Genomic DNA, 140,328 nt, shown 5'->3' with positions numbered 1-140,328 from the left:
CAGGCTGTGTTCTACCTCTAAACCATCTTGGCATGTAATTGGGCTGCCCACTGGGATGGAGAGAATTAGTGGGAAAGATGGAGACAGCTGGCAGTGCTGGGGATGAACATGACCCAAAGCAATGCATCTTCACTTTGCATGAGGGCTCTTCAGTATGGACCCCATGGGAAGGCCTCTTAATGCCTTCCCCAGCCTGCTGGGCCATCTCTGCTTTTAAAACTCCATTTCAGGAGCCCTCAGGTGTGGCAGGACTCTGCCATGTTGTTGGTGGTGTATGAAACAGCTGACAGGATGTGCTGGTACGTGGTGGTGTGGCATGACCCTTGCCTGGTGACAAAGGTGGTCTCTGTGTGGAGCCCAAGCTGCTGAAAGCCCTCAGGCATCTTCTGCTCCCCTTGGCAGGTCTCAGGAAGGTTTATTTTGTCACTGCCAGTTGGCTGAGCAAATTCCAAGGGCTCCTGTCAAGGAGAAGGTGGTGGCATGGGCAGAGTTGGAATCACAGCAGAGCTGGTTTGGTTGGAGGAGACTTTTAAGCTCATCAAGTCCTGCCATGAACCCAGCACTGCCAGGTCCCCACTAAGCCATAGCCCTCAGCACCACAGCTTCGAAACCTCTCCAGAGATGGGGACTGCACCACTGCCCTGGGCAGCCTGGGCTAGGCCTTGGCAATCCTTTGGGGGAAGAAACTGTTCCTCATGTCAGACCTAAACCTCCCCTGGGGCAACTTGAAGCTGTTTCCTTTTGTCCTAAGACTTGCTCTCTGGGAGCAGTTGTCCCTATCTATTGCTATGGCTGGGCCCTTGTCCATGTCCATCTATACCTATTCCAGGGATTTTTGTTCCTCCCTGTGTCCATGCCCCTGTCCCCATGCCCGTCCCCATGACAGTGTCCCTCTGTCTCTGTGCCCATGTCTGTGTCCCTGCCCATGACAGTGCCCTCATGCTGCTGTCCTCTGCCCATGTCCCTGCCCACGACTGTGTCCCCATGTCACTGACCCTGTGCCCATGTCCCTGATCCTCCCCATGACAGTGCCCTCATGCTGCTGTCCTCTGCCCATGTCCCTGCCCATGACTGTGTCCCCATGTCCCTGATCCTCCCCATGACAGTGCCCTCACCCTGGTGTCCTGTGCCCATATCCCTGCCCACGACTGTGTCCCCATGTCCCTGTGTCCATGTCCCTGATCCTCCCCATGACAGTGCCCTCACCCCGGTGTCCTGTGCCCATGTCCCTGCCCACGACTGTGTCCCCATGTCCATGTCCCTGATCCTCCCCATGACAGTGCCCTCACCCCGGTGTCCTGTGCCCATGTCCCTGCCCACGACTGTGTCCCCATGTCCCTGTCCCTGTGTCCATGTCCCTGATCCTCCCCATGACAGTGCCCTCACCCTGGTGTCCTGTGCCCATGTCCCTGCCCATGACTGTGTCCCCATGTCCCTGTCCCTGTGTCCATGTCCCTGATCCTCCCCATGACAGTGCCCTCACCCTGGTGTCCTGTGCCCATGTCCCTGCCCACGACTGTGTCCCCATGTCCCCATGTCCATGTCTCTGATCCTCCCCATGACAGTGCCCTCACCCCGGTGTCCTGTGCCCATGTCTCTGCCCAAATCAGTGTCTCCATGTCACTGATCCTCCCCATGGCAGTGCCCTCACGCTGGTGTCCCTATGCCTGTGTTGCTGCCCATGACAGTGTCCCCGTGTCACTTTCCCTACACCCATGTCCATGTCTCTGGCCATGCCCATGACAATGTCCCTGTGTTACTGTCCTTGGCCACTCTCCACTCAAGGGGAGGGGGCCAGGCTCTTTTGGGTGGTTCACAGTGATCAGACAAGGACCAATGGGGTCCAACTTGAGCAGAGAAGATTTCAGCTCAACAGGAGGAGAAACTTCTTTAGAGTGAGGGTGACAGAGCCCTGGAGCAGGCTGCCCAGGGGGGTTATGGAGTCTCCTTCTCTGGAGCCTTTCCAACCCCACCTGGATGCATTCCTGTGCAGACTCCCCTAAGTGCTGCTGCTCTGGCAGGGGGGTTGGAGCTGATGATCTCTGGAGGTCCCTTCCAACCTCTCATATACTGTGATACTATGAACCAACCAACCTGTGCTGAGCATTTCTGCATCTGAATGCAACCTCCTGCTGCTTGACTGTGTGCACGCTGGAACCAGCACCCAAATCTATGCTCAGTATTACTTAGGGAGGTTAAAAATATCACTCCAGAGATGGTTTGGGTTTGTTTTTTTTTTTTTTTTGGTTGGGTTTTTTTTTCAGTTTGAGGTTGATCAAAAGGATCAGTTTGTGATGTGAGAAAATACTATACTCAAGGAAATCCCATTTTTGCTCCAAATTCAAGCCACTCTTACCCAGATGCCTCTCTGTTGGCCATTACCAGGGAATTAATTTTGTCATCAGCACATTTCTTCATGTTTGATAAAATTTTATTTCAGAAGGAGAGGATTTATGGCTTCCTTTCCCTCAGTGCACATTATCATTTATATCACTGACAGCTCCACTTGTTAAAAGCAGCTCAGGAAGAGGCTTTTTTTTTTTCTTCTCCCACTAAAGGGCTTGCATCTTCCTGACATTTATTATGAGTTTATTACTTCTATCTCCTCCTCAGTGAAGCTATTTGCTTCCTGGGGGGGAGTGTCTGAAGCCCAGATTTACCATTACCTGTGACTTAGCATCAATTTCAGGCCAAAAGTGGGTTCATTTGGACTTGTGGTTAAAAACCAGGGAGGGCAGAAAAACACATGAAGGCAATTAAGCTAAAAACCTTCATCTGTGGTGGAAGGGAAAAGTTATGTTGAGATTTTTTTTTTTTATCCCCAGGTGATATTTCTGCCTTCATGGTGGTAGACAGAAAGTGGGTTAGTTGCTCTTTTGATTTAGTTTAGAATAAACCCCACTCTTTTGATTTAGTTCAGAATAAACCCCACTCTTTTCATTTACTTTGGAATAAAACCCACAGCCCAGAAGATTGAGGAGACTGCTCCTGTGATACAGAACCTTTTAACTCCTGTATCACCACAGTGGTGGTTAAGAAAGCCCTTATCTCAAGTGCTTAATCGAGAAGCAGCCTTTGTCCCAGTAAATTGAATTCTAAAGGGATATTTCTGCACATAAATTGCAAGATCATATGGAATATTCAGTGTGGAGAGGGAGTTGTCAGGGGGTAGGCCAGGGATGGCCACCAGAGGAGTGCCAGAGGCTCTCCATGAAGCCCTCTGCCTACCCAAAGGGAAGAAGGGAGAGAGGCTGATGGGCTGGGAAAGAAACTCAACCAGCTGGGATGGAAAGAAGAACAATGCCATGGAAGAGAGACAAAGAGACACAAACCAACATGGAACCCAACCCCTGAGGGCAATGCTGGCACCATTGGCACCACTGATGCTGGGGACAGGCACTGGGCAAGTCTCAGACTGGACTCAGCAGCAGATGGGGAATGGATTCAGAAATGCAGGGATGGGGATGGAAGGCAAAAGGGACAGAGTTCTGCTGGGACACCAGCCAGGCAAGAAGAGGCTTGGCAGCTTGCTGCTGAAGATGCCATCCATGGGCTGCAATCCCCTGTTGGGCACTTGAGGGTCCCCTGTCCTGGCTGCTCCTCCCCACAGCTGCCACCTCTGCCTTGCTGCCTCCCAAGGTGTGGCACAAGCTGTGGCAGTGCCCTTGGTGTGCAGAGGAGCAAGGCTCAGGCAGAGCCTTTCTGCAGCCAGCCCTTGGCAGGACCTCTCCCCATCAGCTTCTCCCTGCTAGAAGCAGCCCCTGGCTGTGCCAAGCTGCCCTGAACTTCATCAAGTGCCTCACTGAGCAGAGTCTGAGCTGGGAAGTCACAGCCCTGACTAGAATTGGTTCTGCTCTGGCTTACACCAGGACAATTCTGTTCTTAAATTTTAGAAAAGAGAAGCTGAGTTAATTGGTGCTAGCAAGGCAGGACTGGTAAGAAGCAGCTCGAGGTTCACCCTCCACAAATAGGGAAGGCAAGACACAAGGAGTGCCTAGGATGTGTATAAGAAAGGGAAATTAAATCAGAAAGCCCAGATGACATTTGTCCAAGAGTCCTGAAAGAACTCTGAGTCTGAAGTAACTGAACGCCTGCCAAATGTCCCCAATTCATCACTCCTCACACCTCCTCTATCAGCTGAGCGGCTCCAGTGTCAGAGCTGGCTTTAAAAACAGCTCCAAGATTTGTCTGCGAGACATAAAGGGAGTAGAGGGCATAAAGTATTTAAATGCAAGGATATTTCAACCTCCTCTCCACAGGGCAGGGGAAATTTATCTCCAAGGTTATCCAATTTCTCTTCAAATGGTGAAACCAGGGCGGGTGTAGCCGTGTGGGAGCCTCCACAGAGGGGGTCTGGGATTAACTGGTGCATTAGCTGAGATTGCTTTAATGTTACAAATGACACTTCATGGGCTGATGAATAGTTACATCTGGTTTACCTGTGGCTCTGCATTTGAAGAGGCAATACAGCAGCAGCAATAAAATTGAGCGAGGAGAGTGGCACGGGGCTGCTGTTAGCTGAAAAGGGAAAAAAAATAGGAAATGAAGGAAGCTGGCAGGCAAGAGCTGTCAGTCTCTTATCTATCAGCCCCTTTCTGGGAGCTGGTGGGAAGGAGCTCGACGTTTTGGGTAATTATTGACGTGAAAAGCCAGATGAAAATGAATTGGCTGCTGCTTCCTTCAGCTTTGCTTGCCTTCCTCATACACGAGTCAAAGGAGCTCTGCAGGGAGATGAAGAGGCATCTGTTTTTTCCACCAGAATAAGAAAGGGTTAACCTCTGGCATGGCAGGTCATGGTGGGGGCTGGAGATCATCTAGACTTTGTACCTCAAAAGAGAGGTTTAAAATACTCTGAGCAAATTTTCAGGACATTTTGAGAAGAGAAATAGAAATCATCAAATCGTTGCTTTAATCCCTGAATCCCAGCTTGGGGGAAGGGAGCTCTGGAGATCATGGAATGGTTGAAGTTTGAGGAGGGTATATTCAGACTGGAGATTAAGAAGAAATTCTTTCCAGTGAGGGTGGTGAGACACTGGAACAGGCTGCCCAGGCAGGTTGTGGATGCCCTCTCCCTGGAGGTGTTCAAGGCCAGGTTGGATGAGGCCTTGAGCAACCTGGGCTGGTGGGAGGTGTCCCTGCTCATGGCAGGAGGGTTGGAACTAGATGGTCTTTAAGGTCCTTTAAGGAAGTATCCAACCCAATCATTCTATGGATCTATGAGTCCAGTCCAGCCCCAACTGCTTTTAGGGGCACACACAGCAGCTTGCCTAGGGTCACAATGACCAGGTGGCTTTGGAAGCTCTCCAGAAAAGGAGACTCCACAACCTCTCTGGGCAGCCTGCTCCAGGCCTCCAGCACCCTCACACCTTCTGTTTCTCCTTCTGTTCAGGTGGAACCTCCTGGCTTCCAGTTTGTGCCCGTTGCTCCTTGTCCTGTCACTGGGCACCACTGAGAAGAATCTGGCCCTGTTCTCTTGCCCCCCACCCTTCAGATGTTGACAAGTCTCTCTGCCTTAAGAACTAAAAGGAAAACTCTCCTGAGAAGTGAACATTTCTGCTGTAGGACAATGTGAGGTTACTGGTCAGTGGCAAAGAAAGGTCTTTCCATGAGATGAAACCAGCTCTGAAATATTTTGAAACTGCTCTTTCAAACAGGTGGCATCACCCTCAACCTTGACACAGCAATAGGACTGAATGAGTAAAGCACCCACTGAATTTTGCTGTTTCTTTTGCATTTATTACTTTTGAAGGGTTTTTAAGGGTGCCTGACTCTTGTGGATTCCTCTTTTCTTCTCCCATGCTAGCTCACATCTTCCTCCTTGGAACAAGTAGATTCCCCTTAGTGTTCAGAATGAAAAGAGAAAGACTACTTGGCACTTCTACAGGCAACATCCATCCCTGCATCCTAACATACTTTACAGGAAGCAATTAATGCTCACAACACCCGGGTGGGGTTAGAGATAAGAAAACTGCAATGCAGAGAAATTGACTCGCTCATCCTCACAGAAGCAGAGAGCTAGGGCTTCCCAGTCCTGCACTCCAGCACCAGACCAACTTCTCTGCTTAGATGGAGCCCACCTTAGCAATCCCTGAGTGCTTTACAGGCTGTAGATGATGCCCACCCCCAAAGAGAGGTGAAAACATTCTGAGGGATCATTCAGGGTGTTTTGAGAAGACAAACAATAAACTTCAAATCGTTTACTAAACCCCAGAATCCCAGCATGGTGAGGGTTGGAAGGGACCTCTGGAGATCATCCACTCCAACATCGCTGCCAGATAAAGCAGGGCACCCACAGCAGCTTGCCCAGGATCACAACGGCCACCTGGGTTTGGAAATTCTCCAGAGAAGGAGACTCCACAGCCTCTCTGGACAGCCTGCTCCAGGCCTCCAATACCCTCACACCAAACAGCTTTCTTCTCACCTTCAGATGGAACTTCTTGGGTTCCAGTTTGTGCCCAGTGCCCCTTGTCCTGTCCCTGGGCACCACTGAGCAGAGTCTGGCCCCAGCCTCCTGCCCCCCACAGCTCCTTTAGCTCTTGTGAGCATTGCTCAGCTCCCCTCTGGGGCTGCTCTTCTGCAGGCTCCACAGCCCCAGGGCTCTCAGCCTCTCCTCCTCACAGAGATGCTCCAGGCCCCTCAGCATCTTTGAGCCTCCACTGGACTCTCTTCAGTAGTTCCCCGACTTTCTTGAACTGAAAAGTCCAGAACTGGGCCCAATACTTCAGTACTGCATCCTCAGTAGGGCAGAGTAGAGGTGGAAAAGAACTTTCCTTGACCTGCTGGCCACACTCACCTAAAATACTATTTTAGGACAGACTGTGAAATATTTTTATTAACTATTTTCTAAGGGTAACAAGAAACATAAAGTGCCAAGAGGTTTCTCGTCCTTGTTTCAAGGCAGCCTGGTTATTCAGCCAGTTTTCAGTGTCAAAAGAGATATTACTCATCTGACAATGAAAGGTTATAAATCAAGGTTTTTTCACTTTGCTTCAGTGCTGTCAACTCTGCTCACAAAACAACAGGAGAAAGGGAAAGGAGGGAGCTGACATCAACCCATCGTCTCAAAACACAAACCACCTTGGAGCTTTTATCCACTGTCCGCTTTAAAACAAAACCAAACCACCCAACCAAAAAACCCAACAAAACCAAAACCAAAAAGTATCTGTGGAATCTTTACGCAGCTACACATGTACACAGGATAGATAAATTCTTGTCTTTTGCCTTCCTTTTCTGAGTGTGACTTTGTTCAGCAAATAGCAGTTGAGGAAATGCTGAAAGCGTGCTGGCACTCTTCATACCAGAGGGAAGACCTCTGAAAGAACATCCTAATGGTGCATGGAGCCAGCACTCCTCTGCCTGGATGCGAAGCCTCCTTGGGAGAGGTGGCAGCAGCTTCCTCTGGGTTTTACCTGCAGAATGGCAACATAGATTTCCTGCAGGGCACATGTTCTAACAAGGCTTCAGTGAGTTATTGATTTTTAAATGGAGAAACACAACATTTTGACATGGAGCTGTAACTTATGACAGGTTCTCCTGCAGGATCTGGTAACCAGGGCTGGGATCAGAGGGTAAGAGTGGTTTGGAGTAACTGGAGTATGTGTTTCCCCCTGGAAGCACAAACAGGAGTCAATTCCAATAGAATTATAGCGTGGTTTGGGTTAGAAAGGACCTTAAAGCCCATCTAGACAAATAACCTGATTCCCCTTAAGGCTTTGGTTGGCAGTAAGGAGCAGGCAGCCATCCCTTGGGGCTGTGGAACCAACCAAAAGCTCAGCATCTTGGTGAAGGATCCACCTGGCTTCATCTCCTGACCCAGCAACTGACATGGACTGCAAGCACTTTTCATGTGCCTCTTATCGGGGTTTTTCCTCCCCTTTCCTCCACGCTTCCTTCCACCCATCCGTGACTAACAGGTTACCAAGCTCAAGGGTAAAGCTCCGGCCACGGGAAGTTTCCACGGGATCCCGGGGATGGGCCAGGCACGGCAGTAGGGATCTCAGGGCCCCTTCCCCTGCCCGTTCCCCTCAGCGCCCCTTCCCTTGCCCGCTCCCTCTTCTTCTCCCCCTGCCCGCTTCCTTCCACCCATCCGTGACTAGCAGGTTACCAAGCTCAAGGGGAAAGCTCCGGCAGTAGGGATCTCAGGTCCCCTTCCCCTGCCCGTTCCCCTCAGCGCCCCTTCCCTTGCCCGCTCCCTCTCCCCCTGCCCGCTCCCCTCAGCGCCCCTTCCCTTGCCCGCTCCCTCTTCTTCTCCCCCTGCCCGCTCCCCTCAGCACCCTTTCCCGCTCGCTTCTCCCTCTCCCCCTTCCGCGCTGCCCACTCCCCTCAGCTCTCCTTCCCTTTCCCCCCTTCCCCGCAGCGCCGCCTCCCTGCCCGCTCCCGGCAGCCGCCCCGAGGAGGAGCCTCCTCCCCGCACCTGCCCGCCCCCTCCTTCCCTCCCTTGCCGTGGAAGTGGGCTCGGTGCCCGCCGCAGGGACACCCCGCCCGCCCATCTCCGCTCACCCCCGCTCCGCCGGGGCCTCCCCGCAAGTATCGCGGGAGCCGGGCGCTGCCCGCGTCGCCGCAGCCATTGGGCGGTGCAGCGGCGGCGGCGAGGCGGCGGCGGGGGAGCGCCTGGCCATCGACCCCGGCGGGGAGAGAGGCAGGAAAGCAGAGCCGAGCCCAGGAGAGGGGCCGCTGTCCCGTCGTGCCCCGGCGGCCATGAGGAGGAGGAGAACGGCGGCACCGCGCTCTGCCCCGGGCGGGCGGCGGCGGCGGTCCTGAACGGTGGGGTCGGCGCTCGCTGCGGGGCTCGGCGTCCAGCCGCGGGTAAGCAGCCGGAGGAGTGCCCGGGTAGAGTGGGACGGGGGCTGCCAGGAGACCGGGGAGGGGGTCGTCCCCTTCGTCTCAGCTTCTGCTCCTTTGGCAACTTTCGGTGCCTTGGCGGTGGGGCTGCTGTGGCCGGGGGGAAGCTGCCGTGGCCGCGGGGGGAAGCTGCCTTAGCCCGCGGGGGAGCTATCGGGGCCGGTGCGGGGCTGCGTGGAGTCGGCGAGGAGCTGCCGGCGGCCGGTGAGAAGCTGTCGTGGCCGGGAGGGAGCTGTCGTGGCCCGGGGGAAGCAGCCGGGGGCCGGCGAGGGGCTGCCGGGGGCTGCTGCGGGGCTGCGTGGTGCTGGCGAGGAACTGCGTGGGGTAGCCGGGGGCCGATAGCTGGGTAGAGGTGCGCTGGCTGCGTGGATCAAGCTGTCCTTATCCCATTCCCGTTGCCTTTCCTGCTGATTCCTGGCAGGATTTGCCGTGAGAGGCTTTTTTAAGCAGGGATAAGCCTGACCTGAAGCACCATCTCTAGGCAGCGGTGTGTGACAAAGTGGGATTCGTTCCACCCCAGTTCTATAGCAGGCAGGTTTGTCCCTCCTGAACCCATGTCTTTGCTTTCTGAGCTGATGAGAAGAAGCCTAAATGTCGTTGGAAAACCAGAGATTTGAGTCTGTTTCTGGCAGAGATGGAATAAGGTTTTGGGCTGTAGTTTCAAGCTCCCTGATCCTGTTTCCTTCCCATTTTTTCCCCTCTGCTGTCTCCATTGCACAGCTCGGGGCTCACTGTGAAGCGCTGCTGGGTTTTTGCCAGCTGCTTATGTTCATTTATTATTTTTTTTTTGAGTATAAACAGTCAAAACCCAGCCTAAATGAGGTCTGGCACTGCTAAGGTTTTTCTTCAGAGCATTATAAAGTTGGGATGCCAGCTGTTTTGCCAGGCATTGGGTAAAAAAACTTCTTCAGACCTAAGAGAAAATCAAGTTTATTTTATAGTTTTGATAAGGAATTATCAATAGGAAAGACCAAAAAAAAAAAAAAAAAAGAAAACCAACAAGGTAGCTGCTAGAGCTGCTGATATTTCCTTTTTTTTTTTGTTGTTGCTAGATGAGAATATTTGGGTGCTCCTGGGTGGCTGGAAATAGTAAGAGAAAAGATTAATGAGAGATTAAGACATGCTCAGAATTATGCCAAGGAAATCAAGAGGCAGAGATTATTTTAACTGCTTGGTGGCTGCTGGGCTTGGAGGAGGAGGAGGAGGAGGAAAAACGAAGCCTGAAAGCTGGTATTGTTTTCTAGTTAGTCTTTTAATTTTCCCTTCTTGTGCCCTTGGCTGACAGCAGATCTTGTTACCACTGATCTGGATGCTCTGTTTTTATTCAGTGAAACCAAGCAGAGGTGCTCAGGCTCATGAGGTGGCATGAAAATATTGCTCTGGCTTGAAAAGAATGGATCATTATCTTCTGAGGAATTTTAGCTAGGCTTGTTAATTAAGGATTTTTGTTGCTGGTGTTGATAAAAAGTGGGGTTTGGTGGCATTAAAGTGAGATGGTGCAACACAGCATAGGTTTGGGTTTTCCTGGGGTTAGGTTTTTGAGGCTTGGAAGTGATTGTTTTGTAGAAGGCTGCTTCAGGGAAGCAAAGCATGTGCTGTGTCTTCCTCACTCTGTGTTCCTACCACTAATGATGAAGAGTTTGCAAGTTGCTGAGGATGTGTGCACGATGGAAGATGGTGATGGTGGTGGAACGGGGTGGGAAAGCAGACTGGCAGGCTCCTTGGTGACTGCTGCTGAGCTTGAAGAAAATTGTGAGTGTAAACAGCCCTGCCTTTCAGGCAGGAATGGAGGCTGGAGGGGAGGATGGAAGCCTACATGGCTCTGGGATTTATGGCTCTGAACACCTGCCTCCCGCCCACCCTGGGAGAAGAAGTGATTCTTCCTGCATGTTCATGAGGAACAGGGGTGACAAATCTGTTCCCACCATCCATGCCACCAAGAACCTATTCCTGGAGTCCTGGCATGGTGGGGGTTGGAAGGGACCTCTGCAGATCATCCAGTCCAACCCCCTGCTACATCACAGGCACCCAGAGCAGCTTGCCCAGCAGCACAACGTCAGGTGACTTTGAAATCTCTCCAGCCCAGGAGACTCCACAACCTCTCTGGGCAGCCTGCTCCAGGCCTCCAGCACCCTCACACCAAACAACTTTCTCCTCATCTTCAGATGGAACCTCCTGGCTTCCAGTTTGTGCCCAGTATCCCTTGTGCTGTCCCTGGGCACCACTGAGCAGAGTCTGGCCCCAGCCTCTTGCCCCCCACAGCTCCTTTAGCTCTTGCTGAGCATTGCTCAGCTCCCCTCTGGGGCTGCTCTTCTGCAGACTCCACAGCCCCAGGGCTCTCAGCCTTTCCTCCTCATAGAGATACTCCATGCCCCTCAGCATCTATGGAGCCTCCTCTGGACTCCAGCAGTTTCCTGTTTCTCTTGAACTGGGGAGTCCAGACCAGGACCCAGGACTCCAGGTGTAGCCTGACTAATGCAGAGTAGACAAGGAGGAGGACCTCCTGTAACTGGTTGATCACACTCTTCTTCCTGCACCCCAGGAGACCACTGGTCTTGTTGGGAGTTAGTTCTTGTATGAACATCATGTATCAGCCAGAGGAAAAGCTCATGACCAGTTTGTATTGGGAATCTGCAGAATCAGGTTGAGTTACTTCCCTCCTGATGTTCAGTGCAGTTGTTTTGGGTTGAGGCAAAATGCAGTCGAGAGCTACCTAAGCCCACTGTCAGCTGACAGAAAAATGAAGGTGGAAGAAGAAAAGCAGAATTGCTTGGAAAGAAGAAACTAGGAAACCCTAAAATATCTTTTTTCCTCTGGAAAACACAATTCTAGTGGGTTTTGCATGTCACTAGGTGAACTCCAGAGAGTGGAGCTCCATTTGGCTTTTTCTCAGTGTAGGAAAACACAGTTGGGAGCTTTTAATCCAATAAATGGAGAGCTGAGCACTTGCTACAAACCTGCTTTCTTCAGAGACTTTGAGATGAGTGGAGAGAGTCCAGTGGGGGCTCCAAAGATGCTGAGTTTGCACATTGCCAAGTAGAAACTGGTTGTGAGATTTTCCTGTGCCTGATACAGAATGTTTGCACATGAACTTCTCTCTGAGAAGGCCAATGGTCTCCTGGGGTGCAGGAAGGAAAGTGCTGTCAGCAAGTTGAGGGAGGTTCTCCTCCCCCTCTACTCTGAACTGCTGAGGCCATCTCTGGAGCATGGTGGTTACTTCTGGGTTCCCCGTTCAAAAGAGACAGGGAACTACTGGAGAGAGTCCAGAGGAGGCTCCAAAGATGCTGAGGGTCCTGGAGCATCTCTGTGAGGAGGAAAGGCTGAGAGCCCTGGGGCTGTGGAGCTTGCAGAAGAGCAGCCCCAGAGGGGAGCTGAGCAATGCTCAGCAAGAGCTAAAGGAGCTGTGGGGGACAAGAGGCTGGGGCCAGACTCTGCTCAGTGGTGCCCAGGGACAGCACAAGGAGCAATGGGCACAAACTGGAAGCCAGAAGGTTCCATCTGAAGATGAGGAGAAAGTTGTTTGGTGCGAGGGTGCTGGAGGCCTGGAGCAGGCTGCCCAGAGAGGTTGTGGAGTCTCCTTCTCTGGAGAGCTTCCAACCCCACCTGGCCATGGTGATGTTGGGCAAGCTGCTGTGGGTGCCCCTGGTGTATCAGGGGGTTTGGACTGGATGATCTCCAGAGGTCCCTTCCAACCCCCACCATGCTGGGATTTAGGGATTTCTTTGGTGATGTTCTGGTTCCAGTTGTTTGAAGTTTTGGCTCTGTGATCTTCATGCACAAATACCTTTCCATCAGTCCCACTGATCATGGCACTTCGGGCCATGGTTTGATGGCCATGGTGGAGTTAGGCTCCTGGTTGGACTTGATTATCTTGGAGGTCTTTGCCAACCAAAACAATTCTCTAATTCCATAATGAAGTGGCCAGTGTTGTTTAGTTATTGGTTGGTGTGAGTGTGGTGTTGATCATGAGTGTGCCAGCATAGCCAGGCAGCAGGTCTCCTACATCTCCTTGGGATGTGTGGTTCAGTACTGGGAAGCCACACATTTGTCAAAGGTTCATGGGGAAGCCCTCTGGGATATGGCTACAGCTTTGTGGGCTCAGTTCATTTTTGGGTACTTGTCTTGTAGGTCTTCTCTAGGTGGTTGTGTTTCTGCCTGGTTGCTCCAGCATTTTGCATGTTGTTTTGCAGAGCTAAAAGCACTGGTCCCCGGGGTGGTTCTCTGTCAAGTTGTCAATACCACTGGAGTACTTGTTACTTTTTAATTGCAAGTGGTGTGTGGGAGAGCACCCACCATCTGAAAACAGAACAAATATAGGCAGGTTCATCTGCTAATTAGCTGTGATGAGGTGCTGCAGCAGCTTGCAAGGAGATACCTGCTTATCATAGGATTGTTAGGGTGGGAAGGGACCTCAGAGATCATCCAGTTCCAACCCCCCTGCCATGAGCAGGGACACCTCACACTACAGCAGGTTGCCCAGAGCCACATCCAGACTGGCTTTAAAAACTTCCAGGGATGAGGCTTCCACCAGCAACATGGGCAACCTGTGCCAGTGTCTCACCACCCTCATGGGGAAGAATTTCTTCCTAACACCCAATCTGAATCTCCCCATTTCTAGTTTTGCTCCATTCCCCCCAGTCCTATCACCACCTGACACCCTCAAAAAGTCCCTCTCCAGCTTTCTTGTAGCCCCCTTCAGATCCTGGAAGGCCACAAGAAGGTCTCCTGGGATCCTTCTCTTCTCCGGACTGAACAGCCCCAACTCTCTTAGTCTGTCCTCATAGCAGAGCAGCTCCAGCCCTCTGCTCATCCTCATGACCCTTCTCTGGACACCTTCCAGCACCTCCAGATCCCTCTTGTAATAGGGGCTCTAGAACTGGACACACTACTCCAGGTGTGGTCTCACCACAGTGGAGCAGAGGGGGAGAATCACCTCCCTTGCCCTGCTGGCCACACTTCTCCTGCTGCAGCCCAGGCTCTGGTTGGCTCTCTGGGCTGCAAGTGCTCACTGCTGGCTCATGTTGAGCTTCTCATCCACCAGCACCCCCAAGGCCTTTTCTTCAGGGCTGCTCTCAAGACAGTCACGGCCCAGCTTGTATCGGTGCTTGGGATTGCCCTGACCCAGATGGGGACCTTGCAGGACCCAGTGGGTGTGGAGGTTAGAGAGAGAGAGAGGGGGAGATCACAGTATCAGAGTATATCAGAGGTTGGAAGGGACCTCAAGAGATCATCAGGTCCAACCCCCCTGCCAAAGCAGCATCACCTAGGATAGTCCTCACAGGACTCTTGCTAGCTCTTAATTGTCAGTTTGAGGAGGAACCTGTGAGGTGGTGACCAAAGTCCTTTGATCTCTCTTTGGTCAGGCATTGGAACTGACTGCCCAGGGAGGTGGTGGAATCACCATCCTTGGAGAGGTTCAAGAAACCTGTGGACGTGGCACTTGGGGACATGGTTTGGTGGCCATGGCAGTGTGGGGGTCAATGGTTGGACTCAGTGATCTTAGAGGTCTTTTCCAGCCCAAACAATTCTATGCTTCTTTATTATGGGGTATGTTTGGGAGGAGAAAATGGGGGAAAAGGGCTAAGAGGAGGACCTTGCATTTCTTTCATGGACTTCCAACATTTTGTAGCATCTGGGATTGTCTTCTGATGATTGGTTGTTGAGTTTGTGCCCATAGTCGTTAAGGATCTTTTTTTTTTTTCTTTAGTTGGTTTTAGACTTTGTGGGTGCTTCGTGCCAAGAAGGTGATAGAAACATCCTGGTTTAGTATAAGGTTAGTATCTGAACAATTTCAGATTGTCCATATCTGGATGTCGTCCAAAATCTGGACAATTTAATTCCCTTTCCTCCTGCATCAGGTGATAGAATGAGAGGAAATGGCCTGAAATTGTGCCAGGGGAGGTTTAGGTTGGAGATGAGGAACAATTTCTTTGCTGCAAGAGTGGTCAGGCACTGGAACAGGCTGCCCAGGGAGGTGGTGGAGTCACCATCCCTGGAGGTGTTCAAGAAACCTGTGGCCATGGCACTTTGGGACAGGGTTTAATGGTCATGGTGGCGTTGGGTTGATGCTTGGAGTAGATGATCTAAGAGGTCTTTTCCAACCCAAACAGTTCTATGATTCTATGAAGGCAAGGACCTCAAAGGAGGGAGTAAACTCAATTAAATTCCTCCCAGATTTGACATCATTTGCAAGCTTAAGAGGCTTAGAGTGAGGTGGCTGCAACCACAAAAAGCTTTTCTCGGCTGGGTGTTGGGGATGTGGTGCTTGGAGGTATCGATTCTGGGAGAAGGTGGTGCTAGTGATTGGCTGGAGGAGGCAAGGCAGAATGCAGGGTAGGGCTGCTGTTACAAAGAGCTTTGGTTAGATGAATTAATAAGCCTTTCCCACTTTAATTTCTGAGTCAGGGAAATGCGTTTTCAGATGAAGAACTGGGCTATTATTAAATGTCAAGCAGCCTATTTCTGGAAAGGAGGGAGGGGGAGAAACTCATTCTTGAAACACAAAACATTGGAGAACTCCAACTCCAACTGATTACTTCTGTCCACATTCTCTCTTCCCCTACCCCCCCCTTAATTTTTTTTTTTCTTCTTACTAAATGTGAAAGAGCTTCCTGTATTGATCTTGGAGATGGACAGTTAGAGAAGCAGAGTCATTTAGGCTGAAAAAGACCTTTGAGCTTGTCAAGTCCAACCATTAACCCAGCACTGCAAGGTCACCACTAAACCATGGCCCTCAGCACCACATCTACTCAGCTTTGAAACCTCTCAAGGGATGGGGAGTCCACCATGGCCCTGAGCAGCCTGGGGCAGCCCTTGACAAGCCTTTTGGGAAGATATTGTTCCTTATGTCCAATTTAAACCTCCCATGGTGCAACTTGAGGTCATTTCCTCTTGTCCTATTTCTTGTTCCTTGGGAGAAGAGACTTGAGCCCACCTGGCTCTGATCTCCTTTCAGGGAGCTGTAGAGAGCAGTGAAGTCTGCCCTCAGCCTCCTCTTCTCCAGGCTGAGCAACCCCAGTTCCCTCAGCTGCTCCTCACCAGCCCTGTTCTCCTGACCTTTCATCAGCTTCCATGCCCTTCTCTAGACCTGCTCCAGCCCCTCAATGTCCTTCTTGAAGTAAATGCTTCAAAACTGAACTCAGGATTCAAGGTGAGGTCTTGCTGGTGCACGGTACAGGGGCACAATCACTTCCCTACTCCTGCTGGCCACACTATCCAAACCAGGGTGCTGGTGGCCTTTTTGGCCACCTGAGCAATGCTGGCTTGTGTTCAGACATCTGTGAAGCAGCAATGAGGGGACTGGAGCATCTCTTCCAGGTGGAAAGGCTGAGAGACCTGGGACTGTGTTCCTATGTGACCTTTAGGTGAACCTGCCTTGGCAGAGGGATTTGGACTTGACCTCCAGAGGTCCTTTCAACCCCTACCATTCTGTGATTCTGTGATCAAGAGCTAAAGGGTGGGGAGAAAGAGGATGGGGCTATACTCATGTCAGTGGTGCCAAGTGACATGGACAAGGGGCACAAACTGGAAGCCAGGAGGTTCCATCTGAAGATGAGGAGAAAGTTGTTTGGTGTGAGGGTTCTGGAGGCCTGGAGCAGGCTGCCCAGAGAGGTTGTGGAGTCTCCTGGTCTTGAGAGCTTCCAAACCCAGCTGGCCATTGTGATGTTGGGCAAGCTGCTGTGGGTGCCCCTGGTGTATCAGGGGGTTTGGACTGGATGATCTCCAGAGGTCCCTTCTAACCCCCACCACACTGGCATTCTACACTCTGTAGAAGAGTCACTTAATTCAGACATTAAATTACTGCCCTTGGCAAATCCTTGCTATGATGCCACGACTGCCACTCAAGTGATGTCCACAGTAATGAACACTGAGCTCAGGAGAGCAGCAGAGTGTTTGATTTTAAAGAAAATGAAGGCAACTGAGCAATAAAAGCAGCCCTAAAGCCCTCTAGTTGTGTTTCAGCCTTTCAGATCTGATCTCTGGTTGGACTTGATGATCTTAAAGCCTTTTCCAACTGCAGCAATGCTGTGATTCTCTGGGTCTACAGCACATCTGCCCTGGCAGAGCCTCTGCAAAAGACAGGCAGGTCAGCTGAAGAGTCAGCAGAAGTTTGCTGGGAGAAAATCCCCAGCAGAAATCAAATCCATCAGGAAGGTCTTTTTGACACCTAAGGAGTGCAGAGCAAGAGTTCAGCTCAACCTCCCCTTTCCAGCCTTCACCTCTGATCAGTCAAGGGATGGATGTGTCCCTTTTGGGTGGTTCTCCTGGGATCCACTGCAGCTCTTGGAGTGAAAACCAGGCAACAACAAGATTTAAGCTCTGGTCCCAGGAGGATTTGGTGGTGCTATTTCTGCTGCAGAATCAGGGTTGGGGCAGAGAGTGCTGCACCACAGGGTGATTAGCCAGCAGGAACTAGGACAGCTCCATGCACAGAGCACTGTGGCTATTATCACAGAATCACAGAAACATACAGGTTGGAAAAGACCTACAGGATCACCAAGTCCAACCCAGAACCCTACTCTACAAGGCTCACCCCTAAACCATATCCCCAAGCACCACATCCAAACCACATTCATACACATCCAGGGTTGGTGACCCAACCACCTCCCTGGGCAGCACATTCCAGTCCCTGACTGAAAAAATGTTTCCTAATGTGCAGTCTAAATCTACCCAGCTGCAGCATGAGGCTATTCCCTCTTGTTCTGTCATTAATTGCCTGTAAGAAGAGACCAGCAGCAGCCTCTCTACAGTGTCCTTTCAGGTAGAGAGCAATGAGGTCTCCCCTCAGCCTCCTCTTTTTCAAACTAAACAGCTCCTTCAGTCACTCTTCGTAAGTTTTATTCTCCAGGCCCTTCACTTGTGGAACAGGATCTCATGGAACCATAGAATTGTTTAGGTTGGAAAAGACCTCTCAGATCATGGAGTCCAACCATCAACCCAACACCACTATGGCCATCAAACCCTGTCCCAAAGTGCCCTGCTTACAGGCTTCTTGAACACCTCCAGGGTTGGTGACTCCACCACCTTCCTGGGCAGCCTGTTCCAATGCCTGATCACTCCTGCAGAAAAGAAATTGTTCCAAATTTCCAACCAAAGCCTCCCCTGGTGCCACTTGGATGCCACTGGGAAGCTGGGAAGCCAACTCCTGCCATTGTATCCACCACGAATTGCTCTGAGTTGCAACATCCTAGGGACAAACTCTTAGGTAATGCAAGTTGGGATGGAGTTGTACAATTAAGTGGGCAGCTGCTCTCCAGGGTTTTTTTTTCTTTACTATAAATCAAAGCCTTTCCCTGGTGCAACCTGAGGCCATCCCCTCAGCTTGCTTGCTTCAAATACTCTTCACACAATCACATACTCATCTGCTTGGAAAAGACCTTAAGATCTTTGAGTCCAGCCATAACCTAACATCTCCCTCTACACAACTGTTAGACCATGTCCCTCAGCTCCTCATCCCAATGGCTTTTAAACACTTCCAGGGATGGTGACTCCACCACCACCCTGGGCAGCCTGTTCCAATGACCCCTTTGGTGAAGAAATGTTTCCTGATACTCAACCTAAGCCTCCCCTGGTGCAACTTGAGGCTGTTTGGACTCAATGATCTTAGAAATCTTTTCCAATCCAGACAGTTTTAGGATTCTGTGTATCTTTGCAGCTTCTGCTGGTCAGCTCCCCTGCCAACACCTGCAATCCTCTGAAGGTTTCCTTGAAGTTGTTTGCCTGTAGCCTAAATTGTTCCCAGGCTGTGTGAGAGGAAGACTTGAAAGGCTGTGAATTGAGATGCTTGCTAACAGAGCCAGATGTCAGCCAGGATGAATTTCAGCACCGCCTGAGCTGCTAAGTTGCATATGTTAAAGAATGGTCCCCATGACAAATCACAGCCAGGAAATGCAGCCTGGGCTCAGTTAAACCATGCAAAGGCAGGAGATTACCACTGAAGTCACACCAGTCCTGCAACTTCAGCCGCTTCATCATCTTCCTAAGGGGCCTGCTGGCTGAGGGTTGTGTACAGTTATGGATGTGGACCCCAAAAGGTCAGCCAAGGCAGTTTTCTGCTCCCCTTCAGCATCATTTTTTCTCCCCTCGTTACTGGTAGTGTAGAGGTGTGAAAGAGGAGAGAATCACAGAATTGCTTTGGTTGTGAGAGACCTTGAAGGTCATTGAGTACAGCTGTTAATGCAGCACTGCCAAGTCACCACTAAACCATGGCTCTCAGCACCACAATTCCATGGCTTTGAAATGCCTCCAGGGATGGGGACTCCATCTCTAGGCAGCCTGGGTCAGGGCTGGACAACCCTCAAGGGGAAGAAATTGTTCCTCATGTCCAACCTAAACCTCCCCTGGTGCAACTTGAGGCTGTTTCCCCTTATCCCCTTGTTCCTTGGGAGAAGAGATCAACCCCTACCTGGCTCCAACCTCCTTTCAGGGAGCTGTAGAGAGCAGTGAGGTCTCCCCTCAGCCTCCATTTCTCCAGACTAAACACCCCCAGTTCCCTCAGCTGCTCCTCACCAGCCCTGTTCTCCAGACCCTTCCCCAGCATTGTTGCCCTTCTCTAGACTTGCTCCAGCCCCTCAATGTGTTTCTTGGAGTGATGGCCCCAAAACTGAAATGAGAATTCAAGGAGTTGTGTTTGGAGGTTGGTTCTGTGCAGATGCTGGAGAAGTCATCTCTTCTCAGGAGGTCTGTAGATGTATATTTAATATTGAACCAATCCTGGGCTATCAAACCCCAGGAGAAACCACAGATTATCAGGAACAGGCATTTTGGATTCTGCTTTTGATCTGTGAGGCATCACACACATCATCCTCACACTGATGTGTGTGCTGCTGAGCTGCAGTAAGAACCATGATGTGGTTTGGAAGCACAGCTCCGTTCCCTGCCCTGGGAGGCAGCCAACACTGTGGTGTCCATGCAGGTATCTCCATGTCTTCTGGTATTCCATTATAGAATCATAGAATCACAGAATTGTTAGGGTGGGAAGGGACCTCAAGGGTCACCCAGTTCCAACCCCCCTGCCATGGGCAGGGACACCTCACACTACAGCAGGTTGCTCACAGCCACATCCAGCCTGGCTGCAAAAACCTCCAGGGATGAGGCTTCCACCACCTCCCTGGGCAACCTGTGCCAGTGTCTCACCACCCTCATGGGGAAGAATTTCTTCTTAACACCCAATCTGAATCTCCCCATTTCTAGTTTTATTCCATTCCCCCCAGTCCTATCCCTACCTGACACCCTCAAAAGTCCCTCCCCAGCTTTCTTGGAGCCCCCTTCAGATACTGGAAGGCCACACTAAGGTCACCTTGGAGCCTTCTCTTCTCCAGACTGAACAACCCCAACTCTCTCAGTCTGTCCTGATAGCAGAGCAGCTCCAGCCCTCTGCTCATCCTGGTGGCCCTTCTCTGGACACATTCCAGCACCTCCAAATCCTTCTTGTAATAGGGTCTCCAGAACTGGATGTGCAGACCCCACAGAACAGGTGGGGTCTCACCAGAGTTGAGCAGAGGGGGAGAATCACCTCCCTGGCCCTGCTGGCCACACTTCTCTTGCTGCAGCCCAGGCTCTGGTTGGCTTTCTGGGCTGCAAGTGCTCACTGCTGGCTCCTGCTGAGCTTCTCATCCACCCCAAGTCCTTTTCTTCAGTTACTGACCACTGCATCCCCTTCACTGCCAGCCGGTCTGTTGGAGCTGGAGCTGGTTCCTCATAGCTGTCTCCAGCTACCGGAGAGCCTGAAGAAGCTGGAAATAAAAAAAAAAAAAAAAATGGACCTAAGCAAGCTCCAAAGCTCCCTGTGTTCTGGAAAGCCATGCTGGTTTCATGAGGAAAATGTTGGGAATCCAGGGAGTGATTGGGCACCTTGCAGGGCTTTCAGCAGAGCCTGGTACCCAGAGGAGCAGCCCCCACAGTTGCTAGGCAACCACTGGCTGATGCTGTGATGCAGCTTGCTGTGTGCATGCAGATGTGGCTACAGCTGGCAAAGGAAGGAGCTGAGATGGTCCTCCTTGCCTTCTGGGCCAGTTCCTGTCATACTGGGCAGATAAAGCTGTGCTTTATCAGGCCCCAGCTCCTGTGGGCACATCCTTGAGCTTCTCCAGCCAACGCCAAGGTCAGTGTTGACCTGAGAACTGCCATTCAGCTCTCCAGGGGCTTTCATTCCGGAAGAGACTGATTTTGGTGGAAGCAGCTTGCCAAGCAATAAGGATTTGCCACTTTGGGTCCCTTCTAACCCAAACATCCCAAGATCCTCCCTGAGTTTCCAAGTTCTTGGGAGAGAAGATGGCAAACACAAGCTGCTGCGCACAGATGGAGGTCAGAGTAGGTTTGATGTTAACTTGGAAGATGTAATCCCAGTTCTAGGATGTAGAGGGATTCACAGAGTTGTTTTGGTTGGAAGAGACCTTCAAGATCATGGAGTCCAACTGTTAACCCAGCACTGTCAGGCCACTACTAAACCATGTCCCTCAGCACCACATCTCCATGGCTTTTCAGTCCCTCCAGGGATGAGGACTGCACCACTACCTTGGGCAGCCTGGGCCAGGTCTCAACAACCCTTCTGGAGAAGAAATTGTTCCTCATGCCCAACCTAAACCTTTCCTGGGGCAACTTGAGGCCATTTCCTCTTGTCCTGTCAGCTTGTTCCATGGGAAAGGAGACCAACACCCACCTGACTCCAACCCAGTGACAGGACAAGGGGTAACAGGCACAAACTGGAAGCCAGGAGGTTCCCCCTGAAGACAAGGAGAAATTAGTTTGGTGTGAGGGTGCTGGAGCCATGGAGCAGGCTGCACAGACAGGTTGTAGAGACTTCTCATCTGGAGAGCTTCCAAAACCATCTGGCCATTTTGATCCTGGGCAAGCTGCTGTGGGTGCCCCTGCTGTAGCTCGGGGTTGGTCTGGATGATCTCCAGAGGTTCCTTCCAACCCCACCATGCTGGGGTTCTCTGAATTAGACAGGCTAAAATATTAAAGTCAGTTTTAATTTTTTTTTTTTTTCTGATAGAGGAGAAATATTTGCCCTGTTTTCAAGGTGTCCCTGCCCATGACATGGGGGTTGGAACTAAATGATCTTTAAGGTCCCTTCCAACCCGAACCATTCCATGATTATTGTACAAAAGAGGGTTGCCATCACTGCTGCTCAGTTCACACGAGCCTGTTGTACCTCATCTGTTGAAGCTCCCAGACCTTCAGGGCTTGCAGCACACTGCAGTGCTTTCTGCACTGACCTTTTATAGAATCCTAGAATCAGTCAGGGTTGGAAGGGACCACAAGGATCATCCAGTTCCAACCCCCCTGCCATGGGCAGGGACACCTCACACTACATCAGGCTGGCCAGAGCCTCATCCAGCCTGGCCTTAAACACCTCCAGGGATGGGGCCTCAACCACCTCCCTGCACAACCCATTCCAGGCTCTCATCACTCTCATGGGGAACAACTTCTTCCTCACTTCCAGTCTGAATCTCCCCACTTCCAGCTTTATTCCATTCCCCCCAGTCCTGTCACTCCCTGACACCCTCAAAAGTCCCTCCCCAGCTTTCTTGTAGCCCACTTCAGATCCTGGAAGGCCACAAGAAGGTCTCCTGGGAGCCTTCTCTTCTCCAGACTGAACATCCCCAACTCTCTCAGTCTGTCCTCATAGCAGAGGTGCTCCAGCCCTCTGCTCATAGAATCATGAAGGTTGGAAATGCCTTCTAAGGTCATCAATTCAACCCAACACCACCATGGCCACTAAACCCTGTCCCCAGGTGCCATGCCCACACATGTCTTCAACCCCACCAGGGATGGGGACTCCACCACCTCCCTGGGCAGCCTGTTCCAATGATTGACCACTCTGGCAGGAGAGAAATTCTTCCTAATATCCAACCTCAATTTCAGGTAGTGCAGCTTCAGGCCATTTCTTCTTCTTCTGTTGTTAGTTACTTGGGAGAAGAGGCCAACACCAGCCTCACTCCAGCCTTCTTTCAGGGAGTTGTTGAGAAGGTCTCCTCTTTCAGAGAGTTGTGCAGAAGGTCTCCTGTCAGCCTGCTCTTCTCTGAACTAAGCAAATCCGGTTCAGAAGCTGCACAGCACTGGCATCAGAAGAGGTTTCCAGTTGCCCATGGATGATTTCTGCTCTTCTGAAGTTCACTCCCTTATATTAAAACAAGAGCTGATGGTGGAAAAAAAAAAAAATCCTCTGTGTTCTGCAGAGCTCAGGGAAGAAGAACCTTTGCATCTCAGCTGGTGCTGAACAAATAACTCTTCTGCTCAGCACTACAGAAGCCAATTAGAGCCACCATGGAGACAGAGCCTGTGTGGGGAGGGTTAACACTTCAGCTCTCCTCTAATAAAGATCTCTCCTCATTTGTTTTTTTTTTTTTTCCTCCCTCTTTGTAATTTTCATCTGATAATTAAACTGTTCCTGGTGACTAGCATGGAAATGAATCATGAGAACCAAGAATCTGTCTGCTGGAGCCCTTGGAATTTGCAATCAATTGGTTGTGAATCACTTCAGCAAGAGAAAGAAAGAAAAAGAAAGAGAGGGAAGAAGAGCTGTTGGGTGTGATTCTCTCTGAAGACAGATGGAAAACTTTATTAATGATCCCATTGTAAAGCAGTGCTTCAAGGATTGCTGGGAAAGGCTCTGATGATGGCACAGGATGGTTCCATCTCTGCCATCTCATTGCTTCAGGGGAACTGTAATTCAAATGGAATGGGAACCTCTGCTCTTTGGGAGCTCCTTGCAGTCCCTTCCAAAGGGTCATTTTCACAGAATCACCCAGGCTGGAAAAGACCTCAGAGATCATCAAGTCCAAGCTATTACCTAATACCTGACACCTCCTGACAACTCAACCATGGCTCCAAGAACCACATCCAATCTGTTTTTGAACACCTCCAGGGATGGTGACTCCACCACCTCCCTGGGCAGCACATTCCAAGGGTCAATTACTCTTTCTGTGAAGAACTTTCTCCTTACCTCCAGCCTAAACTTCCCCCTGCACAGCTTGAGACTGTGTCCTCTTGTTCTGCTGCTGGTTGCCTGGGAGAAGAGCCCAACCCCCACCTGGCTACAACCTCCCTTCAGGTAGTTGTAGACAGCAATGAGGTCTCCCCTGAGCCTCCTCTTCTCCAGGCTAAACACCCCCAGCTCCCTCAGCCTCTCCTGATAGAGCTTGTGCTCCAGACCTCTCTTTCACCTGAAAGCAGCTCCACAGAGAAGGATGTGGAAGTGCTGGGGGACAACAAGTTGCCCATGAGCCAGCAATGTGCCCTTGTGGCCAAGGAGGCCAATGGTGTCCTGGGGTGCATTAAACAAAGTGTGCCCAGCAGGTCAAAGGAGCTTCTCATCTCCCTCTACTCTGACCTAGTGAGGACACATCTTGAGTACTGGGTCCAGTTCTGGGCTCCTCAGTTCAAGAGGGACAGGGAACTGCTGGAGAGAGTCCAGAGGAGGCTGCAAAGGTGCTGAGGGGCCTGAAGCATCTCTGTGAGGGGGAAAGGCTGAGAGCCCTGGGGCTGTGGAGCCTGCAGAAGAGCAGCCCCAGAGGGGAGCTGAGCAATGCTCAGCAAGAGCTAAAGGAGCTGTGGGGGGCAAGAGGCTGGGGCCAGACTCTGCTCAGTGGTGCCCAGGGACAGGACAAGGAGCAATGGGCACAAACTGGAAGCCAGGAGTTTCCATGTGAAGATGAGAAGAAAGTTGTTTGGTGTGAGGGTGCTGGAGGCCTGGAGCTACCCAGAGAGGTTATGGAGGCTTCTTGTCCCGAGAGCTTCCAACCCCACCTGGCCATGGTGATGCTGGGCAAGCTGCTGTGGGTGCCCCTGGTGTAGCAGGGGGGGTTGGAGTGGATGATCTCCAGAGGTCCCTTCCAGCCCCACCATGCTGGGATTTTGGGGCTCTAGGGAAGATCACTCAACACTGCTTTTCATCTGTTGTTTAAAGACAACAAGATAGCCTGGAGTAGCTCCCTGATTATGGTCTTGGTGTGTGTTGCAGGAGTTGCTGTGATGGGGCTCTCCCTTGGGGACATCCATTTGTGGGGGGACAGAAATCCATTTTGTTACCAAGTAACATGTCAGGATGAAGCTGTGTGACAGAAGTGTGGCAATGAGTACAGCCAGCCAGGCTGTGGGGGAGTAAAACCTAGTATTAATTGATAGAACAAGAGGAAATGGCCTCAAGTTGACCCAGGGGAGGTTTAGGTTGAACATGAGGAACAGTTTCTTTGCTGCAAGAGTGGTCAGGCTTTGGGACAGGCTGCCCAGGGAGGTGGTGGAGTCACCATTCCTGGAGGTGCTCAAGAAATGTGTGGCCATGGCACTTGGGGCCGTGGTTTAATGGCCATGGTGGTGTTAGGTCAATGGTTGGACTGCATGATCTTAGAGATCTTTTCCAGCCCAAACAATTCTGTGAGTCTTGAAGTTGCCAGTTGGGATACTGCTGGGTTGGAAAGTTGAAGGGTTTTCAGTGCTAAGATAAAAAAGTTTTATGGAAAAAAATTGCAATTAATTAAGATAGGGAGGCTAAGACATGAAGAAAATTTATGAGGGCTTTTTAAGGTCAAAAAACTCTGGGTTGTAGAAAGGCAAGTCAAGTGCTTAAGGAGTTTCTTCTGTTTTCTTTTATAGGTTCTTGGAAAGTTCTGCAGTGGTTCAGTTCCTGGAGGGTGGCTGGAGCAGAACTCCTGATCTTGATGTGGAATGCAGCTTTCCATGGTAAGTGTAGGGCTTTAAACACACTGAACTGACCTACAGATCTGCATGGGGAGTAGATCAGAGAATCAGAGAATCATTAAGGTTGGAAAAGCCCTCTGAGGTCATCAACTCCAACCATCAACCCAACACCACCATGGCCGTTGAACCATGTCCCAAAGTGCCATGGCCACAGGTTTCTTGAACACCTCCAGGGATGGGGACTCCACCACCTCCCTGGGCAGCCTGTTCCAGTGCCTGACCACTCTTGCAGCAAAGAAATTGTTCCTCATCTCCAACCTTAGCTGCACCTGGTGCAACTTGAGGACATTTCCTCTTGTCCTGTCATTAGCTGTTTGGGAGAAGAGACCAACACCAGCCTCACTCCAGCTTCCTTTCAGATAGCTGTAGAGATGTGGAGGCCCTCACACTTAGCTTCTGTTGACACAACTTAACTGCTCCAGACAGGAGGGTGAATGTAGGGTAGTGACTGCAGTCTTCTACTGGAAGATAAATTTGGAGGTTGTAGAATCCCAGATTGGTTTTAGTGGGAAGGGACCTTTAAGTCTCATGTGGTCCAACCCCCCTGCACTCAGCAGGGACATCTGCAGCTAGAGCAGGTTCTCAGAGCTCCAGTAACCTGACCTGGGATGGTTCCAGGGATGGGGCATCTACCATCTCTCTGGGTAACCTGTTCCAGGGTCTCACCACCTTCAGTGTCAAACATTTCTTCCTTCTCTGCAGTCTCAATCTCCCTCTTTTAGTTCAAACTGTCACCCCTTGTCCTGCCACAACAGGCCCTGCTGAACAATCTGTTCCCAGCTTTCTGCTTGGCCCCTTGAAGCACTGAAAGGCTACCAGAAGGTCTTTCTGCAGCCTTCAAATCACTCAGTTAGTTGTGGTCTGGCTCAGATTAGGACAACCTCCATATATCATTGAATCATTGAATGGTTTGGGTTGGAAGGGACCTTAAAGATTACCATCCCTAAGCAGGGACACCTCCCACTAGACCAGGTTGCTCAAGGCTCCATCCAACCTGGCCCTGAACACTTCCAGGAGCCTCCACAGCTTCTCTGGCTGACACTTTAAACATCTCCCCCTGGTATTTGCTGCCCATTTTCCAGCTGAAACCCTGTATGCCATTGACTAATGGGGATCTTTGTTCTGTGTTTGCAGGGGGATGCTTATCTTTGCTTCCATGTTGGAGCTGAGCTGGGGGAGTTTGATAGCCCTCAGGACCTGCTGCTTTTCCTCAGAGCTTGAGCTAGACCCCAAGCAAAGCAATGAGGAGATTTGTCTACTGCAAGGTGGTTCTGGCCACTTCGCTCATGTGGGTGCTGGTGGATGTCTTTTTGCTTCTCTACTTCAGTGAATGTAATAAATGTGATGACAAGAAGGAGAGGTCTCTGCTGCCTGCTCTGAGGGGTAAGTCCCACATCTAAGCTGTCTTTGAAGGTCATAGATTTGTTGTTTTTTTTTTTTTTTTTTTTAAGTAATTTGCCTCATAGATGTTTCTCTGTGCTTCCTAAACTATGTTTCCAATTTCAACAGGCAAGCTAGCAGGATCTGAAGGACTTTGGTTTCTGTAGTGCTTTAGTGGTTTCTGAATTGATGTCACTTAACTTCATGTTTAACCTTTGCCACAACCAAGCTTGAGTCTTCTCTGTTTGTCTTCAGCCATGCTATTATTAAATGGCTCTGATGTATGGAAAAGAAAACCAAAGTAAACATACTAAGGACATCACTTGACCTGCAAGAGAATTGGTGTTCTATGATTCTTGCTTCTTCTCTGGAATATCCTTACTCTGTCAGCTTGCTTTTAAACCCTTAACTCTGCTGGAGCAATGCTTTTAAGAGATACTTGATTCCTCCCACCAGATGAGAATGTCAGGACCCCACCTGGAGTACTGAGTCCAGTTCTGGAGCCCCAGTTACAAGGATGTGGACATGCTGGAAGGTGTCCAGAGAAGGGCCATGAGGATCAGAGGGCTGGAGCATCTCTGCTACGAGGACAGACTCAGGGAGTTGGGGTTGTTCAGTCTGGGGAAGAGAAGGCTCTGAGGTGACCTTCTTGTGGCCTTCCAGTATCTGAAGGGGGAAAACTGGGGAGGGACTTTTTAGGGTGTCAGGTAGGGATAGGACTGAGGGAAATGGAACAAAACTAGAAATGGGGAGATTCAGTCTGGACATGAGGAAGAAGTTCTTCCCCATGAGAGTGGTGAGAGTCTGGAATGGGTTGTGCAGGGAGGTGGTTGAGGCCCCATCCCTGGAGGTGTTTAAGGCCAGGCTGGATGAGGCTCTGGCCAGCCTGATCCAGTGTGAGGTGTCCCTGCCCATGGCAGGGGGGTTGGAACTGGATGATCCTTGTGGTTCCTTCCAACCCTGACTGATTCTAGGATTCTATGATCGAGTCTCAAATGCAGGTGGAACAGAGATTCCCTTCTCATAGATTCATAGAATGGTTTGGGTTGGAAGAGACCTTAAAGATCATCTAGTTCCATCCCTCTGCCATGGGCAAGGACACCTTCCACTAGACCAGGTTGCTCAAGTTTCCATACAACCTGGCTTTGAACACTTCTAGGGCTGGGGCATCCACAACCTCCCTTGGCAACTTGTTCCAGTTAATTTCTCTGATTTCTGGGTTTTCAGCATGCTAAATATTTCCTCTTATTGTAGACCATAGAATTGTTTAGGTTGGAAAAGACCTCTAAGATCAATTCCATCAACCCAACACCACCATGGCCATCAAGCCATGTCCCAAAGTCCCATGGCTACAGGTTTCTTGAACACCTCCAGGGATGGTGACTCCACCACCTCCCTGGGCAGCCTGTTCCAATGCCTGACCACTCTTGCAGCAAAGAAATTGTTCCTCATGTCCAACCTCAACCTCCCCTGACACAATTTCAGGCCATTTCCTCTCCTTCTATCACCGGATACTAGGAAGACAAGACCAACCTCCTCCAACCTGGCCCCATCCTCCTTCCAGGGAGTTGCAGAGGACAATGAGGTCTCCCCTCAGCCTCCTGTTCTCCAGACTAAACAATCTTAGTCAGTTATGTCTGTTGCAATATCAGATGCCTATTTGGAAATAGGAAGAATCTGGAGTGCATTTTGACTTTGTTATGGAGTTCTGAAGACTCTGGGGAGACCTTCTGGTGGCCTTGCAGTGCTTAAAGTAGCTGGGGACAGGCTTTTGAGCAGGGCCTTTGTGACAGGCCAAGGGGTGATGGTTAGAGCTAGAAGAGGCAGATTCAGACTGGAGAGAAGGGAGAAATGTTTGACACTGGGGGTGGGAGGACCCTGTCCCAGGTCGTCCAGAGAAGTGGTAGATACCCCATGCCTGGAACCACTACAGGTCATGTGGGGCTTTCAGCAACCTTCTCTAGTTGCAGATGTCCCTGCTGGCTGCAGCAGTGTTGGACTGGATGAGTCTTAGAGGTCCCTTTCCAACCAAACCAGCCTGGGACTCTATGACTTTATGATTTAGCAAAATATCTTCATTTATTTCTGCAGAAACTCCCTTGTCACCTGTTGAAGTAATTAACTTCTGGACCTTGCAGTCCAGCAGCCTCCTAAAACCTCTTTACATTTAGTGCCCTGAGCTGTCAGGATGAAAATGAATTGTAGCAGTGCTTTTATGCTCTAAAAAGCCTGCAATGGGAGCCATCACCTTTGTCTTCTTAATATGTTGTTTGTCAGTCCCTGAATGCCTCTAATTGAGACTGCAGATTATCTGTAAACATAAAAAGCCTCATAATTAACAGGAATTCCAGCAGGAGATTTGAAAAAAAAGAAAAAAGACAAGACAAGACACCACACAAATCAATATGCTGACAGAAATTGAAACTGGAGGTGGTAATCCACTATTGGAAGCCACTTAATCCATCACCATCCTAGAATCAGTCAGGGTTGGAAGGGACCACAAGGATCATCCAGTTCCAACCCCCCTGCCATGGCCAGGGACACCTCACACTACATCAGGCTGCCCAGAGCCTCATCCAGCCTGGCCTTAAACACCTCCAGGGATGGGGCCTCAACCACCTCCCTGGACAACCCATTCCAGGCTCTCACCACTCTCATGGGGAAGAACTTCTTCCTCACATCCAGTCTGAATCTCCCCACTTCCAGCTTTATTCCATTCCCCCCAGTCCTATCACTACCTGAGAGCCTAAAAAGTCCCTCCCCAGCTTTCTTGTAGTCCCCTTCAGATACTGGAAGGGCACAAGAAGGTCACCTCAGAGCCTTCTCTTCTGCAGACTGAACAGCCCCAACTCTCTCAGTCTCTCCTCACAGCAGAGGTGCTCCAGCCCTCTGCTCATCCTGGTGGCCCTTCTCTGGACACCTTCCAACACCTCCAGATCCCTCTTGTAATAGAGGCTCCAGAACTGGACACAGTACTCCAGGTGGGGTCTCAGCAGAGCTGAGCAGAGGGGGAGAATCACCTCCCTGGCCCTGCTGGCCACATTTCTCTTGCTGCAGCCCAGGCTCTGGTTGGCTTTCTGGGCTGCAAGTTCACACTGACAGCTCCTGCTGAGCTTCTCATCACCCAGCACCCCCAAGTCCTTCTCCTCCTGCTCTCCAGCCAGTCCCTGCCCAGCCTGTATTGACTTCATCATTAATTAGAGAGGAAGGATTCTGCTGTTGGAGCCTGGTGTGGAGAGAGGTGAAAGAGGTAAACTTGCCTTGCATTTTTGAGCTGGGATTAGCACATTCTGAGTGCTTGGTAAAGACAGGTTCTTAGAACACTGGAATGCTCTGGGCTGGAAGGGACCTTAAAGATTGTCCAGTTCCAACCCTCCTGCTGTAAGCAGGGACACCTCCCTCTAGACCAGGTTGCTGAAGCCTGTTTTGCTGCTGCCTGCAACCAGCTCCCCTGGGCTGGGGTGTGATCAGCAGCAGCTACCCAACCACCACCAGGCTCCTTTCTTCTCTCTCAGCATGGACATGGAATGTTTTACTTCTCCAGGATAAATGGCAAATACAGAGAGAGAGAGATTGAATGGAGATCTAGGTTGGAAGGTCCTTCCCATCTGCTCTGGCTCTGAGAGGCCATGGTTGGAAGATCCTCCTGCTCTGCTCAGCCCTAGTCAGGCACATCTGGAGTCCTGACTGGACTCCAGATCTCGGCTCCCCAGTTCAAGACAAGCAGGGAACTACTGGAGAGAGTCCAGTGGAGGCTGCAAAGGTGCTGAGGGGCCTGGAACATCTCTGTGAGGAGGAAAGGCTGAGAGCCCTGGGGCTGTGGAGCCTGCAGAAGAGCAGCCCCAGAGGGGAGCTGAGCAATGCTCAGCAAGAGCTAAAGGAGCTGTGGGGGGCAAGAGGCTGGGGCCAGACTCTTTTCATAGAATCACAGAATGATTTGGGTTGGAAGGGACCTGAAAGATCATCTGGTTCTAACCTCCCACTAGAGCAGGTTGCTCAAGGCCCCATTCAACTGAGCCTTGAACACCTCCAGGGAGGGAGCATCCACAACCTGTTCCAGTGTCTCACCACCCTCACTGTCAAGAATTTCTTCCTAATCTCTGGTTTAAATCTATCCCTCTCAAGCTTCAATCCATCCCCTCTCATCCTATCACTACAAGCCTTTGTTAAAATTCAACAGTAGCTGTTGTGCTGTGAGCAGTTGACAGTCCACAGACAGGAGCATGCTGTCAGAAATCCCCTCTGATGTCTCCCTGTCCATCTTTTCAAGTGTCCAAATGACAAGTGTAAAACTGGGTGTGGAAAAAAAAGGAGCTGTCCCTGGCCTGGTTTCATGGCTGTGCTTCAAACTTGTGTTCTTCTCAGCAACCCCGAGCTGGCATTCACTCAAATCCTCTCTTTGCATCTATTTTTCTGTCACTGTTGATAGAAACAACATTGATTTCTTAGATTTGCATCCTAAAATGAATATTGGGCAGCTCTTCAGCTGTCTCTGTGAACTCTGAGCCACTTGATTTGATCTGAGGAAGACATTTTTTTACACTCATGGTGGTAAGACCCTGGCCCAGGTTGCCCAGAGAGGTGGGAGCTGTCCCATGCCTGGAACCATTCCAGGTCAGGTTGTTTGGGGCTCTGAGCAACCTGCTCTAGTTGCAGATGTCCCTGCTGCCTGCAGGGATTTGGAGAAGGTGACATTGAGAGGTCCCTTTCCAATCAAGAACACAGAAGCAAGGTTGTGTTCCCATTCCCATATCTTGTCATAGAATCCCAGACTGGTTTGGGTTGGAAGGGACCTTTAAAGATCATCTACTCCAGCCCCACTGCACTCAGCAGGGACATCTGCAACTGGATCAGGTTGCTCAGAGCCCCAAACAACCTGAGCTGGGGTGGTTCCAGGCACAGGACATCTCCCACCTCTCTGGGCAACCTGTTCCAGGGTCTCCCCACCCTCAGTGTCAAACATTTCTCCCTTCTCTCCAGTCTGAATCTCCCTCTTTTAAACTAAAAGTCTGGGAAATGGAAAGATGTCCTCTCTTTTGATCTTCAGGGTCATACATATGGCCTTCCATCTATTACTCTCAAAGACTTCTCATAGATTCATGGAATGGTTTGGGTTGGAAGGGGCCTTAAAGGTCATCTAGTTCCAACCCCTCTGCCATGGGCGTCTGCCCATGGCAGAGGGGTTGGAACTAGATGACCTTTAAGGCCCCTTCCAGCTAGACCAAGTTGCTCAAGGTCCTGTCCAACCTGGCCTTGAACACCTCCAGGGAGAATTCTAGAGAATCCTCTTGTCCTTCAAATTTTTCTACTGCTAGGAGTGGTTTGGGTCAGTGTCCCTGGGGCAGCATTTGGGTGTTGAAGGATCTTCCCTGCGCCATAGAACATCTTGTTAGGAAGAAGATGTCCTGAAGTCAAAGAGGTTTGGTTTTTTGGTTTTTTGTTTGTTTTTTTTTTTTGGTGTATTTCACAGTGTATCAGAGGTTGGAAGGGACCTCCAGAGATCATCAGCTCCAACCCCCCTGCCAGAGCAGGATCACTTAGGGGAGTCTGCACAGGAATGCATCCAGGTGGGGTTGGAAAGGCTCCAGAGAAGGAGACTCCACAACCCCCCTGGGCAGCCTGTTCCAGGGCTCTGTCACCCTCACTGCAAAGAAGTTTCTCCTCATGCTGAGCTGAAATCTTCTCTGTTCAAGTTTGACCCCATTGGTCCTTGTCTGATCACTGTGCACCACCCAAAAGAGCCTGGCCCCCTCCCCTTGACACCCACCCCTCAGCTATTGATAGACATTGATCAGATCCCCTCTCAGGCTTCTCTTCTCCAGACTAAACAGCCCCAGGGCTCTCAGGCTCTCTTCCCAGGGGAGATGCTCAAGTCCCCTAAGCATCCTCAGGGCTCTCTGTTGGATTCTCTCCAGCAGGTCTCTGTCTCTCTTGACCTGGGGAGCCCCAAACTGGACACAGGATTGCAGCTGTGGTCTCAGCAGGGCAGAGTAGAGAGGTAGAAGAACTTCCCCAGCCCTGCTGGACACCTTTCTTGCTGCACCCCAGGATCCCATTGGCTCTCTTGGCCACCAGAGCACATTGTTGTTCCATGCAGAACTTGCTGCCCACCAGCACTCCAAGGTCTTGCTCTGTGGAGCTGCTTTCCAGCAGGGCAGCCTCTAACCTGTCCTGGTGCTGTTGTTATTTCTCCCCAGATGCAGGACCCTGCACTTGTCCTTATTAAACTTGATGAGGTTTGCCTGCAGCCAGCTCTCAGCCTGTCCAGGTCACATTGGATGGCAGCACAGCCTGAGGGGTGTCAGCCAACCCCCCAGTGCTGCATCATCAGGAACTTGCTGATGCCCTCATCAATCCCCTCAGCCAGGTGGATGATAAAGATGTTGAACAAAACTGCATCCATTTTAGGGTTTTTCCCTTTTCGTTCCTGGTGAAGAAATTTAACTAGAAGAGAACTTTATTGGAGGAAACCCCACCCTTGAATTTTCAATTTCTCTATTGAAATATGTGAATTAAAAGTAGTCTTCTTCTCTTTGGAAAGCCTTGAAGACAGTCGTTGGTGGCACTTTTCTCTCCAGATGAGGAATAAAATCTGCAGTGAGCTTGGGGGTGGGAAGGCCAATGCTGCTCTCTGAATAATAAAATGGGGAGCATGTGGCATGCTGGAAGCAGTGATTGTAAAGGCAGTGTGGGTAATTAAATGGAGGGGAGGTGAGTAATGAGCAGAGAGTGTAATTCGCAGCGCTGAGCGATGGGTTAGAGCAGCTTGGCAGAGTCGTGGTGTGCTCTGCAGCTTCCTGAAGTGCTGACCCAGCCCTAGGGTTACTGTGGTGCCTGATGCTTTGATGGAGGTTTTTGTTTTCCTGTTGTTACTGGTAACAAGGATGGTGGAGGTTGGAAGGGGGCTCTGGAGATCATCCAGGCTAACCCCACTGCTAAAGCAGGGCACCCACAGCAGCTTGCCCAGGATCATAATGTCAGGTGGCTTTGGAAGCTCTCCAGGGAAGGAGACTCCACAACCTCTCTGGGCAGCCTGCTCCAGGCCTCCAGCACCCTCATACCAAACAACTTTCTCCTCATCTTCAGGTGGAACCTCCTGGCTTCCAGTTTGTTCCCATTGCCCCTTGTGCTGTCCCTGGGCACCACTGAGCAGAGTCTGGCCCCAGCCTCTTGCCCCCCACAGCTCCTTTAGCTCTTGCTGAGCATTGCTCAGCTCCCCTCTGGGGCTGCTCTTCTGCAGGCTCCACAGCCCCAGGGCTCTCAGCCTTTCCTCCTCCCAGAGATGCTCCAGGCCCCTCAGCAGCTTTGCAGCCTCCTCTGGACTCTCTCCAGTAGTTCCCTGTCTCTCTTGAACTGGGGAGTTCAGAACTGGTCCCAGGACTCCAGCTGTGGCCTCAGTAGGGATGAGTAGAGGGGGAGGAGAATCTCCCTCAACCTGCTGGCCACACGCTTCTGAAGGCACCCCAGATGACCTTTGCCCTTCTTGGCCATGAGGGCACATTGCTGGCTCCTGGGGAACTTGTTAATTACAGCTCCAGTGGTACAACAAGGGTTCCCCGGGAAGTCAGTAGATATTAGTAAAATGTTATTTTGAAGAAGGCTCAGTGTGAGGAGGACTTTGATTTATTCAAATCATTAAATGTACTTCTGGAATTCTATTTATATTCATTGTATATTGATTGTTTTGGTGCTTCCCAGCAACACAGGAACAGGCAGGAAGTCAAAGAGATTCCACCTGAAGATGCGGAGAAAATTGTTTGGTGTGAGGGTGCTGGAGGCCTGGAGCAGGCTGCCCAGAGAGGTTGTGGAGTCTTCTCTGGGGAGATTCCAACCTGGGCCATTGTGATGCTGGGAAGCTGCTGTGGGTGCCCCTGCTCTAGCAGAGGGGTTGGACTGGATGATCTCCAGAGGTTCCTATCCAACCCCCAGCATGCTGGGATTTGGGGATTTTTTTGTTTTTGTTTTTTGAAAGCAAGGACTTCTTTGTTGTGATGATAGAAAGCAAATGAATGAAATATTTGGATGCTGTAAGAAAAGTTGTTTTGGGGGTTGTGGCCAAGTTCAGCAAACACAGCATCATTTGGGTGGTTTCCATGGTGACACGTTTCTCCCTCAGCTTTCCTCCTGAGGCTGTGGAGTTTTCTGGGCTAACAATGGCAGGAAATATTTCCAATAGCAGGCCACAAAGGTGTCATGGGTGGCTGGATGAGTGGTGTACGTGGTGGTGCTGGAATCTGGTCACCAGTTTGTTGTCCAATCAAATGTAAAGTGCTGATTTGGATGTTGTGCCAACGCAGGCGAGTTTATTTATAGAGCTTCAGCACAGAGTGGAAGGGGAAAAAAAAAAGAAAAAAAAGGGTTTCTGGAGCTCAAGGGAGAAGCAGCACAGCACACAGAGCTCTTCTGCTTGCAAAGCTAAAAGAAATCGTCCATGGAGGTTGTCTTACTGGGAGATGTGGTACTTACTGGTTGTACCTCCACGCTGGTGCATGCTGTGGTGTCCCATCCAAGGATGAGTTGATAGATCTTTGCAATTGCAGAGGTTTTGTTCCATAACCTTTATTGTTGGATGTTTTAAATGGTAGAAGTTATCACAGAAACATTTGGGTTGGAAGGGACCAGTTCCAACCCCCCTGCCATGGACAGGGACACCCTCAACTGGACCAGCTTGCTCAAGGGCTCATCCAGCCTGGTCCTGAACACTTCCAGGGAGGGGGCAGTAGGACAGCAGCAGAATAGATGATAGTAAAGAGCAGTCAGGTTTGCCTGGGGTCTTCAACAGATGGCAAAAATCATCAAAATGATGTGAGAAACTACTCATAGAATTGTTTAGATTGGGAAAGTCCTCCAGGATCATTGAATCCAACCATCAACCCAACACCACCATGGCCATTAAACCATGGCCCAAGTTGCAAGCCACCTGCCATGGGCAGGGACACCTCCCACCAGCCCAGACTGCTCAAGCCCTCATCCAGCCTGGCCTTGAACACCTCCAAGGAGGGGACATCCACAGCTTCCCTGGGCAACCTGTTCCAGTGTCTCACTGGAAAGAATATCTTCCTAATCTCCAGTCTAAATCTCCCCTTCTCAAGTTAGAAGAGTGACTGCCAAGATCTTTTGGCAGAATCCACAAGTGACTCCTTGATTCTATGGTTCTATGAATCCAGGAGTCACTTGTGGAATAGATCTCAGTAAGGAATTATCTTTGAAACCATGGTTTGAAAGGAGGATGGAGTCAGGTGGTGCTTGGTCTCTTCTCTGAAGTAACAAGCAATAGGAGAAATGGAAATGACCTGAAGTTGCATCAGGGGTGGTTTAGATTGGACATGAGAATATGTTCCCCTTCTGCTTCTGAGAAATACATGGATTCAGCCTCAGAGGATCCATTTTACAGTGGATTTTGTAGGCCTCTTCTTCCCTGGCCAGTGTCCAAGGAGAACTCTGTACTTTCTGACTTCCATCCTGATCTGTTGCGGACCAAGAGCACTGCCACAGCTTGTGCCACACTTTTGGGGGGTGAGCAAAGCAGAGGTGGCTCCTGGACAGGAGACCCTCAAGTGCCCAACAAGGGATTGCAGCCCATGGAGGGCATCTTCAGGAGCAAGCTGAGGGATGCCCAGGGCCAAGCCTCTTCTTGCCTGGCTGGTGTCCCAGCAGGACTCTGTCCCTTCTACCTTCCATTCCCATCCCTGTCTTCCTGAATGCAGTTCCAAAATTCAGCTCCTGAATCCAGTTCCCATCTGCTGCTGCGTCCAGTCTGGGACTTGCCCAGTGCCTGTCCCCAGCATCAGTGGTGCCAGTGGTGCCATCATTGCCATCAGGGGTGGGTTCCATGTTGGTTTGTGTCTCTTTGTCTCTCTTCCACGGCACTGTTCTTCTTTCCCTCCCAGCTGGTTGAGTTTTTTTCCCAGCCCATCAGCCTCTCTCCCTTCTTCCCTTTCTCTTCCCTGCCCTGCTCTGCCCCTTGCTATCTGATCAGTAGATAAACCTAAAAAAATCAGGGTTTTGGTATTAAAGTATTTTTCATCTCTTTTATGCAGCACACCTTGTCTCTTATCTGTGCCCTGAGCTGTGGTTTGAGTAGCAGCATGGAAAGAGCTGAGGGAATTGAGCAAATTTTGAGAACTGCCCTCACAGCACCTCGGCAGTAAACACAGAGAGATTGGAAAGTGTCAGAAGTACTTTTAGGTCTGTAGCAGCTGACAGAAAAATGACATGGTGGTGACAAAAATGAGATGATGTTTTTCCCTTGCTGCCAGGAGTTGGATGGTTCTGGTGCAGGATGTGGGAGGGCTGCAGTTGAGAGCTGTTGAGTAACCTGCAGGTGTCAGTCCCTGCATTATTTAATACAACCACAGATTGTCTTGGGTTGGAAGGAACCTTCAAGATCATCCAGTTCCAACCCCCCTGCCATGAGCAGGGACACCTTCCCCTAGCCCAGGTTGGTCAAGGCCTCATCCAGGCTGGCCTTGAACACCTCTAGGGAAGGGGCATCCACAGTGTCCCAGGACAACCTGTTCCAATGTCTCACCACCCTCACTGTAATGTGATTGATCTTTTTTTTTTTTTCCCTAATGCATCAAGGGTTTTATATTGATGCCTTTCAGCTTTTTGCTTGCTGTTTCAGAAGTGAATTATTGATGTGGAAGATGTGGAAAGCTTGCTAAGGTTTTCTGTCCTCTATCCTAAATTATTGCCTCTTGTGCTGTTGCACCACTGACAAGAGTCTGGCCCCAGCCTCTTGCCCCCCACAGCTCCTTTAGCTCTTGCTGAGCATTGCTCAGCTCCCCTCTGGGGCTGCTCTTCTGCAGGCTCCACAGCCCCAGGGCTCTCAGCCTTTCCTCCTCACAGAGATGCTCCAGGCCCCTCAGCATCTACAAAAAGGCACCTGGCCAGGCTGGAACAATTGGCAGAGATCAATGGGATGAGAGTTAAAAAAGCCAAGTGCTGGGTGCTATCTTAGGTCACAACATCCCCATGGTTGGGGCAGAGTGGCTGGAAACTGCTTGATGGAAAAGGACCTGGGGGTGCTGGTTGGCAGCAGCTGAAGATGAGCCAGCAGTGTGCCCAGGTGGCCAAGAAGGCCACCAGCAGCCTGGCCTGGATCAGCAATGGTGTGGCCAGCAGGAGTAGGGCAAGGATTGTTCCCCTGTACTGGCCACTGGTGAGGTTGCACATAAAATCCTGGGTTCAGTTTTGGGGCCCTCACTCCAAGAAGGACATTGAGGGGTTGGAGCAGGTCCTGAGAAGGGCAACAAAGCTGGGGAAGGGTCTGGAGAAGAGGTCTGGTGAGGAGCAGCTGAGGGAACTGGGGGTTTTCAGCCTGGAGAAGAGGCTGAGAGGAGACCTCATTGCTCTCTACAACTACCTGAAAGGAGGTTGGAGTGAGGTGGGGATTGGTCTCTTCTCTCAAGTATCAGGTGATAGAATGAGAGGAAATGACCTGAAATTGTGCCAGAGGAGATTGAGGTTGGAGGTTAGGAACAATTTCTTTGCTGCAAGAGTGGTCAGGCATTGGAACAGGCTGCCCAGGGAGGTGGTGGAGTCCCCATCCCTGGAGGTGTTCAAGAAACCTGTGGCCATGGCACTTGGGGACATGGTTTGATGACCATGGTGGTGTTGGGTTGATGGTTGGACTGGATGATCTTGGAGGTCTTTTCCAACCCAAACAGTTCTATGATTGTGTGATTGTGGAATGCTGCAACTCTTCCGTTTTGCAGATAAAGAGAGTTGGGTTTATGCCACCTTTAAGCACCATTTTTCTGCCTGCTTCTCTTTTTTTTTCTTTTTCTTTTTTTCTGAAGCAGGATGCTAGGGCGTTTTGGGGGAAAAACTTCTGCAATGCACAATAATTGATTTTATCAGTCAGAAATCTTTTCAAGTAGTGTTTGTCAGCGTTGGTGCAGCATGGAATTGGAATAATAATCAGCAGCCATCCTATCTATTGTAGAGCCCTGATTGTTTCTGCTTCTGAATGCTGTCCTTGGAGACTTCTTTTAGGAGATGTCATCACACTAGTTGCTGTAATGAAAATTTGCTGCTTACAGACATTCTCCAGGGCCTTGATTGCCAAACCTGACGAGCTGAAGCCAGCAGCCATTTGCATAATAAAGAGGGAAGAACCCGAGTGAAATTCATTCCAATGTCATCCTCCTTGTCCTTGGGATGCTGCTCTGGATTCAAACAAACACAAACCAAAGCAGGTTCTTACCCTTGAGTTGCCACACAGAGAAATCATGGAATGGTTTGGGTTGAGAGGGGCCTTAAAGATCATCCTAGCTCCAGCCCCCCTTCCCCCTAGCTACAACCCCCCTGCCATGGACAGGGACACCCTCAACTGGACCAGCTTGCTCAAGGGCTCATCCAGCCTGGTCCTGAACACCTCCAGGGAGGGGGCAATAGGACAGCAGCAGAATAGGTGATAGTAAAGAGCATTCAGGTTTGCCTGGGGTCTTCAACAGATGGCAAAAATCATCAAAACGATGTGAAAAACTACTCATAGAATTGTTTGGGTTGGGAAAGTCCTCCTGGATCATTGAATCCAACCATCAACCTAACACCATCATGGGCATTTAGCATGGCCCAAGTTGCAAGCCACCTGCCATGGGCAGGGACACCTCCCACCAGCCCAGGTTGCTCAAGGCCTCATCCAGCCTGGCCTTGAACACCTCCAAGGAGGAGGCATCCACAACTTCCCTGGGCAACCTGTTCCTGTGTCTCACCGCCCTCATGGGGAAAAATTTCTGCCTTGTGTCTCATCTCTATCCAGCTCATTCCAGTTTGAAGCCATCAACCCCTTGTCCCTTCAGTCCATGGCTTTGTCAAAAGTCCCTCTGCAGCTCTCCTGTAGCCCCCTTCAAACACTGGAAGGCTGCCCCAAAGTCTCTCTGGAGCCTTCTCTGATTTTACTCCTTTTTTGTGGTATCTGTGGATTTGTTTCCTCTTCTGAAGAGTGTTACTCTACTTTCAGTGTTCTCCTTGAACCATGAATATTCTCCCCTTTTCAACCCTCTCACTTGAGGGGTCAGTGGGGGCAAGCAGAACAAAGAGAGGCATTTTCCCCCTGCTCAGAGGAGCTGCTGTCATTAATTAGCTCTCTCATTTGCTCTCTCTCCTGATTGACTTTCTTGACGTAGCTGCAATGTTTTTCACTCTAAATGTTGGCTGGTTTTGATTGAAGCATGATAGAAGCACAGAGTCTTTGTGGTTGGAAAAGACCTTCAGGATCATTGAGTCCAACCATGCTCTAACTCTCCCAAGGTTGGTGCTAAACCATGGCCCTCAGCTCCACATCTCTGTGGCTTTTAAGCACCTCCAGGGATGGGGATTCAACCACCTCCCTGGGGAGCCTGGTCCAGGTTTTGAGAATCTTTTTTAGTGAAGAAGTTTTTTCTAAAGTCTAACCTCCCCTGGTGCAACTTGAGGCCATTTCCTCTTGTCCTGTTGCTTCTTCCTTGGGAGAAGAGACCAAGCCCCACCTGGCTCCAACCTCCTTTCAGGGCGTTGTGTAGAGCAATGAGGTCTCCTCTCAACCTCCTCTTTTCCAGAGCAAACAACCCCAGTTCTCTCAGCTGCTCTTCACCATCCCTGTTCTCCAGACCCTTCCCCAGTTTCATTGCCCTTCTCAGGACCTGTTCCAGCACCACAATGTCCTTCTTGGAGTGAGAAGTCTTTCCTTCTGAGAGAGATGTCCTAATTCCCTAATCATCTTTGTAGCCCTTTCAGTGTAGTAGATCAGCTTCTGATGCTGACTATTGCAGTTTCACAACTTCTTTTGACAAGCTGCTGCTAAAATTAATATCAGTCAATCTTCTTGAGATTCTCTTATGCCTCATGGTGTTGGAATCCAAGAGCAGAAGGAGGCATTCAGCATATAAAAACATTCTCCAGATGAGTGGAATGAAAATTCTCTAACATTCAACAGCAAGCTGTGTAAAAACACAGGAAAAGGAAATTGCTGAAAGGCAAAGCCAAAATTTTTCCAGGAATAATTCCACCAGTTCCAGCTTTCTACAAATTCCTGCCTCTCGTGGAAGGCTGTAGCAGAATCCCTGTTGGGGAAGGAAACACAGGCCCCACACTCATGCCATCAATATGGAGCTAGTTTAGTTAGGGTAAAAAAAATGTGAAAACACAGAATGCCAGCATGGTGGGGGTTGAAAGGGACCTCTGGAGATCATCCATTCCAACCCCCCTGCTACACCAGGGGCACCCACAGCACCTTAGAATCATAGAATTGGAAGGGTTGGAAGGGACCTCAAGGATCATCTAGTTCCAAACCCCCTGCTACAGCAGGGGCACCCACAGCAGCTTGCCCACCATCACAATGGCCAGGGGGCTTTGGAAGCTCTCCAGAGAAGGAGACTCCACAACCTCTCTGTGCTCCAGGCCTCCAGCACCCTCACACCAAACAACTTTCTCCTCATCTTCAGGTGGAACCTCCTGGCTTCCAATCTGTGCCCATTGCTCCTTGTTACATCCCTGGGCACCACTGAGAAGAGTCTGGCCCCAGCCTCTTGCTCCCCAAAGGGTTCTTTAGCTCTTAGCATTGAGGAAAAAACCCTGGGGCTGCTCTCTGAGAGCCCCAGGGCTCTCAGCCTCAAAGATGTGTCTGGAAGGATGTCTCATCATGTTGCTGCTCTCCATGGCTGCTCCTGTGTCACCTCCTCAAGTCCCCAAGCATTACCTTTCTCCTCTGTGCTCTCCATCACGCTAGGAGCATCTCCACTCCAGGATCTCTAGCACTGTCTCACATCCTCCTCTGAAGGGAAGGGAAGGGAAGAGAGAAATGCTGGGCAGATGCACTCAGCATTGCAGTGGCAGGAAATCACAGGATGGTTTGGGTTAGAAGAGGCCTTTAAATGTCATCTAGTCCAGTTCTTGCAAAAACTGAGCCATTTAGGAGTTAAATACTTCCAGTTTAGTTCCAACAGATCAATAAAGTCATGAGGGAAAAAAAAAAGGTAAATTTCTAAATAAAGAATACTGTAAAAGTGTATTTATCAACAGCAGCTGAAGATGAACCAGCAGTGTGCCCAGGTGGCCAAGCAGGCCACCAGTATCTGTCCTGGCTTAGCAATGGTGTGGCAAACAGGACCAGGGCAGTCTCCCTGTATTGGGCACTGGTGAGTCTGCACCTGAGTTCAGGTGTGGGACCCTCACTCCAAGAAGTACATGCAGGCAAGCCACTTTGGGACATGGTTTAATGGCCATAATGGTGTTGAGTTGAAGGTCAGACTCAATGATCTTAGAGGTCTTTTCCAGCCCAAACAATTCTATGATTCTGCAAGACACAACCCAAACCCCTGCAGACCTCCATAATATGACACCTGCGTAATTACTCTGGTGAATTCTTTCCAGACAGGGTGGTGAGACACTGGAACAGGTTGCCCAGGGAGATTGTGGATGCTCAAAACCAGGTTGGATGAGGCCTTGAGCAACCTGGGACAGTGGAAGGTGTCCCTGCCCATGGCAGGGGGGTTGGAACTGGCTGATCTTTGAGGTCCCTTCCATCCCAAGCCATTGTATGAATTGAGCAGTGGGTGTCATAGAGCTCTTGCACTGAGAGGTTTCTGCTTTCTGGAATGTTCCAACAGGAACATTATTTGTGTGACTCTCAGATCTGAAAACCAAGGAAAATCACAGAATCACCTAGGCTGGAAAGGACCTCAGAGATCATCAAGTCCAAGCTATTACCTAATACCTAACACCTCATGACTACTCAACCATGGCTCCAAGTGCCACATCCAAGCTGGTTTTGAACACCTCCAGGGATGGGGACTCCACCACCTCCCTGGGCAGCACATTCCAAGGGCCAATTACTCTTTCTGTGAAGAACTTTCTCCTCACCTCCAGTCTAAACTTCCCCTGGTGCAGCTTGAGACTGTGTCCTCTTGTTCTGGTGCTGGTTGCCTGGGAGAAGAGACCAACCCCCTCCTGGCTACAACCTCCCTTCAGGTAGTTGTAGACAGCAATGAGGTCTCCCCTGAGCCTCCTCTTCTCCAGGCTGAACACCCCCAACTCCCTCAGCCTCTCCTCACAGGGCTGTGCTCCAGACCTCTCCCCAGGCTCCTTGCCCTTCTCTGGACATGTTCAAGTGTCTCAATGTCCTTCTTGAACTGAGGAGCCCAGAACTGGACACAGCACTCAAGGTGTGGTCTAACCAGAGCTGAGCACAGGGCACAATGAGTTCCCTGCTCCTGCTGGTCACACCATTCCTGATGCAGGCCAGGCTGCCATTGGCCTTCTTGGCCACTTTCATCATAGAAGGTTCTCCCTCCATTCAGTGATCAGAGCCCTTTGTAAGGAAAACTTGTCAGCCTGCCATGCTTTAGGAATAATTGGACCACGTGCAATTCCCTTGGTTTAGACTTTCTCTAGCAGTCCTCTCCTTCATTTGCTACTCCAGTGGAGATCAGAAGCTTGAGTAGGGTGCAGTGGGACTCCAGTGCCAGCAGGTTCAGCAGTTGGTTCCACTTTGGATGGTCCTTAAAATTTAACAGCGTTAAATGATCCCATTTTCAACTTCATAAAATGTCAATTTGCCTATTTTTTGCTGCTCAGTAGAAGTCATCATCACAGTATCACAGTCTCAGAGTATATCAGAGGTTGGAAGGGACCTCCAGAGATCATCAGCTCCAACCCCCCTGCCAGAGCAGCATCACTTAGGGGAGTCTGCACAGGAATGCATCCAGGTGGGGTTGGAAAGGCTCCAAGGAAGGAGACTCCACAACCCCCCTGGGCAGCCTGGTCCAGGGCGCTGTCACCCTCACTGCAAAGAAGTTTCTCCTCATGCTGAGCTGAAATCTTCTCTGTTCAAGTTTGACCCCATTGGTCCTTCTCTGATCACTGGGAACCACCCAAAAGAGCCTGGCCCCCTCCCCTTGACACCCACCCCTCAGCTATTGAGAGCCATTGATCAGATCCCCTCTCAGGCTTCTCTTCTGCAGACTAAACAGCCCCAGGGCTCTCAGGCTCTCTTCCCAGGGGAGATGCTCAAGTCCCCTAAGCATCCTGGTGGCTCTCTGTTGGATTCTCTCCAGCAGGTCTCTGCCTGTCTTGAAGAGAGATGTTGAATGTGCCAGGACTTGGCTTCAGGCAGATCCAGTGCTTGGTAGGAGTGTTCTGGCAGGCTTGGATGGCTTTTTAATTGGAGCAAAGTGTTGATGTAGAGCTTGTGTCTTGTTTAGTTATTGTCAGCATGGTGGAATCATACAAATATAGACTTGTTTGGGTTGGAAGAGGCCTCTGAAATCATTGACTCCAAAATCATTGAGTCCCACCATCAACCCAACACCACCATGGCCTTTAAAGCATGTCCCAGTGCCATGGCCACAGGTTTCTTGAACACCTCCAGGAATGGTGACTCCACCACCTCCCTGAGCAGCCTGTTGCAGTGCCTGACCACTCTTGCAGCATCTCCGACCATCTCCGACCTAAACCTTCCCTGGCACAATTTCAGGCTGTTGCAACCAAGCCAGGACAATCCTCACTATCAATACAGGCTGAGGCATGAGGTGATAGAAAGCAGCCCTGCAGAGAAGGACTTGGGAGTGCTGGTAGATGAGAAACTGGACATGAGCCAGCAGTGGGCACTTGCAGCCCAGAAGGCCAATGGCATCCTGGGCTGTGTCAAAAGCAGTGTGGCCAGCAGATGGAGAGAGAGGATTCTGCAGCTCTGCTCTGCTCTGCTGAGACCTCTCCTGCAGTGCTGTGTCCAGCTCTGGTGCCCTCAACACAGGAAGGACATGGACCTGCTGGAGAGGTCCAGAGGAGGGCCACAAAAATGCTCAGGGCGTTAGAGCACCTCTGGTACAAGGACAGGCTGAGGGAGCTGGGGGTGTTCAGCCCGGAAAAGAGAAGGCTCCAGGGAGACCTAATAGCAGCCTGGCAGTACCTGAAGGGGGCTACAGGAAGACTGCAGGGGGACTGGTTACGAAGACCTGCAGTGATAGGATGAGAGACAATGATTTGAAATTAAAAGAAGAGGAGATTTAGATTGGATGTTAGGAAAGAGTTCTTTACCATCAGGGTGGTGGGACACTGAATAGGTTGCCCAGGGAGGTGGTTGAGGCCCTGACCTTAGAGATACTCAAGGTGAGGCTCTACAATGTTCTGGGCAACCTGATCTAATGGAGGATGTCCTTGCTGACTGCTGGGGTGTTGGACTGGATGACCTTTGGTGGTTTTTTTCAACCCAAACCATTCTATGATTTCCTCTCATTCCATCACCTGATACTAGGGAGAAGAGCCCAACCCCCACCTGGCTCCAACCTCCTTTCAGGGAGCTGTAGAGAACAATGAGGTCTCCCCTCAGCCTCCACAGCTCAGCAGCCGTGACACAGCAACCTAATTATTCACCCTTGCAAGAAACGAGCTGGGAGATTCTGGAGGGCTGGCAATTGCATAAATATAAATGCTTTTTACAGAGCAGATCTTTCACTTTCATGGTCCTGTCATGTCACCTAACAAGGATTAAAGTACCTGACGCTCAGGACTACATGGGTACCTAAATAATAAATGCCATCAGATCCAGCAGCCTTGTGAGGAAATCAGATTAAATGCTTGAATGAAAGGGTGATCAGCCAGACAGATCTTTAACCTTCAAAACACAACTAGACCTTTGTGTAGTCAAAACAAGAACAAGAACAACAAAAAACCCAGCAGGCCTCTTCCTATCCCATTTGTGCTGCTTCAAGGAGACAACCCCAACATGGCTGTGCTCTTAGATTCATGGAATGCTTTGGTTTGGTTTGGTGTGGTTTGGTTTGGTTTGGTGTGGTGTGGTTTGGTTTGGTTTGGTTAGGTTTGGTTTGGTTTGGTTTGGTTTGGTAGAAGGGACCTCAAAGATTTTCTAGTTCCAACCTCTTTGCCTTGGGCAGGCACACCTCCCACCAGAGCAGGTTGCTCAAGGGCTCATCCAGCCTGGCCCTGAACACCTCCAGGGAGGGACCTTCAAGATCATCTGATTCCAACCCCTCTGCCAGGGGCAGGGACACCTCCCACTACACCAAGGTGCTTAAGGCCTCATCCAACCTGGTCTTGAACACCTCCAGGGAGGGAACATCCACAACCTCCCTGGACAACCTGTTCCAGTGTCTCACCACCCTCACTGTGAAGAATTTCTTCCTAATCTCCACCCTGAGCCTGCCCTCTTCCAGCTTCAATCCATTCCCTCTTATCACATCTGCAACTTAGAGCAGGTTGCTCAGAGCTTCATCCAACCTGACCTGAAGTGGTTCCAGGGATGGGGTATCCACCCATCAGGGGTCTGAGGAATAAAATTCCAGTTACAGCTGGTAGCTTTAGGCTGGTGATCTCTGCAAAGCTCTGCAGGAGGATTGGGTGGATGGCCACCAGCAGCCAGGTCTGTTCTTGGAAGAAGCTGTCACTCTGCCAGCTGCAATCCTTTCCTTTTCCAGCTGTGTCCATTTGGATATCAAGGGGGAAATAGGGGATTTAGGGAACAATTTCTATGCTGCAGGAGTGGTCAGGCATTGGAACAAACCTCCATCCATTCCCTCTCATCTTATCATGACTTATCTTCCATTCTGAATTCTCTGGCTTCTTTTGATACCAGAGGAAAAAAATGGAAGGGAGAAATCATGGACAAAAGAACAGTTTAAAGGTCAACTAAATGCAAAACTGAGAAGATAAAGAGCTTTAGAGATGTGTAGAGCTTCTATTCTGAAGGTTTCCAGCTCCTTTTGGTAAACAACAGAGAGCTGGCCACGTCTAGAGCAAAATTCCAAAGAGGCAGCAATTTGAGGAGTAGAAGTTAATAGCCTATTTCTTTTGTCATGTTGGAAGGGTCTAATTAAAACCTGCTGCCAGGATGAAAGTGTAATTGCTAATTTGAATGATTATAGCAAGGAGACCTGCAACAAGGGAAATGTCAGGCAGTCCTTGACAGTTTGCAGCTCCCCAGCTCTCTGTTTTCAGCTGCCTTCTGCTTTGGTGGTCAGGATGGTTGCACCATGAAGGTGGAGAAAGAAGGGAGAACCCATCCTAAATGAGGTTGCAGGGTACAGTTAGAACATCTTGAGTTCTTCAGTTCAGTTGTTGCTACTATCAGGTTAATTTGTAAGTCTCAGTGATACAAGCATCAAGATCGGAAAAGACCTTCAAGATCATGGAGTCCAACCATGAACCCAGCACTGCCAGGTCACCACTAAACCATGGCCCTCAGCACCACATCTACACAGCTTTGAAACCCCTCCAGGAACAGGGAAAAGGAGGCTGAGGGGAGACCTTCTGGCTTTCACCAGCTCCCTGAAAGGAGGTTGGAGCCAGGTGGGAATTGGTCTCTTCTCCCTAGGTACAAGAGGAAATGGCTTGAAATTGCCTCAGGGGAGGTTTAGATTGGCCAGGAGGAAAAACTTCTTCTCAGAAAGAGTTGTCAAGCCCTGGCCCAGGCTGCCCAGAGCAGTGCTGGAGTCCCCATCCCTGGAGGGATTTCAAAGCCATGGAGATGTGGTGCTGAGGGCAATGGTTTAGTGGTGACCTGGGAGTGCTGGGTTCGTGGTTGGACTGGATGAGCTTCAAGGACCTTTTTCAGCCTAAAGGATTCTGTGATTCTGTGAAAGTCTCTTCTTAAAATGATTCTTTTCAGGGAGCCCAAGCAGTTAGTCTTTTCTGTTCATACAATCATAGAATGGTTTGTGTTGGAAAGGACTTTGAGAGTTCCAACCCCTCTGCCACGAGCAGGGACACCCACCACTAGGTCCTGGTTGCTGCTTATCTGTTTCTAGGTCTTGTGGAGCTGATGGCTTTAAATTTGTTCAAAGTCTTTTTAATCTCTGACCCCTGCCTGCCACGATGCTGGTGCTGACACATCCCCTAACTGAGAGACTCCTTCCCCAAAATTGACAGTTCCCTCATCTGCTGCAACCTCTCAGAGCTGCTGAGACACATCCCCTAATTGAGAGAATCCTTCCCCAAAACTGACAGTTCCCTCATCTGCTGCAACCTCTCAGAGCTGCTGGGACACACACACACACACACACAAGATGTCACCATCCCCACAGAACCCCCTGGAGAAGAATCAACATATTTATGTAGCTGCTAAATGCAGCCAGTCTGTTTGCCTGCAGGCTTCACACTGGGCTGAAAATAGGTTCTGCTGGGGCTTGGGAGCTCATCTTCAAAACATAATTAAGCTGAGCTGGTGGAGAAATGGCTTCTTCCCTGCTTGCCCACATGCAGGCTCACTCACGTGGATTCCCTCCCTGCCTGTGAAACCCTCTTTGCTTTTGAGTTCTCCCAGCTCACAATATCTCAGAACAAATTTCATCCTGAAATTCCTAGGATCAGGAATATCATGGCCAGCCCAGCTGGGGATGGAATCCTGCCCCTCTGCTTGGCACTGCTGAGGCCTCACCTCGAGCACTCTGTGCAGCTCTGGACCACTCTTGAGGTGCTGGAGCAGGTCCAGAGGAGAGCAGTGAGACTGGGGAGGGGGCTGGAGGGAAAGGCTGATGAGGAGAGGCTGAGGGAGCTGGGGGTGTTCAGCCTGGAGAAGAGGAGACTTCGAGGGGACCTTATCCCTCTCTACAACTACCTACAAGGAAGTTGTAGTCAGGTGGGGGTCAGGCTCTGCTCCCAGGTAACTGGTGGCAGGACAAGAGGGCAGGGTGTGAAGCTGTACTAGGGGAGGCTTAGGTTGGGTATTAGGAAGCACTTCCTCACAGGAAGGCTGTTTGGAATGGACTGCCCAGGGAGGTGGTGGAGTCACCATCACTGGAGGTGTTTAAGAAAAGATTTGAGGTGGCACTTGGAGGCTGAGGGAGATGGAGTTGTTTAGCCTGGAGGAGTCTCAGGGGTGACCTCATTGCTGTCTACAGCTACCTGAAGGGAGGTTGTAGCCAGGTGGGGGTTGGTCTCTTCTCCCAGGCAACCAGCAGCAGAAGGAGGGGACACAGTCTCAAGCTGTGCCAGGGGAGGTCTAGGCTGGGTGTCAGGAGGAAGTTCTTCACAGAGAGAGAGATTGCCCATTGGAATGTGCTGCCCAGGGAGGTGGTGGAGTCACCATCCCTGGAGATGTTCAAGAGAAGCCTGGATGAGGCACTTAGTGCCATGGTCTGGTTGATTGGATAGGGCTGGGTGATAGGTTGGACTGGATGAGCTTGGAGATCTCTTCCAACATGGTTGATTCTATGGTTTAGCTGATACGGTAGTGTTAGGTTATAGGCTGGTCTTGATGATCTCAGAGGTCTTTTCCAGCCTCAGTAATTCTGTGATCTCTGAAAGAGTTCTCAAACCCTGGACCAGGCTTCTCAGGGAGGTGGTTGAATCCCCCATCCCTGAAGGTGTTTCAGAGATGTGGTAGCTGAGGTTTAGCACCAGACGTAGTAGCGTTAGAGAACGGTTGGACTGGGTTAGGGTTAAGGTTAGGGTTTGGGTTTGGGTTTGGGTTTGGGTTTGGGTTTGGCTTGGAAGGGGCCTTAAAGATCATCTAGTTCCTAGCCTCCTGCCACAGGCAGGACACCTCCCACCAGCCCAGATTGCTCAAAGCCTCATCCAAGCTGGCCTTGAACACCTCCAGGGAGGGGACATCCACAATCTCCGTGGGCAACCTGTTCTATGTCTCACTGCCCTCGCTGGGGCATTAAGATTTCCTCTTAATATCCAGTCTAAATCTGCCCTCCTCATGTGGTGCTGAGGGCCATGATTCATCACCAGACTTGGTAGAGTTAGAGAATGGTTGGACTTGGTGATCTTAAAGGTCTTTTCCAACCAAAACAACTCTGTTGTTCTATGATCTTTGACCATTTGGTTTCCATTTTTGCTTTTCATGAGTTTTTTTTTTGTTGACAGCTCATTTCCTGACCCTCCTCTCTCTTATCAGATTAATTTCAGGCATTGGAACAGGTTGCCCAGGGAGGTGGGGGAGTCACCATCCCTGGAGGTGTTCAAGAAATGTGTGGCCATGGCACTTTGGGACATGTTTTAGTGGCTATGGTGGTGTTGGGTTGATGGTTGGACTCAATGACTTCAGAGAGATTTTCCAACCCAAACAGTTTTATGATGCTATAATTTTATTTCCACTCTAATCTTTCAAATCTTCTTTGGTTCTTCTTTGTATTGGTTAACTACATAAAAGTATAGTTGACCATTGGAATGTGCTGCCCAGGGAGGTGGTGGAGTCACCATCCCTGGAAGTGTTTAAAATCAGGCTGGATGAGGCACTCAGTGCCATGGTTTGGTTGATTTGATGCTGTTGGGTGAGAGGTTGGACTTGATGATCTCTGAGGTCTTTTCCAACCTGGTTAATTCTGTGATTCTGATTCTGTGAAGTTAACAGTTGGACCTGATGATCTTGAAGGTCTCTTCCAACCAAAATGATTCTGTGATTCTGTGAAGCTGTTTGTAGACCTCAGTGGAGCCAAGACCTATCCCCAAGAACAGAATCTGATCTCCTGCCTGGCTCCACAGTACAAATTTGCATCATTGTGTTCACCTCTGGTGCCTCCAGCACAGGAGAGACCTGAACCTGTTGGAGCAGGGTCAGAGGAGGCCACAGCAATGCTGGGAGGGCTGGAAGCCCTCTGCTGTGAGGCCAGGCTGAGAGAGTTGGGCTTGTTCAGCCTGGAGAAGAGAAGGCTGCAGGGAGACCTTCTGGTGGCCTTTAAGTGCTTCAAGAGGCCAAGCATAAAGCTGGGGACAGACTTTTGAGCAGGGTCTGTGGTGACAGGACAAGGGGTGATGGTTTGAACTGAAAGAGGGAGATTGAGCCTGGAGAGAAGCCATGTTTGACAGAGAGGGTAGTGAGATCCTCTCCCAGGTTGCCCAGAGAGGTGGTAGATGCCCCCTGCCTGGAACCATTCCAGGTCAGGTTGGTTGAGTTTCTGAGCAACTTGCTCTAGTTGCAGATGTCCCTGCTGCCTGCAGAAGGTGACCTTGAAAGGTCCTTTCCAACCCATTCTATGAAGATTGACAGTGGCCACAGGCCAATAAGTGCCCCATCTTTTGTTCCCTGTCACTTCCACAAGCAAATACGTGCTGGAAGGTGCCACAAATGAAACTGCAGCCCAGCGCTGACTCCTCTGAAGGACTCCAAGGCTTCAAAGGATCATCACTGCCCATGGCAGAGGCACCAGTTTGAACTGGCTGCTTGGCCTCCCTCATGCTGGGGAGAGGTGGATGCCCTGGGGACCTGCCTTTCCCTCCCTGGTAATTAGAAGAAGGCTTTCTCCGACTTTGATGGGGAAATTTAAATCTGATTAATCCGACCTCCAATTTATTTCCCTGTCAAATATTAATAAGATCTAAATATAACTTGTCTGATCCTCTAATAATAAGTCTTTTTTTTTTTTTTTTTGGCCAGGAGACCAACTTGTGTCCTTGTGCATGAGGAACGGAGAGTAAATTAGGTCTCTTCTCCCAAGGAACAAGAGGAAACAGCCTCCAGATGGCAGCAGGGGAGGTTTAGGTTGGACATGAAGTTTGGTTAGGGGGATGAGGTTAGATCTGTGGCACAAGCTGTGGCAGTGCCCTTGGTGTGCAGAGGAGCAAGCCTCAGGCAGAGCCTTTCTGCAGCCAGCCCTTGGCAGGACCTCTCCCCATCAGCTTCTCCCTGCTAGAAGCAGCCCCTGGCTGTGCCACCCTGCCCTGAACTTCAGCAAGTGCCTCACTGAGCAGGGTCTGAGCTGGGAAGTCCCAGCCCTGGCCAGAACTGGTTCTGCTCTGGCTTGCACCAGGCCATGCCATAAGGACAGTATCACAATATCACAGTACATTAGAGGTTGGAAGGGACCTCCAGAGATCATCAGCTCCAACCCCCCTGCCAGAGCAGCATCACTCAGGGGAGTCTGCACAGGAATGCATCCAGGTGGGGTTGGAAAGTTTCCAGAGAAGGAGACTCCACAACCCCCCTGGGCAGCCTGTTCCAGGGCTCTGTCACCCTCACTGCAAAGATGTTTCTCCTCATGTTGGGGTGAAACCTTCTATGTTCAAGCTTGAACCTGTTGTTTCTTGTCTTATCACTGTGAACCACCCAAAAGAGCCTGGCCCCCTCCCCTTGACACCCACCCCTCAGCTATTGAGAGCCATTGATCAGATCCCCTCTCAGGCTTCTCTTCTCCAGACTAAACAGCCCCAGGGCTCTCAGGCTCTCTTCCCAGGGGAGATGCTCAAGTCCCCTAAGCATCCTGCTGGCTTTCCCTTGGATTCTCTCCAGCAGGTCTCTGTCTCTCTTGAACTGGGGAGCCCCAAACTGGACACAGGATTGCAGCTGTGGTCTCAGCAGGGCGGAGTAGAGAGGTAGAAGAACTTCCCTAGACCTACTGGACACAGTATTCCAGGTGTGGTCATACTAGGGCAGAGTAGAGGGGGAGAAGAACCTCCTTAGACCTATTGGACACAGGATTGCAGCTGTGGTCTCAACAGGGCAGAGTAGAGAGGTAGAAGAACTTCCCTAGCCCTGCTGGCCATACTGCTCTTGATGCATCCCAGGATCCCATTTGCTCTGCTGGCCACAAGGGCAGGATTTGCTGTCCACTAAGACTCCTAGAAATATTCTTACAAAGCCCAGCCATCTTGTGGTGCTGTGCTGGGCAGTAGGAGCACATGAAGGGCCTCCTGAGCAAGGGGGGGCCTCTTGCTGAGCAGCAGGAGCTTCTGAAACATGGTCCAAAAGGCAGGGCAGGCCAATCCTCAGCCTGTTGGCTTTGCACCTCTGTTTGTTTGCTTAGCTCTTAGCATCAGCTGGGTGTTTCCATTCCATTGCAATTAATATTGATAAATGAATCCATCTTGCTTGCCTTATTGCTCCTCTCTGGGCATTCTTAGAGAGCTCACTTGTATCTCATGGACCTGCACACCCAGGAGTCATTTAGAACTCAGAGCCATCAAGCTGATCGATGAGCTCTGATTCAGCTGCATCTCAGCCTTCCTTGCAAAGGCCAAGGCTCATCCCTCCCTGCTCCCACCATGGAGCAACCTCCATGGAGCTGCTGCTCCATGCTGGAGCATCTCTGTGAGGAGGAAAGGCTGAGAGCCCTGGGGCTGTGGAGCCTGCAGAAGAGCAGCCCCAGAGGGGAGCTGAGCAATGCTCAGCAAGAGCTAAAGGAGCTGTGGGGAGCGAGAGTGGACCTCAGTGACAGGACAAGGGCAGTGTGCACAAACTGAAGCCAGGAGGTTCCATCTGGACAGGAGGAAAAATGTTTTTTGGTGTGAAGGTGCTGGGGGCTTGGAGCAGGCTTCCCAGAGAGATTGTGGAATCTCCTTCTCTGGAGAGCTTCCAAACCCACCTGAGCATTGTGACGCTGGGCAAGCTGCCCAGCAGGGGGGTTGGAACTAGATGATCCTTGAGGTCCCTTCCAACCCTTGCAATTCTATGATTCTAAGCTGCTGTGGGTGTCCCTGGTGTAGAAGGGGGGGTTGGAACTAGATGATCCTTGAGGTCCCTTCCAACCCTTGCAATTCTATGATTCTAAGGTGCTGTGGGTGCCCCTGGTGTAACAGGGGGTTGGAGTGGATGATCTCCAGAGGTCCCTTCCAACCCCACCATGTGTGATTCTGTGAAGTGGAGGCTGGTATCTGGAAGCAGACTTCCCATCCTTCCTGAATGTTTTTTTTTTTTTCCTTCCTTCCAGTCTGATGTTCAGTTTAGTCTCTCACTCCAGACCCTCCTTGTACCTCTTTAGGCTTCCTGCCTGGAGGCACTGAGCAGCAGAGTCAGTGTAGGCTGGTGTGTCTCTAGACAACATGTAGCAGAGATGCTAAAAAAAAAAAAAGCCTGTTTATGACAGAAGTTCCAATGAGTTCTGATGCTTTTTGGCACTGGAAAGGCAACATCCGTTTGTTGGTTTTGTTTTGGTTTTGTTGTTTTTTTTTCCTTCTCAGAATCAGGGCACTCTTTTCTTGAGGAGTACTGTGAAGGAAATGATCTATTTAATGATGTTCATGACAACCTGCTGGAATTTATTGCTGCCATATCATTAGAACTGGAATTTGGGTTTGGGTTTTTTTTGTGATGATCTGGGTTAAGATCACTCAGTGAGGAGCTCCAAACAGCAGAGATCCATCTTCCAAAGGCTGTAAATTGATGCTTTTAGTTTATTGGATTCTGTGTGGAGTTTATGGCCACAAATTATTGGGGATAAAAATCTTTTCTAGCTGCTGTGGAGATACAACCAGGAATTATTTGTTCAGGGTTCAGAAGGTTTAATAAGCCAAGCCAAGCAAAGCTGCCTGTGAAGCTGGATGTGTGTTTTGGGTGATGGAGCAGGAAAATTTTCTTACTCAGAGATTCATAGAATGGTTTGGGTTGGAAAGGACCTTAAACATCATCTTGCTCCAACCTCCCACCCATGGGCAGGGACACCTTCCACCAGCCCAAGTTGCTCAAGTCCTCATCCAGCCTGGCCTTGAACACTTCCAGGGAGAGGGCATCCACAACCTCCCTTGGGCAACCTGTTCCAGTGTCTCACCACCCTCACTGGAAAGAATTTCTTCCTAAGCTGCACTCTAAATCTACCCTCCTCAAGCTTCAAACTGTTTTTTTCTTGCTAAGAACATGCACAGCTCCTTTGGACTCCAGATCTCCACACCTTGCCTTGGCCCACCAGCATCCAGTATCAATGTGTCCCAGCATTACAAACTGAACTTTCCAGGGTGCCCACAGGATGTGGGGCAATCAATCCAAATAAGAGTGATGTCTCACCAATGTCTCCCCACCCTCACTGGAAAGAATTCCTTTTAGCCTCATTGTGCTTTGCTTTCTGAAGTCAGAGTGAAGGTTGTGATGCCTTGTCCCCAGGTTGAGGGAAGTGCTGTGTGTGTCACCATGGCTGGCAGCACTGGGAGGCAGGGCTGGTGTGGATGCCCCAGCCCTGGAAGTCTTCAAAGACAGGTTGGATGGGGCTCTGAGCAACCTGGGCTAGGTGAAGATGTTGAAAGGACAAGAGGAAATGAATCACAGAGCCACAGAATCAACCAGGTTGGAAAAGACCTCAGAGATCATCCAGTCCAACCTATCACCCAGCACCATCTGATCAACCAAACCATGGCCCTGAGTGCCTCATCCAGCCTGATTTTAAACACTTCCAGGGACAGTGACAGTGCCCTCCCTGGGCAGCACATTCCAATGGCCTCAAGTTGCCCCAGGGGAGGTTTAGGTTGGAGATGAGGAACAATTTCTTTGCTGCAAGGGTGGTCAGACTTTGGAACAGGCTGCCCAGGGAGGTGGTGGAGTCACCATCCCTGGAGGTGTCCAAGAAACCTGTGGCCATGGCACTTGGGGCCATGGTTTAATGGCCATGGTGGTGTTGGGTTGATGGTTGGATTTAGTGCTCTTAGAGGTCTTCTCCAACCCACTGGACTGTTAAATACATCCAGTGCTTTGAAATCATAGAATCCTAGAATCAGTCAGGGTTGCAAGGGACCACAAGGATCATCCAGTTCCAACCCCCCTGCCATGGGCAGGGACACCTCACACTACATCAGGCTGGCCAGAGCCTCATCCAGCCTGGCCTTAAACACCTCCAGGGATGGAGCCTCAACCACCTCCCTGGACAACCCATTCCAGGCTCTCACCACTCTCATGGGGAAGAACTTCTTCCTCATGTCCAGCCTGAATCTCCCCACTTCCAGCTTTGTTCCATTCCCCCCAGTCCTGTCACTACCTGATAGCCTAAAAAGTCCCTCCCCAGCTTTCTTGTAGCCCCCTTCAGATCCTGGAAGGCCACAAGAAGGTCACCTCAGAGCCTTCTCTTCTCCAGACTGAACAGCCCCAACTCTCTCAGTCTGTCAAATCTCTTGGGCTTTACTTCCCCCCCTCCACCCTCCTCTCTTTCTTCATCCTGAATTTTGTGCTTTCTGTTCTCCACTCCACCAAAGACCTCAGCACTTCTGAGATGCCCTCCTGAGGAGGTTGTTTTCATTTCCAGAGGAGGCCTCTCTCCCCTGACAGAGGATGAAGAGTGTCTGCAGGCAGGATGCTGGAGGAAGAGGAGTTTTTATTCTTACTCTTTTATGCTTTGTGTGAGGTCCATTATCCCTGTGGTGGTGCTGGGAGGTGAAGCTTGCTTTGAGAGACTTTTTTTGTGGAAAAATGAAAAGAACACTTCAGAAACGTCTGAAATCTCCTTCAGGATGCTAAGTGAAACTGCTGAATCACTGCTGCTCCTTCTTTGCAGCCATGAAATGGACTTGAAAAGCATCCTGTGATGGTTATTGCCAGTGTGGGAGGGGGATTCCAGCACTCCACTGTAACACACTGTGAGGCACATCCAGGGCTGAAGTGTCCACCAGCTCCTTGTGGAGTTAGATCAGTTTGACAGTGTCTAGAACTCTGCAGAGAACTGTGGATTGCTTTGGTTTCAAACAATCCCAGCATGGTGTGCTTGGGAGTGACCTCTGGAGATCATCCACTCCAACCCCCCTGCTAAAGCAGGGCACCCACAGCAGCTTGCCCAGCATCACAATGGCCAGGTGGGGTTGGAAGTTCTCCAGGGAAGGAGACTCCACAACCTCTCTGGGCAGCCTGCTCCAGGCCTCCAGCACCCTCACACCAAACAACTTTCTCCTCATCTTCAGATGGAACCTCCTGGGTTCTACTTTGTGCCCATTGCCCCTTGTGCTGTCCCTGGGCACCACTGAGCAGAGTCTGGCCCCAGCCTCTTGCCCCCCACAGCTCCTTTAGCTCTTGCTGAGCATTGCTCAGCTCCCCTCTGGGGCTGCTCTTCTGCAGGCTCCACAGCCCCAGGGCTCTCAGCCTTTCCTCCTCCCAGAGATGCTCCAGGCCCCTCAGCATCTTTGTACCCCTCTGGTGGACTCTCTCCAGTAGTTCCCTGTCTCTCTTGAACTGGGGAGCCCAGAACTGGCCCCAAGTCTCCAGGCAGAGGAGACCTTGACCTGCTGGCCACACTATTCTTCATGTACCTCACTGGCATTTTTAACCACAAGGGCACATTGCTGGCTCATGGGCATCTTGTTCCCCACCAGCACCCCCCAAATCCTCCTCTGTGGGTCTGCTTTCCAGCAGGTCACACCTTCAGCTGTACTGGGGAGACCTGTAGAGATGATCACAGAAGACTTGTCCTGCAGATGAAAGCAGCCTCATTCCATTTGCTGGAGGCATTGAGGTTTATCCCCTTGAAGGACAAAAATCTTTGGTGCTTGATGGAATCCAAACTGAATTTGCTTTAGTGAAAGCAGCAGTTTGAAGGCATGGAAGGGTGATTTGTGTTTGGCCTCTCTGCAGGGAGAGACCAAATTAGATGCTGCTGCTGCTGCTAGGAGAAGCAGGAAGCCAAGGAGGATCAAGTGAGGATTTGTAAAGGCATAAAGAGGCAGAGGAGGATGATTAGGGATTCAGTGTGGCTCCTGAGCTCAAAACCAATAAAATGTGAAATAACAAATCCAGAGCAAATAAATGGGACCCTTTTCTTGTGCTGGCTGCCAGCAGTGCTAAGTCATGCAGGTCATATTCAAAAAGAGAAATGGATGTAAAATGGGACTGCAGAGGCTGATGGTGAGCTCTGGAACACAACCCTCTGGGACCAGCCCTCACTTCAGCAAAGGGACATTCTGGGCAGCCTGATCTAGTTGGAGGTGTCCCTGCTAACTGCAGGGGGGGTTGAACAAGATGACCTTTGAGGGTCCCTTCCAACCTGATGCAAAACTGTTAATCTGTGAACTTCTCTCATGCTCTTCTCAAGTGTGACCAGGGAAGGGCAATGAGGCTGGAGAAAGGTCTGGAGCACAGGGCTGGTGAGGAGCAGCTGAGGGAACTGGGGGTGTTTAGTCTGGAGAAAAGGGAGGCTGAAGGGAGACCTCATTGCTCTGTACAGCTTCCTGAAAGGAAGATGGAGCCAGATGGGGATTGGTCTCTTCTCCCTAGTATGAGGTGATAGAATGAGAGGAAATGACCTGAAATTGTGCCAGGGGAGGTTGAGGTTGGACATGAGGAACAATTTCTTTGCTGTAAGAGTGGTCAGGCATTGGAACAGGCTGCCCAGGGAGGTGGTGGAGTCCCCATCCCTGGAGGTGTTCAAGAAACCTGTGGCCATGGCACTTTGGGCCATGTTTTAATGGCCATGGTGGTGTGGGGTTGATGGTTGGACTGGATGATCTTAGAGGACTTCAACCCAAACAGTTCTCTGATTCTGTGAAAAGCTGTGTCTTCTCTTTTCTGCCATCTTCTCTCAGCTGCTCTGAGCCAAACTGGATGATCTCCAGAGGTCCCTTCCAACCCTCACCATGCTGGGATTTGGTGATTCCTAACTGGAATATGGTTGGCTGGTTGTGTGCTTTGCATCTACTGGCTTGGAGATGGTTGAGGACTGTTTCTTGTGGTGTCTTTGAGCTTCAAATATTTTTCTTGAAATCTGGGAGACAAAATGCTAGAGGAGATGATGCTGGATAGGGAGTCAGTTACATCTCTGTGTGTCTGGTTGGTAATTCACAAACTCTGGCCATCTTCTCTAAAGGTTTGATAAGCTGAGCTTGCTGCATTTTAACCAGAGCAGAATTAAAGATGTTTCTCTATCAGAGCTGTGTCTGAGCCATGACTGAAATTCAATCTGATAAAAACCCTGAGAGTGGAAAGGCTGTTTGGAAAATTTCTGATTAGTTTTGTATTAAACTTCAGGAGGGGGGAAAAAAAAAATCTCCTTGAAGTTCTATCTTGATAGACCTGAATAAACAAGAGGACAGCTCAGAATCCTGTAGGGAAAATCAGTTTTGCAGATGGTGGGTGGTGAGACACTGGAACAGGTTGCCCAGGGAGGTTGTGGATGCCCCCTCCCTGGAGGTACTCAGGCTGGGGCTGGATGAGGCCTTGAGCAACCTGGGCTGGTGGAAGGTGTCCCTGCCCATGGTGGGGGGTTGCAGCTAGATGATCCTTAAGGTCCCTTCCCACCCAACCCATTCTATGACTCTATGTCTAGGTTCTCAAGGAAGAGAACCTTTGGGGCTGAGTTGGATCCCAGTCCTTGTGGAGGGACACCTCAGCTGAGCTGGATTTACAGCATCACAGAGTGGTAGGAGTTGGAAGGGATCTCTGGAGATCATGGAGTCCAACCTCCCTGCCAGGGCAGGATCACCTAAGAGAAGGTCACACAGAAACACATCCAGGCAGGTTTTGAATGTCTCCAGAGATGCAGACTCCATCACCTACTGTGAGTTTACACTTCAGCAGAACATCCTCTGCAGCTCTTGTCCTGTTATGGGGGCTTGGAAATGAATCCCTTCACTGTGGGTCTTCCACACATTGTAGGGAGCTACAATTTTGGTATTTTCCTTCACAGAATCCCAGCATGGTGGGGTTGAAGAGGATCTCTGGGTGTCATTGTCCTTAAAGGTGTTCAAGAAACCTGTGGCCATGGCACTTGAGGCCATGGTTTGATGGCCATGCGTTGATGGTTGGACTGGATGATCTTGGAGGTCTTTGCCAACACAAAACAATTCTATGATTCTAAGATCCCAGCATGGTGGGGGGTTGGAAGGGGTCTCTGGATATCATCCAGACCAACACATCTTTAGTCTGGAAAAGAGAAGAGAGGGTGAGAGGGGATTTAATCAATGTTCATCAATATCTGAGGGCTGGGGGTCAAGAGGGAGGGGACAGGCTCTGCTCACTTGCACCCTGGGATAGGACAAGGGGCAATGGAGAGAAACTCCAGCACAGGAGGTTCCACCTCAACATGAGGAGGAACTTCTTCAGTGTGAGGCTCACAGAGCACTGGAACAGGCTGCCCAGAGAGGTTGTGGAGTCTCCTTCTCTGGAGACTTTCCAGCCCCATCTGGATGTGTTCCTGTGTGACCTGTGCTGGATTCCATGGTCCTGCTCTGGCAGAGGGGTTGGACTGGATGATCTCTGGATCTCCCTTCCAACCCCTAACATCCTGTGGGCCTGTGATCTTCTAAAGCAGGGTCACCTAGATCAATCCCATTGATTCCATTCCTAGATCATTTCCAATTCTTTCCTATATCATTTCCATTGCTGTTGTGTTTCTTGGGGGGAGGATGACACCACCCAAGCTCCTTTCTGTTCTTCTCACCTGTTTTTCCCTATGTTTTTCAAGCAGTCAGCCTGACGTTTTTTTTCCTTGCTCCCTGCTGCTGCTGCTGAGACACTTTGGTGCCCTCTGCCTCTTCCAGCACAAAGGAAGGAGGATTTATGTCCACAAACAACACTTGCAGCTTGAGGAACTCGCTCTCTGAGGAGTCTCAGTGTTTCTCCAGAAAGTGATGATGGAGCAGAGTTTAATCACCAGCCATTAGTCACAAATAGTTTTATGTTCCCATTAGGCATGACATAAACAATCCCTCCTGAAACGTTCTGGGTGGAATTTAGCAGCAGATACAACCTGGAGTTGTGTGTGTCTGTGGGCAGGGCTGCTTCCCAGCAGCTCTGGGAGTGAGGGGAGGCTGCACACAGGAGCAGCATTGTGCCTGCAGGCATCTAAGGGGGTTGTTGGGTGCCCCTTCCCTAGAGGTGTTCAAGACCAGGTTGGATGAGGCCTTGAGCAACCTGGGCTAGTAGCAGGGGGGGGTGTCCCTGCCCATGGCAGATGATTTTGAAGGTTCCTTCCAACTCAACCTGTTCAATGAATCTATGAATCTAAGAGCACAGCCTAGTGATGGTTTTCTGAATCTTTACTTCTTTCTGGTGGCTTTGACTGTGAGGCTAAAATTTCTGCCTGGTAAGGAACATCTGGGTTGACACTTTGCTGGATAAGAAACTGGCTGGATGGTTGGGAAAGGCACTCCAGAGGTGGTCTCACTAGGGCAGAGTATTCTTCTCTCTCCCCTCCCTCAACCTGCTGCCCATACACTTCTTCATCTTCCTCAGGTGACCATTGGCCTCTTTGGCCACCTTGCTGGATCATCACAGAATGTAAGGGCTGAAAGGGACCTCTGGAGATCATTGAGTCCAACCCCTGCTTCCAAGGCAGGGTCACCTAGAGAAGGTCACACAGGAGCACATCCTGATGTGTTTGGAATGTCTCCAGAGATGGAGACTCCACCAACTCTCTGGGCAGCCTGCTCTGAGGCTTCATCACCCTTAAATTCAAGAAGTTCTTCCTCATGTTTAGAGGGAACTTCTTATGTTCTAGTTTGTGTCCATTACCCTTGGTCACTGGGCACCACTGGAAAAAGCCTGGTCCCATCCTCCTGATCCCCACCCTTTGGGTATTGATCAGCATTGATGAGATCCCCCTTCAGGCTGCTCTTCCCCAGACTCAAAAGCCCAAATTCTCTCAGCCTTTCCTCATCAGAAAGATGCTCCACTGCCCTCAGCATCTCCTGGGGAACTTCTTGTCCACCACCACTCTCATGTTCTTCTCTGTGGAGCAGAGCAGGGCAATCCCTCAGCAGGGCAATCCCTCACCTTTGCTGGTCCCTCCCCAAGTGCAGGAATCAATTACAACCAAAACCTGCAAGTGAACAGACCTGGGGTTTCCACAAGATCCCAGAGTGCCAGGTTGGAAGGGACCCCAAGGATCATCTGGTCCAAGCTTGAATTTTTAATTTCCTTAGAATAGATCTGGATGTAAATTTGGATCCAGAGAGAGGCAAAACCTCCCAGGGGAGCACAGGGAAGATTTTGGTGTGTTGGGTTCCTTTTAGCATTCCTTGTAGTACACCAGAAAGTGATGGAGCCCAGTTGGTGAGGCACAAAATTGATGCCCAAGGAATAAAACTTGGCTGTTGCTGTGTTTGTCTTCCAGCTGTTATTTCTCGAAACCAAGATGGACCTGGAGAGATGGGCAAGGCTGTGCTCATCCCAAAGGATGACCAGGAGAAGATGAAGGAGCTGTTCAAGATCAACCAGTTTAACCTGATGGCCAGTGACCTGATTGCCCTGAACAGAAGTTTGCCTGATGTGAGGTTAGATGGGTGAGTTCTTGGTGCCAGCTGAAGAGCTTCTCAGACCAACTTTCTCAGGAGAAGAGTTGCTGCCTCACCAATGTTCTTGGCCTGTGAGCAGATGAAAAATGGTCAACTTGGAGCAATCAGGCTGGGTTGTGGCAAGGAGGAAAATGGCCTTTCACAGGCCCACAGGATGTTAGGAGTTGGAAGGGAGATCCAGAGATCATCCAGTCCAACCCCCCTGCCAGAGCAGGACCACAGAATCCAGCACAGGTCACACAGGAACACATCCAGATGGGGCTGGAAAGTCTCCAGAGAAGGAGACTCCACAACCTCTCTGGGCAGCCTGTTCCAGTGCTCTGTGAGCCTCACACCGAAGAAGTTCCTCCTCATGTTGAGGTGGAACCTCCTGTGCTGGAGTTTCTCTCCATTGCCCCTTGTCCTATGCCAGGGTGCAAGTGAGCAGAGCCTGTCCCCTCCCTCTTGACCCCCAGCCCTCAGATATTGATAAACATTGATTAAATCCCCATGGCAGGGAGGTTGGAATAGATGATCTTTAAGGTCCCTTCCACCCTAAACCATTCTATGATTTAACAGTGAGCAAAATGTCTCTCCGTTCATTTGTCTTGATGAAAAGAAGTTTCTTTTTTTTTCTTTTTTTCTTTTTTTTTCTTTTTTCCTGGAAGGGTCAGAAATGTTTTGGGATCTAGGGAAAGAAAGCAACAACCAACTAAACACACACAAAAACCCCTCTTTTCTTTCTGATTTTCTTCTTCAGACAGATGCTTTCTGTCTGTAGGAAGTATTAAATGGTTCTGAAAGCCAAATGATGATGCTCTGCTCTTATGGGAGGCTGTGCTTTTATGGTGACTCTGTTTAGTGTTTGACAAAAGGACAGATAGATTTTTATTGACGTGGGAGATGGAAGCCATCCCATCTGGGGTGGGTTTCTAACTCACTGGGTGCCTTCTGCCTTAGAAATGCAAGGCCTGGAAGTTTCCTCTGGCAAAAATGAGATGACTGCATGAGAAGAAAATGAAAGATGTTTGTGCTGGACATGCTGTCTGGGAGGGAAATTCTTACTAAGCCACATGGCTGTGGATGTCTTATTCAGAAACTTATGGAAACATAGAATCATAGAATCATAGAATCATAGAATCATAGAATTGTTAGGGTTGGAAGGGACCTCAAGGCTCAGCCAGTTCCAACCCCCCTGCCATGGGCAGGGACACCTCACACTACAGCAGGTTGCTCACAGCCACATCCAGCCTGGCTGCAAAAACCTCCAGGGATGAGGCTTCCACCACCTCCCTGGGCAACCTCTGCCAGTGTCTCACCACCCTCATGGGGAAGAATTTCTTCCTAACATCCAATCTGAATCTACCCATTTCTAGTTTTGTTCCATTCCCCCCAGTCCTTTCACTCCCTGACACCCTCAAAAGTCCCTCCCCAGATTTCTTGGAGCCCCCTTCAGATTCTGGAGGGCCATCAGCGTTGTCAGGGCTGTGCAGTGCTCCAGGCTTGGGGCACAGTGGCTGGAAAGTGCCTGGTGGAAAAAGGGGTGGTGGTTGACAGCTGGCTGAAGACGAGCCAATGTGTGCCCACGTGGCCAAGGAGCCCACCAGTGTCCTGACCAGTGTGACCAGCAGGAGCAGGGCAGGGTTTGTCCTGCCCCGTACTGGGCACTGGTGAGGCCACACCACAAGTGCTGGGTTCAGTTTTGGGCTCCTCACTCCAAGAAGAACATTGAGGGGCTGGAGCAGGTCCAGAGAAGGGCAATGAAGGGTGAAAGGTCTGGTGAGGAGCAGCTGAGGAGCCTGGGGTTGTTCAGCACGGAGAAAGGAAAGCTAAGGGGAGACCTCATTGCTCTCTGCAACTCCCTGAAAGGAGGTTGGAGCCAGGTGGGGGTTGGTCTCTTCTCCCAAGGAACAAGTGGTAGGACTCTGTCTGCTCCCTCCAATTCCACCATGCTGGGATTCTGTGATCTGCCCCTGGCAATCCGGCCCCTGTAGAAGGAGCTCTGACCACTCTGCCTGTTCTGCTGTACCTGGTTATAGTGGATGTAGCACTGGACAACTTCTTTTTAAGGTATGTGTTCTGCTTCTCTGACAGGGTTCATAGAATCATAGAATGGTTTGGGTTGGAAGGGACCTTAAAGATCATCCAGTTCCAACCCCCCTGCCATGGGCAGGGACACCTTCTGCTTGCTTGTAGAGAAAATTTACTGTGTTACAAAAGGTTGATCTCCAACAGTTGTGAAAATGCCAGGAAAGAGGCAGTTTGGGTAATTCATGCCCATGTTTTATGTCCTTCATGATGGAAGCTTGTTCTCCAAGTTGGTTATGTGCTCTCTTTCAGAGAACTCAGCTTCTCTCAGCCTCATCCCATAAAGTCTATTAAAAATTGATGCATGATTGTTGCACATAAAATTTATGTGGCTGTGTGGGCAGGCTGGAAAGAATCTCTGGCTGACTTCTGGCTGTCAGTTTCTTCCTGGGAGTTCAGGTTTGGAAGTGTTAAGGGGCAGGGCTGTCACCAGAGGAGTGCCAGAGGCCTCCATGAAGCCCTCTGCCTACCCAAAGGGAAGAGAAAGGGAAGAAGGGAGAGACGCTGATGGGCTGGGAAAAAAACTCAACCAGCTGGGAGGGAAAGAAGAACAATGCCATGGAAGAGAGACAAAGAGACACAAACCAACATGGAACCCACCCCTGATGGCAATGAGGGCACCATTGGCACCACTGATGCTGGGGACAGGCACTGGGCAAGTCTCAGCCTGGACTCAGCAGCAGATGGGAACTGGATTCAGGAACTGGATTCTGGAACTGGATTGAGGAACACAGGGATGGGGATAGAAGGCAGAAGGGACAGAGTCCTGCTGGGACACCAGCCAGGCAAGAAGAGGCTTGGCCCTGGGGATCTCTCAGCTTGCTCCTGAAGATGCCATCCATGGGCTGCAATCCCTTGTTGGGCACTGGAGGCTCCCCTGTCCTGGCTGCTCCTCCCCACAGCTGCCACCTCTGCCTTGCTGCCTCCCAAGGTGTGGCACAAGCTGTGGCAGTGCCCTTGGTGTGCAGAGGAGCAAGGCTCAGGCAGAGCCTTTCTGCAGCCAGCCCTTGGCAGGACCTCTCCCCATCAGCTTCTCCCTGCTAGAAGCAGCCCCTGGCTGTGCCACCCTGCCCTGAACTTCAGCAAGTGCATCACTGAGCAGGGCCTGAGCTGGGAAGTCACAGCCCTGACCAGAACTGGTTCTGCTCTGGCTCACAGCAGGATGGGGAGGAAGCTCTGAACCCAGACATCACTCTTATTTTGTATTGATTGCCCCACATCTTGTGGGCACCCTGGAAAGTTCAGTTTGTAATGCTGGGACACATTGATACTGGATGCTGGTGGGCCAAGGCAAGGTGTGGAGATCTGGAGTCCAAAGGAGCTGTGCATGTTCTTAGCAAGAAAACAGCAGTTTGAAGCTTGAGGAGGGTAGATTTAGAGTGCAGCTTAGGAAGAAATTCTTTCCATGGAGGGTCGTGAGACACTGGAACAAGTTGCCCAGGGAGGTTGTGGATGCTCCCTCCCTGGAGGTGTTCAAGGCCAGGCTGGATGAGGACTTGAGCAACTTGGGCTAGTGGAAGGTGTCACTCCCTAGGTTTGGAACTAAATGATCTTTAAGGTCCTTTTCAATTCAAACCATTCTGAGTTCAAACCATTCTATGAGCATCTCCCCTGTGAAGAGAGCCTGAGAGCCCTGGGGCTGTTTAGTCTGGAGAAGAGAAGCCTGAGAGGGGATCTGATCAATGGCTCTCAATAGCTGAGGGGTGGGTGTCAAGGGGAGGGGGCCAGGCTCTTTTGGGTGGTTCACAGTGATCAGACAAGGACCAATGGGTTCAAACTTGACCAGAGAAGATTTCAGCTCAGCATGAGGAGAAACGTCTTTGCAGTGAGGGTGACAGAGCCCTGGAGCAGGCTGCCCAGGGGGGTTGTGGAGTCTCCTTCTCTGGAGCCTTTCCAACCCCACCTGGATGCATTCCTGTGCAGACTACCCTAAATGATGCTGCTCTGGCAGGGGGGTTGGAGCTGATGATCTCTAGAGGTCCCTTCCAACCTCTGATACACTCTGAGACTGTGGTGAGTTGAGCTTCCAGTCTTTGCGCTTCTGGCTTCTCCCTGCCTTTGGGCTTCAGATTTGGTGCTTGAAGAGGTCGAGAACAGCTGTGATACCTTAAAGGTGAACCTCTCTCTCCTTCTGTTTGTTTTCTGTGGGTCTGGTTTTTTTTTGGGGGGGGGACACAGGTGCAAGACCAAGGTGTACCCTGACGAGCTGCCCAACACCAGCGTGGTCATCGTGTTCCACAACGAGGCCTGGAGCACTCTGCTGCGCACCATCTACAGCGTCATCAACCGCTCCCCGCACCGCCTGCTCGCCGAAATCATCCTGGTGGACGATGCCAGCGAGAGAGGTAGGGCTGGGGGAGAGGGCTCCCACCACTCCCCGTGCTGTTTCAGCTCCCAAAGAGCAGAGGTTCCCACTCTTTCCATGAAAAAATGTTTCCTTTATGTCTTGCTGAGCATTGCTCAGCTCCTCTCTGGGGCTGCTCTTCCCCGGGCTCACAGCCCCAGGGCTCTCAGCCTTTCCTCCTCACAGAGATGCTCCAGGCCCCTCAACAGCTTTGCAGCCTCCTCTGGACTCTCTCCAGCAGTTCCATGTCGCTCTTGAATGGGGAGCCCAGAACTAGCCCCAGGACTCCAGCTGTGGCCACTGTAGATCAGAGTACAGTGGGAGGAGAGCCTCCCTCAGCCTCCTGGCTACACTGTTCTGAATGCAGCTCAGCAGACTGTTGTCCTTCTTGGCCTTGCTGGCTCATGGGCCACCTACTGTCTACTGGAACTCCAAGGTGGAGGTTCTACCTCAACATGAGAAGGAGAAAAGAAGGGGATTTAATAAATGTTTATCAATATCTGAGGGCTGGGGATCATGAAGGAGGGGACAGGCTCTGCTCACTTGCACCCTGGGGTAGGACAAGGGGCAGTGGATAGAAACTCCACCACAGGAGGTTGCACCTCAACAGGAGGAGGAACTTCTTCAGTGTGAGGGTCACAGAGCACTGGAACAGGCTGCCCAGAGAGGTTGTGGAGTCTCCTTCTCTGGAGACTTTCAAGAGCCTTCTGTGACCTGTGCTGGATTCTATGGTCCTGCTCTGGCAGGGGACTTGGACTCGATGATCTCCGGAGGTCCCTTCCAACCCCTAACGTCCTGTGAGGCTGTGGAGCTCCATGAAGCTGCCTCCCTAGAGGGAAGCCCCTAAGCTGCTAACCTTGATTTCCATTCTGTTTGGCAGAGTTTCTGAAGGCCTCTTTAGAGAACTACGTGAAGAACCTGGAAGTGTCCATCAAGATCATCCGGATGGAGCAGCGGTCGGGGCTGATCCGGGCGCGGCTGCGGGGGGCTGCGGCCTCCAAGGGGCAGGTGATCACCTTCCTGGATGCCCACTGTGAGTGCACCCTGGGCTGGCTGGAGCCACTGCTGGCTCGCATCAAGGAGGACAGGTATGTGAGGGGTCTGCTCCCATCCTCCAGGCCCTGCCTGGGCTTCACCAGCTGCTAAAGAGTGGACGTGAAACCAGGTTGTTGTTGTGAACCTGTGGAGTTATCTTTGATTCATCAGGAAAAGAACCTCTGATGTTTGTAACAAACTCTGAATTACAGCCAGGGTGTGCCCGGGTGGCCAAGAAGGCCACCAGCAGCCTAGCCTGGATCAGCAGTGGTGTGGCCAGCAGGAGCAGGGCAGGGATTGTCCCCCTGGGCTGGGCACTGGTGAGGCCGTACTTTGAATCCTGGGTTCAGTTTTGGGCCCTTACTCTAAGAAGGATATTGAGGGGCTGGAGCAGGTCCTGAGAAGGGCAACAAAGCTGGGGAAGGGTCTGGAGAACAGAGCTGGTGAGGAGCAGCTGAGGGAACTGGGATTGTTTAGTCTGAAGAAGAGGCTGAGGAGAGACCTCATTGCTCTCTACAACTCCCTGAAAGGAGTTTGCAGCCAGGTGGGGGTTGGTCTCTTCTCCCAAGGAACAAGTGACAGAGCAAGAAGAAACAGCCTCAAGTTGCACCAAGGGAAGTTTAGTTTGGACGTGAGGAACAATTTCTTCACAGAAAGGGTTCTCAGGCCCTGGGACAGACTGCCCAAGGCAGTGGTGGAATCCCCATCCCTGGAGGGATTTCAGAGCCATGTAGATGTGGTGCTGAGGGCCATGGTTTAGTGGCAGTGACTTATCAGCAGTGGTAGGATTGTGAGCTCCAGGCGAGCAGTTGGACTTGATGATCTCAAAGATCTCTTCCAGCCTCCACAGCTCTATGTGAAGATGCCAAAATGTTGTGGTTTTAAAAAAGCTGGGGGTTTGGTTGGTTTGTTTTTTTCTTTTCCTTTCTGCCAGGAAAACTGTTGTCTGCCCAATCATTGATGTGATCAGTGATGACACCTTCGAGTACATGGCTGGATCTGATATGACTTACGGAGGCTTCAACTGGAAACTCAACTTCCGCTGGTACCCAGTTCCTCAGAGAGAGATGGACAGGAGGAAAGGAGACAGGACCTTGCCTGTCAGGTAAGGAGAGTGAAGCAGCAGCCTTGGGGCTGTTTGACTCAACCAGGGGCTTGCTTATGTAGAGGAAAAACCTTAAGGTCTTGTAGTGATAGGACGAGGGGCAACAATTTGAAACTGGAGCAGGGCAGGTTTAGGTTGGACATCAGGAGGAAGCTCTTCACAGTGAGGGTGGTGGAGCACTGTGACAGGTTGGGGTGGAAGCTCCATCCCTGGAGACATTCAGGGGTAAACTTGCTGGGAACTGCAGCAGGTTGGGGTGGAAGCTCCATCCCTGGAGACATTCAAGGGTAAACTTGATGGGCCCCTGAACAACCTGATCTAGTTGGGGATGTCCCTGCTGACTCCAGGGTGGGGGTTGGCCAAGATGACCTTTGAAGGTCACCTCCAATCTGATGCAATCTGTGAATTATTTGAGGTATTTGGTTGTGATGGTTTGCACTTTAAATACCTCCTTTTATTGCCTAGAAGATAAAATTAGTGATTGTACACTGAGTCTAAAAGGATTTAAGAGCATGTCCTCAATTCTCATGATCTTTCCTGACCTCCTCCATTTAATTGCTCAAACCACCAACCTCTTGAAAAAATTCTAAATGAGGCTGAAACCCAAGAGATGGAACAAAAAAAAAAAGAAAGAAACTTCCCCGGCAGTGGATTATTTGCTCAGCTCTAGAACCTTCTGTCCTCCTCCTGAAAAGCTAAAACCCAACCCCAAAAAAAAAGCTTTCATCCAGTAGGTTTCATGGTTTCAAACCTGTGCAAGAGACATGGAATGGTTTCAGACCTCTGAGAGAGCCATGATGAAGTGGAGAGAATTCCAGCCCTGCATTCCCTGCAACAGGCAGATAAAGGGAGAGCCAGCTCAGGGACAGGGTCACACTGCCAGGTAAGGCAGGGCATGGGCAAAGAGAAGCCTTTCAGAGCCTGTTTGGAGAATCATAGATTTGTTTTGGTTGGAAAAGACCTTTCAGATCATCCAGTCCCACCATCCTCTAACTCTACCAAGGCTGGTGCTAAACCATGGCCCTCAGCAGCACATCTCTGCCTCTTTGAAACACCTCCAGGGATGGGCATTCAACCACCCCCCTGGGCAGCCTGGTCCAGTGTTTGAGAACACTTTCAGTGAAGAAGTCCAACCTAAAGCTCCCCTGCTGCAACTTGAGGTTATTTCCCCTTGTCCTGTCACTTGTTCCTTGGGAGAAGAGACCAACCCCCACCTGGCTCCAGCCTCCTTTCTTTTATGCATAATTTGTGTTGTTGGAGAAATGGTTTCATGGCAAGCCGAGGCTGCTAAGAGCTCCCTAGTTGATCTCAAAGCCTTCAGCCATCCCATGTGGTGACCATTAACCCTGATGGAGCTGAAGGTAGAAGGTCAACCACACCCTCAGAAGAAGGTGCTTGGGATTCTAGTTGCTAGGTGTGAAACTTCTTTGCTGAGGGACTTAAAGGAACTGTGGAATGCCTAAGGAAGGGATTTGAGGCAGGTGAAATCTCTGCCTCTGCTGGACTCTCCAGACTTAGAGGGGAAAGGTTAATGAAGTCAGTGACTCTGCTGGGGAAACCCCAGTGCTCATTGGCATGCAGAGCAGCTGCCAAAGGCTTCTCCTGCCCACAGCCATGACAGGAGTGAGCTTGGGGCTTTAGTAAACACAGTGCTTGGTGAAGATTGCAGGTGCCTCTTGTGCCAATTAGTGATGCCTTGCCTTGGGTGGATCAGGTTCTGATCCCAGATGCATCAAGGGATGTTCCTCACTCACCAATCCCTACCACTTCTGCCCCTTGTGTTCTTCTGGTTCTTAAATCCAGCCTGATGTCCCTTTTCTTGTTCTCATTTTCTTCTCCTTCCCTTTGTCAATTTCTTATCAGTTCTACTCTGCTCTGGTGAGGCTTCACCTGGAGTCTTATTCTGGGCTTCCCAGTTCAAGAGATACAGGGAACTGCTGGAGAGAGTCCAGTGAAGGCTGCAAAGCTGCTGAGGGGCCTGGAGCATCTCTGTGAGGAGGAAAGGCTGAGAGCCCTGGGGCTGTGGAGCCTGCAGAAGAGCAGCCCCAGAGGGGAGCTGAGCAATGCTCAGCAAGAGCTAAAGGAGCTGTGGGGGGCAAGAGGCTGGGGCCAGACTCTGCTCAGTGGTGCCCAGGGACAGGCCAAGGGGTAGCAGGCACAAACTGGAATTCAGGAGGTTCCATCTGCAGAGGAGGAGAAAGTTGTTTGGTGTGAGGGTGCTGGAGGCCTGGAGCAGGCTGCCAGAGAGGTTGTGGAGTCTCCTTCTCTGGAGAGCTTCCAACCACACCTGGCCATGGTGATGCTGGGCAAGCTGCTGTGGGTGCCCCTAGTGTAGCAGGGGGGTTGGAGTGGATGATCTCCAAGAGGTCCCTTCCAACTCCCAGCATACTGGATTTCTGTGAAAAGTAACATCAGGAGCTTTCAGTTTGTGATGCTAGGACTGAAAGTATAAAATGAGAACAGGAAAGGGACATTTAGAAGAAATCCTTGAAGAAAAGGTCATTCCTGGAGACAGAGCTGGTCAAGGCAAACATTTAATTCCCAAGTCTGTTAGGATCAGCTCAGACATTTTTCAGGTGTATGGGCAGGAATCAAGTCTGAAGTCTGGCTGTGAATGCAGATGAGCTGTGGAGCTTTGCAGCCTTCCAGGTTGTTGCTTTAGGGCTGTGCTGCTCCCCCCTGAAAGTACAGCAACCCCCAAGGATGCAGTGGTGGAGGTTGGGAGTGAGAAGCCCAGGGGTTTCTGGGCAGTGCAAGTGTCAAATGTAGCTTAGGTTGGTGGTGAATGTTCCATGGGTGCAGGCAGCTGAAGCCAACAATCTGACGGAACCTTTCAGTCTTCTCTTCCCACTGGAAACTCCCTGCACAACGTTTGTACGTTGCACAACACCTTTTGGCTTGGAGCAGACTCATTCCTCCTCCTCCTCCTCCTCCTCCTCCCTTTTTTTTTTTTTGCCTCCAGCAAGCTTCTGAAGCTGCAGGTGTAAGAAGAGAAGATGTCTGTGGCCTGATCTCAGGTCACATCTTATCTCCTTACACCTGCAGCATTAAAACCAAGAGGGGTTTGTGTGCTGGGCAGTTCCTCTCTCTCCACAGCACATTTCTGTGGCTTCCATGTTTGCCCTTTATCTTTTTTTTTTAAGGTGAAGACACTCCAGGAATGCTAAAAATATTTTTTCTTTTTGTCCTGGAAAAATCTCTTCTTGATAGTAAATTAGTTATTGAGAGGGAAAAGGCAAAAGCAAATGTTAGGAGCATGTTTTATTTGTCTTCTTCTTCTTCTGGCTGATTTAAGCTGAGAACTGACTGGCTGCTGCCTGGGTGGAGGAGAGAAGATAGGGAATTGGTGTAAAAGTCTTCTTCCAAGCTATTTAAATCCTGGTCTTGTTGATAGTGATGTTTCTGTTGTGCTTTGAGCCCTTCAGGTGGACATGCAGGTTGGAGAGGTTGGAGGACATGGCTTGAGGTGATCTTAGGTGGTTTTGGGGAGCAAGCAGCCTCCCCCACAATATTCTTCTCTCTCAGCTAGAGAGATACTGATTTGATGGGTGGACTGTGCAGTGGATGGGCTGGATGATCACATCCAAAGGGCAGTGGTCACTGGCTTGATGGTCAGGTGGAGATGGGTGACAAGAGGTCCCTCAAGCATCTGTTACTTGGACCAGTGCTGTTCAGTGATACAGACAGGGAGGTTGAGTGCACCCCCAGCAAGTTTGCTGATGACACCAAGCTGAGTGGTGAAAGAGGTGAGACTGAAGGATGGCATCCATCCACAGGGACCTGGCCAGGCTGGAGAAGTGGACTGAGGAGAACATCATGAGGTTGAAAAAGGCAACGTGCAAGGTCCTGCAGCTAGGTTGGGGCAATCTTTGATATCAGTCCAGGCTGGGGGATGAGGAGATTGAGAGCAGCCCTGCAGGAAAGGACTGGGGAGTGCTGGTGCATGAGAAGCTGGACATGAGCCAGCAATGGGCACCTGCAGCCCAGAAGGCCAATGGCAGCCTGGACTGTGTCAAAAGCAGCATGGCCAGCAGATGGAGAGAGAGGATTCTGCAGCTCTGCTCTGCTCAGACCTCACCTGAAGGGCTGTGTCCAGCTATGGGGTCCCCAACACAAGAAGGACATGGGCCTGCTGGAGAGGGTCTAGAGGGGGTCATGAAGATGATCAGGGGGCTGGAGCATCCCTCCTGTGGGGACAGGCTGGGAGGGTTGGGGTTCTTCAGCCTGGAGAAGAGAAGGCTCCAGGGAGACCTCATAGCTGCACTTCAATATCTGAAGAGGACCTTCAGGAAGGCTGGGGAGGGACTGTTTAGAAGGACCTATGGGGACAGGGTGAGGGACAATGGCTTGAAACTGGAGCAGGGCAGATTTAGGTTGGACATCAGGAGGAAGTTCTGCACAGTGAGGGTGGTAAAACACTGGAACAGGCTGCCCAGAGATGTGGTTGAGGCCTCAGCCCTGGAGACATTCAAGGTCAAACTTGATGTGGCCCTGAGCAACCTGCTCTAGTTGGAGGTGTCCCTGCTGACTGCAGGGGGGGTTGAACAAGATGACCTTTGAGGGTCCCTTCCAACCTGATGCAATCTGTGAACCTCAGGGCTGGGTTCCTGCTGGTTGGGGTGAGGATTTTTCATCTCAGGTACATTTGAAATGCTTGAGAACACAGAGAGCAGATCTATGCAGGGCAGCAGGACACCCCCAGGCAAGGAGAAGCTGCACTCTGACTGGATTTGCCTGTTGTGAGGAGTCACAATCCTGTCAGGAGAGACTATGCCTGCTAATTGTATGCACATTGAGTCTTCCCTCCGAGGCACAGCTGAAGGCAATAAAGTCTCTTTGCTAAGCATCTCAGATTGGATTTGGTCTGGATGCAGAAGGCCAAAATTCCATCCACTTTACCATCACAACGCTCCTGGAACAACCCTATGGAAATGGGAGTTTGGGGGTAGGAAGCAGCCCTGCTGCTCTGGCTCAGGCAGGGCTCTCAGCTTCAGGGGAGCTCTGCCTGAAGGGCTCAAGGTTTGCAAACAAAGCCTGTGTTTGGTTTTGGGGAAGAAGTTTGTGTTTAAGCTGGTTTTGAGTCAAAATAATGTCTGGAGGTAGTGAAATGTGCTGTAGTGTCACAATAAAAATGCCACAGTGTCTTTCAAAAGGTCTTTTTTCTTTTTTTTTTCTCTTTTCTTTCTCTTTTTTTTTTTCTTTCTTTTTTCTATTTTTTTCTTCTTCTTTTTTTTCTTGTGGTTTTTTTTTCCTATCTGTCTCTGTTTTGTTGTTTTGCTTCCTTTTTTATTTTTTTTTTTCAACTAGGACCCCAACTATGGCTGGTGGCCTATTTTCTATTGACAGAAACTACTTTGAAGAGATAGGAACTTACGATGCAGGAATGGATATCTGGGGTGGAGAGAATCTTGAAATGTCTTTTAGGGTAAATTGCCATTTTCCTTCATTTTCTGTCCTCAACACTCTCAAGCCTGTGCTGTAAAAAAAAAAACAAAAAACAAACCAAAACCAAACCCTCCCTGTGCTGCAGACAGGGCTGCTGTGCAAGTTGTGGGTTCATCAAAGCTCTCAAGATGTTTGGGGATGGTTCATTGGAGTGATTTGGTCCTTTTTTTTTTTTTTCCTTTGCTGCATGAAACTTGTTCTTACTGTTGGGAAACTTGGACACTGTCAAGATGATGTCTTTGAGCAACTCTTTTGCTTTCTGATGTGGCCTTCTGGGAGCCAGTGAAGATGGTACCTGAGAGAAAGAAGGTGTAAAGGTCTAGAGTGGGAGGAAAAAAAAATATCAAAGAATCATAGACTTGTTTGGGTTGGAAAAGAGCTCTAAGATCATTGAGTCCAACCTTCCACACAACACCACCATGGCCATTAAATCATGTCCCAAAGTGCCATGGCCACAGGTTTCTTGAACACCTTCAGGCATGGTGACTTCACCCCCTCCCTGGGCAGCCTGTTCCAGTGCCTGGCAACTCCTGCTGGAAAGAAATTGTTCCTCATGTTCAGGTTGGACTTTGATGATCCTTGAGGTCTTTTCTAACCTTATTGATTCTGTGATTCTGTGATGTCCAACCTAAACCTTCCCTGGGGCAATTTGAGGCCATTTCATCTTGTCCTGTCTCTTGTTCCTTGGGAGAAGAGACCAACCCCCACCTGGCTCCAGCCTGCTTTCAGGGAGCTGTAGAGAGCAATGAGGTCTCCCCTCAGCTTCCTCTTCTCCACACTAAACACCTCCAGTTCCCTCAGCTGCTCCTCCCCAGCCCTCTTCTCCAGACCCTTCACCATCTCTGTTGCCCTTCTCTGGACATGCTCCAACCCCTCAATGTCCTTCTTGGAGTGAGGAGCTCGAAACTGAACCAAGGATTCAAACTGTGGCCTCACCAGTGCCCAGCCCAGGGGGACAGTCCCTGCCCTACTCCTGCTGTCACACCATTGCTGATCCAAGCCAGGATGCTGGTGGCCTTCTTGACCACCTGGGCACACCCTGCCTCATCTTCAGCTGCTGGCAACCAGCACCCCCCAGGTCCATTTCCACCAGGCAGTTTCCAGCCATTCTGCCCTAAGCCTGGAGTCTTCATGGGGTTGCTGTGACCCAAGTGCAGGACCCAGCACTTGGCCTGATGGAAGATAGAAAGTTCTAGAGTGTAAAAAAAAACCAAACAAAAAACCCAAATCAGGTCTCTGTTTTCAAATCTGTATGTGGTCATGAACTGGGAAGTTGTGGCTGGGATGTTGCACAGAGAAATTTCATGTCCTGCAAAGCAGTTCCACCCCCATAGAAGGGGGTTTGGAACTAGATGATCTTCAAGGTCCCTTCCAAACCATAACCATTCTCTGAATCTATGATTTAACCCTGACAAGGGTAACCTCAAAGCCATTTGTTTCTGCTGCATAAAAGCAAGCAGGTCAAGGGAGGCTCTCTTCCCTCCTCTGCTCTCCCCTGGTCAGCCCACATCTGGAGTATTGTGTCCAGTTCTGGGCTCCTCCCCAGTTCAAGAAGGACAAGGAACTACTGGAGAGGAAACAGCAAAGGGCTACAAAGGTGCTGAGAGGACTGGAACAGCTCTGATGGGGAAAGACACAGAGAATTTGGGTTAGCCTGGAGAAGAGCAGCCTGAGGGGGGATCTCATCAACGCTGATCAATACCCAAAGGGTGGGGGTCAGGAGGATGGGACCAGGCTTTTTCCAGTGGTGCCCAGTGACAGGACAAAGGGTAATGGGCACAAACCTGACCATAAGGAGTTGCATCTAAACATGAGGAGGAACTTCTTAAATTTAAGGGTGACAGAGCCCTGGAGCAGGCTGCCCAGAGAGGTGGCGGAGTCTCCATCGCTGGAGACATTCCAAACCCACCTGGACATGTTCCTGTGTGACCTTCTCTGGGTGACCCTGCCTTGGAAGCGGGGGAGGGGGGGTGGACTGGATGATCTCCAGGGGTTCCTTTCCACCTCTACCATTCTGTGATGCTGTGATGAAGGAAACCTTTTGTAGGACCAGTTTGGAGTCATTGCTGTGGAAAGATCTCATTTAATCAATCAAATGGTTAAAATATTGAACTCCCCATTTGGAGGAACCATAGCAGCTATAATCCCTGAAAACCCAGCTCTAATAGAAAGAGATAAAAAGGTGATGGTGGTGGGAAGTCCATGTTGGAGAATGCATGGAGGTTGATTCTCCATGGGATCCTTTTGGCAGTGGCTATTCCTGTTTAACAAGGACACAAACAGTGGTCTTTGGGGTTTTTTCCTACCATTTTGCCTTTTTGAGGGCAGCAGAATAAAATAATTGACAATTCCACAGCCTTTTCCTGCTCTTCATGGATTCATCTGAGCACAAAGCATTTCAACCTCTGCTGAGAGCAGCCTGGGAGGACTCACTGAGCTTCTACCATATGCTGAAGAGATGTCACAGAATTGTCAGGCTTGGAAGGGACCTCAATGATCATCCAGTTCCAAACCCCCTCCCCTGCCATGGGCAGGGACACCTCCCACTAGATCAGGTTGCCCAGAGCCTGCCAAGGAGGTTCTTAATGCACACTCCTGCTCCAGTGATGAAGAAAACTTCCCCAGGGCACTTGAGCAATTTCAAAAGGGATTTTTCTCTTCACCTCCTGCTGCCTGGGAAACCTGTGCTGGGGATACAAGGTGTGAGTCAGCTGCTGGGTGGGATGGGTTGGGCTTTGTGGTCATGCCTAGTGCAGGTTGAGCTGCAGGGTCTCTGGTTTTGTTCCCTGGGAACTTGTATCATTTCTATGATATAAAAACATTTGAGAGGTTTGGGATTTTTTTTTTCTTCTGTTGTTTGGGTTTTTTTTTACCTTCCCTAAGAAGTGGTTCCTTGAGTCTTGCTTCAGGCTGGACTTGAATTAGAATCACAGAACCATTGAATCACCCTGGCTGGAAAAGATCTTTAAGATCATCAAGTCCAACCATTAACAAAACACTGCCAACCATGGTCCTCAGCACCACATTTTCACAGCTTTAAAACCTCCTCCAGGGATGGGGACTCCACCACTGCCCTGGGCAGCCTGGGCCAGGCCTTGACAACCCTTTCTAGACCCATAGAACAATTCTGGTTGGAGGAGACCTTTAAGAATATCAAGACCAACCATTAACCCAGCACTGCCAGGTCACCACCAAACCATCTCACTCAGCACCACATCTGCATGGCTCTGAAAGCCCTCTGAGGATGGGGACTCCACCACTGCCCTGGGCAGCCTGGGCCAGGCCTTGACAACTCTTTCTGAACCATAGAATTGTTAAGGTTGAAAAAAAAAGCAACTTTAAGGTGATGGAGTCCAACCAAATACCCAACATTTTGCCTAACAGCCAATTTTGTTGTTTTGCAGAAATCATCTCAGCTACCTGTTGGCACAGACAGGAAATGGTGGCACTTATCATAGGCTCATAGAATCATCTAGGTTGGAAAAGAGCTCCAAGATCACCAGGTCCAACCATGAACCCAACACCACCATGGACATCAAACCATGTCCCAAAGTGCCATGGCCACATTTTCCTTGAACACCTCCAGGGATGGTGACTCCACCACCTCCCTGGGCAGCCTGTTCCAATGCCTGACCACTCTTGCAGCATAGAAATTGTTCCCTAAATCCCCTTTTTTCCCCTTGATATCCAAATGGACACAGCTGGAAAAGGAAAGGATTGCAGCTGGCAGAGTGACAGCTTCTTCCAAGAACAGACCTGGCTGCTGGTGGCCATCCACCCAATCCTCCTGCAGAGCTTTGCAGAGATCACCAGCCTAAAGCTACCAGCTGTAACTGGAATTTTATTCCTCAGACCCCTGATGGGTGGATACCCCATCCCTGGAACCACTCCAGGTCAGGTTGGTTGGAGCTCTGAGCAACCTGCTCTAAGTTGCAGATGTGATAAGAGGGAATGGATTGAAGCTGGAAGAGGGCAGGCTCAGAGTGGAGATTAGGAAGAAATTCTTCACAGTGAGGGTGGTGAGACACTGGAACAGGTTGCCCAGGGAGGTTGTGGATGTTCCCTCCCTGGAGGTGTTCAAGGGCAGGCAGGATGAGACATTGAGCAACCTGGGCTGGTGGGAGGTGTCCCTGCCCATGGCAAGGGGTTGGAACTGGATGACCTTTAAGGTCCCTTCAAACCCAACCCATCCATGAATCTGTGTTCCTGCAAAGGAATGGGAGGAGGCAGTGGAACACTGGAATGTGTTGCCTAGAGAGATGGTGGAGGCCACATCCCTGGAACCATTGCAGCTCAGGTTGTTTGGGGCTCTGAGCAACCTGCTCTAGTTGCAGATATCCCTGCTGAGTGCAGGGGGGTTGGACCAGATGAGCTTTAAAATCCTTTCCAACCCAAAGAGTTCTATAGTTCTAAGAGTCTGTTTTACTAGGTAAAACCCATCATTTATTTTTAAGCATTTCCTGTGATTTTCTTTATAGAACTCCTTCAACAGTCCTAATTTTCTGCTAAATCCTCTAAGTTGTTGGTTTGGGTTTGGTTGCTTTGGGTTTTCTTTATGTTTTTTTTTTCTTTCCAGCCAGAGAATTGCCCTGAAAACTTCATCATCAGAAAAGAGCTCAGAGAGCTTTGGAAAGGGTATTAAAAATAATCTGTCCCTCAGGAAAAGGAAAACAAAAGAAAACAAACCCAAAGATTACTGTTTAGAGTAATCCAAAAGAGGCCAACACAAAGCAGGAGAAAGCCACTGCCCATGGCAGGGGGGTTGGACCTGGAGGATCTTTAAGGTCTCTTCAAACCCAAACCAATCTATGGTCTTCAAGGTCCCTTCCAACCCCAACCCTTCTGTGAATCTATGAGATGTGCAGTCCCACAGGACTAAGATGCTGCTTGGTTTTCTGGTAGCTGTTAGGAGGACAGAAGAGAGCAGAAAATCTTTCCACCTGTATTCCCTTGGTGTGATCCAGGAATAAGTCTCTGAAATTCCTGGTTTGAGGGTGGGAGGAATTCTTGCAGTCAGTGGAGCGAGGACCAAGGGTGTAAGACAGGAGCAAGGATGTTTACTTGACTTGGAACTTGCTGTAGTATCTCATCTGTAGAAACCACAGGGTGCAGACTCCACATCCTGCAGCAAAAGGGACTATCAGAGAATGCCAGTGTGGTGGGGCTTGGAAGGGAGCTCTGGGGATCACCCAGTCCAACCCCCCTGCTAAAGCAGGGCACCCACAGCAGCTTGCCCAGGAGCACAATGGCCAGGTGGGCTTGGAAGCTCTGCAGAGAAGGAGACTCCACAACCTCTCTGGGCAGCCTGCTCCAGGCCTCCAGCACCCTCACAACAAACAACTTTCTCCTCATCTTCAGGTGGAACCTCCTGACTTCGATTTTGTGCCCAGTGCCCCTTGTGCTGTCCCTGGGCACCACTGAGCAGAGTCTGGCCCCAGCCTCTTACCCCCCACAGCTCCTTTAGCTCTTGCTGAGCATTGCTCAGCTCCCCTCTGGGGCTGCTCTTCTGCAGGCTCCACAGCCCCAGGGCTCTCAGCCTTTCCTCCTCACAGAGATGCTCCAGGCCCCTCAGCAGCTTTGGAACCTTCTCTGGACTCTCTCCAGTAGTTCCCTGTCCCTCTTGAACAGAGGAGCCCAGAACTAGACCCAGCACTCCAGCTGTGGCCTGACTGTGGCAGAGTAGAGGGGGAGAAGAACATCCCTGGACCTCCTGCCCACACTCTTCATGCACCCCAGGAGACCATTTGCTTTCTTGGTCACACGGACAGATTGTTGGCTGTGGGCAACTTGTTGTCCACCAGCACTACCAGGTCCTTCTTTCCAGCAGGTCATGGTAATGGCAGAAACAGCTGTGCCAACATCTGGGCATTGAGCAAGGTGCCCCCCAAGTGCCAGGATCCACACTGTAGACCCCTACTCACTCCATGGTTCCATCCCCATGGGGGTGTAGATATCCACAAAGTATTTTTTTCCTGCTTCTGATTTGTAGGAAAAGCCTCAAAAGTTCTTTCACTTACATACCAAATTCTTCTTGGCCTTCAATATTTCTGAGGGATGTGTGCTGAGGTCTGGGGGAAGTGACTTTGGCTTCATGTTCCAAAATGATGGAAGGAGAAGAGTCCTGACCATGGGCTACAGGCAGCTCTGGTGGGGTCTCATGCTGTCAGGGGTGGAGCAGAAGTGTCTGTCAGCTCAAGGGGGGTGCTGGTTAATGAATGTTTGTGTTTTGAGAGGGATGAATTGAGCAACCCCAAGCCTTCATTTTCATTTGGGCCATCTCCTCTTGTCCTGTCACGTGTTCCTTGGGAGAAGAGGCCAACCCTCACCTCTCTCCAACCTCTTTTCTGAGAGTTGTGGAGAGCAATGAGGTCTCCCCTCAGCCTCCTCTTCCCCAGTTCCCTCAGCTGCTCCTCACCAGCCCTGTTCTCCAGACCCTTCACCAGCTTGCTTGCCCTTCTCTGGACATGCTGCAGGCTCTCAATGTCCTTTTTGGAGGGAAGGGCCCAAGCTGAAGCAAGCCACCTTCCTAAGGTGGTGTTTTGGGGTTGTTTCTGCTCTGAGGCCAGAGGAGCAGATGAACAGAAGCAGGTCATGTTGCTCTTCAAGTCTCTGCACTTCCGTTGCCATCAAGAGTCGTGCCCTTGCTGCTGCCCTCCAACTTTTGCTTGAATTTCCCTGTTGGGTGGTGACCTTGGGAGGTAAATCAGGAGGTCAGTGGCCACCTGCCTGCCAGCCCCTCCTGGCCTCTGCTTTAGTCAGTGTTTTCTGCCTGTCTTGGTTTCAGATCTGGCAGTGTGGTGGCTCCCTGGAGATCGTCACCTGCTCCCACGTTGGCCACGTGTTCCGGAAGGCAACCCCTTACACCTTCCCTGGTGGGACAGGACATGTCATCAACAAGAACAACAGGAGGCTGGCAGAGGTCTGGATGGATGAGTTTAAGGACTTCTTCTATATAATATCCCCAGGTAAGAAAGTGTTCTGTGATCCTCTGACCTGTGAAGGGGTCTGGAAGACAGGAAAGGGAAATGCAAGGTGCAGACAGGTGAGTGCAGATGTCTGGAGGTACCTACTAAATGTTGGAACTAGATGATTCTCTTCAGGTGGAACCTCCTGGGCTGCAGTTTCTGCCCATTGCCCCTTGTCCTGTCCCTGGGCACCACTGACAACAGTCTGGCCCCAGCCTCTTGCCCCCCACAGCTCCTTTAGCTCTTGCTGAGCATTGCTCAGCTCCCCTCTGGGGCTGCTCTTCTGCAGGCTCCACAGCCCCAGGGCTCTCAGCCTTTCCTCCTCACAGGATGCTCCAGGACCCTCAGCATCTTTGGAGCCTCCACTGGACTCTCTCCAGCAGTTCCCTGTCTCTCTTGAACTGGGGAGCCCAGGTTTTTAATCTGAGTTTTAGCTTTGTAAGGGGATTGTGAGGAGCATGTTGGATGATGTAAGACTTTCATTCTTGCTGCTGCTGGTTCCAGCCTGGAGCTGTGTGTGGAGCTGCTGTCACAGGGCATTATTTGGGCTGGCTGTCAAGGAGATGGAGGGAGGTGGGGAGAGAGGAAAGAAGAAAAAGAAGGAGGGAGGAAGAGATGGAGGGGGAGGGAGAGAGGGAGGCATGACTGGTTGGATGGATGGATGGGGGGAGGGAGGGATGGATGGATGGATGGGTGGATGAATGGGTGGATGGGTGGATGGATGGATGGATGGTTGGATGGATGGATGGATGGATGGATGGGTGGATGGATGGATGGAGGGATGGATGGATGGATGGGTGGATGGATGTTCTCTGGTTGTGAAGGAATGGTGAATACTCATGTGTCATCTTCTGAACTGGCCATTATCCCAAGGGTCATCTGGGTAGAATAGCCCAATATGGGCATTTGTAAGCAAGGAGATGCTTTTGATGGTAGAAGCCATTCTGAAGCTCTGTGTAGAAGAGCAAATGCCATGCAGGAGCTCACATGAGTGCTTGTTTTGAAGTCCCCTCATACACACTTGTGTCTTGGACAGGAATTCCATGAGATGAATTCCAAGATGGAGAGAATCAGAACCACAGAATGGGGTGGGTTGGAAGGGACTTTAAACATCACCAAGTCCAACCCTCCTTCCATGGGCAGGGACAACTTCAGCTAGGTCAGGTTGCCCACATTTCCTGGTGTGGCAGAGAGCAGCTTCTGCAGTCTCTTGGATGCTCCATCTGGGGGCTGCCTTTCCAGTTTCCTTGGTTTCAGCAGCAGCAGGAGCAGCAGCAGCAGTGGGGGAGGATTTTTGTCAGCAGCATTTTTGCACTGGGCTGTCCAATATTGGACTTTCCAGCCTGTGTTTCATCAGCTGGTTGCCAAGGTGAGGAGACATCTCTGCTGCCATTAGAAAAGACCAAGTCTTGCTGTAGGCCATTTTAATTTCATCTCCTGAGCACAGAGGGCAAAGCAGGGCTGTTGTTAATGACCCATTGCTCAGCAGGCTTAACAGAGGTTCCTTCAGGCAGGAAAAGCTCTTGGTGAAGGCATCATTCTCCTCCTTCCATCTGGTGAAACTAGCTGGGCTCCCTTCTGGCCCTTCTGTTTTTCCTAGCACTTTGCTGGGGGTGAAGGACACCCTGGAGAAGTTTGCAGATACCACCAGCCTGGGTGGGAGTGTTGATCTGCTGGAGGGTAGAGAGGCTCTACAGAAGTAGCTGGACAGGTTGGATCAATGGGATGAGGTTCCACAAGACCAAGTGCTGGGTCCTGCACATGGGTCACAACAACCCCATGAACACTCCAGGCTTGGGGCAGAGTGGCTGGAAAATGCCCAGCAGAAAAGGACTTGGGGGTGCTGGTTAGCAGAGGATGAAGATGAGCCAGGGTGTGCCCAGGTGGCCAAGAAGGCCACCAGCAGCCTGGCCTGGATCAGCAATGGTGTGGCCAGCAGGAGCAGGGCAGGGACTGTGCCCCTGTAGTGTGCACTGGTGAGGCCACAGCTTGAGTCCTGGGTTCAGTTTTGGGTCTCTCACTCCAAGAAGGACACTGAGGGGCTGGAGCAGGTCCTGAGAAGGGCAACAAAGCTGGGGAAGGGTCTGGAGAACAGGGATGGTGAGGAGCAGCTGAGGGAGTTGGGGGTGTTCAGTGTGGAGAAGAAGAGACTGAGGGGAGACCTCATTGCTCTCTACAGCTCCCTGAAAGGAGGTTGGAGTGAGGTGGGGGTTGGTCTCCTCCCTAGTATCAGGTGATAGAATGAGAGGAAATGACCTGAAACTGTGCCAGGGGAGGTTCAGGTTGGAGGTGAGGAACAATTTCTTCACTGCAAGAGTGGTCAGGCACTGGAACAGGCTGCCCAGGGAGGTGGTGGAGTCCCCATCCCTGGAGGTGTTCAAGAAAGCTGTGGCCAAGGCACTTGGGGACATGGTTTAATGGCCATGGTGGTGTTGGGTTGAAGGTTGGGCTGGATGATCTCAGTGGTCTTTTCCAACCCAAACAATTCTCTGATTCTAAGATCTTCCTCAGGATCAAGAAGCAAATGGAGGAGAAAGGTACTTGGAGGTTTTAGAACATAAAGTTAACATTTTAATGACAAAAGTCTTAATGAAAAGACATCTCTAGAGGGTTCCCTCAGATCTCTAGGGGGTTCCCTCACAGAACCAAGCCAGTTGCAGTTGAGTAATTAGGGCTCTCCCCTGGGACCTGATTAGTTTGATTTCTTTCCTGGTGTCCTAAGAGAGAGAGGAACCAGTGGCTGGTCACAGTGGTGGTGTGATAAATAGACCTCCCAGGATAATGAGATGCCCACCTAGTAATTAGAGCTGGAGGTGGAAGTCTTGATCAGTAGAGTTGTGAAGTGCTTGACTATGCACCAGTAGAGGTGAGCAGGTGCCCTGCTGGAAGGCAGCTCCACAGAGAAGGCCCTGGGGGTGCTGGTGGACAAGAACTTCCCCATTAGCCAGCAATCTGCCCTTGTGGCCAAGGAGGCCAGTGGTCTGCTGAGGTACATGAAGAGTGTGGCCAGCAGGACAAAGGAAGTTCTCCTGCCTGCCTACTCTGCCCTAGGAAGGCCACAGCTGGAGCATTGTGTCCAGTTCTGGACAGAGAACTGCTGGGGAGAGTCCAGTGGAGGCTCCAAAGATGCTGAGGGGCCTGGAGCATCTCTGTGAGGAGGAAAGGCTGAGAGCCCTGGGGCTGTGGAGCCTGCAGAAGAGCAGCCCCAGAGGGGAGCTGAGCAACACTCAGCAAGAGCTAAAGGAGCTGTGGGGGGCAAGAGGCTGGTGCTGGATCCTGGAGCAGAGGTTGTGGAGTCTTCTTGTCTGGAGAGCTTCAAAAACCCGCCTGGGCATTGTGCTCCTGGGCAAGCTGCTGTGGGTGCCCCTGGTGTAGCAGGGGGTTTGGACTGGATGATCTCCAGAGGTCCCTTCCAGCCCCCACCATGCTGGAGTTCTGTGACAGTTGCTGCTGTCAAGACTGAAGATAGCAATTTATTGATCTGTTGGTGCTAGAAATAGACACCTAGGAAAGAAGAAACCTCAGTGGGAGGACACAGGAGAGCAGATGTACATCCTGGGCAGAGGAGATCAGATGAGAGGTCAGCAATGACTGTGCATCAGCCATGAACATGGTGCTGGGGACACTGGAAGGAGAAAACACTGAAACTAAGGGGTGGTGAGACACTGGGACAGGTTGCCCAGGCAGGTTGTGGATGCTCCCTCCCTGGAGGTGTTCAAGGCCAGGTTGGATGAGGCCTTGAGCAACCTGGGCTGGTGGGAGGTGTCCCTGCCCATGGCAGGGGGGTTGGAACTGGATGATCTTTAAGGCCTTCCAACCCAAACCATTCTATGAAACACAGAATCATAGAATCAGAGAATTGTTAGGGTTGGAAGGGACCTCAAGGCTCATCCAGTTCCAACCCCCCTGCCATGGGCAGGGACACCTCACACTACAGCAGGTTGCTCACAGCCACATCCAGCCTGGCTGCAAAAACCTCCAGGGATGAGGCTTCCACCACCTCCCTGGGCAACCTGTGCCAGTGTCTCACCACCCTCATGGGGAAGAACTTCTTCCTAACATCCAATCTGAATCTCCCCATTTCTAGTTTTGCTCCATTCCCTCCAGTCCTATCACTCCCTGACACCCTCAAAAGTCCCTCCCCAGCTTTCTTGTAGCCCCCTTCAGATCCTGGAAGGCCACAAGAAGGTCTCCTGGGAGCCTTCTCTTCTCCAGACTGAACAGCCCCAACTCTCTCAGCCTGTCCTCACAGGAGACATCCATGACCATGCAGCAGCCAGCTCATTGCCCTCAGCCTGCAGAACCCTGAGTGCAGGCAGTGAGGTCCCTTGATGCATTACAGGACCACATCTGCTCCTTGACTGAGAGTTGGCCACCTTGGCAGACTCATCTGTAGAGATAGTGGACTTCAGGGTTGGGTTTGTGACCACTTAGTGCTTCTCTAAGCCTCGTTAGCTCTTAATCAGCATTTCCTGCTCAGCTCCCAGCCCCTCCCTGCTGCTCTTAAATTGAGGCTAAAAGGTGAAGTTCCATCATTTCCCCAGCACTTTATGTGAAGCCTGCTTGAGAATTGAACTAATTGATGGCCTCAAGGTAGGATCACAAGGGAAGAGCCTGGGTTGTACTTGAGATCCTCCCAGCAGATGATGTGCAGGGCCTCCTTTCCAGTGTAATTATTTAATTAGGTTGCTAATGACTCTCTCAATTTAGGAAGGAAGAGCTCTACATAAACATTTTCACTCTTCCCCTCATCCAGTCACAGCCTTTTGGTGCTGGAGGATTGCTGCAAGCAGACCAAAGGCAGGAGAAATCCATTTATCCCATGGATTCTGCAGGGAAATCATGGACTGATTTGGGTTGGAAGGGACCTTTCAAGGTCATCTGATTGAATCATGGAATGCTTTGAGTTGGAAAGGACATTTCAAGGTCATCTCATGGAATCATGGAATGGTTTGGATGGAAGGGGCCTTTCAAGGTCATCCCATAGAGTGGTTTAGATTGCAAGGGACCTTTGAAGGTCATCTCATGGAAAAGTTTGGGTTGGAAAGGACCTTTCAAGGTCATCTCATAGACTCATGGAGTGATTTGGGTTGGAAAGGGCCTTTCAAGGTCATCTCAGAATGGTTTAGATTGCAAACGACCTTTGAAGGTCATCTCATGGAATGGTTTGGTTTGGAAAGGACCTTTCAAGGTCATCTGATAGAACCATGGAATGCAGTGGGTTGGAAGGGGCCTTTCAAGCTCATCAGCAGAAGAGACCAACCCCCACCTGGCTCCAGCCTCTTTTCAGGGAATTGTAGAGGGCAATGAGGTCTCTCAGCCTCCTCTTCTCCAGGCTAAACACCCCCAGTTCCCTCAGCTGCTTCTCACCAGCCCTCTTCTCCAGACCCTTCCCCAGCTTTGTTGCCCTTCTCTGGACTTGTTCCAGCCTCTCAATGTCCTTCTTGGAGTGAAGGGTCCAAAACTGCCCCCAGGATTGGAGGTGTGGCCTCAGCATTTCTTGTTTTGCAACCCAAAGACCATTTGCCTTCTTCAAGTGCCAGCAGCCAGATTAGTCATTAGTTATTTTGATGTTTTTTTGGAGTCCCATCAACTTTTTGTTTTTTAGCTAGTAGTGACAATTAAGTGGGTTTGGGTTGATAATAGCTTGGGTTTAAGTTGAGCAGAAGGGAAGCTAAACGTCTGCTGGAGATGATCCAAATGAAGGTTTCCTGGAGGTCCATCCAGATGAAGTCTTTGCTTGAAGACAGAGCAAGGTGGATGTGCTGGCACCACTATGAGTGATGTCAGTGAGAGCTGCTGAGAGCAGCCAGCACAGGACATGCAGGATGAGGAAAATACAGGACAGAGGAGCTTTGGGAAGGGAGAAGCTGCCAGAGCTGTCACAGAGAGGATTGTTGATGTGTCTGAGGAGGAGCTGTGGAGAGAAAGGGAAGAGAGGGCTGGAGCTGGAGGGTTGATGAAAGAACCATGGAATGATAGATTGGGTTGGGTGGGACCTTTAAAATCCATCTAGTCCAACCCCCTGCACTCAGCAGGGACATCCTCCACTAGAGCAGGTTGCTCAGAGCCCCAAACACCCTGACCTGGGGGACATCTACCACCTCTCTGGGCAACCTGGGCCAGGCTCTCACCACTCTCAGTATCAAACATTTCTTCCCTCCAGTCTGAATCTGTGTCTTTTAGTTCAAACCATCACCCTTTGTCCTGTCATAGAACCAGAGAACTGCTGAGGTTGGAAGAGACCTTTGAGTTCATCAAATCCAAACTGTCACAGCAGGCCCTGCTCAGAAGTCTGTCCCCAGCTTTCTCTCAGGCCCCCTTCAAGCACTGAGAGGCCACCAGAAGGTCTCCCTGCAGCCTTCTCTTCTCCAGGCTGAACAAGCTCAACTCTCTCAGCCTGGCCTCACAGCAGAGAGCTTCCAGCCCTCCCAGCATTGCTGTGGCCTCCTCTGGCCCTGCTCCATCAGGTCCCTGTCTGTGCTGAGGACTCCAGAGCTGCCCCAGCACTGCAGGGGGGGTCTCAGCAGAGGGATCAGAGGGGCAGAATCCCCTGCTGCCCACACTGCTGGGGATCAGCCCAGGACACAGCTGGCTTCTGTGCCATGGAAACTTTTGCCACCACTGTGCTGAGGGTCACCACATGCAGAGACCATGGGCTCTCTGCATCTCTTGTGGGATCCCAAGACCAGAAGAGCCTTGTTATAAACCTACCCCAATGAGGTGAGCATGCCAAAGCCACCAAAGCCTCCTCATCTCTACTTCTGAAGTGTATTACAATGTAAAACTGGCCTGAACAGGCTGCCCAGGGAGGTGCTGGAGTCACCATCCCTGGAGGTGGTCAAGCAAGGTGTGGCCATGGCACTTTGGGACATGGCCATGGTGGTGTTGGGTTGATGGTTGGACTGGATGATCTTAGAGTTTTTTCCCAACCCAAATGATTCTATGATGCTGTAACAACATCTCCCTTTGCCAGCTGGTCCTTCCTGACCAGAATTCCAGCAGCTGGGCACTGCTGAGAAGAAAATGATAAAACCTGGAGGATTTTGATGTGATGATTGATGTGATGATTTCTCCTCAAAACCAATGTTTTGATCCTCTGTCTCTTCTCTTTCACAATTCCAGGTGTGGTGAAGGTGGATTATGGTGATGTGTCTGTCAGAAAGGCACTGAGAGAGAACCTGAAGTGCAAACCCTTCTCATGGTACTTGGAAAACATCTACCCAGACTCCCAGATCCCACGGCGCTACTACTCCCTTGGTGAGGTAGGAACTGGGGCTGGGTTAAAACTGTGATGGGTAAAGGCTTCACACTGGGAGAAGCTCTGTGTAGGTTAGACAGGAGGAAGAAATGATCTGGCCAGGCTGGATCCATAGGATGAGGCCAATGGGATGAGGTTCAACAAGGTCAACTGTCAAGTGCTGCACTTGGGTCACAGCAACCTCCAGGCTTAGGGCAGAGTGGAAAATGCCCAGCAGAAAAGGACCTGGAAATATTGGTTGACAGCAGCTGAAGATGAGCCAGCAGTGTGCCCAGGTGGCCAAGAAGGCCACCAGCAGCCTGGCCTGGATCAGCAATGGTGTGGCCAGCAGGAGCAGGGCAGGGATTGTCTCCTTGTGCTGGGCACTGGTGAGGCCACAGCTTGAATCCTGGGTTCAGATTTGGGCCCCTCACTCCAAGAAGGACACTGAGGGGCTGGAGTGTGTCCAGAGGAGGGCAACAAAGCTGGGGAAGGGTGTGGAGAACAGGGCTGGTGAGGGAACTGGGCTTGTTTAGCCTGGAGCAGGCTGAAAGGAGACCTCATTGCTCTCCACAACTCTGTGAAAGGAGGTTGGAGTGAGGTGGGGGTTGGTCTCTTTTCATGTGCAGTAAGTGACAGGACAAGAGGAGATGATCTCAAGTTGTGCCAGAGGAGGTTCAGATTGGATATTAGGAAATAATTCTTCCCAGAAAGGGTTCTCAGGCACTGGCTCAGGCTGCCCAGGGCTGTGGTAGGTTCCCCATCCCTGGCTTTAAAAGCTGTGTGGATGTGGTGCAGAGGGATGTGGTTTAGTGGTGGTAGCTTAGCAGCAGTGGTGGCATTGTGAGCATTAGGTGAGGAGTTGGACTTGATGAGCTCAAAGGTCTCTTCCAACCTCAACAAGCTGATGCTTCTGTGAAATTCTTCACCATGAGGTTGGTGAGGCACTGGAACAGGTTGCCCAGAGATTTTGTTGAGGGTCCAAGCTTGGAAGCGTTCAAAGCCAGGGTGGATGAGGCCTTGAGCAACCTGGGCTAATGGAAGGTGTCCCTGCCCATGCTAGGGGGAACTTGGATGATCTTTAAGGTCCCTTCCAACCCAACCCATTTTGTGAATCTATGACTTTTCAAAGCTCTTCAATGGTCTGAAGAGTCATGGAATCATAGAATGGTAGGAGCTGGAAGGGACCTCTGGAGAAGATGGAGTCCAAAGCCTCCTGCCAAAGCAGGACCTTTATTTTTGCATCCAGGAAGGGAATCTTCCATCAAAACTTGCAGTTCTAGGGAAGAAACAGAAGGCACAGAGAGTCTTCCAGTTCAGCCTTCAACCAGTGAAAGAGGATTTTACAGCAAGGAGAGAGCTCTGCTAACAAGTGTCAGCTAAGAAGGTTCTGTGTGGTGTTGTCAGGCTGGGAACTAAAAGTGGGAGAAAGTAATCAAATAGTGATTAAACCACCTCACTTTTCCCAGTTTCTATGGAAACAGCAGCTCAGGCAGGAGCTGGGAATTCAAACTCCTACCTGCCTACTTGCAGCTGCTGACTGCCAGCTGAGCAGCAAAGTGGCAGCTGAGCAGCTCAAGTACCACCAGGAATGGACAGCATCCTCCCGGGGAAGGGAGAGGAAATGGCCTGAAATTGCACCAGGGGAGGTTTAGGTTGGAGATGAGGAACAATTTCTTTGCTACAAGAGTGGTCAGGCACTGGAACAGGCTGCCCAGGGAGGTGGTGGAGTCCCCATCCCTGGAGGTGTTCAAGAAACCTGTGGCCATGGCACTTTGGGATATGGTTTGATGGCCATGGTGGTGTTGGGTTGATGGTTGGACTGGATGGTCTTAGAGGTCTCTTCCAGCTGAAACAATTCTGTGATTCTATGAATGTTTAAATCATCTCAGCCCTTTTCATCTCTTTCAACAGACATTTAGGCTCAGAAGGGAAAACATCTGACTTGTGGGAGCACCTGAGTCACAAATGAGCTGCTGGCTGGGCAGGAGGTGATCATGCCCTAAAGCAGCAGCAGCAGCGAAGATTTAGGTTGGACATTAGAAGAAATTTCTTCCCTGAAAGGATTCTCACAGACTGAAACAGGAGAGGGTTGGATCCCCATCCCTGGCAGAGGGGGATGGGATGCTGAGGGCCATGGTTTAGCAACCAAACCTAGTTAGGTAATCATAGAATCAGAGAATGGTTTGGGTTGGAAAAGACCTACAAGACCATCCAGTCCAACCATCAACCCCACACCACCATGGCCATCAAACCATGGCCCAAAGTGCCATGGCCACAGGTTTCTTGAACACCTCCAGGGATGGGGACTCCACCACCTCCCTGGGCAGCCTGTTCCAGTGCCTTCCACTAGCCCAGGCTGCTCTAAGCCTCATCCAGTCTGGTTGGTAACACTTCTAGGGACAACGTATCCATAGCTTCTCTGGGCAACCTGTTCCAGTGTCTCCCCACCCTCATGGAAGAGAACATCTGATGTGTGACCTCAATCTACCCTGCTCCAGTTTGTCTCAGATCCCCTCTCAGGCTGCTCTTCTTCAGGCTAAACAGCCTCTGATTTTCCTGTCTTTCTTCCTTCAGATCAGGAATGTTGAGACCAACCAGTGCTTGGACAACATGGGCCGCAAGGAGAATGAAAAAGTGGGAATCTTCAACTGCCATGGCATGGGAGGAAACCAGGTGAGGTCAAACACCTAAGGTCTTACTTGTGGACCAAATTGCTGCAGCCTGCTGGGGCTGTCCCACCATGCTGGGATAGCAGGATTCATTCTGATGGTCTTTCAAACGAGAGGCTCCAGGTCTCTTCTCCATCCACCTTCTCACACACCTCAGAGCAGAGCTGCCTTCCCCCCTCTCTGCCTTCCCCCCCTCTCTGCCTTCCCCCCCTCTCTGCCTTCCCCCCTCTCTGCCTTCCCCCCTCTCTGCCTTCCCCCCTCTCTGCCTTCCCCCCTCTCTGCCTTCCCCCCTCTCTGCCTTCCCCCCTCTCTGCCTTCCCCCCTCTCTGCCTTCCCCCCTCTCTGCCTTCCCCCTCTCTGCCTTCCCCCCTCTCTGCCTTCCCCCCTCTCTGCCTTCCCCCCTCTCTGCCTTCCCCCCCTCTCTGCCTTCCCCCCCTCTCTGCCTTCCCCCCCTCTCTGCCTTCCCCCCCTCTCTGCCTTCCCCCCCTCTCTGCCTTCCCCCCCTCTCTGCCTTCCCCCCCTCTCTGCCTTCCCCCCCTCTCTGCCTTCCCCCCCTCTCTGCCTTCCCCCCCTCTCTGCCTTCCCCCCTCTCTGCCTTCCCCCCCTCTCTGCCTTCCCCCCCTCTCTGCCTTCCCCCCCTCTCTGCCTTCCCCCCCTCTCTGCCTTCCCCCCCTCTCTGCCTTCCCCCCCTCTCTGCCTTCCCCCCCTCTCTGCCTTCCCCCCCTCTCTGCCTTCCCCCCCCTCTCTGCCTTCCCCCCCCTCCTCTGCCTTCCCCCCCCTCTCTGCCTTCCCCCCCCCTCTGCCTTCCCCCCCCCTCTGCCTTCCCCCCCCTCTGCCTTCCCCCCCCCTCTGCCTTCCCCCCCCCTCTGCCTTCCCCCCCCCCTGCCTTCCCCCCCCCCCCTGCCTTCCCCCCCCCCCTGCCTTCCCCCCCCCCCTGCCTTCCCCCCCCCTCTGCCTTCCCCCCCCCTCTGCCTTCCCCCCCCCCTCTGCCTTCCCCCCCCCCTCTGCCTTCCCCCCCCCTCTGCCTTCCCCCCCCCCTCTGCCTTCCCCCCCCCCTCTGCCTTCCCCCCCCCCCTCTGCCTTCCCCCCCCCCTCTGCCTTCCCCCCCCCCTCTGCCTTCCCCCCCCCCTCTGCCTTCCCCCCCCCTCTGCCTTCCCCCCCTCTCTGCCTTCCCCCCCTACAAATCCAAGCCCTGGAGATCTCTCAGTTAGGACCTGAAGTTGGAACTTTGAGGTCTTTTCCAACCCAAACCAGTCTATGAATCTGTGAACTCAATGAAGTTGGTGCAGCCATCCAAGAAGTCCTTTTGACCATATGTCCACTTGATGAGGGTGGCTTTGGCTAATGCCACATCTGCTAAAGAGAAGAGGAGAAGGTGCAGGAGCTTAGAGACCATTCCCATGTTTCTTTCAGAGATAAGGTCCATCCCAATCTTCACTCTCTTCCTCATGTTGACTTAGGAGATGGAAGTGTTGGCAGACTGTCCTTGAACCCCTTGTACCCCTCCATGGTGGAGGCATCCACAGCTTCCCTGGGCAACCTGTTCCAGTGTCTCACTGCCCTCACTGGAGATCATTTCTTGTCTTTGCACCTTGGATGTTGGGTGTGCTTCTACTTCTTTCCATAGGTGCTTGGAAGAGTCCTCTCTATGGTTGAAAGAAGGGGAAAATCCTAGACAGCTGTCACATCTCCAAACCCTCAGTTCCTCTAAAGAAAGATTTGAAGGTTCACGCAGAAGTTCTGTGTGGTTAGGAGTGTAAGGCTCTCAGAGGAAGACAGAGGGGCTGGGAATGTTCAAGGCCAGCTTGGATGAGGCTTTGAGCAACCTGCTCTAGTGGAAGGTGTCCCTGCCCATGGCAGGGGGGTTGGAACTGGATGATCTTGAAGGTCCCTTCCAACCCAAACCATCCTAAGGTAACCATTCTTCATGAGCCTTCCTAAGCCAAAATACTGCAAAGCTGAATAATTTCACAGTACCACAGTACATTAGAAATTGGAAGGGACCTCCAGAGATCATTGAGTCCCAACCCCCCTGCCAGAGCAGCATCACTTAGGGTAGTCTGCACAGGAATGCATCCAGGGGCTGAAAGTCTCCAGAGAAGGAGACTCCACAACCTCCCTGGGCAGCCTGTTCCAGTGCTCTGTGAGCCTCACACTGAGGAAGTTCCTCCTCATGTTGAGGTGGAACCTCCTGTGCTGGAGTTTCTCTCCATTGCCCCTTGTCCTATGCCAGGGTGCAAGTGAGCAGAGCCTGTCCCCTCCCTCCTGACCCCCAGCCCTCAGATATTGATAAACATTGATTAAATCCCCTCTCAGCCTTCTCCTCTCCAGACTGAACAGCCCCAGGGCTCTCAGCCTCTCCTCACAGGGCAGTGCTCCAGTCCCTTCCTCATCCTGGTAGCTCTCTGTTGGACTCTCTCCAGCAGATCCCTGTCCCTCTGAACTGGGGAGCACACAACTGGATGCAGTACTCCAGGTGAGGTCTCACCAGGGCAGAGCAGAGGAGGAGGAGAACCTCCCTGGTATCTGCTGGCCACCCTCCTCTGAATGCACCCCAGGACCCCCTTGGCCTTCTTGGCCACCAGGGCACATTGCTGACCCATGCACAACTTGTTGTCCCCCAGCACTCCCAGCTCCTTCTCCACAGGGCTGCTCTCCAGCAGATCACCTCCCAACCTGTCCTGCTGCAGTTTCTTCTTCCTTCCCATCCTTGTTGAACCTCATTAGGTTCCTCTGTGCCCAGCTCTCAGTCTGTCCAGGTCTCTCTGGGTGGCTGCACAGCCTTCAGGTGTCTCAGCCAAGCCTCCCAGTTTGGGCTAGTGGGAGTTGTCCCTGCCCATGGCAGGGGGTTGGAAGTAGATGATCTCTCTAGGTCTCTTCCAACCCAAACCTCTCTGTGGTTCTATATTTCAGCCTCACTCCCCATTGGTGGTTCAAACCAAACTCCCAGCAGAGCCAGCCAGGGCTGGCAGAAGGTTTTTTCTCCCCAGTTAACTCTAAATGATGTCTCTTTCACAACCTGTTCCACTTCACAGAGCTCCCTTTTTTGTTTGGTTTTGGTTTTTTTTTTTTTCCCCTCTCACATTCAGTCTGTTGCATTTTCAAGCACCTTTGAAGCAGGAGCACTTTGTGGGTGGCAGAGATGATTGATGAACTCTCTTTGTGTGTGTGTGTCTGGGTTCTACCAGGATCATTGGCTGACTGCTTGGGGATGGATAGCAATGCCTCAGCTGCCTGACTCCTGAGAGGCTTCTGGGATGCAGAGCCCTCGTTTTCAGCAGCTAAACTAAAGAAGAATTTCTCCCCTGTCTTTTATATTGCTGCTGGGTCAGAAGGAGGGGGAAGCCTGTCATGGATATGTCATCTGCTCACAGCCCACACTGTGTGACCACAGAGGACTCCTGGGGGACTCCTAGTTCCTGTTTCTGTTGGGTTTATTTATCACCTACAGTCACCCAGTAAGTCATCTAAAAGCCATTGCTGCACAAGACTGAGCAGAACAAAGCCAGTAGTGGTGATCAGACCTCCCCTCAGGCCTCTGCCTGCAGTTGTACACAACAGGAGACACTGGAACAGGTTGCCCAAGGGGGTCATGGATGCTCCATGCTCAAGGCCAGGCTGGATGAGGCCCTGAGCGACCTGGGGAGCTTGCCCTCAGCACAAAGAGCTGATGCCCTTGGGGCTCTGTCCTGCTGTGAGCCAGAGCAGAACCAGCACTGGTCAGGGCTGGCACTGCCCAGCTCAGACTCTGCTCAGTGAGGCACTTGCTGAAGTTCAGGGCAGGGTGGCACAGCCAGGGGCTGCTTCTAGCAGGGAGAAGCTGATGGGGAGAGGTCCTGCCAAGGGCTGGCTGCAGAAAGGCTCTGCCTGAGCCTTGCTCCTCTGCACACCAAGGGCACTGCCACAGCTTGTGCCACACCTTGGGGGGCAGCAAGGCAGAGGTGGCAGCTGTGGGGAGGAGCAGCCAGGACAGGGGAGCCTCCAGTGCCCAATAAGGGATTGCAGCCCATGGAGGACATCTTCAGGAGCAAGCTGAGGGATTCCCAGGGCCAAGCCTCTTTTTCACTGGCTGATGTCCTAGGAGGATTCTATCCCTTCTGCCTTCCATCCCCATGCCTGTGTTTCCAAATCCAGTTCCAGAATCCAGCTCCTGAATCCATTTCCTATCTGCTGCTGAGGTCAGGCTGGGACTTGCCCAGTGCCTGCCCCCAGCATCAGTGGTGCCAATGGTGCCAGCATTGCCCTCAGGGTTGGGTTCCATGTTGGTTTGTGTCTCTTTGTCTCTCTTCCATGGCATTGTTCTTCTTTCCATCCCAGCTGGTTGAGTTTCTTTCCCAGCCCATCAGCCTCTCTCCCTTCTTCCCTTTGGGAAGGCAGAGGGCTTCCTGGAGAGCCTCTGGCACTGTTCTGGTGGCCAGCCCAGCCCTGTCCCTTGATACTCTTCCAGTGCTAGTTTCTGACTGGTACAGACCCATGTTCCTCAGTAACCTTGAGAAACCTCACTGAACCAAAGTGCTTCCACTCTTGTTTCTGCAGGTGTCCCCAGCAGGTGCTGCCAAACAGTTTCCTTCCCTCTACTCTATCTCATTTTATTTCCATCACCTTGGCCATTTAGCATGGTTGACACCACTGCCTTCCCCCTGTGCTGGCAGGTGGCAATCACAGTGCTGCTCTGGATGCTGGGCAATCACTCTCAGTTGCAGTGCTTCTGTCCTTGGGGCTCAGCAGCTGGGATAAATGAACCCTTGGCACTGGTGGTTAGAGGCTGACTGCAAGTTTTGTGTGGATAATAGAATCCCAGCACGGTGGGGTTGGAAGGGAGCTCTGGAGGTCATCCAGGCCAACCCCACTGCTACACCAGGGGCACCCATAGCAGCTTGCCCAGCAGCACCATGGCCAGGTGGCTTTGGAAGCTCTCCAGAGAAGGAGACTCCACAACCTCTCTGGGCAGCCTGCTCCAGGCCTCCAGCACCCTCACACCAAACAGGTTTCTCCTCATCTTCAGATGGAACCTCCTGGCTTCCAGTTTGTGCCCACTGCCCCTTGTGCTGTCCCTGGGCACCACTGAGCAGAGTCTGGCCCCAGCCTCTTGCCCCCCACAGCTCCTTTAGCTCTTGCTGAGCATTGCTCAGCTCCCCTCTGGGGCTGCTCTTCTGCAGGCTCCACAGCCCCAGGGCTCTCAGCCTTTCCTCCTCACAGAGATGCTCCAGGCCCCTCAGCATCTTTGCAGCCTCCTCTGGACTCTCTCCAGTAGTTCCCTGTCTCTCTTGAACTGGGGAGCCCAGAACTGGACCAGATAATCCAGATGTGGTCTCAGGGGGAATGGAGCCCAGAACTGGCCCCTGGACTCCAGATGTAGCCTCACTAGGTCAGAGTAGAAGGGGAGGAGAACCTCCCTCACCCTGCTGGGCACAGCAAGTAGCCTGCCCTCCAGCTTGGGAAGTCCTTTCCTGCCTGGTGAAGGGAGGCTGTAGCCAGGTGGGGGTTGGTCTCTTCTCCCAGGCAACCAGCACCAGACCAAGAGGCACACTCTCAAGCTGTGCAGGGGGAAGTTTAGGCTTGAGCTTAGAAAGAAATTCTTCACAGAAAGAGATTGCCCATTGGAATGGGCTGCCCTGAGAGGTGGTGGGGTCAGTGTCCCTGGAGGTATTTAAGAAGAGCCTGGATGAGGCACTTGGTGCCATGGTCTGGTTGATTAGATAGGATTGGGTGATAGGTTGGACTGGATGATTTTGGAGGTCTCTTCCAACCTGGCTGAGCCTGTGATTCTGTGCTGTGTGTGATGTGAAAAAGGCTCTTTGAAGTAGCTGTGAAATGCAGCCTGGTTCCTCACCCTCTCCATGCCATGAGGATAATTATGTCTCTAATTAAAGCCTGATCATTCTACACCTTCTTAATGAGCCTTCATTTGTCTTGCTGAGCAGGACAGGGGTTTTCAACCCCAGCTTGAACAAACTGTCTGCTGGAAGGAGCTGTTTGGAGGTCCTTGAGGAGTGGTTGAAGCAGGTTGATTTTGGTGTTAGGTTGCTTTATTTCCAGAAGGATTTTCAGGTGTTCAGATACATGAGAAGGTCATCAGCAGCTGATGAACCTTCAGCCTTCTCTTTAGTCCAGGACGTGGTCTGGGCTTCTGTGTGGGTTTTGAGGACACCTCACAGAATCACAGAATGCATCAGGTTGGAAAGGACACTCAAAGGTCATCTTGGCCACCCCCCCTGCAGTCTCTCCCTGCACCTCTGACCTCCCATCAGGGCTTGCTGCATCCCACCCATCCCTCAAATCCACGCTGTGCTAGGGGAGGGAACATGTAGAGGGACTGGCATGGAGATCCCAAAGAGTCCCCAGCCCTGCCGTGGCCAAGGACACTCAGGTCAGGTCACAGAACCCCAGAATGCATCAGGTTGGAAGGGACCCTCAAAGGTCATCTTCACCTCTCCTGCAGTCAGCAGGGACACCTCCAACTAGAGCAGATTGCTCAGGGCCACATCAAGTTTGACCTTGAATGTCTCCAGGGCTGTGCCCTCCACCACATCTCTGAGCAACCTGTTCCAGTATCTCACCACCCTCATTGTGAAGAACTTCCTCCTAGCATCCAACTTCTCCAGCCTGTCCAGGTCCCTCTGGATGGATCCCATCCTTCAGTCTTATCAACCACACCACTCAGCTTGGTGTCATCTGCAGGCATGCTGAGGGTGCCCTCAACCTCACTGCCTGTGCCACTGATGAAGAGACAGAAGAGGTCTTGATCCCCTACAGTTGTTTTTGCTAACCCTGACATTCCTTAGTGGACCAGACCCTGACCAGCAGAGAAACTTCCTTGAAGCTCAGGGGAGACCTTGTGGCTGCCTACAACTACCTGAAGGGAGGCTGTAGCCAGGTGGGGGTTGGTCTCTTCTCCCAGGCAACCAGCACCAGACCAAGAGGACACAGTCTCAAGCTGTGCAGGGGGAAGTTTAGGCTTGAGCTTAGAAAGAAGTTCTTCAGAGAAAGAGAGATTGTCCATTGGAATGTGCTGCCCACGGAGGTGGTGGGGTCAGTGTCCCTGGAGGTGTTTAAGAAGAGCCTGGATGAGGCACTTGGTGCCATGGTCTGGTTGATTAGATAGGGTTGGGTGATTGGTTGGACTTGATGATCTTGGAGGTCTCTTCCAACCTGGCTGATTCTGTGATTCTGTGGAATCCAAGTCACCACCTCAGTGCTTGGAGAAGTCAATAGTTCTGCTGCACTGGAGTGAAGATCATGGATATTTGGCTCAGCAGTTCACAGGCTCACAGGGTGTTAGGGGTTGGAAAGGACTTCTGGAGATCATCCAGTCCAACCCCTCTGCCAGAGCAGGACCATAGAATCCAGCACAGGTCACACAGGAACACATCCAGATGGGGCTGGAAAGTCTCCAGAGAAGGAGACTCCACAACCTCTCTGGGCAGCCTGTTCCAGTGCTCTGTGAGCCTCACACTGAAGAAGTTCCTCCTCATGTTGAGGTGGAACCTCCTGTGCTGGAGTTTCTCTCCATTGCCCCTTGTCCTATGCCAGGGTACAAGTGAGCAGAGCCTGTCCCCTCCCTCTTGACCCCCAGCCCTCAGCTATTGATAAACATTGATTAAATCCCCTCTCAGCCTTCTCCTCTCCAGACTGAACAGCCCCAGCCTCTCCTCATCATGAGGCCTTCTGCTAGGTGCTGGTCCTTGCCATGCTTTTCTGCTTGCAGGTGTTCTCCTACACCGCTGACAAGGAGCTCCGCACCGATGACCTGTGCCTGGACGTCTCGCGGCTCAACGGCCCTGTGGTCATGCTGAAGTGCCACCACATGAGGGGCAACCAGCTCTGGGAGTACGATGCTGAGGTACAGACAGGGAACGGGCAGGGCTGGAAGGGACCTCAAGGCTCAGCCAGTTCCAACCCCCCTGCCATGGGCAGGGACACCTCACACTACAGCAGGTTGCTCACAGCCACATCCAGCCTGGCTGCAAAAACCTCCAGGGATGAGGCTTCCACCACCTCCCTGGGCAACCTGTGCCAGTGTCTCACCACCCTCATGGGGAAGAATTTCTTCCTGACATCCAATCTGAATCTCCCCACTTCCAGCTTTTTTCCATTCCCCCCAGTCCTGTCACTCCCTGACACCCTCAAAAGTCCCTCTCCAGCTTTCTTGTAGCCCCCTTCAGATCCTGGAAGGCCACAAGAAGGTCTCCTGGGAGCCTTCTCTTCTCCAGACTGAACAGCCCCAACTCTCTCAGTCTGTCTCCATCAGAGGGGAGCTCCCAAGGTGTCCACCACACCACCCAGGCAGCTGCCACCTCAGGGCCCAGAGCTTAGCTGTGATGCACTGTGGGGATGGGGACCTCGCTGAGGTGAGGTGCTGAGGGTGTCCTGCTGGGCTCCAGCCTCAGCTCTGCTGAAGAGCACCTGAGGAACATGAGGTTGTTCATGGAGAAGAGGAGGCTCAGGGGAGACATAAGCAAACATAAGTAAAATATCCCAGAGGACTCCAAGAAGGACATTGAGGGCCTGGAGCAGGTCCAGAGAAGGGCAACCAAGCTGGGGAAGGGTCTGGAGAACAGGGCTGGTGAGGAGCATGTGAGGGACCTGGGGGTGTTTAGTCTGGAGATGAGGAGGCTCAGAGGAGACCTTCTAGCACTCTACAACTCCCTGAAAAGAGGTTGGAGCCAGGTGGGGGTTGGTCTCTTTTCTCAGGAAGAAGTGATAGGACAAGAGGAAATGGCCTCAAGTTGCACCAAGGGAGGTTTAGGTTGGACATTAGAAGAAACTTCTTCACTGAAATGGTTCTCAATGCTTGGAGCATGCTCACGGTGGAGGTCAGTGAGTCCCCATCCCTTGAGGGGTTTAAAAGCCACAGAGATGTGGTGCTGATGGACCAGACTTGGAAGAGATAGAGAGTGGCTGGAGTCAATGATCTTAAAGGTCTTTTCCAACCAGAACAACCCTGCAAGAGTGGTCAGGGATTGGAACAGGCTGCCCAGGGAGGTGGTGGAGTCACCATCCCTGGAGGTGTTCAAGGTGTGGCCATGGCACTTTGGGACATGGTTTAATGGCCATGGTGGTGTTGGGTTGATGGTTGGACTGGATGATCTGAGAGGTCTTTTCCAACCCAAACAATTCTCTGATTCCATCGATTAGCATTGGCACGTTTCCATGACTTTAAGGGTATGAAAATATGGCTCTCTTTTCAGCATCTCCTAGCAGGAGCTACTTTGACCTTCCTGTACAGAGAGCTGAATTCCTTTCATGGAATCATAGAGTGGTTTGGGTTGGAAGGGATTTTAAAGATCATCCAGTTCCAACCTCCCTGCCATGGGCAGGGACACCTCCCACCAGCCCTGGTCGCTCAAGACCTCATGCAGCCTGGCCTTGAACACCTCCAGGGAGGGAGCATCCTGAGCAACCTGTTCCAGTGTCTCCCCACCCTCACTGGAAAGAATTTCTCCTTAATCTCCAGTCTAAATCTACCAAATCTCTTCTCCTTGAACACTGGAAGCACTCTGGTGTTCGCTCTGAAATCCAGCGGCAGACAATCCGGAGGGGAAAACGTCTCGGGAGCGGTGCAATAACCAAAGCGGCCGCTAGGTGGCGCTGGGGGAAAAGAAATCGACCACTTCTGCGAGCGGGCATCTCCCGGACAACAGCTTCGGCTGCCTGGCTCTGCCTGCCCAGCACGGCCCCCTTCTGCTCTCCACCTTCCTGGGCTGTCAGAATAGGAGAAGAATCTTTTCAAGATCTATTTAAATATCTAAATTAAACATACACGTGAGAGATATATATTGAAAGATTTTGGGTTGGACACGAGGAACGATTTCTTTGCTGCAAGAGTGGTCAGGCACTGGAACAGGCTGCCCAGGGAGGTGCTGGAGTCCCCATCCCTAGAGGTGTTCCAGAAAGGTGTGGAGATGGCACTTCGGGACATGGTTTAGTGGCTGTGGTGGTGTTGGGTTGAATCTGACAATCTTAAAGGCCTCTGCCAACCCAGACAACTCCATGATTCTATATGGAGTAGGCAAAGACCTCATAGTCCACATTTTTTCCAAAGTAATGTACTGGCTTCTCATTATTTCTTCCTTTTCCTTTTCCTTTTCCTTTTCCTTTTCCTTTTTTTTTCCTTTTCCTTTTTTTCCTTTTCCTTTTTTCCTTTTCCTTTTTTTCCTTTTCCTTTTTTTTTTCCTTTTTCCTTTTTTTTCCTTTTCCTTTTTTTCCTTTTTTTTTTTCCTTTTCCTTTTTTTTCCTTTTCCTTTTTTTTTCCATTTCCTTTTTTTTTCCTTTTCCTTTTTTTCCTTTTCCTTTTTTCCTTTTCCTTTTTTTCCTTTTCCTTTTTTTCCTTTTCCTTTTTTTCCTTTTCCTTTTTTTCCTTTTCCTTTTTTTCCTTTTCCTTTTTTTCCTTTTCCTTTTTTTCCTTTTCCTTTTTTTCCTTCCCCTTCCCCTTCCCCTTCTCTTTCCCCTTCCCCTTTCCCTTTTGTCTTTCCTTTTCTTTTTTCCTTTTTCATTTTTCTCTTTTCCTTTTTCTTTTTTTCTTTTTTTTCCCCCCCAAAAAACTTTCTCAGCACTTGAATCTTGACTCATAAGCTTCTTAAATATTTAATCTTTGAAGGTGACAGAATCACAGAATTAACCAGGTTGGAAAAGACCTTCAAGATCATCTAGTCCAACCTATCACCCAACACCATCCTCTTCAATCACTTGCATCCTTTCACTGATCATGCAGTTACCTAAACTTGGAAGGAGCCTTGATGATTGTCAAGTCCAACCATGAACCCAGCACTGCCAGGTCACCACTAAACCATGGCCCTCAGCACCACATCTACACAGCTTTGAAACCCTTCCAGGAACAGGGAAAAGGAGGCTGAGGGGAGACCTTCTGGCTCTCACCAGCTTCCTGAAAGGAGGCTGGAAACAGATGGGAGTTGGTCTCTTCTCACACTGAAACCCCTTTAGGGATAGGGACTCCACCATTGCTCTGGGCAGCCTGGGCCAGGACTTGACAAGCCCTTAGGGGAAGAAATTGTTCCTTATGTCCAACCTAAACCTCCCCTTTTGATCCAGTCATTTGTTCCCTGGGAGAAGAGACCAACACTGACCTGTCTCCAACCTCCTTTCAGGGAGCTGTAGAGAGCAATGAGGTCTCCCCTCAGTGTCCTCTTCTCCAGACTGAACACCCCCATTTCCCTCAGCTGCTCCTCACCAGCCCTGTTCTCCAGACCCTTCTCCAGCTCTGTTGCCCTCCTCTGGACACACCCTAGCCCTTCAATGTCCTTCTTGGAGTGAGGAGCTCAATACTGAATCCAAGACTCAAGCTGTGGCCTCACCAGTGCCTAGTCCAGGGGCACAGTCCCTGCCCTGCTCCTACTGGCCACACCATTGCTGATCCAGGCCAGGCTGCTGGTGGCCTTCTTGGCCACCTGGGCACACCCTGCCTCATCTTCAGCTGCTGTCAACCAGCACCCCCAGGTCCTTTCCCACTGGGCAGTTTCCACTCTGCCCCAAGCCTGGAGCCTTGCTGGGGTTGTGACCCAAGTGCAGGGCCCAGCCCTTGGCTTTGTAGAACCTCAGATTGTTTTTTCCAGCAAACTGACAGCAGTTTGGAGACTTCAAGAATGAATGGAGATGATTTCTGAGGGTTGTACAATCACAGAACCCTTTTGTTTGGAAAGGACCTTTCAGACCTCCACAAGGGCTTTTTCCGTGGCCATGTGCCATCCACTTGGGATGAACAAGAACTCACCAAAATTCCAAGTTCCCCAACATCTCCTGGACACCTCTGTATTTTCAAACCATCTACTTGGGATGAGCTGGGCTTGTTCAACCTGGAGAGGAGGAGGAGGCTGAGGGGAGACCTGTCCACCCCCCTGCTAAAGTGCCACCAGCCACAGTGACAACTTAATTGTGACTTAATGTCATGTGCCAGCATCTCCCTTTTGGAGAACCACTGTGATCCTGGGCAGGCAGCTGGGGGTGTTCCTGCTTTAGCAGGGGGGTTGGACTGGATGATCTCCAGAGGTCTCTTTCAAGCCCCATCATGCTGGGTTGCTGTAAGAATTGACCAAATGGTTTTTCTTGGACCAGCAAGCTCAGACATTGATGGAGCAACCCTGACTCCAGCCCACCAGAGCTCCCAGACTTCATTCTGCTGATCTGCTGCCTGCTTTCCCACCCCCATTCCAAAGCTCAGAGCTCTGATGCATCATAAATAGGTTCTTGGAACCTTGGAGAGCTGGGGGAGTTCTAGCTTGGCACATCCCTGATCCAACTGATTTATGGAGCTGCCCTGTGAGGTAATGGGAGGCTTGGGAAGGAGCCAGGAATCATAATGTGGTCTTCAAGAAGTGGGGAAGGAAAGCATTAAAATTCAATAATGGATTGGAAAGAAGCAAAGAAAAACAATTTCCTGCCAAGGTGGAAAAACAGCCAGAAAGATTTAAAAAAAAAATGTTTAAAACTATTTTGCATTGCAAATGGAAGGGTCTGAGGGGATCCTCCTTGGAAACAGCTTGGCCCAGGGGTTCTGCAGGCTGAAGGTCATCACAGAATTGTCAGGGTTGGAAATGACCTCAAGGATCATCCAGTTCCAACCCCCCTGCCATGGGCAGGGACACCTCACACTACAGCAGGTTGCTCACAGCCACATCCAGCCTGGCTGCAAAACCCTCCAGGGATGAGGCTTCCACCACCTCCCTGGGCAACCTCTGCCAGTGTCTCACCACTCTCACGGGGAAGAATTTCTTCCTAACAGCCAATCTGAATCTCCCCATTTCTAGTTTTGCTCCATTCCCCCCAGTCCTGTCACTCCCTGACACCCTCAAAAGTCCCTCCCCAGCTTTCTTGGAGCCCCCTTCAGATACTGGAAGGCCACAAGAAACTCTCCTGAGAGCTTTCTCCTCTCCAGACTGAAAAACCTCAACTCTGTCTCTATCATCACTGCTGTTATTCCTGGTGTCAGCTGGTTCCTTATTTAGTGTTCACTTAAATCCTAGAATCTCAGCATGGTAGGGGCTGGAAGATTCTTTGCATCTCTCCATATACTTCCTGATGTGGCCATGGCATCAATGGATGTCACTGCCTACAGTTAGGGTTCTGCAGGCTGAGGGGAATGAGCTGGATGCTGCATGGCCATGGAGTCATAGAATGGGTTGGATTGGAAGGGACCTTCAAGATCATCCAGTTCCAACCCCCCTGCCTTGGGCAGGGACACCTCCCACTAGATCAGGTTGCTCAAGGCCTCATCCAACCTGGCCTTCAACACCTGGGGAGCAGCCAGGCAGAAAGGGACCTGGGGGTGCTGGTTGGCAGCAGCTGAACAGGAGCCAGCAGTGTGCCCAGGTGGCCAAGAAGGCCAATGGCATCCTGGCCTGCATCAGGAATTGTGTGGCCAGCAGGAGCAGGGAAGTCATCCTGCCCTGTGCTCAGCTCTGGTTAGACCACACCTTGAGTGCTGTGTCCAGTTCTGGGCTCCTCAGTTCAAGAAGGATATTGAGGTACTGGAACGTGTCCAGAGAAGGGCAACAAAGCTGGGGAGGGGTCTGGAGCACAGCCCTGTGAGGAGAGGCTGAGGGAGCTGGGGGTGTTCAGCCTGGAGAAGAGGAGGCTCAGGGGAGACCTCATTGCTGTCTACAACTACCTGAAGGGAGGTTGTAGCCAGCTGGGGTTGGTCTCTTCTCCCAGGCAACCAGCACCAGAACAAGAGGACACAGTCTCAAGCTGTGCCAGGGGAGGTTCAGGCTGGGTGTTAGGAAGAAATTCTTCACAGCAAGAGAGCTTGGCCCTTGGAATGTGCTGCCCAGGGAGGTGGTGGAGTCACTGTCCCTGGAAGTGTTTAAAATCAGGCTGGATGAGGCACTCAGGGCCATGGTTTGGTTGATCAGATGGTGCTGGGTGATAGGTTGGACTGGATGATCTCTGAGGTCTTTTCCAACCTGGTTGATTCTGTGGCTCTGTGATTCATTTCCTCTTGTCCTGTCAACATCTTCACCTAGCCCAGGTTGCTCAGAGCCCCATCCAACCTGTCTTTGAAGACTTCCAGGGCTGGGGCATCCACACCAGCCCTGCCTCCCAGTGCTGCCAGCCATGGTGACACACACAGCACTTCCCTCAACCTGGGGACAAGGCATCACAACCTTCACTCTGACTTCAGAAAGCAAAGCACAATGAGGCTAAAAGGAATTCTTTCCAGTGAGGGTGGGGAGACATTGGAATAGGTTGTGGATGCCCCCTCCCTGGAGGTGCTGAAGGCCAGGCTGGATGAGGCCTTGAGCAACCTGGGCTGGTGGAGGGTGTCTCTGCCCATGGGTGGGAGGTTGGAGCAAGATGATCTTACTGCTGTTGGTCCCCAAATGCAGTGTCTGTGCCAAGCTCTTGAATGTGCATCCCTGGAGACATGAGGGGCTTCACAAGCATGGGGTTTAAGTCACTGCCTGACACCCATTTCCTTTTTCCCCCCTCCCATCAGTACTTTGGTAAATGGGAGTATAGCTTTGAGGTAAGTTGGGGAGCTGCAAGCCCTCTGCCAAGCCCTAGAGTAGCCAATCTCCTGCTTCTCCAGCAATGCTGTGGCCAAGCAGTGTCACTTTGTCCTTCCTGTAGACCCTTCTCCAGCCTGCCCAGAGTAGCCAATCTCCTGCTTCTCCAGCAATGCTGTGGCCAAGCAGTGTCACTTTGTCCTTCCTGTAGACCCTTCTCCAGCCTGCCCAGAGTAGCCAATCTCCTGCTTCTCCAGCAATGCTGTGGCCAAGCAGTGTCACTTTGTCCTTCCTGTAGACCCTTCTCCAGCCTGCCCAGAGTAGCCAATCTCCTGCTTCTCCAGCAATGCTGTGGCCAAGCAGTGTCACTTTGTCCTTCCTGTAGACCCTTCTCCAGCCTGCCCAGCCTCCTCTATCCCTGGATCCCCTCACCTGCCACTGGTGCATACAGAATATATGTGTTGACCAAGAATTCAGGGCTCTCGTGCCAGAAGAGTGCTGAGATGCTGCTGGTGGTGCCCATGGGAGGATGCTGGTGCCTGCAGAATCTCTGGTGAGACCCCACCTGGAGCACTGCATCCAGCTCTGCTACCCCCCAGCACAAAAAGGGCATAGATCTGTTGGAGAGGGTCCAGAGGAGGCCATGAAGATGATCAGAGGGCTGGAGAACATCCCCTGTGGGGACAGGCTGAGAGAGTTGGGGCTGTTCAGCCTGGAGAGGAGAAGACTCCAAGGAGACCTTAGAGCAGCCTTCCAGTACCTGAAGTGGCTGCAGGAGAGCTGGGGAGGAACTTCTGACAAGGGCTGGGAGTGACAGGATAAGGGGCAATGGCTTTGAGCTGGAAGAGGGGAGATTGAGACTGGAGGTTAGGAAGAAATTCTTTGCAGTGAGGGTGGTGAGACACTGGAACTGGTTGCTCAGGGAGGTTGTGGATGCTCCCTGGAGGTGTTTAAGGCCAGGCTGGATGAGGCCTTGAGCAACCTGAGCTAGTGGGAGGTGTCCCTGCCTATGGCAGGGGGGCTGGGACTAGATGACTCTTTGAGATCACTTCCAACCCAAAGCCTTCTATGATTCCATGGAAGGAATTCAGCTCTCTGTGCAGGAAGGTCAAAGTAGCTCCTGCTAGGAGATGCTGGAAAGAGATCCATATTTTCATACCCTTAATGGATGTTCAGTAGAGTCTAGAGGTGATAGAAGTGATAGGACAAGAGGAAATGGCTTCAAGTTGCACCAGGGGAGGTTTAGGTTGGGTATCAGGAGAAACTTCTTCAGCAAAAGGGTCATTGTGAAGTGGAACAGGCTGCCCAGGGAGGTGGTGGAGTCACCACCCCTGGAGGTATTTAAAAAGCCATGGAGACCTGGTGCTGAGGACCATGGTTCAGTGGCAGTGGCTTAGCAGCAGTGGTGGCATTGTGAGCTCTAGGTGAGCTGTTGGACTTGATGATCTCAAAGGTCTCTTCCAACCTCAACAGTTCTATGGCTCTGAGTCTATGAATGGGTCTCACATGGACCCCTCCCTCTGAGCAGAGCAGTGAGACTGGGCTTTTGGTGAGGCTAAAGCCTAGGTCATGAATGTCCTGTCTGCTGTGTGCCATGTGGCACAGCCTGCCTCCAGCTTGACATCACAGCATCTGCAGGCACCATTACTCATCAGCAATCCTCTCATCTCCATCTGCTTCACCTCATGGCTGGCTTGCCAGCCCCGCTGCTGCTTCCCCCTCCTTGCCTTTCGATTAGTCTTAATCTTAGTCTTAGTCTTGTCTTTGTCTTAGTCTTTTGTTTTGTCTTTCTCTTTGTCTTAGCCTTAGCCTTAGCCTTTGCCTTTGTCTTAGTCTTTGCTTTGTCTTTGTCTTAGTCTTAGCCTTGGCCTTAGTCTTTGTCATAGTCTTTGTTTTTGTCTTAGTCTTAGCTTTTAGCCTTAGCCTTAGCCTTTGCCTTAGTCTTAGACTTTGTCTTTTCTTTTGTTTTCATCTTAGTCTTAGTTTTAGTCTTAGTTTTAGTCTTAGTCTTTGTTTTGTCTTTGTCTTGGGCTTAGCTGTAGTCTTTGTCTTGTCTTTGTTTAGTTTTCATCTTAGTTTTAGTTTGTCTTAGTCTTTGTTTTGTCTTTGTCTTAGTTCTTGTCTTAGTCTTAGCCTTAGCCTTAGCCTTAGTCTTAGTCTTAGCCTTAGCCTTAGTCTTTGTCTTAGTCTTAATCTTAGTCTTCGTCTTAGTCTAAGTTTTAGTCTTATTCTTAGCCTTAGTCTTAGTCTTAGCGTTAGCCTTAGTCTTTGTCTTAGTCTTCATCTTAGTCTTAGTCTAAGTCTTAGTCTTAGTCTTTGCCTTGGCCTTGGTCTTCGTCTTGGTCTTGGCCTTTGTCTTTGTCTTCAGCTCCGCCTTGGCCTTAGCCTTAGCCTTGGCCTTGGTCTTTGTCTTGGTCCCTTGAGCTTGGTCTCTGTCTAGCCTGGTTCACAGAATCCCAGCATGGTTTGGGTTGGAAGGAACCTTCAAAACCATGCAGCTCCAACCCCCCTGCCCCTGGCCCAGGTTGCTTGAGGGCCTCATCCCGGCTGGCCTCACCCCGGCTGGCCTCATCCCAGCTGGCCTCACCCCGGCTGGCCTCATCCTGGCTGGCCTCACCCCGGCTGGCCTCACCCCGGCTGGCCTCATCCCAGCTGGCCTCATCCCATCTGGCCTCACCCCGGCTGGCCTCATCCTGGCTGGCCTCACCCCGGCTGGCCTCACCCCGGCTGGCCTCATCCTGGCTGGCCTCACCCCGGCTGGCCTCATCCTGGCTGGCCTCATCCCGGCTGGCCTCATCCCATCTGGCCTCACCCCGGCTGGCCTCATCCCGGCTGGCCTCATCCTGGCTGGCCTCACCCCGGCTGGCCTCACCCCGGCTGGCCTCATCCCGGCTGGCCTCACCCCGGCTGGCCTCACCCCGGCTGGCCTCATCCCGGCTGGCCTCATCCCGGCTGGCCTCACCCCGGCTGGCCTCACCCCGGCTGGCCTCATCCCGGCTGGCCTCATCCCGGCTGGCCTCACCCCGGCTGGCCCTGACGTTCTGTTGCCTGTTGCCCTTCTCCTGTCGTGCAGACCCACACCTTTCTCCACATCATCACCCAGTCATGCCTGACCATCAGCAGGATAGAGGATGGCACCCATGGGCCCACCGTGGAGGCTTGCAATGGCAGCCCCTTGCAGAGCTGGATGCTGAGGAACTACAGCAGGCTGGAGGTCTTTAGAAAGATTTTTTACAGCCCCACTGACTATTTCCTTTAACAGAAGCTTGGAGGTTGGTATTGACAGGAGGAAAGCAAACCTCTCCTGACTTCCAGTGTTCCCAGAACAATGACTCTGTCCTTTTCTGTCCCCTTCTTTTCTGTTGCTGGGTCCAGTAGAGGCTCTCACTCCCCAGGTGGCCTGTCCAAGTGTCAGAAGGTGAGCTGAGCACCTCATGGAGCTTCAAGTAGCGTGGTAGAGGTCTTGTAGGACCAGGAATGAGACCCTGTCTCCTGGCTTGTGTGGTGACTAGAACAAGGCCCCACAGGCAGTGCTTTGCAGTCCTGACCTTGCTGCAGCTCTTACTCTTCCTTCTGTGTTGCAGAAGCTCACCCTGAGGCACGTCAACAGCAACCAGTGTCTGGATGAGCCATCAGAGGAGGACAAGATGGTCCCCACCATGAGGGACTGCGGTGGGAGCCGCTCCCAGCAGTGGCTGCTGCGCAACATGACCCTGGGTGCCTGAAGCTGCTGCAGACCTGCTCTGCCTTGGCTGCAATCTCCTCCTCCTCCTCCTCCTCATCCCCTCCTCCTTCCTGAGGCCAGTGGTGCTGAAAGCTGTGGTGTAACAAAAGCCCTCTCCAAATCCCTTGTCAGAGCAAGGGCACTGGATGGAGGTTTCCTTGAGCTGGTGGCACTCTGAACCGGGGACTGCTCCAAAGGAGCTCATCTGAGCCTCTAGACGTCCAACCCCTGGTGGGAGCAGCCCAGATCTGCTCAGAAATGGTTCCAGAGAAGCCTCTATGAACCCTACATCAAAGAGGTTGGGATGGAGGGCGTTTGATGTGGCTCACCACGGAGAAGTGACCCAAAAGAAAATGCCTTATGACACTGGGAACCATCCTGGCAGGTGTCTCCTGAGCTGGCTGTGGTGGTGTTGGTCTCTCTGGGCAAGGTGGTGGAGATACTTGCTGTGTGGTGAAGAACCACATGGAGCAGCAGGGTCACCAGAGAGAGACAAAGCTGCATTTGGGGAAGAAAAATGGGATCCAGTGTTTGGAAACACAGCAGAACTGAGCAAGGACTCAGAAACTGAGATGAACTCAAAGGAGAAAAAGACACAGGGACCAGTGGTGAGGAGGAGGAGGGTCACAGGTGGGTACCTCAGACCAGCATGGACTGGATTGTCCTCTGCAGTGGGAAGAGGAACAACTGCAGCTGACACCCAGGGAGATGTGAGGGGGTTGCAGACGGAGGTTTCCAAACTGAGCCCACTGAGAGGTGGTCTGGACTTCATCTATCCTTAGCTGCCACCCTTGAGCATTAGCATAACCTATCTACCACCTGCACAGGACAGGAGCTTCACCCCTGGAGCAACCTCCACACCTGGGATGGAGCTGGGTGGACTCCCAAGGCCTGGTTCTAGATGTTCTTGCTTCCAGATGCTTAATTATATTTTTAACAACTCTGTGGCTTAATCCTTTTGTCAGTGGGGTGATGAAGGACCTGGCTGATCATGTTGGAACCACGGGGAGGTGTGGGGAAAGGTCCTGTAGGTGCTGGTGGCATCTCCTAGGGGGACTGGTGACACTTCCTTTGGTGACCCCCAGCAGCACACATTCCCCACAAGGCATCTGTGGTGTGCTGGTTTGGGTTTGGGCCAATGGTTTGTACCTTCTCCTTGCCTGGAGGATCCAGGAGGCCTCAACCACAGGGCAGCAGCCACGGCATGACTTCAGCAGGGGGAAATGGTGCAAGGTTCTCCCTTGGCCTCAGTCAGAGCTCCTCAAAAGGTCTGGTTCTGCACTGGGAGATGTTCTGGCTGCTATGGATTCATTGTGTACCTACTCTAAGTTTACTCCCTGTACCTCCTCTTAAATTTACAGAGCAGATTTTCTTGATGCACCTCATTAAATGCAGAGTAGAAGGTGATCAAGGTGGACAAGTCATTGCTGTGCCTGCAGGGAGCTGGAGCATTGTGGATGAACTTGTTCTGGAAGTTCCAGTCCAACCTTCCTGCTCAAAGCAGAGGCAGACACTTCAGTTCTGATCTCCAGATCACCACAAAAAATACTTAAAAGCTGGGAAAACATCCCTGGGGACACTGGGCTGGAGGCACCCTCAAGCCAAGGCTGCTGATGACACCAGGCTGGGTGGTGTGCTGAACATGCTGGAGGGAAGGGAGCAGGACTGGCTGGAGAGGTTGGACAATGCCAACCTCAGGAAGTTCAGCAAAGCCCAGTGCAAGGTCATACACACAGGGGTCTGGACAACCCCAGGTACAAATCCAGGCCGGGCAGTGAATGGATGGAGAGCAGCCCTGAGGAGAAGGCCTTGGGGGTGCTGCTGGGTGCAAAGCTGGACATGAGCTGGCACTGAGTGCTGCCAGCACAGCCCCAGCTGGGCAGCAGCTACAGTGTGGGCAGCAGGGGCAGGGAGGGGATTCTGCCCCTCTGCTGTGCTCTGCTGAGACCCCACCTGCAGTGCTGGGGCAGCTCTGGAGTCCTCAGCACAGCACAGACAGGGACCTGATGGAGCAGGGCCAGAGGAGGCCACAGCAATGCTGGGAGGGCTGGAAGCCCTCTGCTGTGAGGCCAGGCTGAGAGAGTTGGGCTTGTTCAGCCTGGGGAAGACTCTAAGGAGACTTTAGAGCAGCTTTCCAGGATTTGAAGAGGGCTCCAGGAGAGCTGGAAATTACCTTTGTGCAAAGGGGTGGAGTGACAGGACAAGGGCTAATGGCCTCAGGGTGGAAGCAGCTGGATTGAGATGAGACACTAGGAAGAAACTCTTCCCCAGGAGGGTGGTGAGCACTGGAACAGGCTGCCCAGAGACATTGTGGAGGCTGCAAGCCTGCAAGTGTTCCAAGGCCGGGTTAGATGAGGCCTTTAGCAGCCTGCTCTGGTAGAAGGTGTCCTGGCCTGTGGCAGGGGATTGGAACTGGATGATCTTTAAGGTCCCTTCCACCCCTAACCATTTTGTGATTCTATGAAAAGAGGCCAGGGTGGGACATCTTCCCAAAGAAGCATGCAAACATCACTCTGGTGGCTTGAAACCCCCCCCCCCCCCCCCAACAAAGTGAGCCACCAGCCTCCATGAAGGAGAATGGCTGGGGGCTGTGGTTTGGTGCTGACCTGGCAGTGCTGGGCTCATGGTTGGACTTGATCATCTGACCTGATGATCTGAAAAGGCTCTTCCAACCCAAACCACTCAAAGATTCTATGAAAGCAGAGGTCTTTTGCTACCTGAAGAACCCCTCATGCTGGTAGGTCATGGGCCCAGGCACTTGGCCTTTGCATGCCATTGCAGAAGGAAGTGGTATGGGAGGTCCTGCAGCATCTAGGAGCATTAGGAGGAGAGCAGCTGGTGGTGGCATCTGTTCTGGGTGCCTCCAGTGTCTCTCATGAAACACCCTTGGCTGGAAGGGTCAAGGCTGCCAAGTCTCCTCCCTTCAATAAGACCAAGTGCAAGGTCCTGCAGCTGGGTCAAGGCAATCCCAAGCACAAGTCCAGGCTGGGCAGTGACTGGCTAGAAAGAAGCCCTGAGGATAGGGACTTGGGGGTGCTGGGGGATGAGAACTGTCAGAACAGGAGCTGTCAATGTGCACTTGCAGCCCAGAGAGCCAAGCAGAGCCTGGGCTGCAGCAAGAGAAGTGTGGCCAGCAGGGCCAGGGAGGGGATTCTCCCCCTCTGCTCAGCTCTGGTGAGACCCCACCTGGAGTACTGTGTCCAGTCCTGGAGCCTCTATTACAAGAGGGATCTGGAGGTGTTGGAAGGTGTCCAGAGAAGGGCCATGAGGATGAGCAGAGGGCTGGAGCTGCTCTGCTATGAGGACAGACTGAAGGAGTTGGGGCTGTTCAGTCTGCAGAAGAGGTTTTGAGGTGACCTTCCTGTGGCCTTCCAGTATCTGAAGGGGGCTACAAGAAAGCTGGGGAGGAACTTTTTAGGCTCTCAGGTAGTGATAGGACTGGGGGGAATGGAATAAAGCTGGAAGTGGGGAGATTCAGAATGGACATGAGGAAGAAGTTCTTCCCCATGAGAGTGGTGAGAGCCTGGAATGGGTTGTCCAGGGAGGTGGTTGAGGCCCCATCCCTGGAGGTGTTTAAGGCCAGGCTGGATGAGGCTCTGGCCAGCCTGATCTAGTGTGAGGTGTCCCTGCCCATGGCAGGGGGTTGGAACTGGATGATCCTTGTGGTCCCTTCCAACCCTGTCTGATTCTATGATTCTATTCTATGATTCTATGTTCTGAACTCAAGGTTTTCTTGATGTGATAGTTGGAGGGATGGAGACAAGGGTGTGCAGCTGTCTAGGCTTGAGGAGCAATCTGAAAGATAGATGAAGAACAGCCTCGTTGGTGGAGAGCTGAGGTGAGAGTCCAGGCTCTGGAACAGGCTGCCCAGGGAGGTGGTGGAGTCCCCATCCCTGGAGGTGGTCCAGAAACCTGTGGCCATGGCAGTTTGGGACATGGCTTGATGGCCATGGTGGTGTTGGGTTGATGGTTGGACTGGATGATTTTAGAGGTCTCTTCCAACCCAAACAATTCTATGACTCTGTGGTGAAGGTGAGGGTGCCTTAAATGCTGCCATGGCACCAGAGATGGTAAATGTTGTTCCCTCACTCATGAGCTGTCCCATGTGGGTGTCAGAAGGACTGACCTCTGCACTGTGAGTTTAGAGCGCAAAGAGTTCTACAAATGGTGAAGATTCCTCAGTTGCACTGGAAAGGTGGTGCTGGGTCTCAGGTTTTAGAGACTTGCTGTGCTGGGCACTGGTGAGGACACACCTGGAGTATCTTGTCCAGTTTTGGGCCCCTCACTCCAAGAAGGACATTGAGGGGCTGGAGGAGGTCCAGAGAAGGGACTTGGTGAAACTGGAGAAGGGTCTGGAGAACAGGGCTGGTGAAGAGCAGCTGAGGGAACTGGGGGTGTTCAGCCTGGAGAAGAAGGCTGAGGGGAGACCTCATTGCTCTCTACAGCTCCCTGAAGGGAGCCTGGAGCCAGGTGGGGGTTGGTGTCTTCTCCATAGCATCAGATGATACAAAGAGAGAAACTGGCCTCAAGTTGCACCAGGGAAAGTTTAAGTTGGACATTAGGATCCATTTCTCCCCTGAAAAGGTTGTCAGAGCCTGGCCCAGGCTGGCCAGGGCAGTGGTGGAGTCCCCATCTTGAAGGGGTTTCAAAGCTGTGGAGATGTGGTGCTGAGGGCCATGGTTGAGTGGTGACCTGGAAGTGCTGGGTTCATGGTTGGACTTGGTGAGCTGAAAAGTCTCTTCCATCCCAAACCACTCAAAGACTCTATGAAAGCAGAGATCTCATCAGACCCTCTGCCCTTGGGCTGCATCTCAGGGGTGCTGGACAGAGCTGATGTCAAAAGGTCCAAGGTATTAAGCTGGAACAATGTGGAGAGATGAAGAGAAGCTGGGCAGAGCCACTGAAGGCCCAGGCCAGATGTGACCATTGGCATTTTTGGGGGGTAGTGTCCCCACATCTAACAGGGCTGGCGAGACTGCACCCTGTGTAACCTGCTAGCAACCATGAGGTCCTTGGTGGCCAAGGCTGCCTGCTGAACACCAGCAACCTGTCTCCATGTTCCTGTGCTTTCCATGTGGAACAAGGCCCAGCCAGGACCCTTCCTCCACAGCTGGCAACCCAAATTCCAACTGAACTTGGAAGAGTAGATTGTAGATAAAGAATTACAAATTCTAGATGTCCTAACAGGTCCTCCTAGGATGTCTGCTGCTTCTCCTTGCTGTACATTCAAATATTTATACACTTTTGTAGGATTAAAATAAACTGGTTTAGTTTTCTCCTGCTGTCTTGGGACTTTTTATTCCGTAACCCCCAGACTTTCCACCTCACCTCCTGTCATTTTAGATCCTTTCTTCCCACCAGCAGCTCCAGAAAGAGGCAGCAGAGCTGCTGTGTCTGGGGGTGATTGAGACTTGGCCATTGACACATTTGGTTGACCCACAGGTGGCCCAGGTTGATTTAAGGCTTCATTTTCCAGGTATCCCCTGGAAATTCTGCAGGAAATTCTGTCCTAGGGAGGCCACAGCTGGAGTCTTGGGGCTAGTTCTGGGCTCCCCAGTTCAAGACAAGCAGGGAACTACTGGAGAGGGTCCAGTGGAGGCTGCAAAGATGCTGAGGGGCCTGGAGCATCTCTGTGAGGAGGGAAGGCTGAGAGCCCTGGGGCTGTGGAGCCTGCAGAAGAGCAGCCCCAGAGGGGAGCTGAGCAATGCTCAGCAAGAGCTAAAGGAGCTGTGGGGGCAAGAGGCTGGGGCCAGACTCTGCTCAGTGGTGCCCAGGGACAGCACAAGGAGCACTGGGCACAAACTGGAAGCCAGGAGGTTCCATGTGAAGATGAGGAGAAAGTTGTTTGGTGTGAGGGTGCTGGAGGCCTGGAGCAGGCTGCCCAGAGAGGTTGTGGAGTCTCCTTCTCTGGAGAGCTTCCAACCCCAGCTGCCATGGTGATGCTGGGCAAGCTGCTGTGGGTGCCCTGCTTTAGCAGTGGGGCTGGCGTGGATGATCTCCAGAGGTCTCTTCCAACCCCCACCAGGCTGGGATTGTGTGTGAGAGGAGATCAGGTCCCCTTTATGTGCATCACTTCAGAGCTCCTGCCAAAGCAGTGGTAATGCTGAAGATGATAAAGGTTTTCAGTAACAGCCATTTACGTTTCTTAATTCCTCTTTCTCCGCTCTTCAGGCATCCTTTGATCAACTAATTCACAACAGCACCACCACTTCATGCCTTATTTAATGAGATTCCATCCTCCCAGAGCAAGCTTCATGCAAATGGGGTTGGGCTCCCTGACCTCCAGAGGTTCTTTCCAACCCCCTACCATTCTATGAACCATAGGGGGGAAGGCAACAGGCACAAACTGGAAGCCAGGAGGTTCCTTCTGAGGATGGGGAGAAAGTTGTTTGGTGTGAGGGTGCTGGAGGCCTGGAGCAGGCTGCCCAGAGTCTCCTTCTCTGGAGAGCTTCCAAAGCCACCTGGCCATGGTGATCCTGGGCAACCATCACAGTCTCACAGTATGTTAGAGGTTGGAAGGGACCTCCAGAGATCATCAGCTCCAACCCCCCTGCCAGAGCAGCAGCACTTAGGGGAGTCTGCACAGGAATGCATCCAGGTGGGGTTGGAAAGGCTCCAGAGAAGGAGACTCCACAACCCCCATGGGCAGCCTGCTCCAGGGCTCTGTCACCCTCACTCTAAAGAAGTTTCTCCTCATGCTGAGCTGAAATCTTCTCTGCTCAAGTTTGACCCCATTGGTCCTTGTCTGATCACTGTGAACCACCCAAAAGAGCCTGGAGAAAAAGAAAACAAAACCCAAAATCCTTTTTAATTGAGGTTCACCTGCTTCAGGTTGTCCTGGGAGAACCTGGGGGGTGGTGTTTGTGTTGTGTGTTTGCTCCTGAGGGGGCTGCAGTGGAGGGCAAACATGGCTGGCAGCCTGTCTGTGCTTACAAACCCTGACAGATTCCTCCCTCTGATTAGTCAACTGTTTGGTAAAGATGCAATTAACTGTCAAGCTCATGGTAATTACAGGATGGGAACGGTTTAAATGGATGATGAAATGATCTCTTTTGGGCCTAATGAAGGCAGGCACCGAGGTATTTATCTTGATTTTTGCATTTCTCAGAAATGTTAATAATTTAGGAGTGATTAGAGAGCTGGGATGAGTGAGGCAACAACCTCATTTCCCTTCAGAGCTGGAGAGGGGTTTTTGCTTTCCCAGGTATCTTGAAGGCTTTTGTGGAGCCAGCTCCTTGTGGATGAAGGAAATGATTGCCCTCCTGTACTCAGCACTGGTGAGGACACACCTGGAGTGCTTTGTCCAGTTTTGGGCCACTCACTCCAAGAAGGACATTGAGGGGCTGGAGTGAGTGCAGAGAAGGGCAAGGAAGCTGGGGGAGGGTCTGGAGACAGGGCTGGTGAGGAGCAGCTGAGGGAAGTGGGGGTGTTTAGTGTGGAGAAGAGGAGGCTGAGGGGAGACCTCATTGCTCTCTGAAAGGAGGTTGCAGCCAGCTGAGGGTTGGAGCCACCCTCTTCTCCCTAGTATCAGGTGATAGAATGAGAGGAAATGGCCTCAAGTTGCACCAGGGGAGCTTTAGGTTGGATATGAGGAGCAATATCTTCCCTATCAAGGCTGTCAAGGCCTGGCCCAGGCTGCCCAGGGCAGTGGTGGATCCTCAACCCACCCTGGAGGGGTTTCAGAGCTGTGGAGATGTGGTGCTGAGGGCCATGGTTGAGTGGTGACCTGGCAGTGCTGGGTTCATGGTTGGACTTGGTGATTGCAAAGTCTCTTCCAACCACAACCATTCTGTCTTCTAGGATTAAATAGAATGGACATGATGAAGGGAGGCCAGCATCACAGCATGGTGGGGTTGGAAGGGACCTCTGGAGATCATCCATTCCACCCCCCTGCTAAAGCAGGGGCACCCACAGCAGCTTGCCCAGCATCACCATGGCCAGCTGGGGGTGGGAGGAGACTCCACAACCTCTCCAGGAAGCCTCCTTCAAGGCTCTAACACCCTCACCCCAAACAAGTTTCTCCTCATCTGCAGGTGGGATCTGTGTGTCCAGGTGGGATATGTGTGTTGAGATGGGATCTGTGTGTTGAGGTGGGATCTGTGTGTCCAGGTGGGATCTGTATGTTGAGGTGGGATCTGTGTGTTCAGGTGGGATCTGTGTGTCCAGGTGGGATCTTGTGTCCAGGTGGGACCTGTGTGTTGAGGTGGACAGTAGATGTGAGACAGGGAGACAGGGACTGCCCTAGGAGACAGGGACTGTCCCAGGAGACAGGGACTGACTGCCCCAGGAGACAATGACTGCCCCAGGAGACAGGGACTGACTGCCCCAGGAGACAGGGACTGCCCCAGGAGACAGGGACTGACTGCCCCAGGAGACAGGGACTGACTGCCCCAGGAGACAGGGACTGACTGCCCCAGGAGACAGGGACTGCTCCAGGAGACAGGGACTGACTGCCCCAGGAGACAGGGACTGACTCCCCCAGGAGACAGGGACTGACTGCCCCAGGAGACAGGGACTGCTCCAGGAGACAGGGACTGACTGCTCCAGGAGACAGGGACTGCTCCAGGAGACAGGGACTGACTCCCCCAGGAGACAGGGACTGACTCCCCCAGGAGACAGGGACTGACTGCCCCAGGAGACAGGGACTGACTGCTCCAGGAGACAGGGACTGACTGCCCCAGGAGACAGGGACTGACTGCCCCAGGAGACAGGGACTGCTCCAGGAGACAGGGACTGACTGCTCCAGGAGACAGGGACTGACTGCCCCAGGAGACAGGGACTGACTGCCCCAGGAGACAGGGACTGCTCCAGGAGACAGGGACTGACTGCTCCAGGAGACAGGGACTGACTGCCCCAGGAGACAGGGACTGACTGCCCCAGGAGACAGGGACTGACTGCTCCAGGAGACAGGGACTGACTGCCCCAGGAGACAGGGACTGACTCCCCCAGGAGACAGGGACTGACTGCCCCAGGAGACAGGGACTGACTGCCCCAGGAGACAGGGACTGACTGCTCCAGGAGACAGGGACTGACTGCCCCAGGAGACAGGGACTGCTCCAGGAGACAGGGACTGCTCCAGGAGACAGGGACTGACTGCCCCAGGAGACAGGGACTGACTGCCCCAGGAGACAGGGACTGCTCCAGGAGACAGGGACTGACTGCTCCAGGAGACAGGGACTGCTCCAGGAGACAGGGACTGACTGCCCCAGGAGACAGGGACTGACTGCTCCAGGAGACAGGGACTGCCCCAGGAGACAGGGACTGACTGCTCCAGGAGACAGGGACTGACTGCCCAGGAGACAGGGACTGCCCCAGGAGACAGGGACTGACTGCCCAGGAGACAGGGACTGACTGCTCCAGGAGACAGGGACTGACTGCCCCAGGAGACAGGGACTGACTGCTCCAGGAGACAGGGACTGACTGCCCCAGGAGACAGGGACTGCCCCAGGAGACAGGGACTGACTGCTCCAGGAGACAGGGACTGACTGCCCCAGGAGACAGGGACTGACTGCTCCAGGAGACAGGGACTGCTCCAGGAGACAGGGACTGACTGCTCCAGGAGACAGGGACTGACTGCTCCAGGAGACAGGGACTGCTCCAGGAGACAGGGACTGACTGCTCCAGGAGACAGGGACTGCTCCAGGAGACAGGGACTGCACCAGGAGACAGGGACTGACTGCCCCAGGAGACAGGGACTGACTGCTCCAGGAGACAGGGACTGACTGCTCCAGGAGACAGGGACTGACTGCCCCAGGAGACAGGGACTGACTGCCCCAGGAGACAGGGACTGACTGCTCCAGGAGACAGGGACTGCCCCAGGAGACAGGGACTGACTGCCCCAGGAGACAGGGACTGACTGCTCCAGGAGACAGGGACTGCCCCAGGAGACAGGGACTGACTGCCCCAGGAGACAGGGACTGACTGCCCCAGGAGACAATGACTGCTCCAGGAGACAGGGACTGACTGCCCCAGGAGACAGGGACTGACTGCTCCAGGAGACAGGGACTGACTGCCCCAGGAGACAGGGACTGCTCCAGGAGACAGGGACTGACTGCCCCAGGAGACAGGGACTGACTGCCCCAGGAGACAGGGACTGCCCCAGGAGACAGGGACTGACTGCCCCAGGAGACAGGGACTGACTGCTCCAGGAGACAGGGACTGACTCCCCCAGGAGACAGGGACTGACTGCCCCAGGAGACAGGGACTGACTCCCCCAGGAGACAGGGACTGCCCCAGGAGACAGGGACTGCTCCAGGAGACAGGGACTGCCCCAGGAGACAGGGACTGACTCCCCCAGGAGACAGGGACTGCTCCAGGAGACAGGGACTGCTCCAGGAGACAGGGACTGCCCCAGGAGACAGGGACTGACTCCCCCAGGAGACAGGGACTGCCCCAGGAGACAGGGACTGCTCCAGGAGACAGGGACTGCCCCAGGAGACAGGGACTGACTCCCCCAGGAGACAGGGACTGACTCCCCCAGGAGACAGGGACTGACTGCTCCAGGAGACAGGGACTGACTGCTCCAGGAGACAGGGACTGACTGCCCCAGGAGACAGGGACTGACTGCCCCAGGAGACAGGGACTGACTGCTCCAGGAGACAGGACTGACTGCTCCAGGAGACAGGGACTGACTGCCCCAGGAGACAGGGACTGCTCCAGGAGACAGGGACTGCTCCCCAGGAGACAGGGACTGACTGCCCCAGGAGACAGGGACTGACTCCCCAGGAGACAGGGACTGCTCCAGGAGACAGGGACTGCCCCAGGAGACAGGGACTGACTCCCCCAGGAGACAGGGACTGCTCCAGGAGACAGGGACTGCTCCAGGAGACAATGACTGCTCCAGGAGACAGGGACTGCCCCAGGAGACAGGGACTGCTCCAGGAGACAGGGACTGCCCCAGGAGACAGGGACTGCTCCAGGAGACAATGACTGCTCCAGGAGACAGGGACTGACTGCCCCAGGAGACAGGGACTGACTGCTCCAGGAGACAGGGACTGCCCCAGGAGACAGGGCTGCTGCAGCTTGCAGCTGTGGCCCTGCAGGCCTGGCTGGGTGGGGAGCTGGCCTCCCACTGTGGTGTGCACTGACTGGGCTTTGGCATGGAGTGAAAGCCTTTCCTTGCCTTTCCCACCTGCCTTTCTCACTTCCCTTTCCCATTTGCTTTTCCCACCCCCATTTGACTTTCCTATTCCTATTTGCCTTTCCCTTTCTCATTTGCTTTTCCCTTTCTCATTTGCTTTTCCCTTCCCATTTGCTATTCCCTTCCCATTTGCTTTTCCACACCCATTTGACTTTCCTTATTCCCTATTTCCCTTTCCATTTGTCTTTCCCTTTCCCATTTGCCTTCTCTCTCCCATGCCAAGTTGCTTTTCCCTTTTGTCCTTTCATTTCCCATTTCCCTTTCCTATTTCCCTTTCCCATGCCAAATTGCTTTTCCCTTTTGTCCTTTCATTTCCCATTTCCCTTTCCCATTCCAATTTGCTTTTCCCCTTTGCCCTTTCCCATTTCGCTTTCCTATTTCCATTTGACTTTCCATTTGCCTTCTCTTTCCCATTCCCATTCCCATTTGTCTTGCACTTTCCCACTTCCCTCTCTTATTCTCATTTCTCTCTCCCATTGCCTTTTCTATTCCCACTTCCCTCTCCCATTCCCATTCCCATTCCCATCTGCCTCGCCTTTTCCCACTTCCCTCTCTTATTCTCATTTCCCTCTCCCATTGCCTTTTCTATTCCCATTTCCCTCTCCCATTCCCATTCCCATCTGCCTCGCCCTTTCCCACTTCCCTCTCTTATTCTCATTTCCCTCTCCCATTCCCATTCCCATTCCCATCTGCCTCACCCTTTCCCACTTCCCTCTCTTATTCTCATTTCCCTCTCCCATTGCCTTTTCTATTCCCATTTCCTTCTCCCATTCCCATTCCCATCTGCCTCGCCCTTTCCCACTTCCCTCTCTTATTCTCATTTCCCTCTCCCATTGCCTTTTCTATTCCCATTTCCCTCTCCCATTCCCATCTGCCTTTCCCTATTGGGCCTTCTCTTCCCATCACCCTCCCATCTCTGGACAGCTGAGCTGCCTGCATGGGGACTTGGGCATAGACCACAGGAGAGTTTGGGTTGGCAGGGACCTTTCCAGGCCATCTAGCCCAAGCTCCTGCACTCAGCAGGGACATCTGGAACTAGGGCAGGTTGCTCAGGGCCCCAGACAACCTGACCAGCAATGGTCCCAGGCATGAGGCATCTACCTCCTCTCTGGGCAGGATCTCACCACCCCCAGCATCAAAAAAGCTATGGAAGTTCTTTCTGGGTATGTGACAGCCCAGAACTACTCCTGTAACAAAGTCTTGTGCATCTGAACCTCTGCTCCCCTTGTTTGTGTGGAGACCTTGCACAGAGGCTTTTGTCCTCCCCTCCCCATTGTGTTTCCAAGTGATTTTTGAGACACTCCAAGAAATATCCAGTCCCTCCAGCATCTTTGTAGCTTCCACTCTCTTTCCTCAGCCTCTTGCCCCCCACAGCTCCTTTAGCTCTTGCTGAGCATTGATCAGATCCCACTGGGGCTGCTCTTCTCCAGGCTCAGGTCTCTCAGCCTTTCCTCCAGGTCCCTCAGCATCTTTGGAGCCTCCACTGGATTCTCTCCAGTAGTTCCCTGTCTCTCTTGAACTGAGGAGCCCACAACTGGATGTGTTACTCCAGATGTGACCTCACTAGGGCAGGCTAGAAATGAAAAAGAACCTCCCTGGACCTGCTGGCCACACTCTTCTTCGTGCACCCCAGGAGACCACTGGCATTCTTGGCTTGCTGGCCTTACTGGCTCATGGGGAACTTGTTCTTCACCAGCACTCCCAGGTCCTTCTCCACAGAGCTGCTTTCCCCTCAGCTGTACTGGTGCCAGGGGTTATTTGGGTGCACCAAGGGAGGTCTGCTGGGTCCACCTGGGTGAGGTTTTGCACAACCTGAGGTTTTTCAGATGAAGCACCACTTCCATGCCAGGCTTTTCTTAGAATCACAGAATTGTCAGGGTTGGAAGGGACCTCAAGGATCACCTGCCATGGGCAGGGACACCTCACACCACAGCAGGTTGCTCACAGCCACATCCAGCCTGGCTGCAAAAACCTCCAGGGATGAGGCTTCCACCACCTCCCTGGGCAACCTCTGCCAGTGTCTCCCCACCCTCATGGGGAAGAATTTCTTCCTGACATCCAATCTGAATCTCCCCATTTCTAGTTTTGCTCCATTCCCCCCAGTCCTATCACTCCCTGACACCCTAAGAAGTCCCTCCCCAGCTTTCTTGCAGGCTTTTGGACATTCTTGTCAAAGTGAGGTCCATGTCTGGGCTGGGGGTGATGCACTGTGAAGTGCTGTGGCTGGAGTCAATAAACCCTTGTTTGAAGGAAGAACCACCCAAGATCACATCAGCAGATGTTTGAAATGAGGCTCTCCAAATACTTTTGACCTCAATTCCTCTTGTCTTAGGCTCCAGCCTGTAAAATTAGGGGGAGATAAAATCTGTAATTGGTAAAACCCAATTAGCTTTTAAGAAGTACTCAGATAAGGAGAGGCAGGACAGGAAATTTAACCTTCTGGAGTCGAGTGTGAGGTATGCCCAGTAACTAAAGCTGTTGGCATGAAGCTGAGATACCTTCAAACTCTCCCTGTGTCACAATCTAAGTAACTAAGGAGCAAACACAAACCTTGTGCCCCTGGGTGCAGCGCTGGTGAGGCCACAGCTCAAGTTCTAAGTTCACTTTTGAGCTCCTCACTCCAAGAAGGACATGGAGGGGCTGGAGCAGGTCCAGAGAAGGGCAACAGAGCTGCTGAAGGGTCTGGAGGACAGGGCTGGTGAGGAGCAGCTCTCCTGGAGCCCCCTTCACATCCTGGAAGGCTGCTCTAGAGTCTCCTTAGAGCCTTCTCTTCTCCAGGCTGAACAAGCCCAACTCTCTCAGCCTGGCCTCACAGCAGAGAGCTTCCAGCCCTCCCAGCATTGCTGTGGCCTCCTCTGGCCCTGCTCCATCAGGTCCCTGTCTGTGCTGTGCTGAGGACTCCAGAGCTGCCCCAGCACTGCAGGTGGAGTCTCAGCAGAGGGATCAGAGGGGCAGAATCCCCTCCCTGCCCCTGCTGCTCACACTGCTGGGGATCAGCCCAGGACACAGCTGGGTCCTGTTTATCTCCTCATCAGTCAGCACTGCCAAGTCCATCTCCTCAGGACAAAGCTCAGGCTTTCTGGTGTGGGTTTGTTTGGGTTTTTTCCCCTCCTCCTTGCAGAGGAGCCTTCCCCATAGCTGCACTCACATCCACTTCTCTCCCAGACTTCAGGAGCAGAGAGAACTTCCCTGCTCCAGGAGACCTGGTCTGCTTTATTCCAGAATTTTGTGGTGTCACAGAATTATTTAGGATGTGATGGGGGAAGGGAATGATTTCCAGACGTGTCTGTGCTGACAGCTTAAGCAGAAATAATTGGGTTTATTTTTAGGTGCCAAGCATTCCAACAGAAAACAGAACTTTGTGTTTTCAGAAGCTGCTGAGTTTATTTTGGGGAAGGATTTAATGATCCAAGACTTCAAAGAAGAGGTTCCTGAGAGCTTCCAGGTGACCTGGGGTTGGCTGCTGTGACACCAGAACTTTGGAAAGGGAGGCAGAGGTGGGAAGACAGACACTTGTCTGGCTCTTTCAGCCTGTGTGCATCTGGGTTTGTGCTGTCAGATGTCACCTCTGTGCCTTGCAGATGTCAGATGAGCAGTGGAAGGGTGAAGGGAGCACAGGAGCTGAGCTGATGGCAACCAGATCAAAGCCAACAGCCTTCACAGCCTGCTGCTGCTACCTGCTGGGCTGGTTCTGTTGCATGGACTTCAGTTCAAAGAGTGAGTGCACAGGGGTGGCTCAGACTGGGGATAACTCCCTTCACTTGCTGGCCACACTCATCTTCATGCTCCCCAGGAGACCATTGGCCTTCCTGGCCATGAGGGCACGTTGCTGGCTCATGGGGAACTTGTGTCCTCCAGCCCTCCCAGGTCCTTTCCCAGAGAGCTGCTTCCCAGCAGGTCACCCCCTCACCTGTCCTGGTGCAGGGGGTTGCTCCTCCCCTGCTTGCTGCCAGCTCAAGTCCAGCTTTTCACCCACCAAGTACCCCAAGTTCTCCACCACAAGGCTGCTCTCCATCTCTTCATCCCTGGCTTGACACCAGGGCTTGCCCTGATCCATGTGCAGGACCTTGCACATGGCCTTGGTGAACCTCATGAAGTTCACATGGATCCACTCCTCAAGCTTGTCCAGATCCTCCTGGATGGATCCCAGCCCTCAGGCAAGTCACTGACACCATTCATCCTGCTGTCATCTGCAAACCTGCTGAAGGTGCACTTGATCCCACTATGGCACTCCTGAGGTGGTGGAGTGTCTCTCTGGAGCACCTCTCCTATGGAGACAGACTGAGAGGGTTGGGGCTATGGAGTCTGGAGAGGAGAAGGCTCTGAGGAGACCTTCTTGTGGCCTTCCAGTATCTGAAGGGGGCTACAAGAAAGCTGGGGAGGGACTTTTGAGGGTGTCAGGTAGTGACAGGACTGGGGGGAATGGAGGAAAACTGAAAGTGGGGAGATTCAGATTGGATGTTAGGAAGAAATTCTTCCCCATGAGGGTGGTGAGACACTGGCAGAGGTTGCCCAGGGAGGTGGTGGAAGCCTCATCCCTGGAGGGTTTTGCAGCCAGGCTGGATGTGGCTGTGAGCAACCTGCTGTAGTGTGAGGTGTCCCTGCCCATGGCAGGGGGGTTGGAACTGGCTGAGCCTTGAGGTCCCTTCCAACCCTGACAATTCTGTGATTCTAGAGACATACAAAGTCCACCTGGATGTGTTCCTGTGTGACCTTCTCTAGGGGATCCTGCCTTGGCAGGGGCATTGGACTCAATGATCTCTAGAGGTCCCTTCCAACTCCTAACCTTCTATGAGTCTGTGATATCCAGCTTCCCACACTTATTAGTTGTATCACTTTATGTCTGGAAAAATGGCTGGGTGATCCAAAGTGGTGGGAGAGGAACTAATGAGAAAGGATGAGACTACTCCTGCCAGACAGCCCAGCTCCACCACAAAACCCATGCAAACCAATTTTAGTTCAGAGAATCACAGAATGGTTTGTGTTGGAAGGAGCCTTGGAAAAGCCCTCTAAGATCACCAAGTCCAAGCATCAACCCAACACCACCATGGCCATTAAACCATGTCCCCAAGTGCCATAGCCACAAGTTTCTTGAACACCTCCAGGGATGGGGACTCCACCACCTCCCTGGGCAGCCTGTTCCAATGCCTGACTGCTCTTGCAGCAAAGAAATTAATCCTCATGTCCCAACTAAACCTCCCCTAGTCCAGTTTCAGGCCATTTCCTCTCCTTCTATCACCTTAGACTGGGGAGCAGAGACCAACCCCCACCTCACCCCAACCTCCTGTCAGGGAGCTGTAGAGGGAAACAAGTTTATTTAGTTTTTGTCCAAACACCAAGGTGACCTTTGGCAGTGAGAGGTGTTGGGGGTGCTGGGGGAGCCAGAGCAGGATTCAGCACAGCAACACCAATTGGATGAGGAGAATCTCAAAGGGCTGGAGATGCTCTTTTTTACAGTGGGGGTGGTGAGACACTGGAACAGGTTGCCACCACAGGGAGGTTGTGGGTGTCCCCTCACTCCCTGGAGGTGTTCAAGGCCAGGCTGGATGAGGCCCTGAACAACCTGGGCTGGTGGGAGCTGTCCCTGCCCTTGGCAGGGGGGTGGAACTGGATGACCTTTAAGGTCCTTTCCAAGCCAAACCACTCTGTGATTCCATGAATCCATGCCAGGCATGGGTGGGTGTGAGTCTGGCTCTGCTGCAGGGTATTCCCCACGTTGCAGCAGCAGAGGGTGATGGTGTTTGTGGAGGTCACTCTCTTTGATGGAATACAAGCTCTTGTAACTCCCTCTTCTCAGCAGGGCTCTGAACTATCCCAATCATATTTAATCTCATGCAAATGGAGGTGACAACCCCCTTCTTGTCCCTGCAGCTGCCTGCTCGTGGCATCAGCTCCCTGAGCAGATGGGCTGCAACAGGGAATTACTGTTCAGCCTCTTTCAGCAAGCCCACAAAAGGAGCTGGGTCAAGGCTAGAGGTAATTTGGGGCAGTCACTGCCTTCAAAGCAGGGTTAGGAGACAGAATAAAAGCAGATGGGGTTCTCTCCTTCAGCACCCAGAGGTGCCATGTGCTGTCTGTACAGCAAACCCAACCCAAACCCCAACTCCATGCATACCAGGGGTCTGTCAGGGAACCACACAATGGGTTGGGTTGGAAGGAACCTTAAAAGATCAGAGTCATTAAGGTTGGAAAAGACCTGGGTCCAACCTTCAACCCAACACCACCATGGGCATTAAACCATGTCCCCAAAATCCTTTCATACCAAGAGAAGGCAATGAGAGCCTAGGCTGATGTTCATGGTCTGATCTGTTGGAGGCTGTTGGGTGTGATCAGGGAATCATAGAATTGTTTGGGTTGGAAAAGACCTCTAAGGTCACCAAGTCCAACCATCAACCCAGCACCACCACAGCCATTAAACCATGGCCCCAAGCCATGGCCACTTGTTAGTTGTACACCTCCAGGCATGGTGACTCCACCACCTCCCTGGGCAGCCTGTTCCAGTGCCTGACCACTCTTGTAGGAAAGAAATTGTTCCTGATCTCCAACCTAAACCTCCCCTGGTGCAACCTGAGGCCATTTTTCTCTTGTGCTGTTATTAGTTAGTTAGGAGAAGAGGCCAACACTCCAACCTCCCTTCAGGCAGCTGTAGAGAGCAATGAGGTCCCCTCTCAGCCTCCTCTTCTTCAAGCTAACCCATCCTGATGTGACATTCTGGAGGAATGCTCAGCCCTCTGTATTTGACTGTGGTCACTTAACTGCCAGACTGGAGGCATCTCAACTGCAGACTGAAAACAAAAAGCCTTGCAGCAGGACATGTCCTTCCAGGTGCCCAGAGAGGTTGTGGAGTCCCCTGCTCTAGAGACTTTCAAGACCTGTCTTGGATGCATTCCTGTGTGACCTGCCTTAGGTGATCCTGCTTTGCCAGGGGGGTTGGACTCCATCTCTGGAGGTCCCTTCCAACCTCTACCATTCTATGAGGTAGGGTGAAGAGCAGAACACAAATGAACCTCATGGAGTCAGGGTAGATGAAGCAGTGCAAGGGAAGGTGGGTGCTGATGACATTGATGGAAAGGGTTCACAAGTGGATCACACCTATCAAAAGAAATACAAGCAAGCAGTGGTGGGAGCTGCTCCATCCCTGCAACCATTCCAGGCCAGGTTGCTTAGGACTCTGAGCAACCTGCTCTAGTTGCAGATGTCCCTGCTGAGTACAGGGGGGTTGGACTGGATGAGTTTCAAAGGTCCCTTCTAACCCAAACCATTCCATAGTTCTTATGAATCAGCAAATGGTGACAGAACCTCCAGCCCTTCTGCCTTGGAGCAGAGATTGGAGATGGCTTCTGTGCCCACTCCTCCAGGAGAGATCTTCACTGATGTGCTCCCCTGCTACTTATTTAACCCAGGTGTGTTTTAGCTCCTTCTGGGGAGTCCCACAGAGAAGAAAGGTTTGTGGAGAAATACTTTGGGCTTCACTTTTTCTCCCTCCCCTCCGTTTGGAGACTGGTCCATGCATGACCTGGTGAGATCAGAACAGCAAATGAGCATTGATCATCAAAGCAGAGGTTCCCAAGAGCAAATGCAGGCACTGCAGTCAAATCAATAACTCTGATGATCAATTGAGGGCAACCTAATGCTTCCTCCAGCCAAATGATGCTGCCTTCTCCATGCAGGGAACCCATCCTTGGTTGCCTCCTTGTTGACCAAGCCTTGGCATGGTCAACAGCTTCTTTAGAACTTCAAAAAAAAAAAAAAATAAAGGCACCATGGATGGGGAATAAAATCTTCTCTACTGGGTTATGGCCATCTTTAGACCAAGACGGTTAATTTGAATGTCATGGTCCAGAAGGGTCTCCTCAGGTAGCCCATCACCATTCTTCATAACCTTTGTGGTTCTATTTGACGTCCTCCCTCACCACAGGGGGCAATGGCTTTAAGCTGGAAGAAGCTGGATTTAGATGAGACAGGAGGAAGAAATTCTTCCCCACGAGGGAGGCACTGGAACAGGTTGCCCAGAGAAGGTGTGGAGGCTCCAAGCCTGCAAGTGTTCAAAGGCAGGTTGGTCTAACAGGTGGCAGAGCCCATGGCAGGGGGCTGGAACTAGATGATCTTTAAGGTGCCTTCCACTCCAAACCATTCTAGGATTCTGTGATTTACCTACAAAATGGAAACAAATCCCTGACTTCAGAGCAATGATGCAAAATGCCAGCCCTGCAGCAGGGTGTCTGGGACCAAGGCTTGAGGGAGAACTTCTCATCACGATCCAGTTTTTAAAGGGTGGCTACAAAGAAGATGGAGACTCCCTTTTGACAAGGAGTGACATGGAGACATGAGGGGTGATGGGGACAAATTCCTTTTGGGGAGATTCCAGCTGGACACAAGAGGAAAATTTTTCACGATGAGAACAATCAGCCACTGGAATCTCCCCAGGGAAGTGGTGGAGTCCCCATCACTGAACACTTTGAAGACACAGCTGGACAGTCATCTTGTCTAGACCAGGCTTTTGCCAAGAACGGTTGGACCAGATGATCCTTGAGATCCCTTCCAGCTTGGGATTCAATGATTCTGTGACACTCTGTATCACAGCCTCACACGATATCAGAGGTTGGAAGGGACCTCAAGAGATCATCAAGTCCAACCCCCCTGCCAGAGCAGCATCACTTAGGGTAGTCTGCACAGGAATGCATCCAGGTGGGGTTGGAAAGGCTCCAGAGAAGGAGACTCCACAACCTGTTGCTATCTATCCGTTGCTGGGGGCATCCCAGTGTGCCTAGCAGTGATTCACAGAACCATCAAGGCTCTGACAGAACTAGAGTTGACCTCTAACATCACTAAGGCTGAACTCCACCATAACTAGTGCCATGGGAGGACATGGAGGTCAGTGCCATCCATCTGTGGTTGCCCTGAGGTGCAGCTAAAGAAGCCATCTGGGACAGAGGAACTCAGCCACGTGAGCAGTTTGTTAGCTGTGCTTCTCCTTTTGGCCTGCATTTGCTTATGAACTAATCTGATGATTCATGGTGGAATTTGCTGTTCTGCAACCCGAGAACGTTCAGCATCTCGATTTGAATTTGAATTGGAAATCCCCACATGGGTTTCCTGAGTGGCTCTGCATCCAAATGAGGGTTTCATTCCAACACCAGGCATCCTTGCTTCCCCCCTCTTATCCTGGTGGCACACCTAATTGCTGAGCAAAAAAAAAAAAAAAATAATCAATCAGCTTCTGGTTTGGATGGGAAGAGCATTCTGGGCTTTTCCTTCTGAGTGCTGCAGCTGCTGAGGTCTAGGTTGAATTAAGAAGCAGACATGAAGGGACATCAAGAGGAATTAGAAGTTAAGAGACAGCTGGTTCCTGAATGTCTTCACTTTGTCCCACAGCTAGAACAAATAATTTGGCAGGAACTTCCATCTGTGTGGGGTTCCTGGTTGGGAGGAAATAACTTTTCCCAGGGCTTTCTGGAGAGCAAGCCCTTGCCACCAAGACAAAGTGCTCCTGGAGAGCAAGCAACGATTTTGTCACCAGGACCATTCCATCTGATTCCAGAGAATCAGAATAGTTTGGGTTGGAAAAGACCTCAAAGGTACTGAGTGCAACCATTAACACCACCGTGGCCATTAAACCATGTCCCCAAGTGCCATGTCCACACATTTCTTGAGAGTCCAGATGGGAAAGCAGGGAGGGATGTAGGAAAAGAAATACCTAGGTCCAGGAGAGGAGAAGCTGGGAATGCCAACCAGCCTCTGATGCAGAAGGATTATGGTAGCCTCAGCCATAGCTGGGGATGAATTTTGCCCCTTTTTTCTTTAAATGGAGGGAAATATCAACAGGCATGGGGTGAAGTTCAATACAGCCAAGTGCTGGCTCCTCCACCTGGGTCACAACAGCCCCATGAACGCTCCAGGCTTGGGGCAGAGTGGCCTGGAGACTGCCTGGTGGAAAAGGACCTGGGGTGCTGGTTGAGAGCAGCTGAAGATGAGGCAGGTGTGCCCGGGTGGCCAAGAAGGCCACCAGCAGCCTGGCCTGGATCAGTAATGGTGTGGCCAGCAGGAGTAGGGCACGGATTATCCTCCCCCACCCCGGTACTGGGCATTGGTGAGGCCACGACTTGAGTACTGGGTTCAGATTTGGGCCTCTCACAACAAGAAGGACATTGAGGGGCTGGAGCAGGTCTAGAGAAGGCTGGTGAAGGGTCTGGGGAACAGGGCTGGTGAGAGCAGCTGAGGGACCTGGGGGTGTTCAGCCTGGAGGAGGCTGAGGGGAGACCTCAGTGCTCTGCACAGCTCCCTGAAAGGGGAGGTTGGAGCAGGTTGGTCACTTCTCCCGAGGAACAAGAGCTGGGATAAGAGCAAACAGCCCCAAGCTGCTCCAGGGGAGGTCTGAAGTGGGCAGTACGAAAAATTTCTGCACGACTGGGACAGGCTGCCGAGGGAGGTGGTTCAATCCCCCCATCCCTGGAGGTTTATGAGAGCCGCTGAAAGGTGCTGCTGAGGGACAGGGGCGAGCAGCAGAATTCTTTTTATTTAGCTCATGGTTGGACTCGATCTTACAGTTTTTTTCCAAGCAAAGGGCTTCTATGAGTCCACCCCGAAACGACGCTGTGCCTCCACCCGCGCCGAGCACGGTGACAGAAAATGGCGCCCGCCGCAGGCTGCAGCGCACACAGGACGGGAGGGGGTACGGAGGGGACGGCGAGGATGGAGGGCGGATCTGGGGCGGACCGGAGGCCGCTGGAGGGCGGATCGATAGGCGGGTCGATGGGCGGATCGATGGGCGGACCGGGGGTGGGTGTGTGGGTTGATCGCAGGGCGGAGCTGGGGTCGCCCAGCCTGGGGCCGCACCGCCCCTGCCGCCGGGCTCCGCGTGGGTGGCGGCCGCGCAGAGCGGAGCCTCCGCGCCCGCAGAGAGGCGGCGGCGGCGGGGCCGGGGCCGGGGCCGCCGGGCCCGGGCTCGGCGGAGCGGTGCGGCACGGAGCATGTCGGCTCTGAGGAGGAAGCTGGGGGATGACTACCAGGTAGTGAGCACCTCAGCCAGCGGCGGGGGGCTGCCGCCGCCCCGGGCGGCCCCGCGGGGGAAGAGGCAGCGGTTCGTGGATAAGAACGGGCGGTGTAACGTGCAGCACGGCAACCTGGGGGGAGAGACCAGCCGCTACCTCTCGGATCTCTTCACTACGTTGGTGGATCTCAAGTGGCGTTGGAATCTCTTCATCTTCATCCTCACCTACACCGTAGCCTGGCTCTTCATGGCCTCCATGTGGTGGGTGATCGCCTACATGCGAGGAGACCTCAACAAGGCGCACGATGACAGCTACACCCCCTGCGTGGCCAACGTCTACAACTTCCCCTCTGCCTTCCTCTTCTTCATCGAGACCGAAGCGACCATCGGCTACGGCTACCGCTACATCACGGACAAATGCCCCGAGGGCATCATCCTCTTCCTCTTCCAGTCCATCTTGGGCTCCATCGTGGATGCCTTCCTCATCGGCTGCATGTTCATCAAGATGTCCCAGCCCAAGAAGAGGGCTGAGACGCTGATGTTCAGTGAGCACGCCGCCATCTCCATGCGGGACGGCAAACTGACCCTCATGTTCCGGGTGGGCAACCTCCGCAACAGCCACATGGTCTCCGCGCAGATCCGCTGCAAGCTGCTCAAAGTAAGTGTTGGTCCCACCGCTGCCGCCGCCGGGTCCCCGCGGATGTCCCCTGCTGGCCCGTTTCTCATCCTTCTTTCTTTCCAGGGAGGGTGGTGAGACGCTGGAACAGGTTGCCCGGGAGTTTGTGGATGCCCTCTGGCATCAAGGTGCTCAAGGGCCAGGTTGGATGAGGCCTTGAGCAACCTGAGCTTAGTGGAAGGTGTCCCTGTCCATGGGCAGAGCGGGTTGGAACTAGATGATGTTTGCGGTCCCTTGCAACCCAAACCATTCTGTGATCCCCACCTCTGCTGTCCGCCCCTTTGGGCACCTTTCACCATTCCTCGCTCCCACCTGGGGCTCCCTCCATGTCCCTGAGCTCAACCATCAGGCACCAGATTTATTCTCAACCGTCTGATTGAGCAGCAGCTTTGTAGGAGAACATTCACATCCAGCGCCGGCCTTACACGTATGTGTTGCTAGAAACCACCAGATTTCTGCGACGCATCAGTACTTTGTAGCTTGAATTCCCCCGGTCTGCATTTAAAAAGAAAGCTCTTCGGTGGTCTTAGGTTGATGGTTGCCCTCGATGATCTTGGAGGGCTTTCCCGAGCCAAACGATTCTTTGAGGCTCTGGGCTTTTTTTTTTTTTTTGGGGGATGGGGGGGGAACGGTGAGGCCACCCAGGCAGAACTTTATCGATTCGGTGCATGAACTTCATGGGAAGCAGGATGCCCAGGGTCAGATGTTTCAAGCTCCTGCTAATGGCCCTGGATTTCTAAGGGGGAGTTGGGGGTTTAGTGGAGATCTTGCCACACTTTCCCCCCACGTAGCCGTAGGGGAGATGGAATAAATGTGGAGGGGGTGGAAGGGGATGGCTTGGCTGATGGTTGATGCATGCAGGGATGTGGGTGTCCTGCCTTCAGGGTGGGTGCTTTTGCCCTCTAGAGTGGGTATTTTGCAAGGGATGTGGGTGCCCAGCCCTCGAGGTGGGTGCTGTGGCAAGGGGACATGCATGCCCTGGCTTTGGGGTGGGTGCCTTACCCTCAAGATGGGTGCTCAGCAAGGTGTGTGGGTGCCCAACCCTTGAGGTGGGTGCTCTGTAAGGGGATGTGGATGCCCTGTTCCCAGGGTGGGCACTTCGCAGGGCATGTGGGTGCTCTGTCCTCAGGATGGTTGCCCAGCCTGCAGGGTGGGTGCTCTGCAGGGGATTAGGGTGCCCTGCCGTTGGGGTGGGTGCTCTGAAGAGGATGTGGGTGCCTAACCCTCGAGCTGGGTGCTCTGCAGGAGATGTGGGTGCCCACCTCTCAGGGTGGGTGCTCAGGCAAAGGGATGTGGGTGCCCTGCCCTCAAGATGGGTGCTAAGAAAGCTATGTGGGTGCCCAGCTTTCGAAGTGGATGCTCTGCAAGGAGCTGTGGGCACCCAACCCTCCAAGAGAGGCTCAGCAAGTGATGTGGGTGCCATGCAGGGTATGTGGGTGCCCAGCCTGATGTTTTCTGAGTCTGGGTACCAATATTGGTGGAGATGCTCAAGCTGCAGCTCACCCAGAGCTTTCCTTTCTGAGCAACCAGCTGGAATCCTGCTGCTCCCCAGCTATCCCTGATCGTTTCCTTCTGTCCCAAGTTGAGGCAGTTAATTGAATGACGTCCAATTAGCCTGGTAAGCAATTATCTGGTCACCACGGTGACCCCTCCAACTGCTCTGTGTGACCAACCTGATAAGGGGGAGGTTGGACTGGCACATTTAAGGTGGCTCTTGAATAGCTTTAAAGCCTCCAAATTCATTATTTTCTATGCCAAATTTTGAAACCAACCCTTTAATTTTCAAAGTTAGAGCTTCAAACTTAAGTGTGGCTCCAGAAAAACTCAAACAAACAACAACAACAAAACCATTCTGAACTTGAAATCTACATAAAGAGACACTTCCTCACCAAGATTTCCTCTGGTTTTGTGCTGGAGGGAGAGAGGGGTGAAGGTTTTGCAGCTGTTTAAAAATAGCCAGAAGCAGAGAGGAGCTGAGGGAAGGCTGCCAGAGCAGCAGCAGCTCAGACAAAGCAAGCTTGGCCTTGCGTCCTGGGCATCCTTTGTGTGAGGCACAGGAAAATGCCATCTGTGAGCTGTGCCACTGCTGGGGGTGCTGGCAGCTGGGTGGTGACCACCCTCTGGTGTCCTCTGTCCCCAGCCTTTGGGTTTTTCCTCATCCCAAAGCTGCCCAGACCACGAGAGCTGCAAAAATGGGAAGAAAGAAAAGAAACAGAATCATAAAATAGTTTGGGTTGGAAGGAACCTTTAAAGATCATCCAGTTCCAACCCCCCTGCCATGGGCAGGGACATCTTCTACTAACCCAGGTTGCTCAAGCCCTCATCCAACCTGGCTTTGAACACCTCCAGGGAGGGGACATCCACAACCTGCCTGGGCAACCTGTTCCAGTGTCTCAGCACCCTCACCGGAAAGAATTTCTTCCTAATCTCCAGTTTAAACAGAAGGCTAAAATGTGGCTTTTCTGTGGGTATGGTTCTAGGTGGCTCTGAATCTTCTCCCAATGTCTCTGTTGGGGGTTAGTGGAGCTTGACCAAGCTTCCTGACTGAAAAAAAAAAAAAAAAGGAGGAAACCCCCCCAGGACTGCAGCAAGGAGTCTTTCCAGCTTGCAGGAATATGTGGTGGTGGGGTGAAAAATGCTGCCTTGCTGCTTTGTGCCTCGGCTGGCCTACAGAAACCTCTGCTGCAGAGTTAATGGTGGGGCTGCTCACAGGTTTTCCTGCTGAAATGCTTCTCTGTTGGCAAAACCTGTGAAAAAACTGTCAATCCAATGGAAAACAGGATGGCAAAACCTGTCTGCAGTTGGAAATCCTGACACAGTGGCTTTCATTTGGAGCTTTCCTGCTAAGCTTGCCATAGCGAGGGGGAAAAACAAAGATAAGAGCTTTGAAGTGGGAAGTTAATGCAGAAACTCATTGGAAAATGAGCAGAGGGTGGAAGCCCTCTGCTGTGAGGCCAGGCTGAGAGAGTTGGGCTTGTTCAGCCTGGAGAAGAGAAGGCTGCAGGGAGACCTTCTGGTGGCCTTGCAGTGCTTCAAGGGCTGAGCAGAAAGCTGGGGACAGACTTTTGAGCTGGGACTGTTTTGACAGGACAAGGGGTGATGGTTTGAACTGGAAGAGGCAGATCCAGACTGGAGAGAAGGAAGAAATGTTTGACACTGAGGGTGGTGAGACCCTGGCCCAGGTTGCCCAGAGAGGTGGTAGGTAGCCCACCCCTGGAACCCTTGTGGGTCAGGTTGTGTGGGGCTCTGAGCAACCTGCTCTAGTAGCAGATGTCCCTGCTGAGTGCAGGGGTGTGGAACTAGGTGATCTGTAAGTTAGATCTTTAAGTTGGAACTAGATGATCTTTAAGGTCCCTTCTCCCTTAAACCATTCTGTGATTCCATGATATAGGGATGAAATAGGAGAGTTAAAGACAGCTTGGTTGAGGGACATGGCAAAATCCAAAGAAGCTACAGATGAGGGAAAGAAAATGATGAGGAAGAATGGGTAAAAATGGGTGGGCTGCTGCCTGGGCACCACTCCTATTCTCCCACCACTCACATGAAAGGCAACCAGAAGGTCTCTCTGGAGCCTTCTCTTCTCCATTCTGAACAACGTCATATGAGAGGTGTTCCAATCCTCTTCGTGGCCTCCTGTGGACCTGCTCCTGAGTTCTTCTGACATCTTCTGAGTTGGCTTTGGTAGAGAGCCACCATTTTCTTCTGTCTTCTTGGTATCTCCACCACAACCACATCACCCAGAAATGGGCCAACTTTTGCCTCCCCTGTGACTATAACAGCACTGTGGAGGTGTGGGTGGTCTGGTGGGAACCATTCCTTCTCTAGAGCTGCTCCTCACCCCTGCCTATGGGTCCTTATTTGGTGCTTTTCTTGAAGTTTTTGTCTTTTTTAACTGAAAAGTCAACTTCTCTCTAAAGAAAGAACAAACAAAGCCCTGCAGGCAGCAGATTTATGCAGATGTGCTCTAGATGTTTCTGGGCTCTGATGGCTTTACCTAAACTGGCTGTGCTGGGCTGGGGGAGCAGAGGAAGGGGGAATCCATCTGGATTTTCACCCACCCAAATGAAAGCAGGCTCCTCAGCCAGGGCTTGGTGGCAGTGAGGCACCTCACTGTTTGTTTGGGATTAGATCTCCATCAAACCCAGCCACCCTTCAGGGGAAACAGTAAAAATAGAAACCAAATCCTCACAGAGGAGAATAATCCCTTTTGGCTCTGTCTGCTGCCTTCTGCATTTGGACTCCCAACAGCTTCTCCACCTGAGCCCCAACACCTCCCATGCCACACACCAGTGGCCCCCTGCACCAGTGCTGCTGGGAGGCAGCTTCACATAGGAGGAGTTGGGAGTGCTGGTGAACAATGAGTTCCCCAGCAGCCAGCAATGTGCCCTTGTAGCCAGGAAGGCACATGATCTCCTGGGGTGCATGAAGAAGAGTGTGGCCAGCAGATCAAGGGAGGTTCTCTTGCCCCTCTACTCCTCCCTAGAGAGCCCAGATCTGGAGCTCTGGGTCCAGCCATGGGCTCCCCAGTTCAAGAGAGACAGGGAACTACTGCAGAAAGTCCAGAGGAGGCTCCAAAGATGCTGAGGGGCCTGGAGCATCTCTGTGAGGAGGAAAGGCTGAGAGCCCTGGGGCTGTGGAGCCTGCAGAAGAGCAGCCCCAGAGGGGATCTGAGCAATGCTCAGCAAGAGCTAAAGGAGCTGTGGGGGGCAAGAGGCTGGGGCCAGACTCTGCTCAGTGGTGCCCAGGGACAGGACAAGGACAGGCACAAAGTGGAAGCCAGGAGGTTCCATCTGAGGATGAGAAAGTTGTTTGGTGTGAGGGTGCTGGAGGCCTGGAGCAGGCTGCCCAGAGTCTCCTTCTCTGGAGGGGGGGTTGGAGTGGATGATCTCCAGAGGTCCCTTCCTACCCCCACCACACTGGGATTTTGGGATCATTATATCAGAGGAAAGGTTAGAACAAAGGTGATGCTTTTTCCTTCAAGTGCAATTGTGTTCCAGTGGACAAAACCCCTCCCATTTCCAGTCAGAGGTGTTGCTCACTGTGGGGTTTCACATAGCTGAAGATGATGGAAATGGGGGTGATGGAAATGCATCTCAAAGAGGGATTCCGTGTTGGGTTTTGATTCTTGTGAATCCATCAGCTTATAAAACTACTTTAAAAAACCTGAGTGGCAAATAATCACAGAATGGCTTTGTTGGTAAAGACCTTTCAGGTCCAACCAGCACTGCCAGGTCACCACCAGACCACCTCCTTCAGCACCACATCTCCACAGCTTTTCAGTCTCTCCAGGAGCTGGGACTCTTACCACTGCCCTGGGCAGCCTTCTCCAGGATTTTACCACTCTTTGGGGACAGCAATTGCTCCTAATTATCCTAATTTTTCCTAATGTAAGATTCTATAGTAAATGTAATGAGCAGGAAGGGCTGGGACATTCTGTTCCTGCCTGTTCATGTCACAGGGAGAAGAAATCAAAGCTGGAGAGGGAGGATTTGGGCAGGGCTGTGCTGAGGACCAACGCTCCTCATGGGCCAGGGACTCAAAGTGTAGCTTGCAAGGAGATGGATGAGCCTGAATTTGAGATTTCAGCCCTGAGTCTGATTTTTCTGGGCTTGTGAAATGCTGTTTGTTGTCTCCTAGCAGACAAGTAAGAACAGCATCACTTCTGCAGGCTTCCTTTGTCCAGAGGACAGTGATCTAAGAGCCTCTCTGGAGAACTGTGTGCTCAGCTGATTCCAGGCTGACGTTGCTTGTTGCTAGCCAGCTCTGAGGGGAGAAGCTGGCCATGAATCCAGCTGCTGCTGCTATCTGCAAGGAGTTCATGGCCCAGGAATGTGCCTGCAAAAAGAGTTCCTGGCCAGGGAGGGAGATTGGAGGCGGCTGTGAGCTCTCACCTGCCATCGTGGTGTCACGGCATGGATCTGGGGAGGTGTTGGGTGTCTGAAGGGGAGGGCAGTGAACCTGCTGAAGAGTCTGGAGAACAAACCTTGTGAGGAGCAGCTGAGGGAACTGGGGGTGTTTAGTCTGGAGAAGAAGAGGCTGAAGGGAGATCTCATGGCTCTCTACAGCTCCCTGAAAGGAGGTTGGAGTGAGGTGGAGGTTGGTCTTTTCTCCCTAGTATCAGGTGATTGGATGAGAGGAAATCATAGAATGGTCTGGGTTGGAAGGGACCTTAAGGACTATCTAGTTCTGACCCCCCTGCCTTGGGCAGGGACACCTCCCACTAGACCAGATTGCTCAAGGCCTCATCCAGCCTGAGCTTGAACACCTCCAAGGAGGTGGCATTCACAGCCTCCCTGGCCAACCTGTTTCAGTGTCTCACCACCCTCAGTGTCAAACATTTCCTCTTTCTCTCTAGTCTGAATCTCCCTCTTTTAGCTCAGACCATCACCCCTGGTCCTGTCACAACAGGCCCTGCTCAAAACTCTGTCCCCAGCTTTCTGCTCAGCCCTTGAAGCACTGCAAGGCCACCAGAAGGTCTCCCTGGAGCCTTCTCTTCTCCAGGCTGAACAAGCCCAACTCTCTCAGCCTGGCCTCCCAGCAGAGGGCTTCCAGCCCTTGGACAATTTCTGTGGCCTCCTCTGGCCTCACTCCAACAGATCCATGTCTTTCTTCCTATAATCAAATAGAATGATAGAATTGTTTGGGTTGGAAAAGACCTCTGAGATGATCCAGTCCAAGCATCGCCTCAGCACCACCATGGCCATTAAACCATGTCCCCAGCTGCCATATCCAGATGTTTCTTGAATGCCTCCAGGGATATTGACTCCACCAGCTCCCTGGGCAGCCTGTCCCAGTGCCTGTGCTGGATTTCCACCTGTTTCATGGCCATGGGGCTGGCCTGGGGTTTGCCCCATGTGATGGCAGGGATGTGGAGATGCTTTTGGGGTGCCCCAGTGGTGGCTGCTCCAGCAGTGACCTCTCTCTTTCTCTGTCTCTCCCCTCACCCAGTCTCGCCAGACCCCAGAGGGTGAGTTTCTCCCGTTGGATCAGCTGGAGCTGGATGTGGGCTTCAGCACAGGGGCTGACCAGCTTTTCCTGGTGTCCCCACTCACCATCTGCCACGTGATAGATGCCAAGAGCCCCTTCTATGACCTCTCCCAGCGCAGCATGCAGACGGAGCAGTTCGAGATCGTCGTCATCCTGGAGGGCATCGTGGAGACCACCGGTGAGTAGACAAAGCAAAGGCTCCATGCAGCAGATGTCACCTTGCAGGTCCCACCCATGCCTGACTAATTGGTTGCCTCACATTGTCCTTTAATCCAACACTGTGCTCCAAAAGCTTCCTTGAGTTGTGTTTTCCCACAAAGTGCAAAGGTTTGAGGGATTTTCAGTACCGTGTCTGTTACCAAGGTGATGCAAAGAGGAGAAGCCTCTGGGGTGGCTGCCAGGGATGCTGTGGTGTGCTCAGGAGCAAGGCTCCTGCACCAGCCAGGGTCTTGGTTTGCTTCCCAGGGTGTTACCTGCTGCAAGGCAGGGCTTAGAGGGAATATTCAAAATAGCTGTGATCATTTCTTGGGTCCGTATGGTGGTGTCCAGATGGTTCCCATAAGTTCCCCAGGAGCCAGCAATGTGCACTCATGGCCAACAAAGCCAATGGGCTCCTGGGGTGGGTGCATGAAGAAAAGTGCAGGCAGTAGGTCCAGGGAGGTTTTCCTTTACTACTGAGGCCACATCTGGAGTCCTCAGTCCAGTTCTGGGCTCCCCAGTTCAAGAGGGACAGGGAACTACTAGAGACAGTCTGGTGGAAGCTCCAGTTCAAGAGGGACAGGAAACTACTGGAGACAGTCTGGTGGAAGCTCCAGTGATGCTGAGGGGCCTGGAGCATCTCTGTGAGGAGGAAAGGCTGAGAGCCCTGGGGCTGTGGAGCCTGCAGAAGAGCAGCCCCAGAGGGGAGCTGAGCAATGCTCAGCAAGAGCTAAAGGAGCTGTGGGGGGCAAGAGGCTGGGGCCAGACTCTGCTCAGTGGTGCCCAGGGACAGCACAAGGGGCACTGGGCACAAACTGGAAGCCAGGAGGTTCCACCTGAAGATGAGGAGAAAGTTGTTTGGTGTGAGGGTGCTGGAGGCCTGGAGCAGGCTGCCCAGAGAGGTTGTGGAGTCTCCTTCTCTGGAGAGCTTCCAAACCCACTTGGCCATTGTGATGCTGGGCAAGCTGCTGTGGGTGCCCCTGGTGTAGCAGGAAGGTTGGAGTGGATGATCTCCAGAGGTCCCTTCCAACCCCCACCACACTGGGATGTAGGGATTCAATGAAAATTCCATGATATTTCTAGGAAAACTCCCTGCTTATGGAAGGGTTTCAGTGCTGACATACAGACCAGGGATCTCCAGGTTGTTTGTTTGGTTTTTTTTCTGTTTGTTTTTTCTTTTTCTGTTTGTTTTTTTTTCCCCTTTCTGTTGTCAAACAGAAATAATAAAACCCTCCAAATTTTGTAAATAACTGATTTGATGTTTAAAACAAAGTCGTGTGTACTTTGGAGCTTCTGTTTGTAAATATTTCAGGCTCTGAAATTATCCACACTGGGAAAAAAAAAAAACAAACTCCAAAACCCCAGAAAAAAAAGCCCAAAAGGAGGAATTTTCTGACTCTGGGAAGCCCAAGTTATATAAGCTTGCACATTTTGTGACCTAGTTTTCCAAGACGAGATGAATTTTGGGTAAAACAGCAAAAATGTGCCCTATC

The 140,328-nt window shown here is 51.7% G+C and overlaps 2 protein-coding genes across 4 annotated transcripts; both read left to right on the top strand.

Moving 5' to 3' along the window:
- Positions 1-26,786: 26,786 nt before the first annotated feature.
- Positions 26,787-108,845, top strand: GALNT13 (polypeptide N-acetylgalactosaminyltransferase 13). 3 transcript variants are annotated; one of them, XM_054380871.1, is made up of 11 exons: positions 26,787-26,928; positions 61,605-61,773; positions 66,031-66,197; positions 67,077-67,284; positions 68,166-68,336; positions 73,644-73,761; positions 80,566-80,746; positions 87,872-88,011; positions 90,564-90,662; positions 98,367-98,501; positions 108,705-108,845. In XM_054380871.1, the coding sequence occupies exons 1-11, from the start codon at positions 26,787-26,789 to the stop codon at positions 108,843-108,845; spliced, it is 1,671 nt and encodes a 556-aa protein (XP_054236846.1). The 3 variants fall into 3 exon arrangements, with proteins under 3 accessions (XP_054236846.1, XP_054236845.1, XP_054236844.1); XM_054380870.1 differs by lacking the exon at positions 108,705-108,845 and adding an exon at positions 108,224-108,379; XM_054380869.1 differs by lacking the exon at positions 108,705-108,845 and adding an exon at positions 108,194-108,379.
- Positions 108,846-130,954: 22,109 nt separating this feature from the next.
- On the top strand, positions 130,955-138,823 carry KCNJ3 (potassium inwardly rectifying channel subfamily J member 3). Its single transcript, XM_054381028.1, has 2 exons — positions 130,955-131,632; positions 138,599-138,823. Exons 1-2 carry the CDS (start codon positions 130,955-130,957, stop codon positions 138,821-138,823), a joined length of 903 nt encoding a protein of 300 aa, XP_054237003.1.
- Positions 138,824-140,328: the final 1,505 nt, after the last annotated feature.

Source organism: Indicator indicator, chromosome 5 (genome assembly GCF_027791375.1).
Source record: "Indicator indicator isolate 239-I01 chromosome 5, UM_Iind_1.1, whole genome shotgun sequence".
NCBI classification, from domain to species: Eukaryota; Metazoa; Chordata; class Aves; order Piciformes; family Indicatoridae; genus Indicator; species Indicator indicator.
The sequence above is the reverse complement of the archived record's forward strand: the minus strand, read 5'-3'. Positions and strand labels throughout refer to the sequence as shown.

Excerpts from the sequence above, each read along its gene's own strand:
- GALNT13 (XM_054380869.1), top strand. The coding sequence starts at position 26,787 with ATGAGGAGATTTGTCTACTGCAAGGTGGTTCTGGCCACTTCGCTCATG. Across the intron at positions 73,762-80,565 it reads ATCTTGAAATGTCTTTTAGG|ATCTGGCAGTGTGGTGGCTC; the intron begins GTAAATTGCCAT and ends TCTTGGTTTCAG. Across the intron at positions 88,012-90,563 it reads GCTACTACTCCCTTGGTGAG|ATCAGGAATGTTGAGACCAA; the intron begins GTAGGAACTGGG and ends TTCTTCCTTCAG.
- KCNJ3 (XM_054381028.1), top strand. The coding sequence starts at position 130,955 with ATGTCGGCTCTGAGGAGGAAGCTGGGGGATGACTACCAGGTAGTGAGC. Across the intron at positions 131,633-138,598 it reads TCCGCTGCAAGCTGCTCAAA|TCTCGCCAGACCCCAGAGGG; the intron begins GTAAGTGTTGGT and ends CCCCTCACCCAG.